General features: G+C 42.1%; 5 protein-coding genes across 13 annotated transcripts; all 5 read right to left on the bottom strand.

Moving 5' to 3' along the window:
• Positions 1 to 4,843: 4,843 nt before the first annotated feature.
• Positions 4,844 to 6,849, bottom strand: LOC129021103 (endogenous retrovirus group K member 19 Rec protein-like). Its single transcript, XM_054466155.1, has 2 exons — positions 6,589 to 6,849; positions 4,844 to 4,900 (listed from the first exon to the last, which is right to left on the bottom strand). The coding sequence occupies exons 1-2, from the start codon at positions 6,847 to 6,849 to the stop codon at positions 4,844 to 4,846; spliced, it is 318 nt and encodes a 105-aa protein (XP_054322130.1).
• Positions 6,850 to 12,574: 5,725 nt separating this feature from the next.
• Positions 12,575 to 13,536, bottom strand: LOC134738852 (putative zinc finger protein 137). Its single transcript, XM_063658415.1, has one exon. It carries the CDS (start codon positions 13,534 to 13,536, stop codon positions 13,198 to 13,200), a length of 339 nt encoding a protein of 112 aa, XP_063514485.1. The 3' UTR covers positions 12,575 to 13,197.
• LOC129020865 (zinc finger protein 845) lies at positions 12,575 to 63,120 on the bottom strand. Of its 5 annotated transcripts, XM_063658401.1 has the most exons (6): positions 33,724 to 33,757; positions 26,478 to 26,579; positions 26,080 to 26,167; positions 25,829 to 25,925; positions 21,788 to 21,914; positions 12,575 to 16,623 (listed from the first exon to the last, which is right to left on the bottom strand). In XM_063658401.1, the coding sequence occupies exons 4-6, from the start codon at positions 25,898 to 25,900 to the stop codon at positions 13,853 to 13,855; spliced, it is 2,970 nt and encodes a 989-aa protein (XP_063514471.1). In that variant the 5' UTR covers positions 25,901 to 25,925; positions 26,080 to 26,167; positions 26,478 to 26,579; positions 33,724 to 33,757; the 3' UTR covers positions 12,575 to 13,852. The 5 variants fall into 5 exon arrangements, with proteins under 5 accessions (XP_063514471.1, XP_063514473.1, XP_063514472.1 ...); XM_063658403.1 differs by lacking the exons at positions 26,478 to 26,579; positions 33,724 to 33,757 and adding an exon at positions 63,077 to 63,120; XM_063658402.1 differs by lacking the exon at positions 26,478 to 26,579 and having other exon boundaries at positions 33,724 to 33,758.
• On the bottom strand, positions 55,047 to 71,536 carry LOC129020868 (zinc finger protein 160-like). 5 transcript variants are annotated; one of them, XM_054465754.2, is made up of 5 exons: positions 71,500 to 71,536; positions 70,424 to 70,509; positions 63,700 to 63,826; positions 63,077 to 63,172; positions 55,047 to 59,207 (listed from the first exon to the last, which is right to left on the bottom strand). In XM_054465754.2, the coding sequence occupies exons 2-5, from the start codon at positions 70,436 to 70,438 to the stop codon at positions 57,361 to 57,363; spliced, it is 2,085 nt and encodes a 694-aa protein (XP_054321729.2). In that variant the 5' UTR covers positions 70,439 to 70,509; positions 71,500 to 71,536; the 3' UTR covers positions 55,047 to 57,360. The 5 variants fall into 5 exon arrangements, with proteins under 5 accessions (XP_054321729.2, XP_054321728.2, XP_063514477.1 ...); XM_054465753.2 differs by having other exon boundaries at positions 71,319 to 71,507; XM_063658407.1 differs by having other exon boundaries at positions 71,479 to 71,506.
• A 15,799-nt stretch (positions 71,537 to 87,335) lies between these two features.
• Positions 87,336 to 88,383, bottom strand: LOC129020998 (vomeronasal type-1 receptor 4). The gene has a single exon (XM_054466050.2). The coding sequence runs from the start codon at positions 88,323 to 88,325 to the stop codon at positions 87,420 to 87,422; it is 906 nt and encodes a 301-aa protein (XP_054322025.2). The 5' UTR covers positions 88,326 to 88,383; the 3' UTR covers positions 87,336 to 87,419.
• Positions 88,384 to 101,818: the final 13,435 nt, after the last annotated feature.

The raw sequence follows: 101,818 nt of genomic DNA, 5'->3' as shown, positions 1-101,818 counted from the left end.
CCTTTAGCTAAAAACCTGTTTGCCCAGCTGGCTGAAAACATTGCAGGCAGCTTAAGCATTTCCTCATGTTATGTTTGTAGAAGGACTAACATAGGAGACCACTGGCCTTAAGAAGCAAAAGTGTTAATGCCACAAGATAATTTAACTCTAACTGACTCTTCCCCCAAATGAATGCCCACAAGTTCAAGCGCCTAGCTCTTAAAAACTTCTATTATCAGGAGATACTGGGTTGTTCACTAAGGAAAAGCTTTTACAGAGTCACTAGAAGAATTAACTTGTTTAAGACAGCAATATTATAATAAAACACTAAAGAAAACTTTGTGGCAAGGCAAAGATGACTCCAGATCACCTCATCCAAACCCATTCTCCCGTTTCTCTTCTCTAAACCACACCTAGTATCAACTTGAAGCTCCAAATACCTGGCAAGTACTCTCTGGTCTCTATGAGATCTGTGCGCCACAGGCCTACTGACAGTTGCCAGGAAAAAGGACAAGGGCTTGTGTACTTGAAACAATTAGACCATGTTTCTTCTTACTCCCACTGCAAGAGGGAGAAACTTGAAGGTATCCTGTCTACAATAAAATCAAAGAAAAAAACAAAAGACATATAGACATAAGAAAAGACATAAAAATAGAAGATTAGAAAGACACAGATTGGCCCCCTGAAAGACTAATTCGGTACTCTAGGACAGCCACCTGGGCACAAGATAAGTCATAAAGGTATCGCACCCTGATTTACACGCTTAACCACATCATAAATTTGCAAGCAGTACTTGAAATCATCACTAATGAAACTGGCCCAGTAAGCCAAGAAAATGAGAAATGCCATCCACCAAAATAGATTAGCTTTAGACACCTCCTAGCCCAGGAAGCAGGAGTATGTAGAAAGTGTAATCTAACTAATTGCTGCCTAGAAATTGATGACAATAGGAAGGCTATTAAAGAAATAACTGTAAGAATGAAAAAATTAGCCCATGTTCCAGTCCAGACTTAGACAAAATAGACTCCTGATTCCGTCTTTAGAGGCTGGTTTTCCTCCTTCAGCAGATTCAAAACCTTAGTAGGAGTAGTTCTAGAAATACTAAGAATTGGTTTAATACTCCCTTGCCTCTCACCACTCCTTGTTAAGAAACATTCAATCAACTATAGAAGCAATTGTGACCAGGCAGACTAGCACTCAGCTAATAGCTCCATATAAATATCAGCCTGTGCCTAAAGAAGAAAACCTGCTCTTTCATGAAGAATCCAGTAATAGTGGTGCTTTCTATTAAAATCTTGATTATAAAAAGCATCTAAGGGAAGAAACTGAAGCAGAAATAAAAAAAAAAAAAATGCATTCATTCACTCCAAGAATAGTAACAGGCAAGGCAAAGGTTAAACAGAAAAGAGGAAGTTCACCCCCACCTCCAGAACAAGGGTGAAGCAAAAAAAAAAAAAGACAAATGTGTGTATTTAGCCGTTCTTGTTTTTCTTTCAATGCAGCTACAAGGCCACCAGCTATGGAAGGACACAAGTTATGCTATGCTGTAGATTACGTGACCTATTATTATATGATTAACTGCTTTTACTCTGCTTCTGAAAGCAAAAAAACCCACTCTGTGTTTGTTGAAATGCTCAGCTTTTTAGATGTAAATCCACTGAGCCAGTGCATATCTTAAATAAACATCCTCCTGTCTCCCCCATATCAGTCTCTCTAGTCCTCAGTTTCCCGCAACACCATCTCTGTGCCTCCTCTGCTCTCCCCGTTAAATTCTCTCTTCCCTGTTATACCCCTGTCCCCACTCTCTGGCAGCCTAGATCCCCAGGTGTCCTCCCTGCTGTGGTTCTCCCTCTGTTCTCTTTGCCACCAGCACCACTCTGCTGTCTGTCCTGGCTCCAAATCCCTCCTCCTCTCCCTCACTCTGATGAGCCTCCCTCTTTGCTGTCCCTCTCCCTACCTTGCTGTCCTTCATCTCTCTGTACATCTAGCTTTTCTCTACATTTCTCCAGTTGCTTTTCTCCTCCTGCTTTATCTTTTTTTTTTTTTTTCCAGTTTTGCTGTCTCTTGGCAAATCCCTCACCATCCTGTACTTTGCCATCTGTTATGGGCCTTTCTCATTCTTCTTTTCTCTGTCTCAGGTTTTCTACTGCTGTCAGTCTCCTTATCCCTTTCGCCCACACAATCACAGGAGGGTTTGGAGTAAGACGCCTGCACCCTGGAAGAGCCCATTTTCCAGGGGCTGGAGCTAAGGAGGCAAGAACACCCCGTGTCACAGAACAGGCCCCGGGCACCCCCCTAACGCAGGCTCAGGGCAAGCTGTGGCTGCGGATGGGAGACCTGGGGAGCAGCAGGGCCCGGCACGAGGAGGGACGTGGGGGGCGACGGCGCCTTAAGACAAGGGTGGGGTTTGTAGGATCCCAGGACCGGGCAGAGAACTCGGCCTCCCTGGGACTGGGGCTGCGGCGCTGCGCTCCAGCGGCCGACGAGGGAGAGGCTGGGAGGCGCCCAGGGCGGGAATTCACCTCTCGGGTGAGGACTTTAAAAAGCGCGGGGCGGGAGGAGTCAGAAAAGGGTTTAGAGCAGGAAAACTATGCCACAGAAAGTGTATACATTGCCCTATAGCAGAAAGATTCGGAACGGGACCAGCCTCAGGGAGACTTTAAACCCAAAAGGAAGTGACCCCCGGGCTCTCACGGGGACGTCTCAATTTGCTCTGGGCGAAGGAAGACGGGCGAGAATTTCCAGGTCTGTAGGGACCCCACGTCCCAGGGACAGAAGCGCCGGGGACCTGGGAAGAGCAGACTGCATACAAGATGGAGCGAAACTCACGCGCCGCGGTGGGACCTTCACTCCACGCGATCTGCTTCCGGGTTTGCGCGCCTCTGAGGGGGGAAGGACAGAAGCCAGGCCTGGGCGGGACCTGCGAGGAGGTGGGCGGGGCCTGGGCCAGGTAGGGGTAGAGGCGGAGAGACCTTGCCCTTTAGTACCGGAAGAGGGCGGGGCTGGGGCGGGATCTGTGCGCCTCTCAGCCTCCCTCCCACCGCCTCTGTTTTCGGGTTTTGGAGGCGAGATGGCCAGGAAGGCCGAGCCATGATTCAAAAGCCCTGGAATTGTCTGAAACGGGGATGCAAAGTAGAATGTGAAATGCAAATCCCTGCTTGGGCAGAACTTAACGATTTCATGCTGACGGCCCAGAGAATGGAATAGAAATCCTCTCCCTTTCTATTCTCCATTCACTCCGGAGGGAGAGTCCACCCTTTGCTCAGCTGCAGAGACTTCCCTAAAGCCACCGCCTGGGATGCTGGATGGAGTGCTCCGGCCAGCGAGGAGGTCACCACCTGCTGGATAAACACAGCAAGGATGCGGGTGCGGGGGCGGGAGCCTGAGGTCACAGCTACTCAGGAAGCAGCGGTGGGAGGATCGCTGAACCTGGGGGTCCAGGCCAGCCTGGGCGACAAAGTAACACCCCCTCTTGCAGGGCTCCCTTCCTCGTTTCTCTCTTTCTCTCTTTATTTTTCGTTGTTTTTTAATGTTTTAAAATAAGAGTTTGATTGTGTGAGATAGGGATCCAACATTGTTCTTTTCCATGTGGATATCCAGTTAGTTGTCCATTCCACATTTGTGGAAGAGATCTATTACTTTCTTTTATGTATTTACTTATTTGTTTTCTTTTGAGACAGAGTATTTCTCTGTGGTTCAGGCTGCAGTGCAGTGGTGGGATCTCGACTCACTGCAGCCTCTGCTTCCTGGGTTCAAGTGATTTGCCTGCCTCAGCCTGAAGGGGGTCTGCCCCTCCATACCTGTGGGTATTTCTCATCAGGTGGAGATGAGAGACTGAGAAAATAAATAAGACACAGAGACACAGCATAGAGCATAGAGACTAACAATGGACAGCATAGAGAAACAGCACAGTATAGAGAAACAGCAGTGGGCCCAGGTGACCGGAGCTCAGTGTGCGAGGCCCCACACCAGTGCTGAGTTCCCTCGGTATTTATTGATCACTATTTTTACTATCTTTGTGAAGGGAGTGTGGCAGGGCAACAGGGTGATGGTGGGGAGAAGGGCAACAGGGTGATGGTGGGGAGAAGGTCAGCAGGGAAACGTGAGCAAAGGAATCTGTATCATGAATAAGTTCAAGGAAAGGTACTGTGTCTGGATGTGCACCTAGGCTAGATTTATGTTTCACTTTACACCAACATCTCAGTGTAGCAAAGAGTCACAGAGCAGTATTGCTGCCAGCATATCTCACCTCCAGCCACAGGGCGGTTTTCTCCTATCTCAGAATAGAATGAATGGTCAGCTTTATACCCAGGCATTCCATTCCCAGAAATGAGCAGGAGACAGAAGGCTTCCTCTTGACTGCAAAGAGGCCTCCCTCTCTCACTACTCCTCCTCAGCACACACCTTTCACGGGTGTCGGGTTGGGGGATGTAAGGTCTTTCCTTTCCCATGAGGACATATCTCAGGCTGTCTCAGTGGGGGGAAACCTTGGACAATACCCAGGCTTTCTTGGGTAGAGGTCCCTGCGGCTTTCCGCAGTGCATTGTGTCCCTGGTTAACAGAGAATGGAGAATGGTGATGACTTTTACAGGGCATACTGCCTGCAAACATATTGTTAACAAGGCACATCCTGCACAGCCCTATCCATTAAACCTTGATTCAATACAGCACATGTTTCTGTGAGCACAGGGTTGGGGTTAAAGTTACAGATTAACAGCATCTCAAAGCAGAACAATTTTTCTTAATACAGATCAAAATGGAGTTTCTTATGTCTTCCTTTTCTACATAGACACAGTAACAGTCTGATCTCTCTTTCTTTTCCTTACATGTCCCCCTTTTCTTTTTGACAAAACCACCGTCATCGTCATTGCCCATTCTCAATGGTCACTGTCTCTTCGGAGCTGCTGGGTACACCTGCAGACTAACAATGCACAGAACAGGAACACAAGGATTAATACAAAATTTACAATAGTGGAACTTCTGATGGTTTTAACCCAAGTGACCGGGTTAAGATTTGCGAGGCCATCAGCAGCTTTCGCATTGCCTTGGTTCCTGGCACCAAATTTAAATGGGTTTTTGATGCCTCAAAAATTTTTCTTTTAATTTTGAAATGTCTAAAGTAAGATTATCTTCTCTTCCTTGTAGATGGCATCTAGCCATGTCCTAGTGATGTTCAGACTCATTATAGGCTCAGGGTGTAATACAAAAATGTGACATATTCCAGTCACAGTGTAACCAGAAATGATGTTCCAAGCTCATGAGCCTATCTCCCATCCAAACAACATTTTGTCTAAGATCATTAATTTGATTTGCCAATTTTTGATCAATACCAGATTGTGAATTCCACAATCTTGTAGAATTCTTTTGCCAATAATTAAAAAAGTTTACTGTCTGAGCAGAAGAGTGCAATGAAACTCCTACCACAGAGGCTGTAGCTGTGACTGCAATTAGTCCCATAATCACTGCAATTAAAGAATCTTTTGGATCTATTTAAAATGGCTTTTAATACTTCAGTCAAAATATGGACGGATGGCGAGGCCTCCCACAGTCAGTCCATGGACACAGGGATCCACACGCCTTCTCTTGCTCTCACTAGCAGAATACAGTGCTGCCAATTAAAAGTCGAATCAATCCAAGTAAACAATCTGCAATTTTCACAGGTTATAGTTTGGGAGTCTGGTTTAATAACTATATTTCCTACAACTAGCATATAAGGGGGCTTTATACAACTTTGCAAAGGAAAGGTTAGACTGGAATTTAGGTTGATAGTATAAAATGGCTTGCGATCTCTTCTTTATATAGCTTGATTTCCAGACCAAATTCTAATGCAATATGAGGCCACAGTAAGCATCCATAATTGTGGATGTTCAGGACCAGTAACAGGACTTATTATTTTTGGTCTTGGAGTAGAGATTCCTTTTTCTCCCCATTCCAAAGGGTAGAAAGAATGTAATTTCTTGTGCTTATGTTTCTCTAAACTTTCTGTTAAGTCACTATTAACAGCTGGACTCACTTGTGCACTGGGACACGATTGAGTTTGTTCTGTGCAATTGTGGTAGTATTGACCTCGAGGTGCCCAATCTATAATAGTTCTGAATTCATTGTTTTGTAATATCACCGCACTATCGGCCACACATTCTTCCCAAACTAAAATTTCTGTGCCTTTTGATCCTTTGGGAATTACCTTGGGGCAAGGTTTTCATTTAGGCCTAAATTTTAATGATCATTGATAAGAAAAGTCCTGTAAATAATTTACCTGTGGCCTGAGTGACATTCCACTTACCATGTGATAAGTAAAACTACTGGTGGTACCAATAGTAGGTACTTCTACCAACCAATTTTGGATTGCAGGCATCAACATCGTGGTGCTCTCCCTAGGCAAATAGGAGGATAATGATACCCAGTGGAAATATTTATCATCATTCCTTCTTCCTCAGGTTTGGCAGGGCAATGATCATCTATGGGGCCAGGTACACATACACTATTGTTAACATATACTTCAATAGGATTATCCATCCATGTGACTGCCCGAATTAAGGGCAGGAAAGACACAAAGACCCAGTAGGTATAATTAGCTGCAGCTGCTCCTGCAGGCATGGGGAGACTTACCACCATTGATACAATCATCAAAGCTGCAAGCAGTGTGTTCTCTGGAGTTTGTGTCACCTTTGCATTCTCTAGGCTTTTTTTTGGTAACTGTGTCAGCTTCTTTAATTGTGCCCAAGTTGGCGGCTCTGCTTTCTTGGTGGATGGCAACTTCATCTGTTCTTCTGACATCACCATTTTGTTCATCTTGTGAATAGATGGTGTTTGATTGTGGTGTTTCCATCTCCGTGGAGGTGCTTTTCTTTGCATCTCTGATGGGTTCATTGTAGAATTGCAAATGTCTAGTGGGTATCTAAACAGGAAGCTGATTTTCTCCTGGTGAAACACAAGCAAAACCTCTCCCCCGTGTTACCACCTTCCCTATTTTCCATGTCTTATTTTTGTTGTCTTTCCACCAAATCAGTTTTCCTTCATGTGGGCTGTTCTTTTTACCAGTAAGATGTTGTTCTGCAGAGGTAGTAGTCTGATTTCTATAAATGTTTAAAACATTTAAAGTATAGAGTGCTAGATTAAGTTGCATCTGAGGAGTGGTACAATCCTTACTGTCTCCCCTTCTTTTTGTTTAACTAATTGAGTTTTGAGTGTTCTATTAGTTCATTCAACTATGGCCTGTCCTTGGGAATTATAGGGAATTCCTGTGGTATGTGTAATTTTCCACTGATTTAAGAATTTTTGGAAAGCTTTACTATGTATCCTGGTCCATTGTCAGTTTTAATTTTTTCTGGAACTCCCATTACAGCAAAACAAGAAAATAATTGTTTTTTAACATGGGAAGTACTTTCTCCTGTTTGGCAGATTGCCCATATGAAATGTGAACAAGTATCAACTGTTATATGGACACATGATAATCTTCCAAATGAAGGTACATGTGTGACATCCATTTGCCATAATGCATTAGGACATAGACCTCTGGGATTAACTCCTGCCTCCTGAGTGGGCAGGTGTAGGACTTGACACTGGGTGTGATGTTGTACAATATTTTTTGCCTGTTTCCATGTGACATCAAATTTGTTTTTTAATCCCGCTGCATTTACATGAGTCAAAGCATGAAGTTCTTGTGCTTTTATGAATGCAGATGATACCAGTAAGTCAGCTTGTTCATTTGCTTTAGTTAAAGGCCCTGGTAAATTAGTGTGTGCTCGAATATGAGTAATATAAAATAGGAAATTTCTTTTTTACAGTTTGTTGTAATAAATTGAACAGCTGGTTTAACTGATCATCTATGCTATATTTAATTAGAGCTGTTTCAATATCCCTTGTAGCCTGTACTAGATGTGCCAAATCTGATACTATATTAATAAGTTGATCAAAGTCTTGTAACACTGTAATGACTGCAACCAACTCTGCTCTTTGAGCCGACTGATGTTGAGTTTTGATGACTCACTCTTTTGGCTCTGTGTAAGCCACTTTTCCATTGCTAGAACCATCAGTAAACACTGTCAGAGCATTTTCTAAAGGTTTATGTCTGGTAATTTTAGGTAAAATCCAAGTAGTCAATTTTAAAAACCGGAAGATTTTTGTTTTTGGGTAATGATTATCAATAATTCCCACAAAATTAGCAAGACTAACCTGCCATGCACCAGAATTGATAAAGGCTAGTCTAACTTGTTTCTTGTTTAAAGGAACAACTATTTTGTCTGGGTCATTTCCACACAATTTTACTATTCGTAACCTTGTCTGACCAATTAATGTAGCTATTTGATCCAAGTACAATGTAAAAGTCTTAATTGTACTGTGAGGAAGGAATGACCACTCCACAAGATCAGTATTTTGAACAATGATGCCTGTTGGAAAATGTGCAGTAGCAAAAATCAAAAGTTGGAGTGAGGCTAAGGGATCTATTTTATTTATTTATGCTGACTGAATTTTTTCTTCCACTAATTTAATTTCTTTTGTTGCCTCTGGGGTTAATATCCTTTTACTCAGTGGGGAGCTTCTGAGACTCATTGTCCAGGAGAAGGAATGTCACAAGGTAATGTCATCAGTTAAGGCAGGAACTGCCTATTTTCACTTCTTTTGTGGTTCTTCAGTTGCTTCAGGCCATCTGGATGTATACGTGCACGTCACAGGGGATATGATGGCTTAGCTTGGGCTCAGAGGCCGGACAAGGAGTTCAAGACCTGCCTGGCCAAGATGGTGAAACCCTGTCTACACCAAAAACTACAAAAATTATCCGGGCACGGTGGCAGGCACCTGTAATCCTCGCTACTCAGGAGGCTGAGGCAGGAGAATTGCTTGAACCTGGGCTGCAAAGGTCACTGTGAGCCAAGATCGCACCACTGCACTCTAGCCTGGGTGACAGAGTGAGACTCCATCTCAACAACAAAAAAACCCAAAAGGAAGTGACCTGCAGACTCTCACAGGGAAGTCTCCATATGCTCTATGTGGAGAAAGGGGGGCGGGAATTTCCAGGTCTCTGGGGACCCCACGTCCCAAGTATAGCAGAGCTGGGGGCCTGCGAAGGGCCAACTTAACTAGAGACAGAGTGAAACTCACGCGCTGCAGTGTGACCTTCACTGAGGTGATCCGCTTCCATGTCTGTGTGAAGCTGCGCAGGACAGGAGCCAGGCCTGGGAGGAACCCTAACAAGGTGGGCGGGGCCCAGGTGAGGCAGGGCGGGGCGCGAAGGGCAAGGGGTGTGGCACGGAAGTGGATAAGTGGCCGGCCGGGCAGGGATCCTGGAGGCGGGGCGGGGCATACAATTCGCTCTGCCTCGCTCCGCAGCCTGTTTTTTCCAGGTTTTGGAGGCGAGACCCACCCGGGATCCTGAAGCATAATTCAAAAGCCCTGGAATTGCCTGAAACGGGGATGCAAACTAGAATGTAAAATGCAAATCTCTGCCTGGGTGGAAAGAGCAATTTTATGCTGACTGCCCACAGAACAGAGTAGAAATCCTCTCCCTATTCCTCATTCACTCAGGAGGGAGAATCCACCCTGTGCTCAGCTCCAGAGACTTCCCTAGGGCCACTGCCTGGGGTGCAGGACAGAGTGCGTAGGCCAGGGATGAGTGAGATCACCACCTGGTTCCTAATGATCTGCTAAACAAGGGGTGGATTATTCATGCTTCCCCTTTTTAGACCTTATAGCATAGCTTTCTGACTTTGCCATGGCATTTTTAAACTGTCATGGAGCTGGTGGGAGTGTAGCAGTGAGGACGACCAGAGGTCACTCTCCCAGTCATTTTGATTTTGGTAGGTTTAGGCTGAGGTAGGATAATTGCTTGAATCGGGAAGCAGAAGTTGCAGTGAGCTGAGATAGCGTCATTTCACTTCAGCCTGGGTGACAAGAGAAACTCCATCTCAAAAAAAAAAGAAAAAAAAGAAGAGGCCAGAGGCGGTGGCTCATGCCTGTAATCCCAGCACTTTGGGAAGTCAAGGTGGGCGGATCACTTTCTTGAGGTCTGGAGTTGGAGACCAAGCTGACCAACACGGCAAAATCCCATCTCTTCTAGAAATACAGAAATTAGTTGGGCCTGGTGGCGCATGCCTATAATACCAGCTACTCTGGAGGCTGAGGCAGGAGATTCACTTTAACCCGGGAGGTGGAGGTTGCAGTGAGCTGACATTAGGCCACCACACTCCACCCTGGGATGCAGAAGGGTACTCCATCTCAAAAAAAAAAAAAAAAAAAAAAAAAAAAGATTATTTAAAGGTCCAACAGCTTTGGAATTACTTGATTTTTTTTTTCTTTTTTTTTGAGATGTAGTTTCACTCTTGTTGCCCAGGCTAGAGTGCAGTGGCACAATCTCCACTCACTGCAACCTCCTTTGTATCTCAGAGATGGGGTTTTTAATTTACTACTGAGATAGATGTACTATCTTTTTGTTGTTGACATTTCAAAGACAGAACTCCCAAGTCCTTTAGAAAGACACCCCTGGATCACCACTAAGATGAAAACAAGTTTTATTGTTTCTAAAAAATACTACTTCTGAAGACAGAGAAAATACATTTACAAATTTTCTAAATAAATGTCCTGAGAAAAGAGACAAAAGGAAGGGAAATCTTTTCCTTTATTCTCAAAGGAGGAATTATGCCTCTCATTTATTTCCTTGTTTGAGACAGGGTCTAGCTCTGTCACCCAGGCTGAAGTGCAGTGGGGAGATCAGGGCTCACTTCAGCCTCAAAATCCCTGGTTCAAGTGATCCTCCCACTTCAGCACCCAGAGTAGCTGGGACCACAGCAGTGCACCACCACACCTGGCTGACTTTTTTTTTACTTTTAGCAGAGAGGAGGTCCCTCCTATGTTGCCCAGGCTGGTCTTGAATCCCTAGGCTCACGTAACCCACCTGCCTGGGCCTCTGAAACTGCTGGGAATACAGGCCTGAGCCACTGCGTCTGGTCTCACCATAAATTTGATGTTTCTCCTTGTTTTAACAGAATTTGTATTGCTCTGATAGAGGTTCTTTTCAAACTGACGTCTTATCCTTCTGAGTGCCTCAAACTAGAGCCTGTTCAGACATGTTATAACAAGTTTATACCGGTTTATTTTGGTACAAAAAGTGTGAAATTTATGCAGAAATTTTTCATAATATGTATTTTTCCATGAACTTCTTGAAGACCCTTATACTAGCAAACTGTATTCAAGAGGATATAAAAAGGGATTGTAAATATTCAAGTGCTACTTATTCATGGGATGCAAGGATGGTTCAACATACTCAAATCAATGGGATACACACTTGCACAGAATGACAGATAAAAAACACATTATCTCAATAGATAGAGAAAAAATATTTCACAAAATTCAATATTCATTCTTCGTAAAAATCCTAAACAATATAGGCAGAGTTTTACCTCAAAAATATAAAAACCATGCATGAAATGACCACAGCTGAAATAACCATTAAAGGAAAATGGAATGGTTTTCCTGTAGGATATCGCATGATGCAAGAATGCTCTCACTCCTTATATTCAATAAATACTGGCTGTCCTAGGCAGAGCAATAGCAAAAGAAATAAAACTCATCCAAATCAGAAAGACAGAAGTAAAATTATATTTGTTGGGGCCAGGCTCATGGCTCATACCTGTAATCCCTGCAATTTGCCCAGTCCGAGGTGGGTGGATAATGAGGTTAGGAGATCTAACATAGGAGATTCTTTCAAGTTCTTTTCAAGGTTCTCACCATGTTGGCCCACCATCTGGGCCAACATAGTGAAACCCCATCTCTACTGAAATAAAATAAATAAATTAGCCAGGTGTGGCGACATGCACCTGTAGTCCCAGCTACTCAGGAGGTTGAGACAGGAGAATTGCTTGGACGCAGGAGGCAGGGGTTACAGTGAGCAAAGATCATGACACAGCATTCTAGCCTGGCGACAGAGCAAGACACTGTCTCAAAAAAAAATTATTTCTTTGTAGGTGATATGACATTCTATATAGAAAATCACTGGCTGGGTGCGGTGGCTCACGCCCATAATCCCAGCACTTTGGGAAGCTGAGGGGGGCGGATCACCAGAAGTCAGGAGTTCAAGACAAACCTGGTCAACATGGTGAAACCCCGTCTCTACTAAAAATACAAAAAAATTACGCAGACATGGTGGCAGGCACCTGTAATCTCAGTTAGTCGGTAGGCTGAGGCAGAAGAATCACTTGAACCGGAAAGGTGGAGGTTGCAGTGAGCCAAGATCATGCCATTGCACTCCAGTCCAAGTGACAAGAACGAGACTCCCTCTCAAAAAAAAAGAAAAAAAAAAAAAAAAGCCGGGCGTGGTGGCTCATGGCTGTAATCTCAGCGATTTGAGGCCAAGGAGGGTGGATCATGAGGTCAGGAGACTGAGACCATCTTTGCCAACATGGGGAAACCGCATCTCTACTAAAAATACAAAAATTAGCCAGGCATGGTGGCATGGGTCTGTAGTTGCAGCTACTCAGGAGGTTGAGGCAGGAGATTCACTTGACTCAGGGAGGCGGAGATTGCAGTGAGCCAAGATCATGCCAACACACTCCAGCCTGGGTAACAGAGCGAGACTGTCTCAAAAAAAAAAGAAAGAGAATCACAAAGAATCAACCAAGATTTTACTGATACTAATAAACCCACTCAGTGTATTTGCAGAATACAAAATCAGCACCCAAAATTAGTTGAATTTCCTTACATTAACAATAAATAATGTTTAAAGAAACTTATGAACACACTTCAATTTGCTATGAAACAATACTTACAAATAAACTGAATTAAGGAGGTGAGAAGCTTGTACCTTGAAATCTACATTGATCAAAAAAACTAAAGACATACAACCCATATTGATGGATTGGAAGTCTTAATATTGTTAAATGATTATACAAACGTGATTTAGATTCAACACATACCCATAAAAACTCCTAACAGTTTTTATTAAAGAAACAAAATACAGGCTGGGAAAAGTGACTCATGTCTGTTGGCCAGTCTGGTCTCAAACTCCTGACCTCAAGTGATCTACTGGTCTTGGCCTCCCAGAGTGCTGGGATTACAGGCGTGAGCCACCCTGCTGATCCAATCTTCTTAACATAAACAGTTTAATGTCAATTAATGCTTGAACTCAATGCTAAGTCAATTCAAACTCAAGTCAATGCTGAACTGACTCTAATGCCAATTAATTCATGATGGTTTGCTATACTCATTGCATTTGGAACAATCATCTCAAAAATGAATTTTCTGATGTTCCTCAAGGGGTGATCTCGGACTGAAGACCTTGCCACACTGATGACATTTGTAAGATTTCTGTCCAGTATGGATTCTCTGATGTCTAATTAGGTGTGAACGTGAAGTAAAGGCTTTGCTGCAATCATCATACTTGTGAAGTTTGTCTCCTGTATGAATTTTCCTGTTTTGCATAAGATGAAGCTTGACTGAAGACCCTGCCACAATCATGATATTTGTAAGGTTTCTCTCCAGCATGAGTTCGCCGATGAACTGCAAAGTATGAACAATGTCTGAAAAATTTGCCACATTTATTACACTTTTAAAATCTCTCTTCATTATGGATTCTCTAATGATTTGCAATGGTTGTAGCGTTACTGAAGACTGTGAGAATCATTACATTTGTAAAGTTTCCCTACACCATGGATTGCCTGATGGTGAATAAGTGTTGACTGCCCACTAAAGGCTCTGCCACACTCAGTATACTTGTAAGGTTTCTCTCCAGTGTGACTTCTAGTTTGTTGGGCCAGGTGTGAATCACTCCTGAGATTCTTGTCACAAACTCTTACATTTGTAAGCTTTCTCTCCATTATGAATTCTCCTGTCTTTCAAGACTTGATTTACAACTGTAAACTTTGTCACATTCTTCACATTTCTAATGTTTCTCTCCGGTATGAATTCTATGATGACGTACGAGTTTTGCTTTTCGATTAAAAACCTTGCCACATTCATTACACTTGTAAGGTTTCTCTCCAGTATGAATTGTCTTATGAATTACAAGGACTGAATTGTGACGGAAGGTTTTGCCACACTCATTACACTTGTAAGGTTTCTCTCCAGTATGAATTCTATGATGACATGCAAGGTGTGCTTGTTGATTAAAAACCTTGCCACATTTATTACACTTGTAAGGTTTCTCTCCAGTATGAAGTCTATGATGACGTGAAAGGTTTGCTTTTCGATTAAAAACCTTGCCACATTCACTACACTTGTAAGGTTTTTCTCCAGTGTGAATTGCCTTATGAATTTCAAGGGCTGAATTGTGACGGAAGGTCTTGCCACACTCATTACACTTGTAAGGTTTCTCTCCACTATGAATTGCCTTATGAATTACAAGGGCTGAATTGTGACGGAAGTTCTTGCCACATTCATTACACTTGTAAGGTTTCTCTCCAGTGTGAATTCTAGTATGTTGTGCCAGGTGTGAATCACGCCCAAAAGCTTTGTCACAAACCTTACATTTGTATGGTTTCTCTCCAGTATGAATTCTCCTGTGTTTTTCAAGGCTTGATTTGCGACTGAAAACTTTGTCACATTCTTCACATTTGTAAGGTTTCTCTCCAGTATGAAGTCTACGATGGCATGTAAGGGATGACTTCTGACTGAAGGTCTTGCCACATTCATTACACTTGTAAGGTTTCTCTCCAGTATGAATTGCCTTATGAATTACAAGGGCTGAATTTCGACCGAAGGTCTTGCCACACTCATTACACTTGTAAGGTTTCTCTCCAGTATGAAGTCTACGATGGCATGTAAGGTATGACTTCCGACTAAAGGTCTTGCCACATTCATTACACCTGTAAGGTTTCTCTCCAGTATGAATTCTCCTATGTCTTTGAAGGTTTGATTTGAAACTGAAAGCTTCATCACATTCTTCACATTTGTAAGGTTTCTCTCCACTATGAGTTCGCCAATGAACTGCAAGGTATGAGCGATGTCTGAAAAATTTGCCACATCTATTACACTTGTACAATCTCTCTTCATTATGGAGTCTCCAATGATTTGCAATGGTTGTAGCATTACTAAACACTTGGTGACAATCATTACATTTGTAAAGTTTCCCTATACCATGGATTGCTTGATGGTAAATAAGTGCTGACTGCCCACGAAAGGCTTTGCCACACTCATTACACTGGTAAGGTTTCTCTCCAGTATGAAGTCTACGATGGCGTGTAAGGGATGACTTCCGACTAAAGGTCTTGCCACATTCATTACACTTGTAAAGTTTCTCTCCAGTATGAATTATCCTATGTCTTTCAAGGTTTGATTTGAAACTGAAAGCTTCATCACATTCTTCACATTTGTAAGGTTTCTCTCCAGTATGAAGTCTACGATGGTATACAAGGGATGATGTCTGACTGAAGGTCTTTCCACAATCATTACACTTGTAAGGTTTCTCTCCAGTATGAATTCTCCGATGTCTTTCAAGGTTTGATTTGAAACTGAAAGCTTCATCACATTCTTCACATTTATAAGGTTTCTCTCCAGTATGAAGTCTACGATGGTATACAAGGGATGACATCTGACTGAAGGTCTTACCACAATCATTACACTTATAAGGTTTCTCTCCAGTATGAAGTCTACGATGGCGTGTAAGGGATGACTTCCGACTAAAGGTCCTGCTGCATTCATTACACTTGTAAGGTTTCTCTCCAGTATGAATTTTCCTATGTCTTTCAAGGTTTGATTTGAAACTGAAAGCTTTGTCACATTCTTCACATTTGTAAGGTTTCTCTCCAGTATGAAGTCTACGATGGTATACAAGGTATGACGTTTGACTGAAGGTCTTGCCACATTCATTACACTTGTAAGATTTCTCTCCAGTATGAATTGCCTTATGAATTACAAGGGCTGAATTTCGATTGAAGGTCTTGCCACACTCACTGCACTTGTAATGTTTCTCTCCAGTATGAAGTCTATGATGGCATGTAAGGGTTAACTCCTGACTGAATGTCTTGCCACAATCATTACACTTGTAAGGTTTCTCACCAGTGTGACATCTACGATGACATGCAAGGTATCGCTTTTGATTAAAGACCTTGCCACACACATCACATTTATATTGTTTATCTCCTAAATGGATTATCTGATGTTTCCTTAAGACTGAGCTATAATTAAAGGCTTTGCCACTCTCACTACATTGGAAAGATTTTTCTCTCATGTGTACTTCCTGTTTTTGTGTGAGTAATGAAGAATTCAGGGAATTATTCCCATAGTTATTAGAAGTGTGGGTTTTAGGCCTACAAGAAATTCTTTGGGATGTTGAAACCGAGGAAGCATTGTTGATAGACTTCCCAACTTGATTATCAATCTTCCCTTCGGTCTGAAATATGTGCAGTTCAGGCAGATGTGAATGAAAGCTTAATCCAAGCTGATCTTTAATAGGCTTGTTTTCAGCATGCCTTTGATCATGTCGGTTTGTACTACCCGTCAACTCTTTGATTTCTGTCATGGGTGCTTCATGGCTATTTCTTTCATCTTCTTTCCACTGAAACTCAAAATCATGAATATCTTTCTCCATTTCCTGGAAGCAAAAATCTCCAATGTGATGACGTTCATGTCTTTGCAATGTCCCTGTGTGGATCACCTCTGTATTGCCTTGTGCTGTTGATGAGACCTCCTTCATCATGCATTTGGAAGAGATATCTACAAAATATAAACAGCAATAGGTTTCCACTTAAGTACAGATGGTAAATAATACTGAAATGTGTAAATGTGACACTGAAAAGAATACTTATTTTAAACTTCCCAAACATTATCTTGAAAGTTTAGGAACACAAAAGGGTAAGATTCTTCAATAAATAAAGGGCGATTACATGTACTTCAAATCATTTCTATGGAAGCCTATTTCCAATATCATGTCAAAACACTGACAGTGCACAAATGTATATAAGCCTAAAGTAAGGAGTATTTTTCCACTGTGACCCTAAAGTGTATAAGACTTTGCAAAAAACATATCACTGTCACATCAATGAGGAGAAAAGCATATATTCTTCATATTTACAGCATGTTTACTGTATACAAATAAATGCTAAAGGACCACACAATATACTATATTGGTAAATAATCCACAACAAGCTCATGTAAGGATAAACAAAATCAATGGAAATTCTGTACTGTCCAACAATCATAGCACTGAGAAAACATGACAAAATTAAGCAAGGCATGGTGGCCCATGCCTGTAGTCCCAGCTACTCAGGAGGCTGAGGCACAAGAATTGCTTGAGCCCAAGAGGCAGAGGTTGCAGTGAGCTGAGATTGCACCACTGTACTTCAGCCTGGGTGACAAAGTGAGAGTCCATCTCAAACAAAAAATTAAAAAGTTAATACAATATTTTTCTGAATAACTTATAAAATTACTTATATTCATGCAGAAAAGGCAAGTTGTGACATTTTAAGAAATTGTTTGTATTTTTATATTTTTGAGATGAAGTCTCGCTCTGTCACAACAGGCTGGAGTGTAATGGCCCAGTCTCGTCTCACTGTAAACTCCACCTGCTGGGTTCAAGCCATTCTCCTGCCTCAGCCTCCTGAGTAGCTGGGATTAAAGGCATGTGTCACCATGCTTGGACAATTTTTGTATTTTTAGTAGAGATGGGGTTTCACCATGTTGGACAGGCTGGCCTTGAACTTTTGACTCAAGCAATTTACCCGCCTGAGCCTCCCAAACTCCTGGGATTATAGGTGTGAGCCATAGTTCCGGGCAGCACTTTGTGACATTAACGAGTGGACTGTGTCAGTTATATTGCATACCACATACCAAAAAGCCTTATGTAAAATCATAAAAATTAGTAAAATAACGTAACCCATAAAATCAGCAAGCAAATAATAAGTACATTTATACAGCCTGCAGAATTCTAAACAATTTCCTATTAAGAAAAAAGCCACAGCCGGGCACGGTGGTTCACGCCTGTAATCCCAACACTTTGGGAGGCTGAGGTGGGCAGATCATGAGGTCAGGAGATCGAGACGATCCTAGCTAACAAGGTGAAACCCCATCTCTACTAAAAATAAAAGAAAAAAATTAGCCAGGTGTGATGGCGGGTGGCAGTAGCCCCAGCTACTCAGGAGGCTGAGGCAGGAGAATGGCATCAACCCGGGAGGTGGAGCTTGCAGTGAGCCAAAATCGTGCCACTCTGTCTCAAAAAAAACCAAAACCAAAACAAAAACAAAAAACAAAAAAAGCCACAATTTCTACTTACCAGCAGCATACAATATAAGAACTGAAATACATGTTAAGATCATTACGTTCCGATGTATGAGGTCAAAAAAATACACAGCATTATAAGGAATAAGAAGTGACTAATCGCTGGGCACTGTAGCTCATGCCTGTAATCCCAGCACTTTGGGAGTCCAAGGCAGGTGGATATGAGGTCAGGAGCAGCCTGACCAACATGGTGAAACCCTAACTCTACTAAAAATACAAAAAAATTAGCTGGGCATGGTGGCGGGAGCCTGTAATCCCAGCTACTCAGGAGGCTGAGGCAGGAGAATCATTTGAATCCAGGACACAGAGGTTGCAGTGAGACGAGATCGCATCACTGCACTCCAGCCTGGGTGACAGGGTGAGACTCCGTCTCAAAAAAAAAAAAGAATTGACTAACAATGTCAAAAGGTGCAACTACGATGTCACAACTACATTTATGAAACAGGCAGACAATACAGCAATTCCATATATATGCATTGGCCTTAGTTATCTAGTTCACTATGCACTCATATAAAACATAGAATGTGTACTGGGAAAATTTATAAACTGAGATCAGAGAAAACACTGTATAAGACAAATTGCACAATAAAAACAAACAATATGGTGCAGGATCCCTGGTCTGAATGTTCTTATTGGCCAAAAGCCAGGTTCAAAGTTCTTATTCTCCAACAGGATGTCCCTGCAGATGGGGACTTTGAGAGAATTTGGTCATGTGTGTTGACTACTTGTGAACAGGACTTGTGCTTTCATAAAAAGAGATATTAAAGAGCTCGTTGCCTGTTCCTCTTTCCACTGTATTAGGACACAGCAGGAAGGTGACTGGGCTAAACTATGAAGAATGCTCTCACCAGGAACCTATTTGGCTGGCACCTTGCTCTTGGATTTCCCACTTTCCAAATTCATGAGAAATAAATGTCTGTGCTGTAAGCCTCCCAGTTTAAGCTATTTCCTTTTTTGTTTGTTTTTGAGATGGAGTCCCACTCTATCACCCAGGCTGGAGTGTAATGGCATGATTCTCCTGCCTGAAGAGATTCTCCCACCTCAGCCCGGAGTCTCACTCTGTCACTCGGGCTGGAGTGAAGTGGCACAATGTCGGCTCACCGCAACCTCCACCTCTCAGGTTCAAGTGATTCTCCTGCCTCAGCCTCCCGAGTACTTGGGATAACAGGTGCCCGCCACCATGCCCAGCTAATTTTTGTATTTTTAGTGGAGACGGGGTTTCGCCATGTTGGCCAGGGTGGCCTCAAACTCCTTAACTCAGGTGATCCGCCCATCTCAGCCTCCCAAAGAACTGGGATTACAGGCGTGAGTCACCCCACTTGGCCAATTTTTTGTATTTAGTAGATTTGATGTTTCACCATGTTGGCCAGACTGGTTTCAAACTCCTGACTTCAAGCGATCCACTCACCTCAGCCTCCCAAACTGCTGGGATTAGAGGTGTGAGCCACCTCGGCTGGCCAGTCTAAGCTATTTCTGAGAGGACAGTGAAATGACTGAGACAGGAACAGAAGCATCTCATCATCAACATCACGGAAGGCTGACAAATCTTATTAAACAAAGGAAGTTTAGAGACTGTACTACTGCAATACTTGAAGCCAATCTAATAACAATAACATGTTTTAAAAACTTTGAGGCTGGATGGGCACGGTGATTCATGCCTATGATCTCAGCACTTTGGGAGGCTGAGGCAGGAGGATCACAAGATCAGGAGATCAGCACCATCCTTTCAGCACCTTTCTGGTTAACACGGTGAAACCCCATCTCTACAGAAAAAAAAAAAAAATTAGCCGGGTGTGGTGGCATGTGCCTGTAGTCCCAGCTGCTTGGGAGACTGAGGCAGGAGAATCACTTGAACCTGGGAGGCAGAGGCTGGAGTTAGCCAAGATCGCGCCACTGCACTCCAGCCTGGGCAACAGACAGAGACTCCTTCTCAAAAAAAAAAAAAAAAAAAAGAAAGAAATGAAAGAAGTCTAAAGAGTAACTCCAACCCACAAATATACAAAAAGTTCTCCAGTAAAGGTAAATAAAAAGACAGATAGGCTGGGCGCAGTGGTTCACACCTGTAATCCCAGCACTTTAAGAGGCCGAGGCAGGCGGATCACCACCTGAGGGCAGAAGTTCGAGACCAGTCTGACCAACAAGGAGAAACCCTGTCTCTACTAAAAATACAAAATTAGCCAGGCATGGTGGCATATGCCTGTAATCCCAGCTACTTGGAAAACTGAGGCAGGAGAATCACTTAAACCCGGAAGTCGGAGGTTGCAGTGACCTGAGACTGTACCATTGCACTCCAGCCTGGGCGACAGAACAAAACTTCGTTAAATAAAGAAAGAAATAAATAAGCAAATAAAAGGATAGACACAGAAACTTGTATAAGTGTACCTTTTCTTCATAATTCAACTTTCCTATTATTTAGAGGAAAACAGCATGAGAAAACACTGTACACATGTAATACTGAAAATGCAACACACACAGAAATAATTCTAACATAAATAACAAAGAGTTCTAGTGGAGAAAGAACAGTTTTCGCAGGTGATGAAAATTTTTTTTTGAGACAGAGTGTCGCTCTGTCGCTCAGACTCTAGTGCAGTGGCATGATCGTGGTTCACTGCAACCTCCGCCTCCCGGGTTCAAGCGACTCTCCTGCGTCAGCCTCCTGAGTAACTGAGATTACAGGCACCCACCATCGTGTCTGGCTAATTTTTGTATTTTAGTAGAGATAGAATTTCGCCATGCTAGCCAGGCTGGTTTTGAACTCCTGACCTCAGGGGATTTGCCTGCCTCGGCCTCCCTAAGTGCTGGGATTACAGGCGGGAACCACTGGCACACAAGAATTCTTTGAGCCCGAGAGGCGAAGCCGGCTGCGGTGAGCCAAGATCGCACATGGCACTGTTGCCTTGGCGACAGAGTGACACTCCCTCGTAAACAAAAGTCAATAAGAAGGGAGTCAAAGCATGTCTATACAAAAAAGCAATTAAATACAAAAAGTAATAAATGAGAAATGAATAACAAAAAAAAAACCTACAAGAAATACAGATAATATGAAACAAAAACACAATGGTAAGGTCTTCTCCATCAGTAATACTTCAAATGTAAATATTTAACTCTGCACTCAGAAGGCAAAGACTGGCTCAATCAACAAGAACCAACTACATGTTGTCCAAAGAAAACTCATATTAGCCCTAAAGACACAAATACGCTATAATTTAAAAAATAAATCCAATAATTAGGTATGGGGGTTGGCGCCTGTAATCCCAGCTACTCAGGAGGCCGAGGAGAATCTCTTGAGCCCAGGAGACCAAGACCAGCTTCAACAACACAGGAAGACCTTGTCTGTAAACAAAAACAGAAACAACAACTACAAAAAAAAAAAACAAAAAAACTAAGAATGTAGCCCGGCATAGTGGCATGCACCTGTACCAGCTACCGGGGGAGGCTGAGGTGGGACAATCACTTGAGCCCAGGAATTCAAGATTGCAGTGAGCCATGATCACACCAGTGCACTCCACCCTGGGTGGAAGAGTAAGACACTGTATCTAAAAAAAGAGAAAATACAAAGATACACAAGGGCACATCCCCACTTCTGGAGGGAAGTTATCCTCACCCAGGGAGACCAGGTTCCTATAATTCTCCAGCATCACGTCCCTGTATAGAGTCCTCTGAGCAGGGTCCAGGCATTTCCACTCCTCCTGAGAGAATTCTATGGCCACATCCCTGAATGTCAATAGACCCTGAAATGAAAACACATTTTAAGGAAATGGTTATGGGAGGAGATCTTATCTTTACAGAAAATGAGAGGAGGAGAGAGGGGAAAGCATGGATTTAATTGTAGTGAATGTTCTGACAAATCCAAGTAAGGGATTTTTCACCACATGATGTCTTCTGAGTTGTGTTTTATTACACTTCTTTTTTTTTTGAGACGGAGTCTCGCTCTGTCACCCAGGCCGGAGTGCAGTGGCATGATCTCGGCTCACAGCAACCTCCACCTCACAGGTTCAAGCAATTCTCTTGCCTCAGCCTCATGAGTAGCTGGAATTACAGGTTGGTGCCATCGCACCTGGCTAATTTTTGTATTTTTAGTAGAGACAGGGTTTCACCATGTTGGTCAGGCTGATCTCGAACTCCTGACCTTGTGATCCACCTGCCTCAGCCTGGCAAAGTGCTGAGATTACAGGCATGAGCCACCACACCTGGCCTTATTATACCTTTTGAAGAGGTCACAATATCCTCTCAGTATGAATTTCTGATGTTTGTGGATAATACAAAAAATACACACAAAAGAAATCAATGCAGGAGCCAGGCACAGTGCCTCATGCTTATAATTTCAGCATTTTGGGAGGCTGAGGCAGGCAGATCACCTGAAGTCGGGAGTTCAAGACTTGCCTGACCCACATGGAGAATCCCGTTTCTACTAAAAAAGAAAAAACACAAAAATTATCCAGGCGTTGTGGCGCATGCCTGTAATCCCAGCTACTTGGGAGGCTGAGGAAGGAGAATTGCTTGAAGCAGGGAGGCGGAGGTTGTCATGAGCTGAGATTGCGCCATTACACTCCAGCCTGGGCAACAAGGGTGAAACTCCATCCCAAAATAACATAACATAACATAACATAAAATAAATAAAATAAAAATCAATGTAGGGTTCTCATTATAGAAATGTTAGAAACTTTTTTTTTCTTTTTGAGACAGAATCTCACTCTGTCACCCAGACTGGAATGCAAAGGTGCCATCTCAGTTCACTGCAACCTCCACCTCCCAGGATCAAGTGATTCTCCTGCCTCAGTCTCCTGAGTAGCTGGGATTCCTGGTGTGCACCACTACTCTTAGCTAATTTTTGTATTTTTAGTAGAAACGGGGTTTCACCATATTGGCCAGGTTGGTCTCAAACTCCTGACTTCATGGTCTGCCTGCCTCAGCCTCTCAAAGTGCTAGGATTACAGGTGTGATCCACCGTGCCTGGCCCAGAAACTTTTATTGACAATGCAAGTGACATTCAGTATCTAGATGAGACAGGGTATGAGTGATGTCTTCAGAGATGACAACATCCACAGTGAAAGATCAGGATCAGAAACTAAAATCCGGACTGGCACAGTGGCACATGCCTGTTATCCCAGTTACCCAGGAGGCTGATGCAGGAGAATTGCTTGATCCCAGGAGGCAGAAGCTGCAGTGATCCTAAATCTCACCATTGCACTCCAGCCTGGGTGACAGAGACTCCATCTCAAAAAAAAAAAAATTAGCCGGGCATGGCGGCAGGCACCTGTGGTTCCAGCTACTTGGGAGCCTGAGGTAGGAGGATGGCTTGAGCCTGAGGGTGGAGGCTGCAGTGAGCTAAGATCACGCCACTGTGCTCCAGCCTCGGCAACACAGTGAGACCCAGTCTCAAAATAAAAGAAAATACATGAAAACTAGATTACTCAAAGTATGAAAATGCAGTTTATATATACATATGTCCACAAAATAATAAAACCTACACAGACTCACAAAAAACTAGATGTTAATACAAAGGATTGTCATTTCCCCCAGATTTTCAAAAAAATAAAAGATGTTCAAAATATATACATTTGTATGTGTATATATGTATGTATATGTATACGTGTGTGTATACTTGTGTATGTGGGTGTGCATATATAGAAAGGTTTTAAAAATATAAAAAGTAGCAAGTTTTGTTTAACTTAAGAAGAATCACATCTTGGTAGAAAAGGATACCTTGGCAGTTGGGGGCAGGGGGGAGTCTTGTCAGATCTAAGAAAACAGGAAATGCCTCATCCTAGAGGAAGCAATCACCCTTTCAACTAACTGCCTGACCTGGAGGAATCTTCAGATATGTGTAGTAATGCAGGCGTGCACAGAGGCAGCCACTATGGCACTCTTTATACAGAGAAAAATCGCAAAGAACCCACATGTCATCCAGTCAATTTCCAATGCAGATGTCAAAGGGCAAGCTAGCCATGTTAACTAACATGACAACATGTAAATTTTCACAACCAGTAGATCAAATATCAAAGCAAAATATTTACTGGAACATAAAGAACAAAACAACAGACACTGTGGTCTACTTGAGGGTGGAGGGTGGGAAGAAGGAGAGGAGCAGAAAAAAATAACTACTGGGGGCTGGGCGCGGTAGACCACACTTGTAATCCCAGCACTTTGGGAGGCTGAGGTGGGTGGAAAACCTGAGGTCAGGAGTTCAAGACCAGCCTGGCCAACATGGTGAAACCCTGTCTCTAGTAAAAATACAAAAACTAGCCAGGAGTGGTGGCAGGCACCTGTAATGTCACCTACTCAGGAGGCTGAGGCAGGAGAATCGCCTGAACCTGGGAGGCAGTGGTTGCAGTGAGCCGAGATCATGCCATTATACTCCAGCCTGGGCAACAAGAGCAAAACTCAGTTTCAAATAAATAAATAAATAACTATTGGATACGGGGATTAATACCAGAGTGATGAAATAATCTGTACAAGAAACCCCGATGACCCTAGTTTACCTATGTAACAAACCTGAACGTGGAGCCCCAAACCTAAAGTAAAACCATAAATATATATTTTTTAAATTTACCGCAGAATTTTTTCTAAAGTCTCATAACGATGCAGAAATACACACGCGGGAGATTTGCTCTGACCCATGGCACAGAACTGACAGTAGCGGCTCCACAATGAGGCTGAAAGAGGGTGGAGGACGTGACAGGGAAAAGAGATGCTTTATGGCAATGGGTCTAAGCTGCAGCTTTGCTTGGAGTTTTATCAGAAAACAAATATATACATCATGTGATGTTTAAATATAAAAATATATATTTAATAATAATTGGTGGGGCTGGGCACGGCTCGTGCCTGTAATCCCAGCACTCTGGGAGGCTGAGGCAGGCAGATCACCTGAGGTCAGAAGTTTGAGACCAGCCTGGCCAACATGGTGATAGCCCGTCACTAATAAAAATGCAACTAAATTAGCCGGGTGTGGTGTCACGTGCCTATAATCCCAGATACTTGGGAGGCTGAGGCAGGAGAATCTCTTGAACCCGGGAGGTGGAGGTTGCCGTGAGCCAAGATCATGCCACTGCACTTCAGCCTGGGCAACACAGAAAGACTTTGTATATTTAAAATATAATAATATTATAATAATATAAAAATAATAATAGGTGGAATGAGAATATGGCACCATCCTCTAGGATAAAAAGGAAGTACTGCTCCCATATTTGAGAAAAATTATAACCATTTTTCCTGAAAACACCTGTTTCACAAGCCTCTCCACAGTAATACCACAGTCTCCATGAGCTTAATGTGCTAAGAATGGTTTAATGAATCTCCTGCTATTATTTAGGTTGATTTCCTATTCTTAAAGTAATGATGGAATAAAACATCTTGTATCATTCATGTCTATGTATGAACTTTCCATTCTAATTAGTAAGATTTTTGGAGTCAGAAACACAGTAACTCACTCCATTACCTAAAAATGTAGTATAAAATCAGGCAGAAAACATTTGCCCTTATTGGTCTCCTTTTCTAGAATTTACCACGTACTTTGTGCACATGAATACGTGACTTCCATTGGCAGCTGCTCTAATTCTGGTTCACAGAGAGCTGACAGTGCATCCAGATGTGGCCCCTGAACAATCCCTGCTGCCCAACAGCACTGACACCATGGGACCCTCACCTCGTCTCCATCCATGTCTGGGTGTGAGCCCTTCCCAGGACCATGCCCAGTGCAGCCTCTTCCCAAGTTCATGTCACTCGGTCACAAGAGATAGAATCTAAGGGAGATGAGAGAGACTGAGGGAAGGCATGGGTGAGGGCGAGCAAACCTGTCAGGCAGGATGCTTCAGACTCAGAGAAGATTCCCAACTCCAAGGCCCAGCGTTTCTGAAAGGAAGGAGACAGAACAATCCCCCGAGAATATCATCTCACCTGAGGAAGAGCCATCCCTGACTCCTTTACTTTCCTTTTCCTCTTCCGGGTTTCTTCCTCATGTACGAAGAGTCTTTAGAAGTCAATCCTGAATGTTAGAAATATGTTGTTTATTGCTGAGAATCAACACACCCCCTCCCTGGAACACAACCACACATACAAAGGAGACCTCACTCTGAGGAAATACAGTCCCCTCTGCTGCCCACTGTACCAGGGACGATAAACTCCTACAGGCAGTGGCAGGTGAAAAAACAAAAAGAAGCATGCAGAGCAGCCAATATGGACCAGAGGAGGGGGTGAGGGTGTAGCTGGAGTGTTAAATGGGGGGTGGGTCACAGAAGTCCCCACCGAGAAGGTGATATCAGAACCGAGACCTGGGGAAGGAGGGGTGTTTGCACCTGCAGCTGAGGGGCCAGTGAGTTCCAGCAGAGGGACAGCCCACGTGAACGCCTTGAGGCGGGAGCAACCTCGGCCCAGGAACAGGAAAGAGGCCTGCATGGCTGGAGCAGAGGGAGGGAGGAGGACACAGGCAGGAGATGAGGTCAGAGAGGTCCTGGGGAGCAGATCAGGCAAGGACGAGGTCTTCTAACATTTTTCTCCCACGACTCCAAAGAATTTTTAAAATGATGAATTTCTTTACCCATTGTGAGTAAACATGTAATTTTTTCTTTATATTACAAATTAAAACCCTTACAAATAATGTAATTATCCTTTCCATTTTAAAAGCATGCTGAGATTTTAGCGATATCCTAGGAAGCACAAGGTCACCCTCATCTGAGAGTGCAGGAGCATGGGGGAATGCGTTGACGGAAGTTTGGGAAGTCACCTTTGGACACGTGAAGGTGGAGATGGCTGTTCATCCTCCCAGCAGAGTTAAGGGCTGTAGCGTTCAGGGGAGAGGTGTGCAGGGGCCATGGGGCCATGGGGGTAAAGTTTAAAGCCATGAGATAAGGCTGGATACAGTGGCTCACATCTGCAATCCCAGCACGTTGGGAGGCCAAAGCGGACAGATCACTTGACATCAGAAGTTCGAAACCAGCCTGGCCAACACGGTGAAACCCCATCTCTACTAAAAATACAAAAATGAGGCCAGGTGCAGTGACTCATGCCTGTAATCCCCACACTTTGGGAGGCTGAGGCAGGTGTATCATGAGGTCAGGAGTTCAACACCAGCCTGACCAACATGGTGAAAGGCTGTCTCTACCAAAAATACAAAAATTAGCTGGGCATGGTAGCACATGCCTGTAATCCCCACTGCTCAGGAGGCTGAGGCAAGAGAATCGCTTAAACTTGGGAGGCGGAGGTTGCAGTGAGCCGAGATCACGGCACTGCACTCCAGCCTGGGACACAAGAGCAAAACTCTGTCTCAAAATAAATAAATAAATAATTAGCCAGGCATGGTGGTGCGTGCCTGTAGTCCCAGCTACTTGGGAGGCTGAGGCATGAGAATCGCTTGAACCCAGAGGGCAGAGGTTGCAGTGAGCCGAGATCGCACCACTGCACTTCAGCCTGGGTGACAGAGTGAGACTCCACCTCAAATAAATAAAAATGAAAAATAACCTGGATAAAGCAGGGAAGTATAGTCTGTTGGTTTAACATGTTGATCCCTGGCACAGACAGCACCTCTATTTGTGCCCCCTGGCATATACTATAGCTCCATAGCTACTGAGTGAGTGAATGAATGAGAATGACTGAGTGATACTAGTATATCCCCTCCGGGGTCTCATGTGTGCCACGGTCCTGGTTGACCTAAACTCTGCAGAAAGAGGAGAGGCTTCCTTGCTGCCCAGACTCTCAATGAAGAAAAATTCCTGGGGTCTAAGACTTCCCACTTGGCAATGACATTGGCTTAAATATTCCCAGACTCAAATCCTTGGGTGTTAGTTAGGTCTTGGGATGGTGCAAACTGATAGAATTGCAGGCAATGAGCATCAGAATAGAACAGTGGACAGGAAGGTGGACGACTTGAGGGAGGGGATCAGGGACAGGCAGAGAAACCACTCCCCTCCCTCAGACGCCCACCTGGGGAAGCACCAACTTTGTCATTCTAGAGAAGACAATGGGAAAGGGAGGACTGTGCATAGGGTAGATGACAGTGTGGGCTGGGTGGAGAGAAAAACCCCTTTTTCTAAATGTCACTCCATTAGATCAGCCCACCTGTTCTACCAACTGCTGAGCACAAGGGCATCCTGTGAGGATAAATACAGCTTTTCCTTCCTCCAGTTCCTAAGTCTTCTGGCCATGACCAGGGCTGTAACCCTCAAACTCCCTTCCCAGGAACCAGTGGCCCCTCTTTGTGGAAAAAGTATTTGTGCTCCACATTTACATTATAGCACATTTATTTATTTATTTAGAGATGGAGTCTTGCTCTGTCACCAGGCTGTAGTGTAATGGTACGATCTTGGCTCACTGTCAACCCCTGCCTCCTGGGTTCAAGCCATTCTCCTGCTTCAGTCTCCTGAGTAGCTGGGATTACAGATGTGCGACACCATGCCTAGCTCATTTTTTTTTTTTTTTTTTTTTTAGTAGAGATGGGATTTCACTATGTTGGCCAGGCTGGTCTCGAACTCCTGACTTCATCATCTGCCTGCCTTAGCCTCCCAAAGCAGTAGGACTACAGGCGAGAGCCACCACACATGGCCACACATTTACATTATAGCATCTTGACTTTCGACTCCCCAGCTGCCTTGTGACTGTGTGTGTGTGGGCGGGGGAGAGAGAGAGAGAGAGAGAGAATGTGTGTGTGTGTGTGTGTGTGTGTGTGTGTGTGTGTACGCGCGTGAATGCTCACTTGCCATGACAGGCAAGGAAAAGCCAGTAGAGCATCATCGCCACTGGCCTATCAGGAGGAGGTGGCCCTTGGGCTGCAGTTCACTGTGCTGTTTGCACTCTTGATTCTTGGAAGAATATTTCCTGAAGTCATGGAGCCTCCAGCTCCTCCGGAAAAGAGCTAGTTGTGTAGGAGTGTGTCCTTCATGCCCCTCAGGTCCCTGACCTTCTCCCCACCCTTCCTGAAGGGAATCCAGAACCCTGACTCTGAGCTCATCACCTGCTGGTGGCAAAGCCTCTGCCCATCATGGCCAAACTTGGTCCTGGTGATGTGCAGAGCACGGAGATTCGGGAGCTGGAGTGAGGCAGTGACACAGATGACAAAAATGGGGATGCCTTGGCACTGCCTGAGGACACAGGGTCTGGTCTGTAGGGCTTTTCTGACCTTAGTGAGGCCTTCTCCTCTTATTTTGACTGAAATAAATAGCCACAGGAAGTTCAGATCAATTAGAGTTGAAATTTCCAGAAGAAATGTGGGACCATCCCCACACTTTCCCCAGGCCCTGAGTCTTCCCTGAGGATGCCTCAGCGTCTGAACCACAACCCCAGAGTAGGTGCTGCAGTTGTCCTGTGGCCAAGATGGGAACTGTGCATCCTTCAAAGAAGGGAGACACAAAGCACTCAAAATAATCCATGCAGAAAGGCATCTCTGGGTGGGCACCGTGGCTCTTGCCTGTAATCCCAGCACACGGGTTAGGCCTAGGCAGATGGATCACCTGAGGTCATGAGTTCGAGATGAGCCTGGCCAACAAGGTGAAACCCTGTCTCTACTAAAAATACAAAAATTGGGGCGGGCGTGGTGGCTCATGCCTGTAATGCTAGCACTCTGGGAGGCCAAGGGAGGTGGATTACTTGAGGTCTGGAGTTCGAGACCAGCCTGACCAAGATGCTGAAACTCCATCTCTACTAAAAATACAAAAAGTACCTGGGCTTGGTGAGGGTCTGTAATCCCAGCTACTCAGGAGGCTGAGGTAGGAGAATCACTTTAACCTGGGAGGTGGAGGTTGCAGTGAACCATGATTACACCACTGCACTCCAGCCTGGGAGACAGATTGAGACTCAAAAGTAAAATTAAATTAAATTAAATTAAAATGCAAAACTTAGCCGGCTGTGGTGGCACACACATTTAATTTCAGCTGTTTGTAAGGGTGAGGCAGAAGAATTGCTTGAACCTAGAAGACAGAGGTTGCAGGGAGAGAAGGTCACGAGACTACACTCACAGCCTGGACGATAGAGTGAAACTGTCTAAAAAAAATAAAATAAAATAAAGAGTGTTTCTGATGTGATTGATGCAGAGATAATAAAATCTGAGTAACGTGATAGAGACTGACGGGCAGAGGGAACTTCAGATGGGGGTGGGAGGGCATGGGAGACAGCTCTGAGCCTGGAACTGAAGGAGGAGAAAGGCACAGGGCCGTGATCATTTAGGGACATAGGGTAAGAGCAGGGACAGCAACCTGAGACAGGAAGGGTTTTAGTGTTTGGGAAAAGAGAAAAGCAAATATGACCGGGGCAGACAGAGTCATGCGATGAGGGCAAGCTCCCCGGAGGAGGTGGCACACTGGCAGGGGCCCTGGACACAGGGCTGTGGAGCCACAGTGAGGAGTTGGGCTTTCAACATTTGTCCAAATGGACCAGAGGTGCCTTGAGGGAAACATGCACTTAATAGCTCACAGCTCAAGATTTTAACAAATGACATAAGGAAAGAAAACTGAAAAACAGGCTAACTGGTTAAATTACATTTTGATGTTAAAGTTTTCCAATAAATAATAAAGACTAGAAAGCATGCAGACCTCGATCTGAACCGGAAGCAACTAATTTCAAACAGAAACTATTTTGAAATTGTTTTTTAAAAAAATCGAACAAATTCAGATGTCAACGGGAAAATAACTGAATGATGTGAGCTGGTTATAGGATGCCGCAAACGCATCTTTCAGAAGTGATTATGTATTAAAAAAGAAATATTTAAAACTAAGATTTATCTCAAAATAAAACTGCAAAAAAAAAAAAAAAAAAAAAAGAAAGAAAGGAAGAGGAACCAGAAAGACAAAAAAGGAAATATGTTACACGAGAACAAAAGCACTTTTGATGTCCCTTTTGCTTTCAATTTTTGTTGTTGTTGTTTCTTTGTTTTTTTGAGATGAAGCCTCGCTCTGCCCCCCAGGCTGCAGTGCAGTGGTACCATTTCAGTTCACTGCAACCTCTACCTCCCAAGTTCATGTGATTCTCATGCCTCAGCCTCCCAAGCAGCTGGAACTACATATGCACGCCACCACGCCCAGCTTACTTTTTTAGTATTTTTACTAGACACGGGGTTTCACCATGTTGGCCAGAATGGTCTCAAACTACTGACCTTAGGTGATTGGCTCCCAAAGTGCTGGGATTACAGGCATGAGCCACTACGCCCAGCTTTGATGTTCTCTTTTATTTTTTTTTTGAGATGGAGTCTCGCTCTCGCCCAGGATGGAATGCAGTGGTGCAATCTTGGCTCACTGCAACCTCAGCCTGCCGGGTTCAAGTAATTCTCCTGCCTCAGCCTCCTAAGTAGCTGGAATTACAGGTGCGTGCCACCATGCCCAACTAATTTTTGAATTTTTAAGAGCAATGGGATTTCACCATGTTGGTCAGGCTGGTCTCGAACTCCTGACCTTGTGATCCGCCCACCTCCGCCTCCCAAAGTGCTGGGATTACAGGCGTGAGCCACCACGCCCTGATGTCCCTTTTAAAAAGTACTATGGGCCTGTAATCCCAGCATTTGGGGGGCCAAGGCAGGTGGATCATCTGAGGTTGGGAGTTTGAGACCAGCCTGATCAACATGGAGAAACTCCGTCTCTGCTAAAAACACAAAATTAGCTGGATGTGGTGGCTCATGCCTGTAATCCCAGCTACTCGGGAGGCTCAGGCAGTAGAATCAGTCTGAACCTGGGAAGTGGAAATTGCAGTGAGCTGAGATTGTGCCATTATACTCCATCCTGGACAAGAGTGATATTCCATCTCAAAAAAACCCAAAAAAACAAAAAACGACTATGTAGGCCAGGCACAGTGGCTCCTCTCTGTAATCCCACCTGTAATCCCAGTAATTTGGGAGGCCAAGGCAGGACGATCCTTTGAGGCCAGAATTGAGACCAGCCTGGGAAACATAGTGAAACCCCGTTTCTACAAAAAAAAAAAAAATACAAAACCTAGCCGGACTTGGTGGCTCATGCCTGTGGTCCCAGCTACTCAGGAGGCTGAGGTAGGAGGATCACTTGAGCCTAGGAGTTCGAGGCTGCAGTTAGAGGATATCACACCACTGCACCCCAGCCTGGGCAACAGAGCCAGACCCTGTCTCAAAATATAAATTAATTAATTAAATTAAAACTATTACATAATAATAGAAAGTGATTTTTTTCTCCCACTTCACTGCCCCATTTCCTGCCTCACCATGGGAAGAGGGAAGACAGGCTCTCACAATTAAGTCACTGCCCTCTGGCTGAATAGGGATTCCAAGTGGAAGCTGACCTCTAATGCCAAGATTTACAGAATGTACGTGTCTTATAGATAGGAATTTTAAAATTCTCAATCTCATCTGTATAATTTAAACAAGTTTTAAGTTATTAGATTATATACACAGAAGTCAACATGTCACAACTAATCATATCCAATGAACTCACCCAGTCATCTGAACCCAATGTCCCCCACCCCTTTTAATCTTTTGAGACAGGGTCTGCTCTGTTGACGAGGCTGGAGTGCAGTGGCATGATCTCGGCTCACTGGAGCCTGGACCTCCTGGGCTGAAGTGATCCTCCTGCCTCAGCCTCCAAAGTAGCTGCGATTACAGGTGTGCACCATCACGCCCGGTTAAATTTTTTTTTTTTTTTTGACAGAGATGGCGGGGGAGGAGGGGGGGTCTCACTATTTTGCCCAGGCTGGTCTTGAACTCCTGGACTCAAGCAATCCCTCTGCCCCAGTCTCCTAAAGTGCTGGGATTACAGTCGTGAGCCACTGCGTCCAGCCCCCCCTTTCTTCATTACTGTGCTTCCCTCCCTAATTCTGTACATATCTCTCATTCTCCCCTTCTCTCTCTAGCTCTTGTTTTCTTTTTTGCCTGGGATCTGCTCCTCCTGCTTTTTTTTTTTTTTTTTTCATTTTTGCTCTCTCTTGGCAAATCCCTCACTCATCCTCTACTTTGCCATCTGTTATGGTCTTTCTCATTCTTCTTTTCTCTGTCTCAGGTTTTCTACTGCTCTCTCTCTCAGTCTCCTGATCTTTTTGGCCCACACAATCACAGGGGGCTTTGGAGTAAGACGTCTGCATCCCGGAGGAGCGCATTCTCCAGGGGCTGGTGCTGGGTAGGCAAGAACACCCGGTGTCATAGGACAGCCCCGGGCACCTCCCCAACGCGGGCTCAGGGTAAGCGGTGACAGCGGTGGGGAGACCTGGGGAGCATAAGGGCCTGGAACGAGGAGGGAGGTGGGGGGCGACGGCGCCTTAAGACAAGGCTGGGAGGCGCCAAGGGCGGGAATCCGCCTCGCGGTAAGGACTTCAAAAAGTGCGGGTCGGGAGGAGTCAGAAAAAGGTTTTGAGCAGGAAAACTACGCGATGGGAAGTGTATACATTGCCCTGTAGCAGAAAGACCCGGGAAGGGACCATCCTCAGGGCGGCTTTAAACTCAAAAGGAAGAGACCCCTGGACTCTCACGGGGACGTCTAAATTTGCTCTAGGTGAAGGAAGACGGGTGAGAATTTCCAGGTCTATGGGGACCCCACGTCCCAGGTACAAAAGCGCCGGGGACCTGGGAAGCGCAGACTTAACACAACACAGAGCAAAACTCACCGCTGCAGCGGGACCATCACTCCATGCGATCCGCTTCCGGGTTTGCGCGAATCTGCGCGCGCAGGACAGAAGCCAGGCCTGGGCGGGACCCGCGAGGAGGTAGGCGGGGCCTGAGCGAGGTAGGGGCGGGGCGCGAAGCGGAGAGACCTTCCCCTTTAGAATTGGCAGAAGGCGGGGCCGGGGCGGGACCTGTGCGTCTCTCAACCTGACTCCCAGCGCCTCTTGTCTTCGAGCTTTGGAGGCGAGACCGGCCAGGAAGGCTGAGGCATGATTCAAAAGCCCTGGAATTGTCTGAAACGGGGATGCAACCTAGAATGTGAAACGCAAAGCCCTGCCCTGGCGGAACATACGATTTCATGCTGACGGCCCAAAAAATAGAATAGAAATCCTCTCCCTTTCTATTCTCCATTCACTGGGAAAGGAGAGTCCACCCTGTGCTCAGCTTCAGAGACTTCCCTAGGGCCACCGCCTGGGATGCGGGACGGAGTGCTCAGGCCAGCGAGGAGTGAGGTCACCACCTGTTGCTTAAACACAGCAGAGATGCGGGCACGGGGCGAAAGCCTGAGGTCCCAGCTACTCAGGAAGCAGTGGCGGGAGGATCGCTGAGCCTGGGGGTCCAAGTTAGCCTGGGCGACAAAGTAACACCTCCTCCGGCAGCGCTCCCTTCCTCGTCTCTCTCTCTCTCTTCTTTTTTAAAATTTCTTTAAATAAAATTTTTGATTTTGTGAGATAGGGATCCAACACTATTCATTTTCATGTGGATATCCAGTTAGTTGTCCCAGCACATTTGTGGAAGAGATCTATTACTTTCATTTTTATATTTACATTTTTCTTTTCTTTTCTTTTTTGAGGCAGAGTATTTCTCTGTCACCCAGTCTGGAGTGCAGTGGCGAGATCTCGGCTCACTGCAACCTTCACCTCCCGGGTTAAAGTAGTTCTCTTGCCTCAGCCTCCCAACTAGCTGGCATTACAGACGTGCGCCACCAAGCCTGGCTAATTGTTTTGTATTTTTAGTAGAGACAGGCTTTCACCACGTTGGCCAGGCTGGACTCGAACTCCTGACGTCAAGTGATCCACCCGCCTCGGCCTCCCAAAATGTTGGGATTACAGGCGTTACCCACCGCGTCTGGCCAGGAAAACTCTTAGAAGTTGCGCCTGCATACCACTGGACTCAGGTTGCATGACCACATTCCTCTCAAGGCTCAGAATTATTTAAAGGTCCATACCTTCACATTGGAATTATTTGATGTTTGAAATATTTAATTTCCTACCGAGATACAGGTACTGTCTCCCTTGTTCTTTGCCTTTCAAAGAGAGACCCCAAGTCCTTCAGAAATACATCCATGGGTTATTAAGCTGAAAAAAGGATTACGTGGTTTCTAAAAAATACCACTTCAGGCCAGGCGCGGTGGCTCACGCCTGTAATCCCAGTGGTCTGAGAGGCCGAGGTGGGCAGTTCGCATGAGGTCGGGAGTTCGAGACCAGCCTGACCAACATGGAGAAACCCCGTCTCTAGTAAAAATACAAGGTTAGCTGGGCATGGTGGTGCATGCCTGTAATCCCAGCTACTCAGGTGGCTGAGGCAGGAGAATCGCTTGAACCCGGGAGACAGAAGTTGCGGTGAGGCGAGATCGCGCCATTGCACTCCAGCGTGAGCAACAAGAGCAAAACTCTGTCAAAAAAAAAAAAAAAAAAAAAAAAGGCCGGGCGCGGTGGCTCACGCCTGTAATCCCAGCACTCTGGGAGGCCAAGGCCGGCGGATCACCTGAGGTCGGGTGTTCGAGACCAGCCTGGCCAACATGGAGAAACCCCGTCTCTACTAAAAAATACAAAAGTTAGCCGGATGTGGTGGGTGGTGCCTGTAATCCCAGCTACTCAGAAGGCTGAGGCAGGAGAATCTCTTGAACCCAGGAGGTGGAGGTTGCGGTGAGCCGAGATCACACCATTGCACTCCAGCCTGGGCAACAAGAGAGAGACTCAGTCTCAAAAACAAAACAAAACAAAACCAAACAAAAGAAAAAAAGCCTCAGAAGACAGAGCAAATGCATTTACAAGTTTTCTAAATAAATGTCCTAGGAAAAGAGACAAAAAAAAAATAAAAAGAAATTTATTTTTTTATTTTCAAGGGAAGAATTATATCTCTCGTTTATTTGCTTGTTAGTTTGAGACAGGGTCTCACTCTGTCACCCAGGCTGGAGTGTGGTGGCGAGATTAGAGCTCACTGCAACCATAAAACGCCCTGGCTCAAGTGATCCTTCCACCTCAGCGCCCCGAGCAGCTGGGACCACCAGCGTGGACCACCACACCTCACTCATTTTTTGATTTTCAGTAGAGACGACGTCTCACTACGTTGCCTAGGTTAATCTCAAACTCCTGGGCTCAAGCGATCCTCCTGCCTTGGCCTCTGAAAGTGCTGGGATTACAGGTGTGAGCCACCGCTCTGGGCCCTGACTTAATTTCCATGAAATATGAAGTTATCCTCCACCTCCTGTGTGTAATAGGCAGTTTTGCTTGTCACCTTAGTTTCCATTATCCACTCAAACAACCCAGGACCTTGCTTAGTTTAATAAGCCGTTCTAATTGTCAGTCCTCACTGCAATCAGCACCCCACTCCACCCCTTTACCGAAGTCCCTGCCCCTCTCCTCCTCCCTGCCCCAGACTGAGGGGAGCTCGCCCCGCCTGCAGGACGCGCGACTCTACCTGCTCAAAAAAGGCGCTTTGCAGTAAAGCCATTTTCAATTTAAGAGGAAAAACTACTCAGCTTTCACTACAGTAAGTTGTTTTACCTTCGATTTGTTTGAAATATTAACTTAAAACGGGCAGGAAGCATCCATGTGATATTAGGGGTAACATCACGGCACATGAAAATCAATCCACCAACCAGAACCCGGAGGATCCAGTCCTAGAGGGAGAGGATGACAGCAGGCGACATCCATGGCCCATCTGAGAGAGCCCGGACCCGCCCCCTCCAGGCCCGGCTCTTTAGAATCATACACTTTCGAGAGCCCGCCCCCTAGACGACGGTAACCCTCTGGCCCCGCTCCTGCCCACAGTCCGACCCGGCCCCAGGCAGCCTCCTCCTTCTTGCCCCGCCCGAGTCCTGTTCTAGGCCCCGCCCCCACAGCGGCCTCCACCCTCTCGCCCCGACCCAGCACCTGTTCAGGTTCCGCCCCCTCTTTGACCTTTCCCCCCTCCCGCCCCGTCCCCGCCCAGTGTCCAGAACCCGTCCAGGCAGGGTCCAGGACCCTCCCCCATGGTTGTTCTGTACGCAGCGCCTGGGGCTGACTCAGGTGACCTTTTTTTTTTTTTTTTTGTCTTTCTGCTTCAAACCTGCCTTTCGCAGCACCCTAGCCCTGAGTCCAGCCACAACAGGAATCTGGGTGCTTCGGGACGTTGAAATCCCCACGCGAGTTTGTGCAGTTGTCAGGGAGTCCCAGCTTCGCCATGGGAAGCTCCCAGGCCCGGTGACTCTGCAGCTTTTGTATCGTTTTAGACAGTGTCCTCCACCTTTCAAGATCCTATTGCCCTTTTCATTAATCCCAGTTGGCGGCTGCTGAGCGCCTCACCCTTCATCCACCCATGTTTCCCAGCTGTCAGCCCCTTTGTTCTCACGAGGGGTGACTCCACAGTGTCCATCTTTGCTTGGCATGCTGGATGAGGACTATGAAATTCCTCCTTTTATGAGAATTAGATCAATTGTCTGTTTTTGTATAACGTTCACTCGTTTTGTTGCCTCAAATGGGGTCACAGTCCACACCTCACGTTAGAGTTCTAGGATCTTGCGCAGGAAAAAATTCAAGGCGAGTGTCCGAGTGCCGTGAAGAGAGTTTATTGAAAGCTACCAGTTACACAGTAGGGCGTCCCCAGAAAGCAGGGGGGGCGCCTCCTCCTGAAGTTTTTCTTACATACGGGGCCTACGTAAAAGCTAAGGTATGTCTACCTGCCGGTGGGTTGACAGTGTAACAAAACTTATTACTTTCTGATTTAAAGCTATCCTTGGCCGGGCGCGGTGGCTCACGCCTCTAATCCCAGCACTTTGGGAGGCCGAGGCGGGCGGATCACCGGAGGTCAGGAGTTCAACACCAGCCTGCTATCTTAAAAGCATACGTTGTTGTGGGATATTGGGTCATCTGGACATTGTGTTTCTGTAGGAGTTTGTCCTTGCAGGTATCAATAGGCTGCTTTCCTTAACGGTAAACATCTTATAACAGTGACTCGTGAGTGAGCAGTAAGGAATACGTCTTGCTAGTTTTTTCTTTTTTTTTTTTTTTGAGACAGAGTCTTGCTCTGTCACCCAGGCTGGAGTGCAGTGGCGCCATCTCGGCTTACTGCAAACTGCGCCTCCCGGGTTCAAGCGATTCTCCTGCCTCAGCCTCCTGAGTAGCTGAGATTACAGGCGCCCGCCACCACGCCCAGCTATTTTTTTTTTGTATTTTTAGTAGAGACGGGGTTTCACCATATTGGTCAGGCTGGTCTCGAACCCCTGACCTCGTGATCCACCCGCCTCGGCCTCCCAAAGTGCTGGGATTATAGGCGTGGGCCACCGCGCCCAGCCTACGTCTTGCTAGTTTTAATGGACTTGAACTTTGTCACCCTAGCTCTTCTAGGTTCCTGCTTAACAGTTTGTGCACTCATGCAACACAGAGACCTAAGCACAATTATGGACGACACCACTGTCTTGTAATGTATCTGACAGACTGAGCTTCTGCCCCAAGAACATAGAAATAGCAATACTAAGTGAAATATTAGGAAGTTTTTTGTATGTATATAATTGATCATTATTTGCAGTTTTAAATTGGCTAAAATCACATAGAATGGGTTTTTATTTTAATCAAATGTTCATAATCTATCTTTCACACAAAGTTGAAGAGCATTTCCTTATGCTGAGTACATATGAAAGAGTTCAGATTTTGGACCTGATTTTGTGCTTTCCATTACATCTAGTTTTTTTCCTATTCTCTCTTGATTTTTTCTGTGTTCATGAGCTTGTGAACCAAAAGTATCTACTGGGTCTCACTCAATTTTGAAATCTATTTTGCCAAGGTTAAAAATGCCCCCGTGACACAGCCTCAGGAGGTCCTGATGACATGTGCCCAAGGTGTTCAGGCTGCAGTTTGGTTTTACACATTTTAGGGAGACACAATACATTAATCAAAACATGTAAGATATATATTGGTTCGGTCTGGAAAGGTGGAATAACTGGAATTGGGGGGCTTCCGGGTCACATGTAGATAACAAAGTCCAAGGGTCTGTCATGAACTGGGTTAGAAGAGAGGAGAAGATTCCCAGAAGACTTGGTCTCAAGCAATCCTCCCACCTCAGCCTCCCAAGGTGCGTGGACCACAGGTGTGATCCACTGAACATAGTGGACTCTCCATCTCAATAAAATAAAACAAAGATCAAGGTACTCTATCAAATTACTTCATTTGACATTTTTTTGAAATGAAATGTTTCACATATTTATTACTGAACCCAGCCAACCAATGCATTCATAACAGATTCAGAGATAAAAAATATATTCCTAATGAAACATGTCCAACTCTCCAGATAGGGGTGACACTTTCAGCTCGATATGGTAACATGATTGTGACCTTATTACCAGTTTTCATGCGAGTCCACTGGGAAATGGGACAATTTTGCTTTTCTTGGCCAGGACTCGCTTAATCCTGAAAGTCTTGTGAGAAGACATGGCGAGAAGCGGAGTCAAGCACACACCACGATGACGGAAAGAGGAGGAGAAGAGGCATGACTTTTTTTTAGACTAAGTTTCCTTTCTTTTCTTTTCTTTTTTTTTTTTTTCCCAGGCTGGAGTGCAATGGTGCAATCTCAGCTCACTGCAACCTCCACCTTCTGGGTTCCAGTGATTCTCCTGCCTCAGCCTCCCGAGTAGCTGAGTTTGGTCAAAATATGAACTAGAAAGGCAGGAAGATGGCCAAAGGTGGGGAGCTTGAATGTCATTACATATTCCCGCCTGACCTTTACTGCCAACACCAACACAAATGGTCAGAAATCTCTAATGTGAAAATCTTCATGATCTCGTGGGAAAATCCTGATATTTGTAAACGCTGCAAAACAGGCTCAAACAAACAAAAAAAAAGTCAGTCGCAGTGGCTTATGCCTGTAATCCTTCCACTTTGGGAGGCTGAGGCGGGTGGATCAGCTGGGGTCAGGAGTTCTAGACCAGCCTGACCAACATGGAGAAACCCTCTCTCTACTAAAAATACAAAAATTAGCCAGGCGTGGTGGCGGGCACCTGTAATCCCAGCTACTCAGGAGGCTGAGGCAGGACAATTGCTTGAACCTAGAAAGCAAAGGTTGCAGTGAGATCACACCACTGTACTCTAGCCTGGGTGACAAGAGCGAGACTCCATCTCAAGACAAAAATAAAATAAAATATAAAATAAAAATACAAAAATTAGCGTGGTGTGGTGGCCTGCATCACTAATCCCAGCTACTCAGAAGACTGAGGCAGGAGAATTGCTTGAATGCAGGAGGCGGAGGTTCCAGTGAGCCGAGATCATGTCATTGCACTATAGGCTGGGCGACAAGAGCAAGACTCCATCTGAAAAAATAAAAATTAAAACCAGGCTGGGTAAAGTGGCTCAAGTCTGTTGGCCAGGCTCATCTCAAACTGCTGACCTCAAGTGATCTTCAAGGCAAATAATAGCTAGTTCTCAAGTAAGAGGACTTGACTGCCCCAGTGGTCACACATAGATCATCCTAGATTCACCTGGTAGTTGGGGTGACCATCTGTTATAGCTAATTGGCTTTATCCAGAGGAAACACAAACTTCATACACTTTATGACAAGAAGTCGTTTTGCAGCATGGATTAAGGCTCCAAGAGCCTGATGCGAGGCTTCTACACTCCCACAGAAACTAGGAGATGGGGTGCTATTTTCCTTAATGTTTACATTTCAAAGAGAAGTTTCCCAGGTTCTTTAGAAAGACATCACTGGGTCATAAAGCTGGCAAAAGAACGACTCAGTTTTCAGAGGCATTCAAATGCATGTCTAAGAGATAAGTACTTACAAGTTTTCTAAAGTAAATGTTCTAAGAAAAAGGATGGTAGGGCATCTCGTTTTCAACAGGGAGAATTAAGCCTCTTCACACTGCTGAGTCATTTTCCTACTTCAATCCCTTCACTGTCTTCCCTCCCCTGCCTTATGCCCTATAAATCCCTGACTCAGGAGATGGAGTCAAGCTCTTGAGCTCTGCCTCCTTACCGTTTTAGGCCTCTCAAGTGCAGCCCTGAATGCTGCATCTTCTTCCTGGGCCTAGGATTCTGCAGGCCTTACTGCTTCCCTGAAAGTCCCTATCCTCAAGTCCTCCCTGGGTCAGCATCTGCCTCTCCCTAGAACTCCCCTTCACGCAATGTCGTTGTTTTCAGGAGTCCCCTGGGTCTTGGGAGATGACAGAATCCTGTCCTGTGACACCATGAGTTTCTTCTGTCCCCAATCACTTATGTTAGCTGTGAGGCAGGCAAATAGGGTCTGGAGGCATGGAACATAAGGCCAATTCACACTTCAGCTATGACAGAAAACAGCCCCTCCATAGGGCATACGCCGAGTAAATGACTTTGTAACTTTACTTCGTCCTCTTTATTTACATAGGGAATAAACCAAGTAACCAATGGAATCCTCTAGAGAGTATTTTAACTCCCAAAAATTCTGTAACGGGGCTCTTGAGACCCTATGCTTGGGCCAGCTCCCACACTGTGGAGTGTACTTTCATTTTCAATAAATCTATTTATTCCTTCCTTAATTTATGCATTTTGTCCAATTCTTTGTTCAAGACACCAAGAACCTGGACACCCTCCACTGGTAACAACTGTGGTGTGTTGCACTTAATTCCCCACCAGAAATTGCTATTCCCCAGCAGCCTATATTCCATTCCTATAGTCACAAATTTAAGTTGGATCCTGAATTCATTAGATTTTTCTTTATAATTTCTAAATTACTTTCAAATTACTTTACCATCATAGGAATCTCCCTTTCATTAGGATATTACAGAAGTGTATGACTTTGGGAGAGGGTGTTATAAGTGGAAATATGGGCTCCTGGATCATTGGATCCATGGGTCAATTTATGTATGTCATTACAACATGAATAGATATGTTATTAGGGCTTGCAATTGTGCTGTGGGATTTCATAGCAGAATGGGGGAATCATTATGGGCTCTCAAGAGTGAATTGGACCCCATGGAGCTTCCAGGATTGTGTGAGTCCAGAAGGTAAAGAGTGAGGGGCTAAGACTCGGGCAACTGATAGTTTTCACTGGAGGGTTTCCTAGGGATGGGTCTCTGGGCACAACTAAAGAGGGGTATTGGAGTCCCTGGCTTAAGAGCATACATTATCCCAATAAAGAATGTGCAGACACCACCACAGCAACTATGCAGTTCAAAGGCTTATCTTTGGGGGAATAGTCTTGAGGAAATGTCAGTGCTGGTTACATGGTTACACAATATTGGCCTCTCTCTGTCACCTCCCCATTTGTCCCAACACAACACACAGAATCACAAGGCAACTGGGGGAGGTCAAGGCAATGTTTTGTAGTTTTCTATGTATAAGTCTTGCAATTTTCTTGGTTGTTTATTATTATGTACTTTATAATTTTTATCCTATTATAAAGTTGTCTTCTTAATTTCCTCTTTAGATTGTTCATTGCTAGCACAGAAATACAACTGATTTTTGTGTGCCCATCTTGTATCAGCAACTTTGCTGAATTTATTCTTTAGCTTTAATAGTTTGTTGTGTGTGGATTCTTTAGGATTTTCTATATCCATCTGCTAATAAAGATAGATTTCATCTTTTTTCAAATTTGAAATTTTTTTCTTGCCTAATTTCTTTGGCTAGAATTTCTAATACAGTGTTGAATAGAACGTCAAAATTGGGCTTCCTTGTCTTGTAATCTTAGGGGGTAAGTGTTCAGTCTTTCACCCTTGAGTATAATGCTAGGTGTGGGTTTTTCATAAGTGCTCTTTATCATGTTGAAGAAGTTCTCTTATATTCCCAGTTTCTTGAGTGTTTTTTTAATCATGAAAGGCTGTAGAATATTGTAAAATGCTTTTTCTGCATCAACTGAAATGACCATGTGATTTTCTTCATTTTATTAATGTGGTACATTATAATTCATTTTCATATGTTGAAGCATTCCTGTTTTCCTGGGATAAATCTCACTTGTTCATGGTGTATAATCCTTTTGGTACTGCATAGGATTTGCTTGTATGCTGCTGAGGATTTTTGCACCTATATGCATGAGGGCTATTGGTCCGTGGTTTGCCTTTCTTGTTATTTCATTGTCTGGCTTTGATATAAAGGTAATGCTGGCTTCATAGGATAAATTAAGAAATGTTCCCCCCTTCTACTTTTTGGGAGAGTTGGGGAAAGATTGGTGTTAACTCTTCTTTAAATGTTTGATAGACATCATCAAGGAAGATATCCGATCCTGCCCTTTTCTCTGTGAGTAGTTTTAAAATTATTCCTTCTCTTTTCTTGTTACAGGTTTTGATATAAAATAAAAAATATATGTTTGATCTAGGTCCCAGGTTCCTGGCAGAGAGATTGTAAAACCGTTGAAACTTCTTGAGCGATAGGAGTAAGAGTCTTTTGTTATTAAGCCTCAACCATACCTGAGTTTTTGTTGAGATGACTCTTGGTGGGCCCCTTGCCAGAGGAACCAACCATGTGATTAAAGGGTTGGAACTTTCAGCTGTACTCCCCTTTTTCCTCTCCAGGGAAGGAAGAAGGGCCAAAAAAGGTTGAGTTAATCACCAATGGCCAGTGGCTCAGTCAGTCATGCCTACATAAGGGAACCTTCATGGAAATCTGAAACAAGGTTCAGGGAGCCTCTGGGTTGGTGAATGCACCTATTTGCAGGGAGGTGGTGCAATCCAACTCCATGGAACAGAAGGTCCTGCACTTCTGACCCTTTTGGACCCCACCCTATGTACTTGTTCATCTGGCTATCAATTTGTATGCTTTATAAAAGTGGTCCCCAACCATTCTGGCACCAGGGACTGGTTTCATGGAAGACAGTTTTTCCATGGATGGCAGAAGGGGGATGGTTTCAGGATGAAACTGTTCCACCTCAGATCATCAGGCATTAGATTCTCCTAAGGAATGGGCAACCTAGATCCTCCGCATGTGCAGTTCACAATAGGGTTAATGCTTCTATGAGAATCTCATGTTGCCACTGATCTGAAGGCAGTGCTCAGGTGGTAATGCTCACTCTCCCGCTGTTCACCTCCTATTGTGCAGCCCAGTTCCTAACAGGCCATAGACTGGTACCAGTCCACAGTCTGGGAGCTGGGGACCCCTGCTTTATAATATCCTTCAACATAAACTGGTAATAAGTATACTGTTTTCCCTGAGATGTGTGAGCCATTCTAGCAAATTATTGAACCCAAGGAGGGAGTTGTGAGAATGCTCATGTTGTAAAAATTCTTTCTAATTTGGTCTTCAGATCTCTCTCTGAAAAGTGGCTTAAATTCTAGGCCTGCCCTGATGGGGCTCTAGGGAAGATGATCGTGGATGTTTACAGTGTGGCTTTCATGGGATACTGCTTTATCCTGGCAGACTGCCTAATGCCTAAGTGTGTGACCTGTGACCAGGTGTTCCGCTCACAGGAAACTTGTTTATACTGGCAGATGCCCTTGTGGCTCTTGTCTGATTGGTGTCAGACAAGATAACTCTTGATAACCACTCTCTAGGAAAGCTCTAACCACAAAAAAAGTTAGGTTCGAGTGTGTTGGCCAGATAAGACACAGAGAAGGCAGCACAACAATACATATGAAACATCAGAAGCCATCTATTACTTACAGATCCGAGAGAAGAGAGCAGCACACATTGCAGGGCCAGTGGAAAGTGGGAAGCCATTCAGGACATGCATGTGCAACCAGTAGGTGGGGAGTGACAGAGAGAGAGGATTTGTGGCCCTAAAGCCTTAACTAGGGACTGGGAAATTACTCAAGCAGATTTTGGAGGGGAATTCTAATGGGTGGATTTATTATTTATTTATTTATTTGAGACGAAGTTTTGTTCTTGTCGCCCAGGCTGGAGTGCAATGGCACAATCTCGGCTCACTGCAACCTCCGCCTCCCAGGGTCAAGCAATTCTCCTGCCTCAGCCTCCTGAGTAGCTGGGAGTACAGGTGCGTGCCACCATGCCTGGCTAATTTTTGTATTTTTAGTAGAGATGGGGTTTCACCATGTTGGCCAGGCTGGTCTCAAACTCCTGACCTCAGGTGATCCACCCACCTCGGCCTCCCAAAATGCTGGGATTACAGGCATGAGCCACGGCGCCCAGGCCAATTGGTGGATTTAAAGCAAGGCGGCATGAGTTCCATGGGGTCATGCCGTGACGAAGAGGTGGTCACTGTGGCATATCTGCGCAGTCCATGCCCAGTGCAGAAGTTGTTGGGGGAGGGGTCAGTGGGTGAGGCAAGTAGGTTGTATGTAGCTCCTCTATAGAGGGGTAGTGACCAGCAGGCAATTATACAAAGCAAATGTTTGGATTGGCCACATTGAGGAACTGTGAGGAGGCAGAGAACTGGAAACTGTGTTAAGGGTGACTAAGCCCTGCTGCTGGTATGAGAAAATCCAGCTTATATTTTGAACGGATGCTAAGGCAACATAAAATTATAGGATTTCACGGCACCTTGATTTACAGCCAGCTAATCAGAAGTATGGGAGGCCCGGACTTGTGATTGGTGTCTGATGTGCAGGGCAGTCTTGCGGAACTGAATCCTTAACTTATGGAGCTGCCCTAATTGCAGGTCATGTCAAATTGAACTGAATAATTGGACAAGCAGTTGGTGTCTGGAGAGTTGGAGGGTTTGCTGTTGGTGGGAAAAACCCCTACACACTTGGTATCAGGAGTGCTGTGAGTAGAAACAGATCATAGTAGAATAGGTCTATTCAGAATTAGTATTTCTTCTGAGTCACGTTTGCTAGTTGTGTTTCTAGAAATTTATTCATTTAATCCAGGTTATCTAACTTGTTGTACAATTGTTCATAACATTCTTTTATGATCTTTTTAACCACTTTCTACTTCAATTGCTGAATTTATCTTTATTCTTAATAATCTTTAAAAGTAAGTAGAATGTTCCCATTTTCATTTCTGATTTGGGTTATCTGCATGTTTCTCTTATTTTTTTATTTTTTGGTCAGTCTAGCTAGAGATTTATTAATGTTTAGCTGATCTTTTAAAGAATGACATTTTTATTTCATTGTTTTCCTCTACTGTTTTTCTGTGGTCTATTTATCTCTCTTCTAATATTTATTTTTTCCATTCTTCTGCCAGCTATGAGTTTACTTTGGTCTTTTTTCCAGTTCCATAAGGTGCAATCTTAGGTTACTGATTTTACAGCTGTCTTCTTTTATAATGTAGGCATTTATGCTGTAAATTTCTTTTTGAGTATTGTTATTACTGCATCCCATTAGTTGTGGAAAGCAGTGTTTTTATTATTCTTGCAGCATTTTCTGATTTCCCTTATGATATTTTTCTATGACTTATTGGTTAAGAGAGTGATTAAATTCCATACACTTGTGACTTTTCCAGTTTCTCTTCAGTTATTAATTTCCAGTTTCATTATATTGTGATCAAAGATGATGCTCTTTATTATTTCTGTCTTTTCAAACTTCTGAGATTTGCAAGGCATGGTGGCTAACCCCTGTAATCCCAGCACTTTGGGAGGCCAAGATGGGAGAATCACTTGAGGCCAGGAGTTCAAGACCAGCCTGGCCAACAGGGCGAAACCCCATCTATACAAAAAATACAAAAAATTCAGTGGGCGTGGTGGCATACCCCTGTAATCCCAGCTACTAAGGAGGCTGAGGCACAAGAATCCCTTGAATCTGGGAGGCAGAGGTGCAGTGACCCAAGATTGAAACAGAACTAAAGAAAAACTTGAGACTTGTTTTGTGGCCTAACATGGTGTCTAGGAGAATGCTCCATGTGCACCTGAGAAGAATGTTTATTCTGATGTGGGATGGAACATTCTGTTATGTCTGTTAGGTCTAGTTAGTGTGTAGTGTTGTTCAAGTCTTCTGTTTCTTTACTGATATTCTGTCTTATTGTTCTTTTCATTATAGAAAGTGTGGCATCAAAGTCTACCGTTGTAGAAATATTTCCACCTGAATTGTCCATTTTGGCTTCATATATTTTTAGGGCTCTGTAATAATACATAATTATTATATGCTCTTGATGCATTAATACTATATATATAGTATTTTATATATATATATACATTATATATGTATATATCTTCATTTTGTCTCTTATAACAACTTTTGCCATAAAGTCTTTTGGTTAATATTTACAAGGTCCTATGGTTTGAATGTGTTCCCTCCAAAATTCAGGTGCTGTCAATGAGATAGTACTAACTAGTAGGGTCATTAAAGGTGATTAGGCCATGAGGGCTGCCTTCCTCATTAATGGGATTAAGTCTATTGTAAAGAAGCTTCAAGCAGCATTTAGCTGGTTTGCTAGCTTGCCTTTCTGCCATGTGAGGATGCAGCAAGAAGGCCCTCATCAGAACAAATACCAGCACTCTTGATTTTGGACTTCCAGCCATCTGAATAGTGAGAAATACATTTTTGTTCTTTATTAATTACACACTCTTAGGAATTCCGTTTAGCAGCCATGTGAGGATGCAGCAAGAAGGCCTTCATCAGAACAAATACCAGCACTCTTGATTTTGGACTTCCAGCCATCTGAATAGTGAGAAATACATTTTTGTTCTTTATTAATCACACACTCTTAGGAATTCCGTTTAGCAGCACAAAATAAACTAAGACACATGGGATATTTCGTTATTGTTGTTCACTTTCAACCAATTTGTGTTTTGAGATCTCTAGTGAGTCTCTGGTAAATACATATACTGTAGTTGATGTTTTGTTTTCCCAATCCATTTTCCCAATCTCTGCCTTTTGGTTGGAGAGTTTAGTCCATTTACATTTAAAGTAAATATTGATATGGAAGAGTTTCTGCCATTTTGATATCTTTTATCTGTCTTACCTTTTTTGTTCCTCAATTCAGCCAATATTGACTTATTTTGTATTTGTTTTTTATGTAGTGTATAATTTTGATTCCCCTTATTTGGATGGCTACTCTGGGATTACAATTAACTTTTTTTTTTTTTTTTTGAGATGCAGTTTTACTCCTGTTGCCCAGGCTGGAGTGCAATGGTGTGATCTCAGCTCACCACAACCTCTGCCTCCCAAACTATTCTCCTGCCTCAGCCTCCCGAGTAGCTGGGATTACAGGCATGTGCCACCACACCCAGCTAATTTTGTATTTTTAGTAGAGATGGGGTTTTCCATGTTGGTCAGGCTGGTCTCAAACTCCTGACCTCAGGTGATCCACCCGCCTCAGCCTCCCAAAGTGCTGGGATTACAGGCATGAGCCACCGCCCCTGGCCTAACTTCTTAAATTTATAACAATCTAGTTTGAATTAATCTCAATTTAGTTTCAGTGATTTTCACAAACTGTGCTCTTGTACAACTCTGTATATGCATTTGATGTTACTGTCACAAATTACATCTTTACACATTTTATCCCTATCAATAGAGATCTATAATTGTTGTTCATGCCTTTGTATCTTCAGTCATATGGGGAAAAAAAGAGTTAAAAGCAAAACAGGCCAGGTGTGGTGGCTCATGCCTGTAATCCCAGCACTCTGGGAGGCCAAGGCGAGTGGATTACTTGAGGTCAGGAGTTCAAGACCAGCCTGGCCAACATGGTGAAACCCCATCTCTATTAAAAATACAAAAATTAGCCGGGCATGGTAGTGCATGCCTGTAATCCCAGCTTCTCAGGAGGCTGAGGCAGGAGAATTGCTTAAACCCGGGAAGCCAAGATTGCAGTAAGCCAAGACTGTGCCATTGCACTACAGCCTGGGCAAAAAGAATGAGACTCTGTCTCAAAAAAAAACAAACAAACAAAAAAACAACTACAAAAAAACCACATCATGGTAACCAGTTCTATATTTACCTATGTAGCTGCCCTTACCAGTGTTCTTTATTTCTTCTAATGGCTCTGACACTATTTAATGTCTTTTCATTTACGCCTACAGGACTCCCTTTAGCATTTCCTGTAGGACATCTCTACTAATAATGGACTGTTTCAGCTTTTGTTTACTTAGAAATAACAGATAATCTTATTTTATTCCTCAATTTTGAAGAAGTATTTTGCCAGGTATAGAATTTTTGGTCAACAGGCTTCAAGCAGCTCTTAGGTGGTTTTTTAGCTTGCCTTTCTGCCATGTGAGGATGCGGAAAGAAGGGGCATTTTTTGTTCTGTTTTGTTTTTTCTTTCTCCTTTCAGTACTTTGTCATCCCACTGCCTTTTAGCTTCTATGGCTTCTAAGGAGAAATTGGCTGGCTTTCTTTGACCATATTGAATTTCTCTCTGGCTGCTTTTAAGATTCTTTGTCTTTGTTTTTCTATTCTTTGATTATAATGTGTCTTGGATTATTTATCCTATTTGAATAAGGCTTATTGAGCTTCATGGATGTGTGTATCAGCCCATTTTCACGCTGCTGATAAAGACATACCCGAGATTGGGATGAAAAGGAGGTTTAATGGACTTACAGTTCCACATGGCTGGGGAGGCCTGAGAGTCACCGTGGGAGGCAAAAGGCACTTCTTAACATGGCAGCGACAAGAGAAAATGAGGAAAATACAGAATTGGAAACCGCTGATAAAACCATCAGATCTTGCAAGACTTGTTCACTACCACAAGAATGGTATGGAGGAAACTGCCCCTGATTCAAATTATCTCCCACTGGGTACCTCCCACAACACGTGGGAATTATGGGAGTACAATTCAAGATCAGATTTGGGTGGGGACACAGGGCCAAACCATATCAATGTGTATATCCACAACTTCCATAAAATTGATAAATTTCCTGCCATTATTCCAACGTAAGGTTATTTCTATGCCTTTGTCTTTCTTGTCTTCTTGCATTCACAAAACACTCACCTTGGTAATGACTGATGATCTCACAGGCCTCATGAGCTCTGGCTCTGTTCATTTTTTTTTTCTTCTTTTGTTTCTGCCTCCAAGACTCAATAATATCAATTGATCTATCTTTATGTTCACTGATTCTTTCTTCTGAGTGCTCAAATTTGATGCAGAGCAGGTCTAGTGAATTTCACTTCAGTTACTGTACGTTTCGGCTTCAGAATTTCTACTTGGCTTCATTTTAAAATTTCCCTATTTCTGTGGATATTCTCCACTTTGTGAAACACCATTCTCTTCATTTCATTTGGTTCTTTCTTCATGGTTTCCTTTAACTCTTTGAACATGTTTAAATCATTCATTTATTTGTCTAGTAAATTCAATGTCTTGGAATCCTCTGAAGTTTCCCCCTTTTTTTTTTTTTTTTTTTTTGTGAATGGGCCATACTTTGGTGTTTCTTTGCATGTGTCATTTTGTTATTGTTACTGATCAGAACTGGGCAGTGGAACTCTGGGAATCATAGTCTTCCTCTTTTCTAGGGTTTGTCATTGCTACTTGTTGTGGGCTGTAATTTGTTTAATGACTTTTATAAACTACTTTTGTAAAGACTCTCTTTGCGGTCATGTGTGGTCACTGCAGTCTCTTTCATTAGTGTAATAGTCATATTGGGGCTCAGCACAGATCTCATTGAATGCCTGGAGCAAGAAGAAAAAGAGGAGGAGGAAGAAGGAGAAGTAGAAGGGGGAGAAGGAGGAAGAAGAGGAGAAGGAAGAGGAGGAGGAGAAGTAGGTGGAGAAGGTAGAGGAGCAGAAGAGGAAGAAGAAAAAAAGAAAAAATACTCTCAATTTTTGCAGATTCGCTCTGAGTAGGGGCAATCTGTCAATGCTTAGCCAGGCCATTAACAACTCTGCCTTTCCCTTTACATTCTGCTTGAGTTGAGCCTAAAGATCATCCAAAGATAACAGCTTAAGAGTTTTCTCAGGCACATGATTCACCAGTATATATGAGCTATTTAAAAAAAACTCCGTGTTCCACACAAGTGTATCTTCTCAGCCTCTCCCCATATCTTTTGGCCCTTCTATTGCCTATCCTGTTATCCCTTGACCTAGTCTGCCATAGCCATACTTTCCCTTTTAAATGTCATATAATTTTAACTAAGTATGCCAGTGAGAGAAAACTGTTTTGGAATGTGGAAGGCAGACATGAACATTAGTCTCAGGAGAAACTAGAGACCAGATAAAAGACTTTGCACACCCCCTACCTCCACCAGCACTAAGTACACATTTAAGGCAGTCAGAAGCACTCACTTTTCAGACATCTCCATGATCTTTAGCTATTCTACCCACCCTGGTGCTTCAGGACATACTTGCTAGTCATTACAGCTGTGATCTACAAGCTGGAGTACTTCATACATCTTACTGCTGAAACTCCTCCAAAATCCTTGCTTTAATTTTTAATATAATTCTTACACTCAAATATTTTATGTGTTTATCTGGTCAAACACAGACAGATACAATCCCTAAGAATACTATGTTTTCAAATTCTAATTATCTCAACTAGCATTACTGTATTGGTTGCATGGTCCATTGGTTCTCCTACAATTTGATCTCAATGAAAGGTTATTTTAATGATTTTTTTAAATCTAGTAAAAGAACTTTGATGCTCAAGAATACTGAATACATGGAACAACTAATATCCAGATAGATAAGAATGAAATTGGACCCCTACCTCACATCATATAGAAAAGGTAATTTAGAACAGATTGAAGAACTTAATATAGGAGCAATAATTATGAGACACTTATAAGAAAACATAGGTGTACATCTTCCTGACCTTAGCAGGTTAGGCAATGGTTTCTTAGATACAACACCTAAAGCACAAACAACCCTCCCCATGGCCCAATATGTAAATCAAGTTGCATAAAAAGTTAAAACTTGTATATCAAAGGACACTACCAATGTGAAAAGACAATCTACAAAATGGGAGAAAATATTTGCAAATCACATACCTGATACGGATATTATATCCAGAATATATAAAGAATCATTGCCACTCAAAAGGACAAAAAAATTTTAAAAACATGCATAAGATTTGAATATTTATCTAAACAAGATATACAAATGGCAATGAACACATGAAAAGATGCTCACCATTAGTCACTCAGGAATACAAAACTACAATGAGATACTACTTCACATCTACCGGGATGGCTATAGTCAAAAAGATGAAAAACAACAACTGTTGATGAAGAATTGGAGAAACTGGAATCCTCATGCATTGCTGGTAGAAATGTAAAATGGTACAGCTGCTTAAGAAAACAGCTCCTTGGCCAGGCACAGTGGCTCACGCCTGTAATCCCAGCACTTTGGGAGGCCAAGACGGGCGGATCATGAGGTCAGGAGATCGAGACCATCCTGGCTAACACAGTGAAACCCCGTCTCTACTAAAAATACAAAAAATTAGCCGGGCATGGTGGTGGGTGCCTGTAGTCCCAGCTACTCGGGAGGCTGAGGCAGGAGAATGGCATGAACCTGGGAGGTGGAGCTTGCAGTGAGCAGAGATCATGCCACTGCATTCCAGCCTGGGCAACAGAGCGAGACTCTGTCTCAAAAACAAACAAAAAGAAAACAGCTCCTTAAAAAAAGTTGTTCATCAAAAAGATAAAACTGAGTTACCTTATGAGTTAATAATTCCATCCCTATAAATATAACCAAGATAACTGAAAATGTGTTCACAAAAGTCTGTAAATATTTGCAGCAGCATTATAGCAGCCGAGAGATAGAAAGAATGCTGAGAATTGACCAGACGTGGTGGCTCACGCCTGTAATTCCAGCACTTTGGGAGGCTAAGGCGGGAGGATCACGAGGTCAGCAGTTCAAGACCAGCCTGGCTAACATGATGAAACCCAGTCTCTACTAAAAATACAAAAATTAGCCAGGCGTGGTGGCATGCGCCTGTAATCCCAGCTACTCAGGAGGCTGAGGTAGAATAGCTTGAACCCCGGAGGCAGAAGTTGCAGTGAGCTGAGATCCTGCTACTACACTCCAGCCTGGGACAGAGAGAGCCTCCATCTCAGAGAAAAAAAAAAAAATGCAGAGAATTCCATACAATGAGGTATTATTCAGCCATAAAAAGAAACACTGATATCTGTAACAGGATAAGCCTTGAAAACATACTCAGTAAAAGTAGACAAAAAGGCCTATATATTATGTAGTTACATTTATATGAAATGCCCAGAATAGGAACATAGAGATAAATCATATCAGAGGTCTCCTGCGGTGGAGGTGGGAATGGGAGTGACTACTAAAGGGTATTAGGTTTTGCCACGGATGATGATAATATTCTGGAATTAGTGCTGACGGTTCTACAAATCTGTGACTATACTAAAACCCACTGAAATGTGCATTGTAGAGTCAATTTTGTGTATGTGAATTATATATAAATAAAACAAAGTATCTAATGTCTTTACATTGAATTCATAAAAGTATGCCAATTTATTGACCCTGGTCTGCAAAACCTTATAGATACAGGGTCCAGTGTCCATTGCAATAACTGAGGCTAGAGAGGATAGTAATCATAACGACAAGGAGGAAAATTTGAAAGATAATTTTAGGTAAAATAAGCACACTGTTTTCCCAGAATTCCAGTGAGACTTTCAACGTAGCAGCGGGTCTCTTACCTCCACATTATAATATTTAAGTTCATCATCTTGTATCATTCCAATTCTTTCACTGAAGTAAAGACTTGAGGGACCATTTTCCTTCACATTTACAGAGCATCTATTTTGTATCTACCTTTGCTCTATGTACTTTTTTTAATGTCATAAAAGTTTCCAAACAATCCCTTGGTCTTGTATCCTCCAAATTTGTTTACTGAATATAGGGATGACATGTAAATTAAATATGCAAATTGATTTAAAAAAATGTAGGGGGGAAAATAAGAAAAAATATATATAACAAAAAAAGAATTTTACTGCAGCTGAAAAAGAATAATCAATTAAAGGTGTATTACCATAATCTCAAATCATGATTTTTACAACCTTTGGAAAATTGCTCCTCTAGTAATTGTCATATTTTCTGATAAACATTTCTACATATTAATTTTCATGAATCTACTACAAAAATATCCAGCGTAATTTATCCAAACAGTATTTCACAAACACTCTCAACAACCATGTGAAAAGGCTCCTATGTGTGCAAGACAAAAATGTGTACAGGTATTAGCATGAAAATCGCCTTTCTCAACCAACGAGAACTTTGAAAGTAAGCATTCAGTGTTGAATTAGTCTGATTTCACTGTTTAAATACTTGTCAACTAAAAGCTTTTGAGCCTCACCTATCCCTCTTCCCCTTCTACCCTACATCTTCTAAGAGAATGTGTGCTTTCTTTGGCACTGGTGGGAAGTTTAAACCACATTCAGGTACCCTAACCACAATAAAACCCACTCCCTAACCACTATAAAAATAACCCTGCACCTTTTGTTGCTTTCAGGTTATTTCTGGAACAGCTTGAGATGCCTCCCCTTCTCTACCCAGAAACGCCACATTATGAACTAAACATTTTCATGCACTTTCAGAGTGTGTATCATGTCATCAGACTCAACACCTGAGCCAATTTTGGATGGGGGTCCATCCTACTTCTGCAAGGCAATCAGAAGTTGTATATTTATAATTTATAAAATGTTTATATTTTACAAAACAAATTAGCCAGACATAGTGGCACACACCTGTAGTCCTAGCTACTCAAGAGGCTGAGACAGAGTGAGACCCTGTCTCAAAGAAAAAAAAAAAAAATACACCTTAAATGTGAATGCACCTTAATGTGCACTCTTAGTGGGTAACTCATTAACTAAGACATTGATCCTTTCTAATATTTCAGTGAAAGCTTCAAGAAAGGGAAGAAAATGTTATTCTTTATTCCCCAATTAAAAAAAAATCCTAACAATCTGTCATATGCTTAGTACACTTTTTTTTTTTGCCTCATGTAAATCACCGCATCAAGACAAATGCAACATGGGTCTTATTTAGGCACAAAAAAGTATGTGGAAATGTAATCATATGGTATACATTCATGACTAGTACAACAGCAGTTAGGAAGGCACAGTCTGAAATGGCACTGCTATTCTGTTTTCATTATAACAACATAAACATCCAAGATACAAAGTGTGTAAAAAAGAATTCAAATGCAAATTATGAGTATACATATTCCCCAAAGTGCATATTGTTTAATACCACCACAGAAATAAATTGTTACAGATACCATTCAACCCTGAGAGCCTGATAATGTATTGTCAGTGTTTGCGATTAACAACTGAGTTGAGATGGGTGTGGGTTGATGGAAAGAACATGATTCACTGAGGGATATGGGAAAATGATTTATTTTTATTAAAATGAGATATGACACGTTCTAAAGAACAAAATGCAATTTCAGTGGCAAAATGTAAATCCTACACACGCACACTCCACTGTGGTTCTTTTGGATAAAGACTTTTATCCGATAGTTGGTGTTTTCAGTTTTCAAAAATGAGATTTTTTTCATTAATATTTGGTATAAAACAGCTGTTTCCTTTCAAAGGAGAGTGCATTCTTCATTTCTGCTCATTATTTCTGCCATATAAGCAGATCCTATTAACCTATTTTTCTCCTCCCATGAAAATCTGCCTCTCAATGCATTCACCTGCACTTTCTGATCCATGGTCAGTTAGTACAGCAATCCTTTCTAATAACCCAAAGTGTTCATCTCTCATATAAGGAAGTTTGGAGTTTAACACACACATTAATCACAGTGACTTCAATCATGGGTTTACTTCTCTTATCTGCCATCCACTATGCTTTCATTAAAATTTATACCATATTGTACCTTAAAATTCACTGATCTTCCAGGAAACATTGAGTATAAATGAACCCCACCTAATAAAGTAGGCTCTTTTATCTTACTGAACCCTTTCCAGAGACCTTCATGGTGACATATGAAAGGACTGTAATGAAGGTATACCATGAACATTATTTCAAACCTCAGGCTGAAAATCAATAGTAGTATAGACTTTTCAAGAAACATCAAATAATTGAATAAAAATAGTTAATAAAATGAAGGTAACAGGACCTTCCCATTGGTATCCTGGTAACTTTGACAGCCATTACAGGTCTTATGATTTTGATCTTTAGTTACTCTAGAGTTTATCTTGGATAATGTTTGAGAAGAACTAGGGACTTACTTTCCTCTAGTATGGTTTCTCTGGCAGGTAGCCTATTATGAGAAACTAAAACTGCCTTTGCAAAAATTATGACAGATAAAAATCTGACCCAACCAACTCTATCTTGCTTTTAACCTCTAAGCTACCCTTGTTCATTCCTGGGTGTAAGTTGAACTAACTACAGGAGGAATTTAGTTTATAGTTTAATTTTAAGACAACGATAACAGTCCCTTCCTGAAACAACCCCTTCCTTGTCTAACAACCAGAATACTTTTGTAAAGCTAAAAAAATGAGGCACGAGATTAAAAATTATGGCTCAGGAGTCATGCAGCCAGAAGCCACAAGGTTTCTAACATCACTATTGTAAAACCTAAGACTAGTGTTCAAGACATTTTTCAGACCTTGCATTTTTGTTGAACCAGTTGGCATCACCCAGACCAGCAAACTGGCTCAAATAGTACTGCAATCCCACCCAAGAAATGAAGACAACAAGAACCCAGTTCCATCCCCTATGATTTCATCCCCAAGCCAACCAATCAGCATTCCCCACTCCCTAGCCCCCTGCCCACCAAATTACCCCTTAAAAAGCCAGCCTTTGAATTTTCTGGGAGACTGATTTGAATAATAAAACTGCAGTCTCTGTTTAGTCAGCTCTGTGTTTATAAAACTATATTACAATAACACTGCGTCATTTAGTAAAGTGACTCTCTGCAGTGGGCAAAGAGAACCTATGAGCAGTGACAAAATTGATAAACAACTTACCACAATCATTACATTTGTCAGGTTTCTTTACAATATAAATTATTTGCTGAATCCTGAGGTCAGACCATTGTCTAACAGCCTTGCCATATTTAATACATTTGTATGTTTTCTCTCAGAATTCTCTCATGACCCCAAAGTTATGAGCATTTTATAAAAGCTTACTACATTTATTATATTCATTCTGTAAGTTTTCTCTGCAGTACAAGTCCTAAAAAAAGGTTTGAGCTTTGGATAGAAGTCTTGCCATACATATTGCATTTATGCGATTTCTCTCAAAAATGAATATTCTGATGTCAAGTGTAAGCCTTGGTTAAAGGCTTTGTCAAATATATGACTTTCACATGGTTTCTGTTCAGTATGGATTCTCTGATGTCTTGTAAGGCTTGAACACATGTTAAAGGTTTTGCCACACTCATTACATTTGTAAGTTTTCTCTCCACCATGAATTATCTGAGGATCCCCAACACTTGATTTTTGGACAGAAGAATTGCTACATTAGCTTTACAATGTTTCTTTTCAGTATGCATTTTCTGATGTCTAGTAAGGTTTGCAAATTGGGTAAAGGCTTTGCCACACTCATTACATTTGTAAGGTTTCTCTCCTGTATGAATTCTTTGATGTCGGGTAAGACTTGAACACACATTAAAAGCTTTGCCACAATCATTACATTTGTAAGGCTTCTCTCCAGTATGAATAATCTGATGTATGACAAGGTTAGAGGACTAGTTAAAGGCTTTGCCACATTGTTTACATCTGTAAGGCTTCTCTCCGCTATGGATTCTCTCATGTTGGGTTAGGCTTGAACGCTCCATAAAGGCTTTGCCACACTCACTACATTTGTAAGGTTTCTCTCCTGTATGAATTCTCTGATGAATTATAAGGTTTGAATTTTGACTACAGACTTTACCACATACATTACATTGATATGGTTTCTCTCCAGTGTGAATTCTCTGGTGTCTAGTGAGGTGTGAGATGCGGTTGAAAGATTTGTCACATTTGTTACATTTGTAAGGCCTCTGCCCAGAATGAATTCTCTGATGACTTGTGAGATTTGAGCTTCCTCTAAAAGTTTTCCCACATTCATTACATTTGTAAGGTTTCTCTCCAGTGTGAATTCTCATATGTTGAGTAAGGCTTGAACGCTCAGAAAAGGCTTTGCCACACTCATTACATTTGTAGGGCTTCTCTCCTGTATGAATTTTCTGATGACTTGCAAGATTTGAATTTTGACTACAGCCCTTGCCACAGACATTACATTTATAGGGCTTCTCTCTGGTATGGATTCTCTGATGTCTAGAAAGGTCTGCAAATTGGGTAAAGGCTTTGCCACACTCATTACATTCATAAGGCTTCTGCCCAGAATGAATTATCTGATGACTAGCGAGGTGTGAGATGCAGTTAAAAGATTTGTCACATTTGTTACATTTGTAAGGTCTCTGCCCAGAATGAATTCTCTGATGAATAGTGAGATTTGAGCTTCCTCTAAAAGTTTTCCCACATTCATTACATTTGTAAGCCTTTTCTCCAGTATGGATTCTCATATGTTGAATAAGGTGTGAATGCTCAGAAAAGGCTTTGCCACACTCCTTACATTTGTAGGGCTTCTCTCCTGTATGAATTTTCTGATGACTTGCAAGATTTGAATTTTGACTACAGCCCTTGCCACAAACATTACATTTATAGGGCTTCTCTCTGGTAGGGATTCTCTGATATCTAGAAAGGTTTGCAAATTGGGTAGAGGCTTTGCCACACTCATTACATTTGTAAGGTTTCTTCCCAGAATGAATTATCTGATGACTAGTGAGGTGTGAGATGCAGTTAAAACATTTGTCACATTTGTTACATTTGTAAGGCCTCTGCCCAGAATGAATTCTCTGATGACTTGTGAGGTTTGAGCCTTCTCTAAAAGCCTTCCCACAGTCATTATATTTGTAAGGTTTTTCTCTAATCTGTGTCTTCTGACGTTGTATCAACAATGAAGGATGCACAAAAACGTTCCCATATTTATTACAAATGTTGTTGTTAACACTAGGAAGAATTCTTTGAAGTGGTGAAGCAGAGGAACAATGATTGTTGATAAACTTTTCAACTTCATTACTTTCATAAATTTTCTCTTCAGTTTGAAGTTTCTGAAGCTCAGCCAGATGTGACTGAAAGCTTAATCCAATCCTGTTTTCAAAACATTTTATACATTTGTTTCCTGTATAGGGTATTTTATATTTTAGTTTTAATAAATACCTTATGTGTGATTTCTCATGTCTATAATACTGATAAGTACTTTTTCTTACAGAAACACCTTGCTTTAGTGGGAAATTATTCCAGGATTTGTTATCTTGTTGATCTCTTCTACCAGTGAGATTTTTGTTATGAGTTGTAGTCAATCCTTTTTCATTTTGTTCATCATAGCCCCACGGACTCTCAAACTTACGCAAATTTTGCTGGACTTCCCTGAAATCAAAATCCTTGATGTCATATCTTTCATGTCTTTCTAATATCAGGGTTTGAAATAATTCTCCCTTACTATTCTTTTTTGGTGAAAATTCCTTCATCACATATTTAGCAGAAATATCTGAAAGATACAAAAAACCTTAGTTTCCGATTAACTATAGTTGGAAAATTAGTATTTTATACAGAAAAATATATTACACCAAAATACTTCTAATAAACCCAGTTATAAATCTTCTCAACCATGGTCTACAAATGTTTAAAAACACAAAAGAAATAGGATTATTCAATAAAGAAAGGGTGACTGAATGCAGTTCAAGTGAGTTTTGCAAAACCCTCATTCTAATACCCTACGACTAAACTACTTACAGTACGAAAATTTACACAGGCCCTGAAACAAGAGGTATCTTTTCTGTCACCACCCCAAAGCACACACCAATTGGCAGCAGACAGGTGGCTGTACTGCCCCCAAATAAAGGCTAAAGTATAGTATACTATAATGGTAAGTAATCTACAACAAACTTATCTAATAAGATAATAAATGGCAATCTATAACTGCAAAATAAAAATAGCACCGGGAAAATCAGAAAGAACTTAAAATACCAACCATTATAAGAATAACAAATTTCTTCTGAATTCCTTTAATAAAACTATCTATACCTGTGCACAATAGGCACTTTGCAACATTAAATTTGCACACCAGTCATAGTACATAATATTGAAAAACCATTATCTAGAAATCGTTATAAAATATATCAAACATGTTAGAAACCCACGATAAAATCCAGAAGGTAAATAAGTATAATTATAAAATATTATAGTCTGTGAAATTCTAAGGAATTCTTCTTTCGGAAGAAAGGAATGGATTTCTTCTCTAGGAGCGTATAATAGAATTGGAAAATATGTAGAGAACCACAGACTTTTGAAATTTTTGGTTCAGAGAAATACACAATATTTTAAGAGATTAAGCATTGAGGGCCAGGCATGGTGGCTCAGGCCTGTAATCCCAGTGCTTTGGGAGGCCAAAGTAGCCAACCATGGCCAACATAGTGAAACCCCATCTCTACTAAAAATACAAAAACGAGCTGGGCCTGGTGGCAGGTGTCTAATCCCAGCTACTTAGGAGGCTGAGGCAGGAGAATTGCTTGAACCCAAGAGGTGGAGGTTGCAGTGAGCTGAGATCGTGTCACTGCACTCCAGCCTGGGCAACAGAGGGAGACTCCATCTCAAACAAACAAACAAACAAACAACAACAACAACAACAAAAAAGAATTGAGGAAGGCAATTAAATCACAATTATGCTTTTATGCTTTCAGCTAAGTAAAAGCCAGCTTACTAAGTAGAGCAAGTTCCTAACTATGAAGCAGCCTTTATAATCCAATTCTACAGTCACAAAATACATGAAATAAAAAGTGTATGTTTTGAAAATTTATCAAGTAAGGTCAGAGGCAAAGTTGATATGGAACAAATTACAAAATGAAAATAGGATATCATTCAGGTGAAGCTCAAGCTCAAAATAAACGTAAGGGAAAGCTTGTAAATCTTAGTAAACAAAGGTAAATTTTCAGTTCTTACTACGTACCACACAGTGTTCTAAGCCCTCAGATAGCTTTAACTTAAACATTCTCAAGAAAAATTATCACAACTTTTCAGATAAAAACAATGGGCCCATGGGGTTTATGTATCTAACACTAATTCACACAGAAAGTAAATACGAGAGCCAGGATTGGAACTCGGACCTGAAGGGTCAGACCAGCTGTTCTTAAGCACCAAATACCACTGCCCACTCAGGAAGTAAGGACAAAGGTCACAGCAACTTCCAGGAGCACAAAAAGAAATGCTTCAAGAAAATTACGAGAACTAATAGTGTTACTCTGAGCTATCCGTCCTGGATAGCGGCATCTGAGCCACCACTCTGTCACGTTGATTTATTACTTAGGCACCTATCAGACTACACTGCTATCCTGAGCAACCTGGCCGTTAAAAGAGCAGGGATCTTTCTTTATGCAGTGTGGAGACAGGAGGTGATACGGGGTTCTGAGGAAATCTGGGTATTCAGAGGCTCAACGTTAATATGCTAAGAAGTAAGAGTGCACTCCATCCACATCAATGGACAATCTGAGGAAAGGTGGAAAAACAGAGCTTGTGCTGGTGAATTTATGGGAATAGATTGTATTACGGCAGTAAAAACATCCTTATTTTAGAAGAAGAGATGAATTGATTTTGCAAGTGGCACAACGCTGAGCCACTCTGTAGAAAATATACCATGACTGTGGTGGAAAGAGATTAAAAGGGGAGGAAATGTGATGCAGCAGAAAGACAGGTTTTACCTTGATTCCAATATTTGCCCTAAAATTTATCAAAATGATTATCTTTAGATTTCTATTTATAGGCATACATTTAAGAGAGTGAGTCCTACATATATATTCTATGATATGTTGTATAAGAATGTTCTCAGTAGGTACCGAAAGGAAAATTCTGGAAATGCTCCTCAAGAGAAGAATGGATGAATTCACTCTGTAAACACACATGCAAATGCAATGAAACTGTCAAGAATATAGCAGTGGGGGCGGCCACAGTGCAAGACGATGAATCCCTGCTGGGAGAACTGAGAGGTTTGTTGGAAGGAAACAAAGTTAGCAGCAGGCTTTTATCAAGGTCTGAAATTGCGGGGGCAGGTATGGGGGGATGGTGGGGAGGACATGATGTGATCGCATTAGGTAAAAAGAAGTAACATGCTAATTAAATTATTAATTACATAGTTTATAAATATAAATTTATCAACTTTGGTGTGTTAAGCTTTTTGAGGCATGGTCTCCTTGTTTGTTATATAAAAATAATGGCGTTTCTTTGGCTGGCCTCTTCTCATTATCTGAAATCATACATTTGGGTCTTTCTTAACACAATCCTGGCATGATGAGATTATGAGGTGAGGCATGCTCTTACTACATGTATTAGTAGAGAAATAATTCTTACTATGAAATCAGTGGAAATTAATGTGCACTTACCCAATTTTAATAAATTCTGACTTCATAATGACCTTATCAGAAGAACACAGGCAACCTCAAGGGGCAAAGAGCTTAATGACCCACAGACGGGAATGGCAGTGTTAGCATAGGTGATTGTAGAAACAGTGTTTGGCAGTGCCATGGAGGAGGGCAATGTGCAGACAGGTGGTCAGCAACTGCCCACAATAACCAGAGAACGAAAGGAGGGCATGGGATGTGAGTCAACAGGATCAGGTGAACTTTTCATGGAATTCAGTTAGGAAGATGGGATCAAGAAAATCTTAATTGAAGAAATTTAGGAAATTACACAAGCAGAATATACAAACGTCATAAGCCAACAGTGATAACCATGTATATGGATTGGAATAGACTGGCTGAGTTCCCAATATAATACAACGAGGTATTTAAATATTAGCTTATTAAGATGTGCATGATGAGTCTAGATAAGATTATGTATTAAAATAAAGCATTTATACTAAAATATACAAAGTCAGTAAAATGCAAATAAAATCCAACAAATTATATTTAACAATTGCTGAGCCAAGGATATCTTGTAAAATATATAAAACAGCTTGATCCAACAGCTCCACAAACTACAGATATAAAACAGAATTCTGAGTGTTAAAATCAAAACTATGTGACAAATGATTAAACAAATGTTTTAAAGTTCATTTATAAAATGAAATTGCATGGAAATGTGCAAGATGAAAATAGCAGTAGCTTAGACATAACAAACTAGGGTAGAGTTAAAGAAAATGGAGGCATCATTTAACTTGATTAAGTTCCCTCAATCTGAGGCATTAAAATCATATTTGTTGAAGGAGAATAAACAATGGTGTGTGCATGGGATGAACAATTCAGCTTTCCTTTCCTCACAGACCTCTCTCATTTAGGGAGAGTTTCCAACACAGCACATAATGAAGCAGCTTCCTTTCTGCTCATCTGAGCTCCTACCTGGTGACACCTTTGATATCTTCCCACCTACCTGATCTTTTTGCTATTTTCATTTCATCCTCCATAGTCCAGGGCTCTTTCCCTTGCTCCAAAATAGAGATAATATTCCAGCCAGAAAGACAGATCCCTGCTTAGAAGGAAAAATGAGTATGATGTGCAGTGGCTTTTTCAGAATGCTATTCCAGCCCTTGGTTAAGTAGAGAAAATGTTACACCTGGATCTAAATAAGAATCTGTTCACTATCTGATTCCTTCTGAATGCTTAAGGAATATTTCAAATATACAGTTATCCAGCTCCTCCTGAGAATTACTGAATCAAAACATGAAGGTAAAACTAGGGAATCAGATATTTTAAAATTTTGCTACAAGGTTTTTGATTTTAGAAGCATTACTAATCTAGTATGAAGTGGGTAGACTGAAGAAAGGCGAAGGTTGCAGATGTCGCATTATGAATCTTTTCTTTCACTATTATTGTTTCTAAATGCAGCTGTGTTTAGATTAAGTTTTTCTTTTCTGAATCAACATGGCTTCAATGGTTCCCCTAAAAACAAGGATCTGAAACTCAGTCAGCAAAGCAGGGCTCCCCACACACTCATGAGGGAAAATGCAAGATCCACAAGACAGATCCTAACTTCAGGAAAGAAGTCATCCTCACCTAGGGAGCCCAGGTTTCTGTAGTTCTCCAACATCACATCCCTGTACAAGGCCCTCTGAGCAGGGTTCAGGCATTCCCACTCCTCCTGAGAAAATTTTACGGCCACATCTTCAAATGTCAATAGCACCTGTAATGAAAAACACATTTCACCAAGTGGACATGGGAAAGGCTCTTATCTTCACATAAAATGAGAAGAGAGGTGTAAGGATCAATTCAGTAGTATTTCCAGAGACCAGGGTAAGATAATTTTGAAAATTTATATATCCCTAATTTTATTATACTTTTCAACCAGAGGACATGAAATCTACAAAATCACTGTGGATTTCACAATTTTGTGGACAATAAAAGAATACACAAATGAAAAAAATTCATCACAATGTGATCTGTAGAGAAGTGCTAAATACTGCATTCTACCCACCAATGATACTCAATTTCTCTGATGACCTAGAGCATGAGTGGTATCTTTAGGGACTGCAAAGTCATGGTATCATTAAGTTCAGATTTGAACAATTCGTGATGATGATTATAATGGCAGTGACTGAAAGTTTTTGAACACTTACCAAGTGCTAGGTATTAGTCTAAATGTACATTATTTTGTGTAATAACATTAGAGAAATATCTGTTGCCACCTTATAGAGGAAAGAATTTTGTCACAGATATTCTAAGAAACTCACCTCAGGTCAAACAGGTAAGAAATGGCAGAGCTAGCACCTGAACCAGATAGTACAAGTTTAGAATTTAACTTAGAGCCTAGAGAATCACACAAGTAACAGATAAAATATTACAAGTATGTTGATAGTTTCCTGAGAAAACTTGAAACAAGTTCAAGGCTAACAATATGGAACTGCATAAAAAGTCATTACATAGGAACACACACATGCATGTACATAACAGATGTTACTTACTGCTATTCTTACTGCTATTAACTCACTGTGATAGTGCAGAACAAATTTAAGGGCAAGGAAAACATTTAAGGGCAAAGAAAACATTTAAGACCAATTTTGGCTGGGCGCAGTGGCTCACGCCTGTAATCCCAACACTTTGGGAGGCTGAGGCAGGCAGATCACCTAAGGTAAGGAGTTTGAAACCAACCTGGCCAACATGGTGAAACCCCATTTCTACTCAAAATACAAAAAAAATTAGCCGGACATGGTGGCGCACGCCTGTAATCCCAGCTACTCGGGTGGCTAAGGTGGAAGAATCCCTTGAACATGGGAGGCAGAGGTTGCAGTGAGCCGAGATCACGCCACTGCACTCTAGCCTGGGCGACAGAGCAAGACTGCGTCTCAAAAAAAGAAAAAAGAAAAATAAAAAAGAAAAAAAATTCTCAAAGGTTAAATATAAAATTTATTAAATGATGTTGTCTTTTATATACAACATAGGTTTCTGCTCCTATACATGTGTACACATATAAACGTGCACGTTCAGTAAAAGTTGTCTCTGAATGACAAGTATTTTTGGATGATTTTTTTTTGTGTTGGGGGACGGAGTCTCACTCTGTCATCCAGGCTGGAGTGCAATGGCACGATCTCGGCTCAGTGCAACCTCCGCCTCCTGGGTTCATGTGATTCTCCTGCCTCAGCCTCCCAAGTAGCTGGGATTACAGGTGCCTGCCACCATGCCCAACAAATGTTTTGTATTTTTAGTACAGATGGGGTTTTGCCATGTTGCCCAGGCTGGTCTCGAACTCCTGACCTCAGGTGATCTGCCCACCTCGGCCTCCGAAAGTGCTGGAATTACAGGCATGAACCACCGTACCCAGTCTGGATGAATATTTGAGCTACCTTTTTTTACTCATGTGAACAAATAACAACATAGTATTTTTGGTTAAATGAACATTTATAAATTATATTTAATTTTAATTGGATTGCTGTCAATATTATTCTACGTAAGCCTAGTTTTAAAAAAAACTAAACAAAAATTAAAAATACAGAAAACTTTAATTACAACTCCATTAAATATATACAAATATCAATACAATTTTATCCATTTAAATTTAGATACTTATTAACACAAGCCAAATGGAGTTATCTACCAATTTAAAAAAGATTAGAAAATGTTGATTTTATACATTAATTTAATAGATTACAATAGAAAAAAATTATGAAAGCAGTAGATTGTTGAAAACATTGCTGGATAATTAAAACTCACCATGAAATGAAAATTAAAAGAAGTGTTATTAAGCAAGAAAATTTCAGCAAACATCACAATCAGGAGTTAAGAATGAAAGCATCTCTGCGAAAGAAAGGCCAAGACCAAGGTCGTGGCCAGGACTCCTGCCTTTTGCCATGGCACAGGATGCCTGGGCGGGACCAGCAGAAGAGGGAAAAGGAAGAGAGACAAAAATAGAGGTGAAGACTTGGAGCTGATATTATTCACAGATGGTATGCCTGCAACTTAGAAAAAGGTGTTTTAACTGTAAGAACTAATAAGAATATACTGAGAACAAACTTTCTTCTTTAGTGACAGCAATTAAAAAACAAAACAAACAAAAGAAATTGTCTATAGTCTGTATCTCCATCAGCAAATATAGCTTGACACTTGTTTAAAACAGATTTCCAGACCTATGTGAAGAAATCCTAAAATGTCACTGAAGGACATAACAAAGACACAATCAAATTCTTATAAACATAGTTCTTATTTGAAAGGTTTGGCGATATAAAGACCTTAGTAATCACAAGAATTCAGAGCCATCCAAACTTAAAAGAAATGTGGAGATTTCAAATAAAAGTTTCTGCTGTATTTAGGAGAGCCAACATAATTTTTAAAAGAAAAAAAAGGGAGGGGGTGCCAAATTACAAAGGAAGCTATTATGACATACACTGTCTGAAACTTTTAAATGAATGAAATAAAAGTTCCAAGACATCCAAAGAATCCAAATTCAAGAGACACTTAAACGTAATTTTGAATATTAGGATTAAATGGAATACAACATTTTGTAATCATGCACTAGATGAGGCATCCCCAAAACGAGACAAAAAGGCAGACCGTGTGAAGGAAAGACTTAAGCTTCATTACCGTGTAATAGAGCATTTGGCCAGACATGGTCCCCAGTTTCTGGGAATTAACTTGTAAACTACTGGAACTTCCCTAGTGATTGGAGTGTCCTTGCTATTCATGGTAGGCCCTGAAAGTTTAAGCTTAGAAGGTGACTTATGGTGGGCCCTAGATAGTTCATGCTAATGGGAAGACTCAGGATGGAGGACTGGCCATGTCAGAAAGACCAACCATATGATTAGAGGACTGGGGCTTTGAGCCAGTGACATCAGCCCTACCTCTGAGAAGGGGAGGGCACTGGAGATTCAGTTCAATAACATGGCCAATGACTCAATCGGTTATGCCTACACAATGAAACCCAATACAAATTCAGGACACCAAAGCTTCGGTGATCATCTCTGGCTGGCAATACTCTATTATCACACATCCAAATGCCAGAAGAGTAATGTGTCCCTGAGGATGATGGAAGCTTCCTATTTGGAACCCTCCCAGACTCATCCTCATCCTATGTTTCTCTCCCTTCAGCTGGTTTTGATTTGTATCCTTTTGCAATAATAAAACTATAATCATAAGTATAGCATTTTCCTGAGTTCTGAGTCATTCTAGTGAATTACTGAATCTAGGGATGATGAAAAATCCCTGAATTTGTAGCCAGCTGGTTGTATGTGAAGGTGGCTTAGGGACTTCAGAACTCGTGGCCAGAGTCCAAAGTGAGGGCATTCTTGGGAAGGACTGTGCCCCTAACAGGTGAAGCTTGACCCAACTACAGGTAACTGCAAAAAATTATAAACTATACGAGATAGCAGGGCATATATAAAGAATTAAACTATAGAATATAAAAGTGCCTAAAGATATGTCAAAGGAAAACTGAGCAAAATATGATAATCTGTTTTGCATTTCTATAAAACAGTGAAACTTACTCAGACTCACAAGTAGCTGGAAAATGGAAATAAAAAGAGTGGACATTTTCCCCCAAATAATCAAAATACGAATGGTATGTTGTACTAGATTTTGCTTAAATCTCACATGTTGGTGATTGGAAGATTATCTTTATAGCTTTGGGGGAGAGTATCTTGTCACAATCTATCAAAATATGAAATGTATCATCCTTGATTCAGTAATTATGTCTTAAGTTGCCCAAAGAGAAAAACTCTCAGACTTCTACAAAGAGTTTGACCTGCTCAGAGGCAGCCACTCTAACATTCGCTATGATGGCAAAAATATGAAAAGGACACGTGCAGTGTGTCTAAACTCAGAGAATGCTCTAGTGACGATCTAAAAAAGTAAGCTACGTCTATTTTTTACTAACATGAAAACAACCCCAAGGTATATGCACAGAATAAAATATCACAACATAGGCTGGGCACGGTGGCTCACACCTGTAATCCCAGCATTTTGGGAGGCCAAGGCAGGCGGATGACCTGAGGTCAGGAGTTCGAGACCAGCCTGGCCAACATGGTGAAACCCTGTTTCTACTAAAAGCACAAAAAAAATTAGCCGGGCCTGGTGGCAAACACTTGTAATCCCAGCTACTCGGGAGGCTGAGGTGAAAGAATTGCTTGAACCCGGGAGGCAGAGGTTGCAGTGAGCAGAGATCACGCCGCTGCACTCCAGGCTGGGTGACAGAGCAAGGCTCCATCTCAAAAAACAACAACAACAACAACAAAAAAAAAAACAAAACAAAAACCCATAACTGTCCCTGAGGAATTTTAACTAAAATCACTTACTGATAGGTAAATACATTTTACAAGAGCAGCACTTAATCTTGCCACATAATTGGAGATAGTGATTCTGAATGAAGACAGTGAGTGATCATGAAGGGCATGACAAAGGAGATGTTTTGTTTTGTTCTGTTTTTAACTAATTTTTTAAAAATAATTTTTTACCAGCCAGGCATGGTGGCTCACACCTGTAATCCCAGCACTTTGGGAGGCCGAGGTGGGTGGATCACGAGGGCAGGAGTTCGAGACCAGCCTGGTCAACATAGTGAAACCCCGTTGTCTCTACTAAAAACACAAAAATTAGCCAGGCATTGTGGCTTGCGCCTGTAGTCCCAGCTACTTGGGAGGCTGAGGCAGGAGAATCACTTGAACCCAGGAGGCGGCGGTTGTGATGAGCCGAGATAGTGCCACTGCACTCCAGCCTGGGTGACAGAGCGAGACTCCACAGTCTCGATCGTGACTTACCACAATCGTGACTACGTAAAGGGATGTTTTATAGTAGTCCCCCCCTTTATCTGCAGGGATAAGTTCCAAGACTCTCAGTGGATGCCTTAAACCACAGAGGGTAGCAAATTTTACAATATACTATGTTTTTTCGTATACATACATACCTATGATGAAGTTTAACTTATAAAATGAGGCACAGTAAGAGTTTAGCAACAATAACTAATAATAAAATAGAACAATTAAAAGATACTATAATAAAAATGATGTGAATGTGGTCTCTCTCAAAATGTCTCATTGAACTGCACAATATTTACCTGTTTTCAGACCAAGGTTGATGTTGACTAAGAGTAAATGAAACAGCAAAAAGTGAAACTGCAGATAGAGGGCGCTACTGTAGTTCTCATTCCCTAACTGCATCATTGTTTGGAATTTTACCACAAAACAAAGATAGGCCACGTAATGTTTAAATAAATGTAATATTTAGTAACAATTGGTGGAACCAAAATTTGGCTCCAGCCTCTCTGTTGACAAAGATAAAGTTCTTTGCTCCAATGTCCTGGCAGAATTATGGAAATTTTTTATCTAAAACACTTGCTGCATAAGAGTCTCTGCATAAACACCAGAGTCTTCAGGAGATGGATGTGCTATGAATCATTTTAAAGAACCTCTTAACTGTTAAGTAAATTACAGAAGCCGGGTGTGGTAGCTCAAGCCTGTAATGCCAGCACTTTGGGAGGCCGAAGCAGGTGGATCACTTGAGGTAAGGAGTTCCAGACCAGCCTGGCCAACATGGTGAAACCCCGCCTCTACTAAAAGTACAAAAATCAGCCAGGCGTGGTGGCACATGCCTGTAATCCCAGCTACTTGGGAGGCAGAGGCAGGAGAATCATTTGAACCTGGGAGGCAGAGGTTGCAGTGAGCCTAGATGCCACCACTGCACTCCAGCCTGGGTGACAGAGTGAAACTTCATCTCAAAAAAAAAAAAAATATATATATATATAGAAAAAATAGTCTCTTGTCATTGATACCTGTTTCGGAACTTTCCATTCTAGTCCAAATCATTAATATTTTACAGCCAGAGACACATTTACTCACTTGTTTGGCTTCAAGTATATTGTAAAATAAGGGAATAAGGGAGACCAGGTTTTCCCTTAACAGCTTTATTTTCCGGAATTTCCAGCGGTTTCTGCATGTTAATACAGCACATACTGTGCAGTTCTTTTTATTGCTGGTCTCCAGTGAGCTGACAGTGCACTCACATGCAACCTGTACAACAATGCCCTTTGCGCAACCTCACTGACACCTTAGGACTCCTAGTCTCTGATCCATGCCTGAGTATAAAACTCCTCCCAGAATGATTCCCCAAATTAAGACCCTTCACAAGTTCAATGTCAGTGGATCACTGTGAGATGGAATCTTCTAGAAATGAGGGCAGACCGAAGGAAGGCAAGGATGAGTGTGAGCAAACCTATCAGGCAGAATACTTCAGAGTCAGAGAAGACTATCAAGTCCAGAAAAACAGCATTTCAAGAAAGAAACGCAAACAATATGGCTTTTACCTGGGAAAGAGCCATTTCGGACTCTCCTTTCTTTCCTCTTCCTCTGGGCTTCTTTCTCAGGTAACAGCAGTCTTGAGAAGTCAATCCTGAGAGTTGAAAAAAGGCTGTTTAGGCCGGGCGAGGTGGCTCACGCCTGTAATCCCAGCACTTTGGGAGGCCAAGCAGGGCGGATCACCTGAGGTCTGGAGTTCGAGACCAGCCTGGCCAACATGGTGAAACCCCATCTGTACTAAAAATACAAACATTAGCCGAGTGTGGTGGCACAGGCCTGTAATCCCAGCTACTCGGGAGGCCGAGGCAGGAGAATCGCTTGAACCCGGGAGGCGGAGGTTGCCGTGAGCCAAGATTGCGCCATTGCACTCCAGCCTGGGCGACAGAGCGAGACTCCGTCTCAAAAAAAAAAAAAAAAAAAAGCTATTTAATGCTTAAACTCAATATGCCCCCTCTGTGCGACACCACCACATACAGGGAGAACCCTAACATGTGGAACCGACAGTGCTCTTCTGCCCACTGCAACAGGAGGGATTTGGGACAGAGAGACCCATAAGTGAGCTTTCCAAGACCCCTTGTTTCAGAACTCGCTGCCCTTCTTGTGAAGCCCGCATATTTGGCCGCTGCCGCGAAATATGGGCTGAACTGAGCTTCCCTTCAAGCCACGGACCCGGCTCTGCCAGAAGCCCATGCCGAGTAGAGGCCCCCTCACCTCTCCCTGGATCAGGGAGGGAGATGAAGGGGGCGGGGAAAGGGACGTCAGAGAAGGGTTTAAAATAAGAAAATGACGCGGGGGTCTCTACATTGATGGAGTCAGAACAGCAGGAGGAGGCTATGGACGTTAGACTAATTTTAATAGGAAGAGGACACGGAACCCCCGGACCCGGTGGCGGCGCTACCAGACCTCAGAACGTCTCACGTCAACGGTGGCGCTCTATGGGCGGGAAAGCGGGTGCAGTGATTTTAACGTCCTAGAGAGACCCGAGACCTCCGAAGATGTGGAGGACAAGGACTGTGGGGCCGCGACTCGCAGGTTTGAAACAGAAAATCCGAAACTTACTCACCAGACCTGGTGTCTCACTCACCTATATTTACTTCCGGGTTAGGAAGGAACTGCGCGTGCGCAAATGGGAGCCGCGACATAGGGGTGGGACCTGGGCGGGGCCTCGGCCGGAGATGGGCGGGGCTGGGAGAGAGGCTGGGACCAGGAAAAAGCACTTGGCATCCGGCGGGGCCTAGCCATCTTCGCTCCTACGCTCGCTGCTTGCAGATAACGATGTTCCTTCTGTTCATCCGTATTTTCCTCTCGCTTTCTAATGCTTTGAGGTCTATTTGTTTTATTTTGTTTCGTTTAATTAGAGTGTGGGGTGGGTCTCTCTGTGTTGCCCAGGCTGGGCTCTAACTCCCGGGCTCAAGCGATCTTCCACCTGTCTCCGCCTCCAGGGTGGCTGGGACCACAGGCCCTCGCCACCTCCCAGGCTTAAAGCCTCCTGGTTTCTTGCAGAGCAGAACTGTGTCCTGCCTGTTCTAAGTTAATGTTTCACACAATTTAAGGCAAAAGAGTAGGGCTGTGAGGGCCTTATATTAGAACCTGAGATGTTTTCTTCCGTAAGTTGAAAACAGCTGAGATCAACAGCTCAAACCGGTAGAGACGTAAATCCTGCGAGTGATGCAACTAGAATGTGAAATGCAAAAGTGCTGTGCGGAGGAGCGATTTGATATGGACACCCCTAGAACATAATCGCCATTTCTGTTCCCCCTTCACTTAAAAAGCAAAAACGCCCTGGGTGCAATTCCAGCGACTTCATGGGATCATATCCTGGGCTGCAGGAATGCAGCGTTGAAGAATTGCTTGAAAATAAAAATTTCTGCTTGTATAGATATAAATTACCTTTTCTTCTTTTAAATTTAATTTGTTGTTTTAGTTCATAGCTCTTGATGTGAATTATACATTCATACTTGGTAGACATACTGGATGGCATTCCACCACATTTTACTTCTCCATTAACTACTATCTACATTGCAATTTCAATTGTTTCTTTACTCTCGGTTATTTGGATGAGTATTTTTGAGGCAGAATAGGATCTGGAGGCAGGGAACCTAAGGCCATTTCACCCCAACTTCCTAGAACTGAATTGAAAGGAAAACCCTAACCTTCCACGCCCAAGTAACAAAAGGACCAGAGGCTACCTCCTTTGTAAACTCCTCACCTTTTCTAGCAGACGGGAAGTTGGCTGTCTGCAACCAATCAGACTGATTGTGGATCCAGTCTTCCTTTGCGACTTTGTAACTTCACCTTACCCTTTGATTGGTTGCTTTTGCAACCAATCAGATGTTTGCACAGGAGTATGACCTTTGTAACTTCACTTCAGCCTCTGATTGGTTGCTTTCCACAACCAATCAGACTGATTGGGGGCCACCACTTCATTTAAATGAGGTGAGCATAAAGTGGCCAATGGGAAACCCCTAGGGGGTATTTGGACCCGAGAAGATTCTGTATCCTGAGCCACTGCTTGGCCCAATCATGCACTGTGGAATGTAGTTTCATTTTCAATAAATCCCTGCTTTCATTCTTTCGTTGCTTCATCCTTTCCTTGCTTTGCTGCATGTTTTGTCCAATTCTTTGTTCAAAATGCCAAGAACCTGGACAACTTTTTCAAATTTGAAATTTTGATAAATTTGTTATGTTAATCTGTTTTTCTTTCCTATTTCTGGATTTTTGTGGCATGGGCAGACAATGAAGCTTGTGAAAGATATACCCTTTTAGGATTTTGTATTTGCCCTTAACAGAAAATTAATTGGCCATATTTACAGAGACATTTGATAGAGATAGCTGTTCTTTTGTATAAAGCAATAAAAATAATTAGTAAACTAGATTTTCAAATATTCAATAGCACCATTCCACCTTAAAATTTTTTATTTTGAAATCTGTTATAAAATAAATAATATAAGAATATATACACTATGTAATAATATGCTAATATCTCCATCTGTTTTTCGTGGAATTCTGAAGGCAGAGCTGGCTGGATTTCAGGCCACCTTGCCATCTCCTCCTCCTTTTCTTCTGGCCACCTCCATCTCCTCTATTTCCCCCCCTCTAAAACTCTCCCCAACTCCACGCCTCCTGCTGCTTCCTCTGTCCTCCTCTTCCTTGCTTCCCCCATTTACCCAGCATCCCCGCTTCCAGCTTCCCTCAAAGAAAACACTTTCATAAAAAGCCTCAGTGAGCCAAATGGCTTTTTAAAAAATTGATACCTAATAGCTGTACATATTTCTGTGGTACATGTGATATTTTGACACATGCATATAATGCATAATAATCAAATCAAAGTAATTGGGATAACCACCACCTCAAACATGTTTCTTTTCTTTATGTTGTGAAGATTTGAATTATCTTGTAGGTTTTGTTGTGTTTTTTGAGGCTGAGTTTTGCTCTTGTTGCCCAGGCTGGAGTGCAATGGTATGACCTTAGCTCACTGCAACCCCCACCTCTCAGGCTCAAGCGATTCTCCTGCCTCAGTCCCTGGAGTAGCTGGGACTACAGGGGTGCGCCACCACACCGGGTTAATTTTTGTACTTTTAGTAGAGATGGGGTTTCGCCATGTTGGCCAGGCTGGTCTCGAACTTCTGAGCTCAAGTGATCCACCTGCCTCAGCCTCCCAAAGAGCTGGGATTACAGGCATGAGCCACCGTGTCCAGATGCAGCATTCTTAGTGGTAAAATGGAAAATAACCTATATATTATCAATAGGAGAGGATTCACATGGAGGTTTTAAAATTTGTACTAAATCTCTATTTACTAAGATTAAAAGTAATTCCAGGATATATGGATTAAGTGTTGAAAAAGGGTACAAATTATACATAAAATATAATATGTAACATAAAATTTATAAATTTAACTAGATATATATAAGTGCATTTTTTAAAAGAAATGGAAGGATACAGGCCAACTAGGATGAGTATTTCTGAAAAGAAAGACGGATACTTAGCTACTTCAGAAGTATTTGAAATTTTACCTGAAAACAAATATATAATTTTTAAAAAGGTGGTACTTGGTAACATGTTGGTGGAACCAGAATTTAAAATATATCAGTAGAAACACAAAACCAAAGGTCTGTGCTAATGTCTCTTATATTGTGAGATTTTTTTATTTTAATGAAAATGACAGTAAAATCTCTTCTTGTATTATTGCCATGCAGTCTGATGGATGAGGTATGAATTATTTTATGAAACTCTTATCATTAAATATCTATGTTGATCAATTTTTTTCAATTGCCAATTAAACCAAATGTACTCTCTGATTTGAAAAGCAGGTATTAGACATTGTTAATCTCACTTAACAGATGTGTGTGTGTGTGTGTGTTTGTGTGTGTGTGAGAGAGAGAGAGAGACAAGGTCTCACTATGTTCCCCAGGCTGGTCTCAAACTCCTGACCTCAAATGATCCTCCAGCATCAGCCTCCAACGGTCTAACTGTAACTCCAAGATGACAAGTCCTACCTAGCAACTAGTGATACTCACCAATCAGAATTCACCAGCTCTACTAAGACGCTGCCAGTGCCAATAAACTTTCTTTTGAAACAATGTGCATGAACCTTCTCTTTTTTCTGTAAAATCCTAATTTTTTCCTTTGTTCTCTGATTATACAGAAACCATCCTGGTCTGTGTGTATATCTTGGATTGCAATTCCACTTTTTGTAGCTTTTCCCCAAATAAAACCTGTTTACTTAGAGAATTGTATCTATATATTTTTATGTTAACATAATCTGGTGTCATAAGTGGAGTACAAAGAAGACACCTTGGAGAAATCAGTTGCCCCTAAAACTAAGATGTGAATATCCAAATCAGGCTCCTGGAGCCCCCCCTTTCCACCTCTATGGGTCACCCTTTTTTGCCCGGATGAGTCTCTCTTGGATTAAAGTTTTACAGTTTTCTTTGGGTTTTTGTTTATGAGCTCTTTTAGGCTTTCTGTTTAGAGTCTTTTCCCCCCTATTTATGGGGGACTTTTTCCTATTTATTAGGCCTCCTGGTTTTTGAGGGATTGTTCCTTCTGTTAAGGAAGCCTTGTCATCCTATCTAGTGAATATGTACTTTGGTTTTTTTTTTGTTTTTTGTTTTTGTCCATTTGGTATTTTGGTTTTTGCATGTTTGGCTTTGTGCCAAACACCTGGATAAATTTATTTACAATATGGGCTATCAAAGCTCAAAGGCATGCCAATAGAGCTGCCCCACTTTGGAGGCTTTAGTTGATGACATATTCAAACGTTATGGAGATCTTTTTAACTCCTCAAGCCTAATTATCTTGGTACTAAATCAGAGAGCCGCATCTATAAGATCAAATAATTTGAATGCAACATATTAATATCTTAATTGGTATCTTGAGGTTCCAAAGTGCATTCAGGACTCACAGATTGCCTCACTGCAAAGTAAAGTCTCCAAACTTGTTGAGACTTTCCTCTCCAGAGTCTTCCCTTCCCCTTCCTCCACCTCCTCCTCTTTATTCTTCTCTAAGCTACACCCCCTTTTTCTCAAAACTCCTTAACTATTCTGGCATATTGACTATTTAAGTAAAGACACTTGAAAAGCAGCAAGTACAAAAAAAAATCATTCTGACCTTCTTATTCTTAAAAACAAAAGATAAAATTCCCATGTGAAAGACACACTCCCAGCCGGGCACGGTGGCTCACACCTGTAATCCCAGCACTTTTGGAGTTCGAGGCAGGCCAACCACGAGGCCAGGAGTTCAAGAGCAGCTTGCCCAACATGGTGAAACCCCGTCTCTACTAAAAATACAAAAATTAGCTGGGCTTGGTGGTGCACATCTGTAATCCCAGCTACTCAAGAGGCTGAGGCAGGAGAATCGCTTGAACCTGGGAGGCGGAGGTTGCAGTTGAGCCAAGATCGTGCCACTGCACTCCAGCCTGGGCGACAGAAAGAGACTCCGTCTCAAAAAAAAAAAAAAAAAAAAAAAGACACACTCCCTATACTAGAAGGAAAGGCAACACTCTTATGTTCAAGGATGAGATGTTAAAACAGAGACAATACTGTACAGACCTTTTTAGAACTACTCTTATTTTTTAACTTTCCCTACATAATTCGGTTACAGTTTCACAGTTAACTATTCTTCATCCAATCTAGTATACTAGTAACTGAGTCAAACTGCTTTACCCAAAATTTGGGTGCCCAAATTTTTACCCACAGCCTTCATAAGATTACCTATCAGGGCAAATAAAAAATCATAAAATGTAGCCTTGTCTCACTTCGTGAGAAATATAATTTGAATTTAATCATCTTCTTTAAATCAGTGAATTTGTATTACTATGTTCTACTGATGACTAACTTTTTCTTTCTTTCTGTCTTTTTTTTTTTTTTGAGACGGAATTTCATTCTTGTCACCCAGGCTGGAATGCAGTGGCATGATCTCAGCTCTCTGCAACCTCCACGTCCTGAGTTCAAGTGATTCTCCTGCCTCAGCCTCCTGAAAAGCTAGGATTACAAGTGCCAGCCACCATGCCCGGCTAATTTTTATATTTTTAGTAGAGACGGGGTTTCACCACGTTGGCCAGGCTGGTCTCGAACTCCTGACCTCAGGTGATCCACCCGTCTTGGCCTCCCACAGTGCTGGGATTATAGGTGTGAGCCACGGCACCCAGCCGACTAACTTTTTCTTAATAGAAACTGTAAGGTCAGGATTGGCTGGGAGCCCAAGCACCTTCCCATTGCAGGGAAAGGGTGAGTGAGAGATCCCGAGTCGTCCACATTCTCACTGTGGACTTCTGCAATCCTAGCCACAGGAAAGCTTCTCTACACATGCTGCCCTGAGACCAGTGCAGGAAGCTGCCTGGAAACCACACAAGGGCTTTGCTCCAGACAGAAAGCTCACGCTGAGTCATACACCCATCTGAGACCTAAGTCCTGCAGCACAGCACCATTTTTAGAGCCCAGTCTTCACCAGATTGCATCCTGCCCTAGGACCCAATAGACCTGCATCTTCAAATCCCAGGAGCCCCTATTGCCATCCCTCAGCATCCACCTGGAGGGCTGCAGCAATGCAATGCTGGCTAGACCCAAAATTGCTGCAGGGTACCTGGCACATTAACCCATACAGTGCTCTACTCCCAGGGCATAGGGTGGTGCAATGCACCAAGGGACAAAGGGAACCAAAATGTGCGCTTTCCAGAGCCTGAGAGCTGCCTGCCTGGGGCTATGAACAGCAATCCCATTCCCACCAGCAGCAGAGCCTCTGTGCTTGAGCTTGCACCCAAAAGACAGGATTCCTCCTACCCCCCTCTGCACACCATTGCAGTCGCTGGGAGCTAAAGCAGGTGTGCCCTAGAGCCTGAGATCTGCTTGACAGGGACTGCTGACAGCAATCCCACCCACACCAACAGCACAGCCTCTGCACTGTGGCATAAGCCTTGAGTACAGACTCCCGCTGTGTGTACATCACTGCAGCTACTGTTGCTGCTGGGAGCCAAAGTATGTGCTTCCTAGAGCCTGAGAGCTGCCTGCAGGGTACTGGTGACAGCCACCCTACCCCAACCAAGAGCAGGGCCACTGTGCTCTAGTGTGAGCCCTGAGGTCAGGGTCTCTACACCCACCACAACATATTGCCCCACCTTGCCTAGCACAGCCTGCATGCAACTAGGGGCTTGAAGTCTGGCCTTCCCAGCTTGGCACCATGTCTCCTCCAAGGTCCAGGCATGTAGCCCTGGGGACCTGGCAATCACACCACCCATTTCACCACTTTTGGCATCTGTGTGCTCTACCAGGGGACCTGAAGATAAGCCCACCCAGCCTGTTACCAACACCACTGATAACATCCACCCCATGTGCCATCTGGGTTCCTGGGGACTGTCCCATTTGAGAGCCATACTCATCGGCTGGATTAAGCAGAAGAAAGAATTTCAGAACTTGAAAACAAGTCTTTTGAAATAACCCAGTGCAGCCACAGCCAACATTAGTGACAACTGCCTGGAAGCTCAAAGATCTACTTACCCATCTAGCTTACCACTGCCACTGCCGGCATCTGAGCAAGCTGCCTGAAGGCCTGAGAATTGGTCCATCTGGACTCACTAACACTGGTGCCTGCATATGCCTCTTAAGGGCCCAAGGAAAGCATGCATGGCTCGCTGCTGCTACCACAGAGGCCTAAGGCTGGCCCAGCTGCCATTCTTATTCCTAGGAAAGCCTCACCATGGTCTGTGCAAAGCTAAAGTATCCTTCCCAATTATCATCATAGAAACATCTTCAGGAAAAAGTCTTCCTCTACGAAAGTCAATGAAAAATTGAAAGGAGTGACCATTACACCAGCTGCATGGATATCTACATAAAGCCACCAGAAATGTGAACAACCAAGGCAATTTGACAAAGGATCAGAATAATTCTCCAACACCAAATTCCAATAAAAATAAATTCATGAAATGCCAGAAAAAGATTTCAAAATTATGATATTAAGAAATCTCAGTGAGGTAAAAGAGAATGCAGATAAACAACAAAAAAATCAGAAAAACAGTTCAAAATGTGAATGAGGAATTCATCAAAGAGATAGATTTTATAAAAAAGAACTAAAGCAAAGTTCTGGAACTGAAGAATTCAATACACAAAATAAAAAATACACTTGAGAGGCACAACAATAGACTAGATCAAGCAGAAGTCTTTTGAAATAACCCAGATAAGAGAGAGAGAGAGAGAAAAAAAAACAAATAAGAATGAACAAAACCTATGTGACATATAGGACATCATAAAGAGACTAAGTATTTCAAATTTTGAGTCTTCTGAAAATGAGGTCAAAGGCATAAAAACACTAACAAAATAATAGCTGAAAACTTTCCAAGTCTAGCAAGAGAATTAGACATTGAAATACAGGAGGCTTAGAGATTTCCATACAGATATAAGCCACAAAGATCATCTATATAGCATATGATAGTCAAACTGTCAAAACTCTCTTTGTCTCAAAGACAAAGAGAGAATGGAACTGGAGGTCATTCTGTTAATTGAAATAAGCCAGACGGAAAGACAAATATCCCATGTTCTCACTCATACGTGGGAGCTAACAAAGTTGTTCACAAGGAGGTAGAGAGTGGAATGATAGACATGAGACCGGAAAGGGTGTGTGTGGGGGTGGGGGATGAAGAGAGGTTGGTTAATGGGAACAACCACACCGTTAGATAGAAGGAATAGGTTCTAAGGTTTCATAGCAGAGTATAGTGGCTATAGTTAACAACACTCTATTGTATATTTCAAAATAGCTAGAGGAGAAGACTTGAAATGTTCCCAACCCATAGAAATGATAAATACTCAGGTGATGGATACTCTAAATGTTCCGATTTGATCATTACACAATCTATGCATGTAACAGCATTTCACACATATCCAATAAATATGTACAAATATAATGTAAGAACAAAATAAATTTTAAAAAACTATAAAGTCTTTGTTTTTGTTTGTCTTTATGTTTATACTTTTTCCTGTCTATATGTTATTCATATATATTTTTCTGCCAAAATAGATGAATGAGCACTATTGGGTTAAAGGGGGAGAGAAGCACTAAGATCAAGTAATTTGTCAGGAAAAATATGTCAATCAATAACAGGTCAGTTCCACATTAAAAATTGTTTCATACAATATTTTCCAGATATTATGAAATACATTCATAAAATGTTAATATTTAACACCTCAAAATTACTAAGTTTTTATTAAAATTTAGTGTTCCTAAGAATTAAAAGTTCTAATTAGTACATGTAATTATGAATACAAAATGTACACTAAAAGTATTTTTGTCTGAGAAAGTATCTTGTGTGGTCTCAATTATAACAGAAAAAAGAAAGTCAATTTTTGTACCAGAATAGAACGATTGGTTGTTCCAATATAAAAAAGGAGAAAGGTAGGAAAAAGTCTGGGGTTTTTAAAAATAATGGAAAGTCTGAGCAAGACATGGAGGGTTTCTTTCTTTCTTTCTTCTTCTTCTTCTTCTTTTTTTTTTTTTTTTTTTTTGAGATGGAATATCGCTCTGTCACCCAGGTTGGAGTGCAGTGGCGCGATCTTGGCTCACTGCAGCCTCCGCCTCCTAGATTCAAGCAATTCTTGTGCCTCAGCTTCCCAAGTAGCTGGGAGGAATACAGGCGTGTGCCACCATGCCCGGCTAATTTTTCAGGTTTTGGTAGAGACAAGGTTTCACCATGTTGGCCAGTCTGGTCTCAAACTCCTGACCTCAAGTGATCCACACACCTCAGCCTCCCAAAGTCTTGGGATTACAGGTGTGAGCCACTGCGCCCAGCAACGTGGAGGGTTTCTGAAGGATAGGTCTTGGGAAGGAATTTTTGTGTGATGGGATTGGCTGGCATTGAGAGGAAATTGTTTATAAGTTTTTCTAAGAATTGATTGATGTCAGGGATGCACTGATGTAATTCAGAATCTGGTTTATTATGTGTGGAGCAACGGGGTTTTCTTGAAACGTTGACCTGCTCTTAATAAAAATTACAATAGGATTTGATTTTTAGTTCTGAAATCTGTTTCTATCCATTTTCAACCATCTTCTGAATTGCAGGGTTTTTTCGTGTTTTACAGTTTACATTTAATTTACTTAATTCCAGATTTACAATGCTATCTTCTCCATTTAAATAGTAATTTCATTTCTCAAAATAGAGGGATTTTGAAGCTTTTCGGATTCATATTTCAGAAGTACAACTTTTGCTGCATCTCATGCATCATTGCCTTCACCTCTTCCTCCTTTTCTTCTTGAGGGGGTACAACTTCTTGCTTGGCTGAAACAACTCTCTCTCTCAACTTTTCATCTGCTTCTATAGCCTTTTTTTTTTTTTTTTTCAGTTCTGACTCTGCTACTGTGACTTGACACTGAAAATATTTGTCTTCCTCCAGTGTAACTTGATTCTATGCTCTTGGTTTTTCTTGATGTGTCTGAGTTTTTTCCATGTAACCAGAAAATTTCACATACTTTTACTTTTTCTAAAAGCCACATGCACCCCTGCCCAAGGTACTGGTTGTTTTGTTTACTTATTCTGTAATAGGGTGTATGCTTATAACTTTGGGCACACACTCTTCCAGTATCTAATTGAATTTAAATACCTTTTCTTCAGGTTCAAATTCCAGGTTATCTGAACAGGCTTCCCATAGGGAGAAGCAATCACATTGCAGGAAGTTTTTCTTTACCTTTTGGTAACTGGCCTAGAGAACAAACATGTTGTGTTTCACCAAGATGATTTCCTGTGCACTTCCGGTTACCGTCATTATGCTTTAATTACTCAGCAATGTTGAGCTTTAAATAAAGTTAAGGGTATTTTTAAAAATTTAACATCCATGTAATTTTCTGTATTTATTTTTAAAATATTTTAATTGTCACTCTGGTTAAGTGAATAATTTATTATTGATGTGAGTGTTCTAAAAATTATGTAAAATTTATAGAAGTCTAATGGTCTTGGTGTCAACTTATAATTCATGATTCTAGTGAATCCATGATTTATGAAATAGAAATAACTAAATTTCCTTATCAATGGCTAAATATCATTAGATTCTTTTTTTTTTTTTTTTTTGGAGACAGAGTTTCACTTGTGTTGCCTAGGCTGGAGTGCAATGGCGCTATCTCAGCTCACCACAACCTCTGCCTCCCATGTTCAAGTGATTCTCCTGCCTCAGCCTCCCGAGTAGCTGGGATTACAGGTATGTGCCAGCACACTTGGCTAATTTTGTATTTTTAGTAGAGACGGGGTTTCTCCATGTTGGTCAGGCTGGTCTCCAACTCCTGACCTCAGGTGATCCGCCCGCCTCGGCCTCCCAAAGTTCTGGGATTACAGGCATGAGCCACCATGCCCAGCCTAGATTCTTAATTGTAGCTAGTCTAAGTCTTTGCCATCCACTGTTTTAATTCTTCTCTAATGGCATTTGCAATCGGATTCATGGAGAAGACTCTGACAAATACTCCTGAATACAGGTTTCTGATAACTTTAAAAACAATGGACTAAGTAAAAATTTTCGGAACTCTAATAAGGGAACTAATGGCTTCATGAAACTGCTAATTGAGATCAAGTACAACAAAAAATAATTACAGGAGATTGAATAACTTATGAAGATCATATTTTAATGACTTTCTGGATACATTTTTGGTTATTTAACCTAAAAGATTTGTTTTCCAGATTTCAGAAAACGTTCTCTCTTAAGCTACCTAAAGTTTACAGCAATTTGGTAATATATACTTTTATGAACAGAGGTGGAAATGTGATCCCTATTTGATCTGCCTAAAATTTGAAGCTCTTCATGTGTATTTTTATTTTATGGCAATAGAGTTGTTTGCATAAGTTCAATAAGAATCTGCTTTCTTTATAACAGGATAGAATTTAAAACATTGATTATATTACCAAGGTTTTGACTGTGATATTATATTTAAATTGTTTTTGGGTACTGCAGACAAAGTCTGAAATCTGCCTTGATTTGGTTTCCTAGATTCAAGAGGTTTTAAAATCTGAGATTACTGCAGACCAGTCACTATTCTTACTTATGTAAGAAGTATCCTGCAAGAGAATAGCAGCAAATAACACACAAGGGTGTTCCAATTTGCCTCACAACAGACTTTTCAACAAAAACTGTACAGACCAAGAGGAAGTGGGGCAACATTTTCAAAGTGCTGAAAGAAAAAAAAAAGCTGCCATCCAAAAATATTATACAGCAAAGCTACCTTTCAAATATGAAGAGGAAACTGTCTTTCCCAGACAAACAAAAGTTGACAGCATTCATCACCACCAGATCCAGCGGACAAGAAATACTACAAGGAGTTATTCAACATGAACTAAACACTAATTTGCACACACACAAAAATTGAGGGCACAACACCCACTGGTAAAATGAAGTATATAAGGAAGCCCAGAATACTCTAATACTGTAATTGTGGCTTGCAGTCCACTCATAACTCTAGCATGAAACCCAAAAGACAAGTCTATCAAAAACAGTAATACCTACAGCAACCTGTTAAGAGTTAGGCAATATAAAAATATATAGATGGATAGCATATAAGTCAAAAGTGGCTGGGGTGAAATTCAAGTGTAAAGATGTTTTTCAGTTTTTCTTTGTTTGTTTCTATTCTTTTTTGTGATCTAAGATAAGTTGTTCTCTTTAAAATAAATGCTTGTATTTATAAGATATTTTTATAAGCCTCATTGTAATCACAATGCAAAAACTTCTATTACATTTACTGAAAATAGAAAGTAATGAATCAAAACATGCTACCAGAGATAATCACTTCACCACAAAAAAACACAGTAAGCTAACACAATAAGAACATAAGAAAGACAGAAATTACAAAACGACCAGAACAAAAAAGCAATCTTTCCATGATTTGGTTTCCTAGACTCAAGAGGTTTTTAAATCTGAGATTACTGCCGACCAGTCACTATTCTTACTTATGTGAGAAGTATCCTGCAAGAGAAAAGAAACAAATAACATGCAAGGGTGCTCCAATTTGTCTCACAACAGACTTTTCAACAGAAACTGTACAGACCAAGAGGAAGTGGGGCAACATTTTCAAAGTGCTGAAAGAAAAAAACCTGCCATCCGAAAATATTATACAGCAAAGCTACCCTTCAAATATGTAGGGGAAACTGTCTTTCCAAGACAGACAAAAGTTGAGAGCAGCAGTAAGTCCTTATTTATCAATAATAACACTGAATGGAAATTATCTCAGTTCTCCAATTAAAAGGCATCGAGTTGCTGCATGGATGAAAAAATGAAGACCCATGTATCTGCTGCCTACTAGAAACCCACTTCACCTATAAAGACACACACAGACTGAAAATAATGGAGTAGAAAAAGATTACATGCAACTGGAAACCAAAATGGGACAGGAACATGCTAGTTCTATCAGATCAAATAGACAACAAATCGAAGATTGTAAAAAGAATGTCACTATATAATGATAAAGGACTCAATTCAGCAAGAGGCTGTAACAATTATAAATACATATGCACTCAACACTGGAGCTCCCACATATATAAAGCAAGCATTAATTAAAGGAAAAGATAGACTACAATACAATGATGGCATGAGAAGTCAACATGTCACTCTCCATAATGGACAGATAACCTGGCAAAAAATCAACAATGAAATATTGAAGATCATCTTCCATGAACAAGTGGGATTCACCTCAAGAGGGTGAGGATGGTTCAAATGATATCAATCAATAGCCAGGCATGGTGGCTCATGCCTGTAATCCCAGCACTTTAGGAGGCTGAGGCAGGCAGACCAGGCAGGCAGACCACTTGAAGTCAGGAGTTCGAGACCAGCCTGGCCAACATGGGGAAACCCTGTCTCTACTTAAAAAATACAAAAATTAGTTAGGCATGATGACATATGCCTGTGATCGCAGCTACTCAGGAGGCTGAGGCAGGAGAATTGCTTGAACCCAGGAGGCAGAGGTTGGAGTGAGCCAAGATCATGCCACTGCACTCCAGCCTGGGCGACAGAGCGAGATTCCATCTCAAAAAGACAAAATAAAACAAAACAAAAAACTTATATCAATCAATAAACATGAAAAGAATCAGGAACAAAAACCATATGCTTATTTCAATAGATTCTGAAAAAAAAGTCTTGATAAAATTCAACAATGTTTCATGATAAAAACTCTCAAAAACCTGAGTATAGAATGCCACTTTCACTCCATGCTATCTCATGACTACATGAGATCACTTTTTCTTAAGTTTTTAAAATGATCATCTCACATGTTACTGTTTTCCTATGTAACGTTTTCAACAAGTTATTTCATGGTTAGTTCGTTTCAGCGTAAATGTATTATATCAGAATGAAAGTTGGATGCTCAAAAACATCACCATACTCTACAGATGGATTCAGGACATATTTTTTAATTGCATAGATTTTTAACTACTTTCTTGCAGGCATTCTTAACATTTTAAAAAGTATTTATATAATAATTTCATCATGTTTCATTTATAATTATTCTTACTAATTATTATTATTGGGATATAAGTTCACTTTGTATTGCTCACCAATTTCTCATAATTGTGCCTATTTCATCATTATGTTTACAATGCTGCAGGGATGAGAGAATCACCAATTCAAAATGTGCAAAAATATACAACTTGCATGTTTATGATCAATTTAGGGGATTTTGTAATCTTTTCCAGGCAAAGCAAAGCCTGTATACACTGGAGTCATGGCTCATGAGAACCAAGGAGCTGGGAGTTGGGAAACGCACTGATTAAGGCTGAAGTGTTCACCAGTAAACTGTTGGGGTTATCAAAAAGAACAACCAAGACTTGGACAAGGCAGGACAGCGTGTAAGAAGACACAAAGGTGCTCACCAGGATGAGGATGCTCTGTGTAGCTCTGGTCTCAGGGGAGGATATATGTGAGAGACTGTTTGTGTGAATCTGCTGCTTGTGCCTATACAGGATGAAAACCATGGAGCTGCTGGCTCAGTGCCTCATACAAGTTAAAAATGTTTCCTTATTTTTGTTCATGAAGTTCAATACATTAAGTCAAACTAATTCTTTTGTTTTTTGAAGTATTGAATCTTTAATACTTTGCATCAGCTTTATAGTGAAAATACAGGCTCAGTATGTTAGACTGTTTCCTATAATTGGGACATAAACGTTTTGCTCCTTTGGAAGTCTATCTGCCATAATCTCCACACAAACAGAGTGGATTCACACTTTCTTCCTCCATATAGCCATTTCTCTGTTATTTCAAGTAAATTTTAATACAATGAGTGGTTGTGCTTGCTTGCTCACCTTAGGGATATGAGAACACCCACCCCAAAATCTCTTTCTTTTTAACATGATCAATTGGCATCTTCACATGATGAAGAAAAAAAAATTACCGTCTACTGATTTAGATCCTGAACATCTGCTTTTTTTTTTTTTTTTTTTTCTGTGAGACAGGGTATCACTCCCTTAGCCCAGGCTGGAGTACAGTGGTGTGACCACAGCTCACTGCAGCCTCTACTTCCTGGGCTCAAGTGATTGTCTCATCTCAGCCTCCCAAGTGCCTGGGACTACAGGCGTGTGCTAACACACCTGGCTAATTTTTTTTTTTTTTTTTTTTTTTTTTTTTTCAGTAGAGACGAGGTTCCTACATATTGCTCACGCTAGTCTCAAACTCCTGAGCTCGAGCCATCCTCCTGCCCTGGACTCCCACAGTCCTGGGACTATAGGAATGAGCCACTGCACCCAGCCAGCATCGGTTTTCTAATAGACAGCACTCACCTGATGTTTTTATTTTGGCATAAGTATATTTTTTGTACTCTTCTTTGTCTTACTGTCAATCAGTCTAACCGTTTATACATCTAAGTGATTTAAACATGCTATACTAATTTTCCTCCATATAATCATATTTTAAATGACTACTATCTGTCTGATTTTATAACTTGGCCCCCAGTTCTGGTATTGACCAAAACCTTATCTCCACGCTACATCATCACTACTGGAGAACACTTCCTTCTTCAGTTTCTTGAATGATCATCTCCCTCATTGCTACTTCCCCATGTAACTTTCTTCAGCAATCTCATGCTTACTTAATTTCTACATAGATTTATTATATCAGACTGAAGGTTGCACCCTCAAAAAGATCCCCATAATTTCCAATTTGATTCAGGACCCAATTTTTTTTAATTGCATAGATGTCTAATGACTCCACTGCAGACATTAATAAAACTGTAATAATGAGTATTTACATAATAATTTCATCATGATTCATGACCTAATTTAAATTGCATAGACCTCTAATGACTCTACTGCAGGTATTAATAAAGTTTTAATAATATGAGTATTTACATAAATAATTTCATCATTTCATTTATAAGTGTTCTTACTAGATATTGTTTATCATTGGGATGGAAGTTCACCCTGTTTTGTTCATCAACTTCTCATAATTGGGAGAAGTTCATAATTAAGATTACGTTGCTGCACAGAAGAGTAAATCATCAATTGAACCATGAGCAAATATATACAATGTACATGTTTATGATGAGGTTAGGAGATCTTGTCATCTTTTCCAGGCAAAGCAAAGCCTGTATACACTGGGGTCACAGCTCATGAGAACAAAGGGGCTGAGAGTTGGGAAACATGCACTCATTAAGGCTGAAGTGTTCACCAGTAAACTATTGGGATTATCCAAAAGAGCCATACAAACTTGTAAAAGGCAGGAGAGAGTGTAAGAAGACACAAAGGTGCTCACCGGGATGAGGATGCTCTGCGTAGCTCTGTTCTCTGGGGAGGCTCTGGGGGAGAGATTGCTCCCATGAATGTGCTGGACCCGCTGCTTGTGCCTGTGCAGGATGCAAACCATGGAGCTGCTGGCCCAGAGCATGAACCCCAGACACAACACATCAGGGAATGATAACAACATTGCACACAGTGTCTGTGCGATTTTGTTGTTGCCTCCCCCACAACAGTCTCCCAAATCCTTGTTCACTGTGATGTTTGTGTGGTTCCGTTTGCCAGTCACATACATGGGAAAGATGATGTTTACCAACATGCACAGGATCCAGCACAGGAGAACAGAAAAGCCAACATGCTTGGGAGCTTTCTCTTTGAGTTTTGCCCACCTGGATTTCCTGGAGCTGACCGTGATCACCTGGAAGACACTCAAGAGGCAGGTGGTGCCAGTGGACACTCCCCTGCCCACTCTGTGGAGATAGAAAACAAGTTTGCACCCAATCGCATTGAGAAAATATCTAACCCGGAAAGCTGCCATTGTCTGGGGGACTCCTTTACAGAGAAGAGCCAAGAAGCTGGCTGCAATCAAGTGCTTAACAATCAAATCTGTGGACCTTAACCTGCACCCAATGTAGTAAAGGGAGAGATAATGGAGAAGAGAGAAGCTCCCCAGGACTCCCACCATGGTCTGTGATAAGAAGATCATTCCCATTGCCACATACCAGGAGGCCATTCTGCCACTGATGTCTGTCACTGATGTTTGTCTTCAGGGCTGGGAGGTCCCGCATGGAAATATGAGGCATGAGCTACATTTATAGTGTCACCTGCAACCCAGCATTCGCCACCTCCCATTGCTCTACCCTTAGAAATACTTAAAGTCGCTCTTCTGTTAAGAGGCTTTTGAGAGTTGAATGCGTAACCTTTAAAGAGCACTTCCAATGTGGGAATCAGTGCTGTGCAGATCATACATGTGATAACTTCTTTTTTCACAAACCTATGAGGCAGGCATTACTATTACTTTCATTGTAAATATGAGAAGAACATAGACACAGAGAGGGGAAGTGGCTGACGACATTTCTACCCTACTTACAGGCAAAGTGCGAAATTGAACCTGCCTGGTTTTTTTTTGCAAAGAAAGTGCATTTAGCCACTATAGTTGACTAACAAAGCTAGATAGCTGTGTTCTTTGAATAAGACACACACACACACACACACACACATACACACACACACAGACCTTTGTTTTTATTCCTTGTCATTATATTTTAGTCTTGTAGTAGGTTACTGTATGTTGTAATGATTTTACATTATGTGTAAAAATGTATTCTATTTGCCAATATCCAAATAAATAAAGGTTTAGAGATCTTCAAAAATGTAGATGCAGGGATTATAGTTTGATACTATAGAAACCTGCGCCATGACAAGTTGGATTTAATGACTGCAAGCATGGATCAATATTAGAATGGAAAGAGAGTAAAAAACATTGTGAGCATTTGCTTTTGTGCCACGGACAAAGGCATAAAGGCACCTACCACAATCATGTCTTACCCAAAACAATAGGACATGAAACACCAATATGGGATAAAATAGTGTAAGGTAATAACCAAATTCTTAAAAATCTTAGATGACATATCTAGATCTATTAATAACTGAGTTAAACAAATTATTATCCTTAGGACAATATTTGCATAACTAAATTAAAATGTGACAAACATGAAAATTGGAAACTCTAGTGGGTGTATATTATATATACTTTGTAAACGGAAATTAGAGAGTTTGGGTGATGTTAGAATCTATTTAAAGCAGAGAACACATCAGAGGACACATTTGAGTCTGATAGCTGCTCTCTTTAGCTCGTTATTATAAAGTTACCTTTTCCTTAATGCTGCCTCCTTAACGTCAAGAGGAAACACAGTCTCACCATAATCAACAGACTATGGTAGTTTTCAGTGGAGACACAATTAATGCTCCCATCAAGCCCTGCACACTCTCAGACTTGGAGAAAACATTTTCGTTCCAGCAACTACCAATTAGATACACTGTTTCTGTAAGGAATTATATGACTCCTGTAGAGTCAGTCTATTCATTACAAGCATGGTGATATTATAGTCACATCCTTAGCAATCCTGAAATTTTAGTCTATGATTCCTGCTGGGTAGGCGGAACAGCAGATTGATTTTAGTACCACAGTCCTTAAGAATGCAACCAGGTTTCACTAGTACAACAGATTGATTTAAGAACATTAGTCCTGAAGAACATAGTCAGGTTTCATTATTATTTGGTGAAACACCGACAATGCGGGTCAGTGTGGATTCTCCTAAATCACATCAGGACCCGCCAGGGATTGGTGTGGGGCTAGGATCCCATTTCTCTTCAGTAGCTCAGCTCATGGCTCATAACTATTCCTCTTTTCTCTGTGACTTGGGAACTAGACAGTTTTCAATCTAGAACAATATCTTATTATAATATGATGACTTACCCTGGCTCCTGGGAGGCACCCTTCCCTACAGACTGAAACAGAAACTTTCTCCCCAGCTGCATCTTGCTGCTAGGACGATGGGCTCAGTGCGAAGGTTGCCACAGCCAGGATCGTGTGGGAGGGAAGCAGCCAGAGCCTGAGATATGGTTTGTGGTTCTGTGACCTCACCTCCCCTCAGAACTGCAATTATCTTTTCACCTGCAGTGGCAACGACAGTGCAGCCTTGGGGAGCTGAGAACGTTTCAGAACAACTTTTCTTCCCAATTGCTAATCACCAAAAGCAACGACAAGTTTCTGGCCAGCATCTCTTCAGAGACTATGAGGAGTGTTTGGGAGAGGCTCTTTCGTCTCCATCCCCTGGAGAGACACAGTCCTACATGGAGGGAGCAGGAAACGCTGAGTTCTGACCTGTGAGACACTCACAGTGAGGGGCGTGTGTCCCCGGATACTCTGCTTTGCTGGGAAGTTCTGCCCAAAAGCAAGTTCTTTCCTAATCTTCATGCCACTCAGCTGCAGCATCATTAGATTATGTGCAGAGAAATGAACCCAGACAGAGTGCCTGAGAAGGATTTTCAAAGGGATGCAAGCAAAAGGACAAACAGGATGCCAACCGCTCAATGCCAATTAATTTGGAATCTGGATGCTGTGGATCAGGTGACTAAAAAGTCATTCTTTGATCAGTCCAGGGAAGCAAATGCTGCTTACTCGATTCAAGAGCATTGGATGGTTGCCACAGTCCTCTACATTTTTGTGTGTGTGTGTGTGTGTGTTTCTGAATGTTCAGTAATGATCACTGGTTGCTCTTGTAATAAATTAAGAAATATAAAATGTGAATTCAAGTTAATCTTTTGGTTTTTCCTACAAACAAATGTTCATTTTATTCAGGCCCTCCATTCAATGCATCTCAGTTTCCATGTCAGGGATTAGAGCCATAAGCTGAACAACCCCTATCATACACACAGACGTATATTCACACAGAGATGTACACACACAGGTGCAAACACATGCATACATGCACAGCAGCACAAATCAAACGAACATCACATACATATACACAACTGGACACTCACCCTCACATACACATTCCACCACAGGCTCACACCCACCACAAACCCACACTCATGTTCAAATACACTCACTATGCCCAGCACTCACACAGACTCACACAGTCCCACTGACCTTTAAACACCACACTCGCAGAGTCAGCAAACGCATTTGTATCTTGATACCAGGTTCCTATCTGGAGACTAGTGGCGGTCATGCCTTTACTGTGATTCAGCCTTTATACTTCTTCCCACTTTGCACCACTCATGATGATGACGTCACCATGTGCAATGTATAAAATGATGTGCACATTGCTACTTTGGTCCAAGGCATTAAGTAGAAAAGTTTGAGTACTGGGGTCGATATTGCATGGGTGTGTGATAGAGGGTCTGATATTGCGTGGGTGTGTGACAGAGTGTGACACTGCACAGGTTTGTGATATAGGGTAAATCTGGGGGCTCATGGAAAGGACGCTATTGAGGCAGAGCACCTGTAAATGTAGATTGATAGCGAACAGGAGACAGAGCACAGAGGCTTAAAAGGGACAAGGAGGTTAATTTCCAGACAGTAGAGGATGCTGCAGGTTTTAAGGGTGCACAGGGGAAAAGCGTGCAAGGAGCTAAGCATATGGGGGATACCAGGTGCTGTGGGAACAAGGGGTGCCAGGGTCATGGAACGAAAGGAGATGATGGGGAGGTAGAGATAATGAGGGAAAGTGGGTAAACAGCAGGAGAGGGTTCAAGGCACCGGCGACTTAATGTCAATGGAAGGTTAAAGAAAATGAGGGGAAGGGAAGTAACAGGTGGGGTGCACAGGTCCTGGGAGTGGTCAGTGACCCAAAGTGGAGACGAGGATGGAAAGGGTGGAAGGAACTACGTATACATCGTAGGCCTGGGAGGAAAATGAGAGCAGGGTGATGAGAGGAGCTGGAAGGGTCATGGGGATGAGCAGCCAATGGGTTTGGGGGAAGAGGGCAGGGACTAGAGAGTTCTGGGAGAAGGGTTGGAGGGCTGGGGAAGCTGAGGACATTGGGAGGTTGATTGCTGGGACATTTGAAGGAGAAGGGCATGGAGATTATGGAATATGGGCTGAGATCATTGGAATGTGGATTGATTTAGCGCTTAGGAGAAGGAGGACATGGAAGGTGGAGAGCGTGGGGCAGTAGGAGGTGGGGAGGCCTTGCCTGACTTCCCCACAATAGATGGTACGGAGGTGCTGGAGGCATGGAGGCCAAGAAGGGCATGAGAGAGTGGTGGGGTCCAATGTAGAAGTGTAAAGCTGTCAGGAGGATGGGGGAGCGGATTGCTGTGGAGGCCCGGGTGATGACTAAGGGTCATAATGGTGGTGAGAGGGAGGCTGCAGGGGAGGTGAAGGAGGAGGGAGGAACTACACGGAGGTTGGGGTGGCGGAAGGCACTGGGGAAGATTGGAGGTCACTAATTCATTCTCCATTCATCATCTCTCTCATTTACAGCGGACTCACAACTGAGTCACGGATAGACTCTAGTTTCAGTTCATGAAGAGCAAATTATGATTCTGTAAAACATCCCCGAGAATGCTTAAAAGTTAACATGACGTAGCGGGCCACAGGGAGCATCTGGGATGTGCAACATGCCACAGCATTTTCTCTTCTCCTTCAGGACACCAGGTACAGAATGTGACTGCAGTGGGTCCGGCAGGAGAGGCTGTTTCCTTGCACCTGGTGCTCGGTGATAGACAGAGGTGTCAGAAGGTCCCTTCCTGGCTCTGTGGATGTCTTGAGTTTATTTTGTGTCCCAAGTTCAAAAGTATGAGCTTCTTTTTTTATTGTGGTATTTCCAAAATATAGCACATGCATATTGATAGCATATTATTAATATGCCATTAAAATATAGCATATTAAGAAAATAAAATACACAATTCAACATTGAGCACTCTTTCCTTTTGCTTTTCTGTCACTGGAAACCATCACTAAGAGGTAAAGAGTGGTAATCATTTTGTTGATACACTGAGAGTATTTTTTCAATAATATTTTATCATCAAAAAATGCATTGGCTGGTTCTCCAACCCCTGGTGTTATTGTGTGGTTATGTTAAGTTCCAAGTAGGCAAAAGAAACTTTGTGGGTGTAATTAACAATCAGCTGAAATGAACTCGGGAGATTATCCTGGATGATCTAGGCGAGTCTAATGTAATCAACTGAGCTCTTAAAGCAGACAAAGAAGTTAGAGACACCGCCGAAGAGGAAGTCATGGCTCGGAGGGAAGAGGGGGATTTCACACGCTGTTACTGGCTCTGAAGAGGATAGGCAGGTGGAAATCATGAGAAGAAAAAGGGATTTGTCAGCCACCTAAATGATCGTGGAAGCAGAGATTCTCCCCTGTGGAAGGAGATTCTCTCCCAAGCTTGCAGAGAAAAGCTCAGGCAGCTGACCCCGAGATTCAGACCTTGTGAGACCCTGAGCGGAGGACACAGCCAAGCACTGTGGGCTTCTGACCTACGGGGAAAAAATAAATGGGTGCTGTTATAAGGCACTGACTTTGTGTAATGGTGGAGTCATGGGAAACTGATAAGTACAGGATCAAATTTAATGACAAATTGTTTAAACAGTTAAATAAAATGAGCTATAAATACCCCAGCAAAGATACAAGGCTGATCCCAGGCATCACAATTGTTACCAGTTTGAGATGTATCCTCCTTTATATATTGATAGCTCTATAAATACATCTCTCTATATATATAGAGGGAGATACATGTATGAAGATCTTATATATAGACAGATATAGATCTATATCTTCATATCTATATCTAAATGTAGAGTTACAGAGACATAGATCTATAGAGATAGACATAGATACAAATATAGATAAATATATAGACACACATATATGTTCGTGCATATGGACATATACATAGGTCTATTTGTATACACACATACACATATACATGATTAGGGCATTTTGTCTTCCTTCAAAATTCATATAAATATGTTCATGTTGGACTTATTGTTCATGTTGCTTCACCCAGTCAGTGATGAGTGTGGAAGATGTTTCTATACCTCCTCGGAAACACTGCATCCTATTTCCTGGTGCGTATGAATGAAGCATGTTACTGAATCGCTCCTGTTTACCCCTGTACAGAGTCGCATGTGCTTGTCTGTCTCCTGCTGTGAAACGCTGCAGGCAGTGTAGGTGGCTGAACACACTGATGTGCGAACATGCAGATTATTGGGTGGTTCTGACACATGTATTGCTGCTCCACCGTGATTGCACGTTATTTCTACGGTTGGATAATTGCTAAACTGCCTTCGCCAACGTCTGTAAAACCTAATATCCCAACTAAGGTGCGGCGCAGTTCTCCTACCTTTCGTTTTTTGATCTCCTTGCTCTTTCAGCGCATCAACTCGGGCATTATGGGACCTGAGGAATCTGGGAAGCTCAGATTGCGGGGTGGATGAGAGAGACGAGTTAACAGGCTGAGTTCTGTCTTTAACGGCGCTTCTCGCTCACACCCACACATCAGTGCAAGACACAGGCCCACACCTGCAGCCCTTAGGCCAACACTTCCCAGAGCGCATGCGCCGCACGGGGTCCCGCCCCAAATCGCCCTGTGGATCCGTAACCTACATGCTTATGTACAAAGTAAATGCTGTTCTAGAAATGCAGACAGCGCTGAAAGCACACTCACTCATTTTCCAACGTGCTTCTCCAGCCCGAGGAGCTGAACTGCTGAGGAAATAGTCAATGTTTGATTTTTGAGTCAAGAAATTTTTTTAGAATAACGGTTTCAAATTGGAGTGAAAAAGACAAAAATTTTTAACATTTACTGCACACTGGATTATCATTCTAAATGCATTTCACACATGAATGCATACAATCACAAAAGAGTATCTACATCTATCTTTTCAAGTGAGCCCGCCACTTGGAATAATTTTTTTTTAAAAAACAGTAGTTTTTAAAAACTCAGGCGTGAACATTAAAGAAAGGGTTTTCCAGTTCTAAGAACGTGCTGGTGTTGAGTTCGCAGCCGTGGCTGCACTGCTTCCAGCTCTGGGAGTTCCAGCCCAAGGAGAAGAGGGATAAAGAAGGATTCCAACCAGGGTCATGCACCGCCCACCCGCAGGAAATCGACGGGGCGCAAATCCACGCTGGGAAGCAGCCAGGAAGCCCTCTCCCGGAGCGGGAAGGAACCTCCTGGTCCCCGCGGGACTGCGCTTTCCGTGAAATGGGACTTGGTTAGAAATCCACTGAACTCGCCGGGCGCGGCGGCTTACGCCGGTAATCCCAGCACTTTGGGAGGCCAAGGCGGGCGGATCACGAGGTCAGGAGATCCAGACCATTCTGGCTAACACGGTGAAACCCCGTCTCTACTAGAAATACAAAAAATTAGCCGGGCGTGGTGGCGGGCGCCTGTAGTCCCAGCTACTCGGGAGGCTGAGGCAGGAGAATGGCGTGAACCCGAGAGGCAGAGGTTGCAGTGAGCCGAGATAGCGCCAGTGCACTCCAGCCATGGAGACAGTGCGAGACTCCATCTCAAAAAAAAAAAAAAAAAAAAATAGGAAGAAAGAAATCCGCTGAACTCCTCATTTGCAAGCTTCCCTTCCAGAGCCTGGCGCAAGAAATTGCTCAGGACATCTAAGCCGACACACGCTTCCAGAGCAGGGCTGTCGGTGCTCTGCAGGGGGTAAGTGCAGAGGATCTGGGTGAGGCTTTTGAAGTCATTGACCCCGTGCAGTCCACGCCCACGTGGCTCAGTCCTGCCACGAGACGCCCCCAGCGCGCCCAGGCTGGAGAGCGCACATAGGAACCCACTGTGTTGTGCTCCATGGCACTGCAGGATGGCTATCGTTAACAATAACGCAGGGTTTCCAGTAGCTAGAGGGAGGAGAGTGAATGTCCCCAACACACAGACATGAAGCAGGCTTGAGATGATGGACATGCTAATCCCCTAATCTGATCACTACGCTAAACCTATTCTAGGATCGCCACATACCGTGTGAGTATGCACAAGAACTATTTGTCAATTAAAAATAAATTAAATATACATATAAGTAATAGACACCTTAGAAATCTATTTGAATCTATTAAATATTTGCAATAAAAAACAATCCACTATAATTGGAAACATCTTTGTCTGAAAAAACAACACTTTTATCCTGTAATTGATAATGCTGAACGTGAGATTTTATTTTTACATGGGGTCAGACAGTTGTAGTATCTGACTGTGGGAGGAAGAAGTAGGTAAAGAAATCAATAATATTTTATCATTGAAAAGAATGCTTTACTATTTGTCAATTTAAAAATTAATTAAATATAAATAGTAGGCACCCCAAAACTTTTTGAATCTATTACATATTTGCAATAAAAAGAATGCAGTATGATTGGAAACATTGTTTTCTAAGAAAAAAACTATTTTTTCCATCATTGAAAGTACTCAACCTAAGATTTTATTTTTGCATGGGGTCAAAAGGTACATAGTACACACTTGAGGGTGGAGGAATTGGGTACAGAAGTCAGCTACAGGTAGTTTTTTGTTTTAAAAGGGTATGTGACTTTTTAAAACATAAACTTAATTGACAAATAACAACTGTACATATTTACAGAGTACATTGTGATGCTTTGATATATGTTGCAGAATGATGAAGTCAATCAGTTTTATACCCATTATTGACATAGCTATCACTTTTTTGGCAAGAACATTTGAAATTCACTCTCTTAGTAATTGTGTATATTTGCAGTATGCATTATTATGAACTACGGTCATCATCCGGTGCCATAGATCTTAAACAAATATTCCTCCTTTCTCACTGTGAATGAATTTTTAAGATAAATGCAGTGGAGGTCAAAGGATTAACGCAAGCAAAGACGTTTCAGGGAAGAAGTTTTAGCAGTTCTGCTTCATAAAAATGGTAATTTAACCTGTTTCAGTTTTCTGGACAATATGAGCATTTGGATTTTTTTGAAAGCAAGTGAATTTCTTATTGATGGCAAAACAAAACCAAACCATGGTGTTTTCAGAGAGAGAACACAGCAATTGACCCAGGACAGGACATTTACCTGAGAACATGCCTTTCCTATCTCCTAATCCTTCTCTTGCTCTTCCTCATTCCCAGAACTTCTTCCTCAGATGAGATTATCTTGGGAAATCCCATGTGAATTTTGAAAATATGCCTTTTTAACTTCGTTTTCTCTTCCCCACACCACCACTGCACCCACGGCCAGAAGGAACTTGAAATGTAGAAAGGGCAACCTCTCCCTCTGTCCTTTGTCACAGGAGAGGTTCAGGAAGCCTGTGGGTGAGAAACCCACCTGAATAGGCCAGACAGACCCCACACCCTGATATCTCTGTGAGAATTCTTGGGAACACTCCTTTATCAGGCCCTTCCTTGCATTGCTGTAAAGAAATACCTGAGGCTCGGTCATATTAAAGAAAAGAGAATGAACATGCTCATGGTTCTGCAGGCTGTACGGGAAATATTGCAGCATCTTTCTCTAGGGAGGCCTCAGGAAGCTTTTACTCACGGTGGAAGGCAAAGAGGGATAAGGCATTTCACATGGCAAAAGCAGGGACAAGAGAGTGTGGAGGCAGGTGCTGGACAGTGTTAAATGACCAGATCTCGTGAGAACTCACTCACTCTGGACAGGACACAACCACGGGGCAGGAGGCTAAACCATTCATGAGAAAACCGCCCCCACGATCCAATCATCTCCCACCAGGCCCCAGGTCAAACACTGGGGATGACATTTCAATAGGATATTTGGTCGGGGATCCAAACTATATTAACTCCCATCTCGTCTCCACAGAGAGGCGAGTCTACACTCCATCCTCAATCCCCAAATGCTGCCCAGACCTCAGGATCTTTAAATCCTGGTGAGTTGCTGAGCTCCTGTCCACACCCTGGAGCTGTGCCTGCCTTCCTGTTCCCATCAGAGCCACTGACTCTTTCCAGGAGCTGTCCCTGGAACTGAGATTGGCTTCTTGCAGTTCTCCCCATCTGAGGTGGGCTTTTAAAAATTCCATGGATACATGGAGAGTTTGGGTGACCCATCCCCCATAGCCACACCGCATACTCTAGTCCATTCCCGGACTCACAGTGAGCCAGGCTGTTCTTAGACCTCACTTATCCTTGGCCCCACCAAGGCCAGAATCTCCAGTCTTGGTTTCCACTGAGCTCCCTGCCATGGGAGGCTGAGCTGCTCATCCCGTTTCGAGATACAGAATGAGACAGCCTGGGCTTATGTATGAACATTTTAAACATGCAGAAAATGGTGTATGTTGTTCAAAATATATAGTTCTAGGTTAGGATAAAAAAATTATGGGAAGGGCAAACAGCAAATTATATTATTTGTTCCGGATGTACACGTGTGTGATAAAATGAAAGTGCTAGGAACAGAATAACTAAGAAATGGAGAAAGAGGGAGAGGTAATTAGATCAGATGTGATTACATCATGATTAGGTTAGCCAGGGGGAGTGACTCTGGGGCTCTGGGGCAGTATAAATGCCAGCAGGAGAACGGATCTTCCCCTCAGTGGTCTTTGCTGTCTTCATCGCGGAAGCCCCACTGTGAGGAGTAGAGTTTGCAGAGGGTCCACTTACCTGAGTGACTGCTAGAGGGAAGGAAGATAACAGGTTGGTACATTAGAATTTTGGGCCTCAGTTTATTCCAACAGGAGAAATAGAAGAGTGAGAAAACTCTGTAGTGGGTGGTTTTAGATGTCGAGGTAAAGATTACTTAATTGCTTAATAGTGTTTCTTAAGACAGAGCCTGATTCAAAAAACGTTTCACAAATTGTAATGATTGAAAAAATATATGTTAAGAAAAACAAAAAGAAAAACAAAAAACAAAACAAAAAAATTAAAAACAAAATTTTAATGATCATACAAAGGTCAACGTTTGCAAGGAATGTTCACCCAGCACCCTGAATTGTGTGGGTGCTGGATGAGCAGTTATGGAGACCTGGTGCCTTTGACGGAGGGCTTTTAAATAAGAGATTTCTTCACTTATCTTTTGTATCAGTATACTCATTGACCTTTGCTAGGAGCTGGTACAAATTCAGGGCCCTGAGCCTCTATACATAGATTAAGCCAAGCAAGACTTAGGCTGTGAGCACCCAATCTATAATGGTGGTGTAAAGAATGGTTCTACTTAAATATGTAGTTAAAAATGTTTCTTTACCTCTCAATTTTGGCGATTTGGATTTTGAAGAGGAAAGCACACTTTATTCTCGATTTTTGAATGTGTTTGTCCCCAGTGTAGCATTCCCTGATCATTTTTTTTTTTTTTGTATTTTCATGGCGGTATTGTCTTCTCTATTTCCTAGTATGACCTATGAAGATAAATTTTATTATCTTTCTGTGGGCACCCATGGTAATGTATCCTACTACTGCTTTTAAATAAAGAGCACGTTTTCCTGTTGTATTCTATTTATTTTTTCATCTGCTCCAACTTATTGTTTGATTTACCCTTTCCATCTTTTCATTTTTGTAATCTCATGTTGTTCTGTCTCTAAGCTGTCTCCATGGACCTGAGCACTTCCCCCAAATTTTCTTTTTTCAATCATGTTGTTGTGGCAAAAAAAAAAGAGGCCTGATCGAGACCCCAGGAGAGGGTTTTTTGTTCTCACACAGGAAGGAATTCCAGGCGAGTGGCAGAGAACAGTGAGAAGAGAGAGTTTACTGAAATCTACTACATTACAGAGTAGGGCGACCTCAGAATGTGACCAGAAAATGCACCGTCTTTTTTTTTTTTTTAAGTTGTTCTGATATAGAGTCTTTTCCATGTGAAGATTTAACTGAGCTATGTCTACATGTGGTGGGCTGACAGCATGACAATGTTTAGTGTTCTGTTGATTTAAAGAAAACTATCCTTGACATTCTAGTGTGTAGCTTAGGAAAGCATAGCTATCATTATCTTGAAGGCATCTATTGCTTTGGATATTGGGCATCTGGACATTTTGCTTTCATAGGAGTCTGTCTTGCAAGCATTGCTAAGCTGCTTCCTCAGCCACAAACATCTTAGGACCAGGGTGGTGACTGGCCAGGACTCTGCCTCGCTAGTTTTAAGAAGGAGTTGATTTCTAAATGGTGTCGCCCTCACTCTCCTATGCTCCTGTTTCCCTAGCACTGTGGTCATTTAGACAAAGACATTTCCCCTGAACCCAGGTTTTGCTTTGCTCATCAGTTTGGACATGAAAGGGCTTTGCCTGTATTTTCTTCACACCTTCTGATTTCCACCTGAATATCTTGTTTGATCTTAAGGACTTTGATTGCAGAAATTTCAGAGACTGTGCTTCATAGTTTAAAATATTCTTATAATTTATAAAATGTAAGTATATCTAATTTTGACAAACAGGGACTACAGATTGATAAGATATCCAGTTTTCTAATATATTAAATTTTCTTTGAGGCCAATTCCACGATCAATTTTTCCAGATGTTTGATAGTATACTATGAGGGTCTCTAGAGAAGGGACCTGCATTGCATACATATCAAACACGCTAAGTCCAGTGAACAATTCTTTTAATGGATCACCTGCTTTTCTCATTCACATTGGTGTCATGTCACTGGCAGAGGAAGGATGGGTCCGTGTAGTTTGAATGACAGGATGTGTGAGTTTACTCCTAGGGACACGGTGGGCACAGCAGACAGATGGGGCTGACTGCATCCTGCACCTGGGAGAGTCCAGGGATAAGAAGGAATCAGCGTCTCATTTTCTACCCTCCACAGGGAAAGAGAATCCCTCTGGCAGGACCAGCAGTGATGGACCCCAACACTCTCTCCATGGAACAGGGGAGGCAGTTCTTAAAGCAGTGTGGGATCCCACAAAGAGATGTGAGTATGGGAGCTGTGGGGTCACCTGGGAGGCAGGTGGAATGGGGGGATTCCCAGCCTGGGGGAAGGTTGACGCAGGCTCTCCGCCCATGATCAGGTCATATTCAGGGTTTTAAAACCTCCATACATGGGCACTGACCCATTAAAATCGATACGTAATTCCTCAAAGGGACACGGGAAAATGCCACCGCCACCGCCCCTTAGTTCCCACCTGGGAACAGCAGCGCTTCCCAATACCCTGGGCTGTCACACTTGGTTCCATTTGAAGGTCATCAGCAAACTCCTCACCAGCTCTGGAGTAAAGAACTGTGAGATTGCCTTTGCATCCTCATAGCTTAGCTCCCGCACATGAGTGAGAACATAAGCTGTTTGGTTTTGCATTCCTGACTTATTCACAGAGAATAATAGTCTCCAATCCCATCCAGGTTGCTGCGAAGGCCATTAATTTCTTCCATTTTGTGGCTGAGTAGTATTCCATTGTGTGTGTGTATATATCACAGTTCCTTTATCCACCGGTTGATTGATGGGCATTTGGACTGGTTCCATATTTTTGCAATTGTGAATTGTGCTACTGTAAACATGTGTGTACAAGTATCTTTTTCACATAATGACTTCTTTAAAAAAAGAAAAAAAAAAAAACAACGAAATGTGAGCCTGTCCAGCATTCTCTTTAAAATCTCAGGAAGTTGGGAGTTCCCCCTCTCCTCTGCGAAGGCTTCCTCCTGCCTGCAGAACTCAGGTTGCCTCTCCATTCTCCTTTCTCTGCATTAGATTGACTTGATGACAGAGAAATGGGTTGTTCTTGCCTCTGTGGAGGTTCTTCTGCGATTTCCTCTGAAGCCAGGAGAGGATCCGACAGCCCGCTGTGTCTTGAATAAAAAATGCCGGCCTTCA

The sequence above is a fragment of the Pongo pygmaeus genome, chromosome 20, assembly GCF_028885625.2.
Source record: "Pongo pygmaeus isolate AG05252 chromosome 20, NHGRI_mPonPyg2-v2.0_pri, whole genome shotgun sequence".
Lineage (NCBI taxonomy): Eukaryota > Metazoa > Chordata > Mammalia > Primates > Hominidae > Pongo > Pongo pygmaeus.
The sequence above is the reverse complement of the archived record's forward strand: the minus strand, read 5'-3'. Positions and strand labels throughout refer to the sequence as shown.

Excerpts from the sequence above, each read along its gene's own strand:
- LOC129021103 (XM_054466155.1), bottom strand. The coding sequence starts at position 6,849 with ATGAACCCATCAGAGATGCAAAGAAAAGCACCTCCACGGAGATGGAAA. Across the intron at positions 4,901-6,588 it reads TGATGATTGTATCAATGGTG|TCTGCAGGTGTACCCAGCAG; the intron begins GTAAGTCTCCCC and ends GTGCATTGTTAG.
- LOC134738852 (XM_063658415.1), bottom strand. The coding sequence starts at position 13,536 with ATGAAGAGAGATTTTAAAAGTGTAATAAATGTGGCAAATTTTTCAGAC.
- LOC129020865 (XM_063658403.1), bottom strand. The coding sequence starts at position 25,900 with ATGAACTTGGGAAGAGGCTGCACTGGGCATGGTCCTGGGAAGGGCTCA. Across the intron at positions 21,915-25,828 it reads CAGACATGGATGGAGACGAG|GGTCTATTGACATTCAGGGA; the intron begins GTGAGGGTCCCA and ends TTTTCATTTCAG. Across the intron at positions 16,624-21,787 it reads TAGGAACCTGGTCTCCCTGG|ATATCTCTTCCAAATGCATG; the intron begins GTGAGGATAACT and ends TATATTTTGTAG.
- LOC129020868 (XM_054465754.2), bottom strand. Across the intron at positions 63,173-63,699 it reads CAGAAACCTGGGCTCCCTAG|GGATCTGTCTTTCTGGCTGG; the intron begins GTGAGGATGACT and ends CCTTCTAAGCAG. Across the intron at positions 59,208-63,076 it reads GAAAATAGCAAAAAGATCAG|ATATTTCTGCTAAATATGTG; the intron begins GTAGGTGGGAAG and ends TGTATCTTTCAG.
- LOC129020998 (XM_054466050.2), bottom strand. The coding sequence starts at position 88,325 with ATGGCCTCCTGGTATGTGGCAATGGGAATGATCTTCTTATCACAGACC.